Here is a 124,599-nt window from a genome sequence, read left to right on the forward strand (position 1 = left end):
TGCTGAATGTCCCACCTAGGACCCACATAATGTTATCAGGTATATGCTGAATGTTCCACCTAGGACCCACATAATGTTATCAGGTATATGTTGAATGTCCCACCTAGGACCCACATAATGTTATTAGGTATATGCTGAATGTCCCACCTAGGACCCACATAATGTTATCAGGTATATGCTGAATGTTTCCACTAGGACCCACATAATGGTATCAGGTATATGCTGAATGTCCAACCCTAGGACCCACATAATGTTATTAGGTATATGCTGAATGTCCCCCCTAGGACCCACATAATGTTATCAGGTATATGCTGAATGTCCCCCCTAGGACCCACATAATGTTATCAGGTATATACTGAATGTTCCCCCTAGGACCCACATAATGTTATCAGGTATATGCTGAATGTTCCACCTAGGACCCACATAATGTTATCAGGTATATGCTGAATGTTCCACCTAGGACCCACATAATGTTATCAGGTATATGTTGAATGTCCCACCTAGGACCCACATAATGTTATTAGGTATATGCTGAATGTCCCACCTAGGACCCACATAATGTTATCAGGTATATGCTGAATGTTTCCACTAGGACCCACATAATGGTATCAGGTATATGCTGAATGTCCCCCCTAGGACCCACATAATGTTATTAGGTATATGCTGAATGTCCCCCCTGGGACCCACATAATGTTATCAGGTATATGCTGAATGTCCCCCCTAGGACCCACATAATGTTATCAGGTATATACTGAATGTTCCCCCTAGGACCCACATAATGTTATCAGGTATATGCTGAATGTCCCACCTAGGACCCACATAATGTTATCAGGTATATGCTGAATGTCCCACCTAGGACCCACATAATGTTATCAGGTATATGCTGAATGTCCCACCTAGGACCCACATAATGTTATCAGGTATATGCTGAATGTCCCACCTAGGACGCACATAATGTTATCAGGTATATGCTGAATGTCCCACCTAGGACCCACATAATGTTATCAGGTATATGCTGAATGTTCCACCTAGGACCCACATAATGTTATCAGGTATATGCTGAATGTTCCACCTAGGACCCACATAATGTTATCAGGTATATGCTGAATGTCCCACCTAGGACGCACATAATGTTATCAGGTAAATGCTGAATGTCCCACCTAGGACCCACATAATGTTATCAGGTAAATACTGAATGTCCCACCTAGGACACACATAATGTTATTAGGTATATACTGAATGTCCCACGTAGGACCCACATAATGTTATCAGGTATATGCTGAATGTCCCACCTAGGACCCACATAATGCTATCAGGTATATGCTGAATGTCCCACCTGGGACCCATATAATGTTACCAGGTATATGCTGAATGTCCCACCTAGGACCCATATAATGTTATCAGGTATATGCTGAATGTCCCACCTAGGACCCACATAATGTTATCAGGTATATGTTGAATGTTCTCCCCTAGGACCCACATAATGTTATCAGGTATATGCTGAATGTTCCACCTAGGACGCACATAATGTTATCAGGTAAATGCTGAATGTCCCACCTAGGACCCACATAATGTTATTAGGTATATGCTGAATGTCCCACCTAGGATCCACATAATGTTATCAGGTATATGCTGAATGTTCCACCTAGGACCCACATAATGTTATCAGGTATATGCTGAATGTCCCACCTAGGACCCACATAATGTTATCAGGTATATGCTGAATGTCCCACCTAGGACCCACATAATGTTATCAGGTATATGCTGAATGTTCCACCTAGGACCCACATAATGTTATTAGGTATATGCTGAATGTCCCACCTAGGACCCACATAATGTTATCAGGTATATGCTGAATGTCCCACCTAGGACCCACATAATGTTATTGTCAGGGTTGTGTGCAGCGAAGTAACAGAGTCAAATGCAGGACACAGGCGTTTGAGCGAAACATAAAACGTTTACTCAAAATACAGCAAAAAATCCACAAAGGGAAAAACAGAACTAACAACAACCACTAACGTAATAAACAATCACCGACAAAACAGAAATGAAAGCAAGAGGGTTAAATAGGGAACATGATGGGGGAATTGAAAACAGGTGTGGATAATACAGACAAAACAAAACGAAACTGAAAAGTGGATCGATGGTGACTAGAAAGCCGGCGACGTCGACCGCCGAACACCACCGGAACAAGGAGAAGGGCCGACTTCGGCGGAAGTCGTGACAGTACCCCTCCCCTGACGCGCGGCTCCAGCAGCGCGACGACACCGGCCTCGGGGACGACCCGAAGGGCGAGGCGCAGGGCGATCCGGGTGGAGACGGTGAAACTCTTGTAACATTGATGGATCTAGGATGTCCTCCACCGGTACCCAGCATCTCTCCTCCGGACCGTACCCCTCCCACTCCACGAGGTACTGAAGGCCCCTCGCCCGACGTCTAGAATCCATGATGGCCCTTACGGTATACGCCGGGACCCCCTCGATGTCAAGAGGGGGCGGAGGGACCTCCCGCACCTCAGACTGCTGGAGCGGACCAGCCACCACCGGCCTGAGGAGAGACACATGGAACGAGGGATTAATACGATAATCAGGGGGGAGTTGTAACCTATAACAAACCTCGTTCAGTCTCCTCAGGACTTTAAATGGCCCCACAAACCGCGGACCCAGCTTCCGGCAGGGCAGGTGAAGGGGTAGGTTTCGGGTCGAGAGCCAGACCCGATCCCCCGGTGCATACACGGGGGCCTCACTGCGGTGGCGGTCGGCACTCGCCTTTTGTCTCCTGATGGCCCGTTGTAGCCGTACGTGGGCAGCGTTCCAAGTCTCTTCTGAGTGCCGAAACCATTCATCCACCGCAGGAGCGTCAATCTGGCTCTGATGCCATGGTGCCAGGACCGGCTGGTAACCTAGCACACACTGAAAAGGTGATAGGTTGGTAGAGGAGTGGCGGAGGGAATTTTGGGCCATCTCGGCCCAGGGGATGTAAGCTGCCCACTCCCCCGGCCGGTCCTGGCAATAGGACCTCAGAAACCTACCCACATCCTGGTTTACTCTTTCCACCTGCCCGTTGCTCTCGGGGTGGAAACCTGAGGTAAGGCTGACCGAGATCCCCAGGCGTTCCATAAACGCCCTCCAGACTCTAGACGTAAATTGGGGACCCCGATCATAAACTATATCCTCAGGCACCCCGTAGTGCCGGAATACATGGGTGAACAGAGCCTCCGCAGTTTGTAGAGCCGTAGGGAGACCGGGCAAAGGAAGGAGACGGCAGGACTTAGAAAACCGATCCACAACAACCAGGATCGTGGTGTTACCCCGCGACGGGGGAAGATCCGTCACAAAATCCACCGATAGGTGTGACCATGGTCGCTGTGGAACGGGAAGGGGTTGTAATTTCCCTCTGGGCAGATGTCTAGGTGCCTTACACTGTGCACATACCGAACAGGAGGAAACATAAACCCGCACGTCCTTAGCTAAAGTGGGCCACCAGTACTTCTCAGAAAGGCAGCGCACCGTCCGACCGATCCCAGGATGACCAGAGGAGGGTGACGTATGAGCCCAACAGATCAAACGATCGCGGACATCAAACGGAACGTACATACGCCCAGCTGGACAGTCAGGTGGAATGGGCTCTGAACGTGACGCCCGTTCGATGTCCGCGTCCACCTCCCATACCACCGGTGCCACCAGGCGAGAGGCTGGAATGATGGGAGTGGGATCTGAGGACCTCTCCTCTGTATCATACAGCCGGGACAGTGCGTCTGCCTTAACGTTCTGGGAACCTGGTTTGTAGGAAAGGGTGAAATCAAAACGGGTGAAAAACATGGCCCACCTTGCCTGGCGAGGGTTCATTCTCCTCGCTGCCCGTATGTACTCCAGATTGCGGTGGTCAGTCCAAATGAGAAAAGGGTGTCTAGCCCCATCAAGCCAGTGTCTCCACGCTTTCAGAGCCATGACAACAGCCAGCAACTCCCGGTCCCCCACATCATAGTTTCGCTCCGCCGGGCTGAGCTTCTTCGAAAAGAATGCACAGGGGCGAAGCTTTAGTGGCGTACCCGAACGCTGAGACAGCACAGCCCCTATCCCCGCCTCGGACGCGTCCACCTCAACTATGAATGCTAAGGAAGGATCAGGATGAGCCAGCACGGGAGCTGAAGTAAACAGAGCCTTCAGGTGACCAAACGCCCTGTCCGCTCCAGCTGTCCACTGCAGTCTCACAGGTCCTCCCCTCAGCAGTGAGGTAATGGGAGCCGCTACCTGACCAAAACCCCGGATAAATCTCCGGTAGTAGTTGGCAAACCCTAAAAACCGCTGCACTTCCTTTACCGTGGTTGGAGTCGGCCAATTACGCACGGCTGAAATGCGGTCATTCTCCATCTCTACCCCTGACGCTGAAAAGCGGTACCCTAGGAAGGAGATGGACTGTTGGAAGAACAGACATTTCTCAGCCTTGACGTACAGGTCATGCTCCAACAGTCGACCAAGCACCTTACGCACCAGGGACACATGCTCGGCGCGTGCAGCGGAGTATATTAGAATGTCATATATATACACCACTACACCCTGCCCGTGCAGGTCCCTGAAGATCTCATCCACAAATGATTGGAAGACTGATGGAGCATTCATTAACCCGTACGGCATGACGAGGTACTCATAATGCCCAGAAGTGGTGCTAAATGCTGTCTTCCACTCATCTCCCCCCTTAATACGCACCAGGCTGTAAGCGCTCCTGAGGTCCAATTTTGTGAAGAACCGCGCCCCGTGTAATGACTCGGTCATACTGGCTATGAGTGGTAGCGGGTAACTGTATTTTTTCGTGATCTTATTTAATCCTCGATAATCAATACACGGGCGCAAACCTCCATCCTTCTTCTTCACAAAAAAGAAACTCGAGGAGACAGGTGAGAGGGAAGGCCGAATGTATCCCTGTCCCAGCGATTCGGTGACATATGTCTCCATAGCCACCGTCTCCTCCTGTGACAGAGGATACTTTACTCCTGGGAAGTTTAGCGTCTACCAAGAGATCTATCGCACAATCCCCCGGTCGATGGGGTGGTAATTGAGTCGCCTTCTTCTTACAGAAGGCGAGTGCCAAATCGGCATATTCGGGAGGAATGTGCATGTTGGAGACCTGGTTTGGACTCTCCACCGTAGTGGCACCTAAGGAAACACCTACACATCTACCTGAACACTGACAGGACCATCCCTTGAGAGTCCTCTGTTGCCACAAAATAATCGGATCATGAGAGGCCAACCAGGGAAGACCCAACACAACAGGAAACGCAGGAGAATCGATCAAAAAGAGACTAATTCTCTCCTCGTGATCCCCCTGCGTTCTCATAGCGATGGGCGCTGTGACCTCCCCAATCAGGCCCGACCCCAAAGGACGACTATCTAAGGCATGTACAGGGAAGGGAACATCAACAGGAATAATAGGGATCCCTAATCTATGTGCTAAAGAGCGATCAATAAAATTCCCAGCTGCGCCTGAATCTACTAGCGCCTTATGCTGAGGATGCGAGGAAAACTCAGGAAATTCTATATGTAACCACATGTGCGCAACAGAAGACTCTGGGTGAATTATGTGCCTACTCACCGGAGATGACCCATCAGTGCTCCGCCTGCTACCTCGACTTCCAGGAGAAACACCCCAGCACCGGACAGCAGTGTGTCCTCTGCGTCCACAGTTGGTGTATGGAGTGGTCCTCCCTCCTGTCCCCCTACTAGCAGCCCCTCCTAACTCCATCGGTGTAGGATCCAAGGGGCTGGGTAATGGAACGGGCGGACCCCGATCTAGACGTCCGCGGGAGGCCAACAGGTTATCCAGCCGGATAGATAAGTCCACCAGCTGGTCCAGGTTAAGAGTGGTGTCCCTGCAGGCTAACTCCCTACGAACGTCCTCTCGTAGACTACACCTGTAGTGATCGATCAGGGCCCGCTCATTCCATCCCGCACCGGCGGCCAGAGTACGAAAGTCCAAGGCGAAATCTTGAGCGCTCCTCATCCCCTGTCTGAGATGGAACAAACGCTCTCCCGCCGCTCTCCCTTCAGGTGGATGATCAAAGACCGCCCGGAAGCGGCGAGAGAAGTCATCATAGTTATCCAGTGTTTGTCCCTCTCTTCCCCAGATGGCGTTGGCCCACTCCAGGGCCTTACCAGTCAGACAGGAGATGAGGGCGCCCACTTTCTCTCGTCCGGAAGGGGTCGGATGAACAGTTCCCAGGTATAATTCCAACTGTAGGAGGAACCCCTGACACCCGGCTGCTGTACCGTCATACGCTCCTGGGAGCGAGAGCCGAATTCCACTGGGTCCTGAAGATGGAGGGATGACCGGTGGAATAAGGATAGGCGCGGGTGGTGTTGATGGGGTCTGATTTACCGGGAGACCTCCTCTCTCCCATCGGTCCATTGTCTGCAGCACGCGATCCATGGCAGTCCCTAAACTGTGTAACATGGTCGCGTGCTGTTGAACTTGCTCCTCGACTTGGAGAGAGGGGCTGGCTGTGCCTGCTGACTCCATTTGAAGTCCGGGTCGGTGATTCCGTCAGGGTTGTGTGCAGCGAAGTAACAGAGTCAAATGCAGGACACAGGCGTTTGAGCGAAACATAAAACGTTTACTCAAAATACAGCAAAAAATCCACAAAGGGAAAAACAGAACTAACAACAACCACTAACGTAATAAACAATCACCGACAAAACAGAAATGAAAGCAAGAGGGTTAAATAGGGAACATGATGGGGGAATTGAAAACAGGTGTGGATAATACAGACAAAACAAAACGAAACTGAAAAGTGGATCGATGGCGACTAGAAAGCCGGCGACGTCGACCGCCGAACACCACCGGAACAAGGAGAAGGGCCGACTTCGGCGGAAGTCGTGACAGTTATCAGGTATATGTTGAATGTTCTCCCCTAGGACGCACATAATGTTATCAGGTATATGCTGAATGTCCCACCTAGGACCCACATAATGTTATCAGGTATATGTTGAATGTCCCACCTAGGACCCACATAATGTTATCAGGTATATGCTGAATGTCCCACCTAGGACCCACATAATGTTATCAGGTATATGTTGAATGTTCTCCCCTGGGACGCACATAATGTTATCAGGTATATGCTGAATGTCCCCCCTAGGACCCACATAATGTTATCAGGTATATGCTGAAAGTTCCCCCTAGGACCCACATAGGGATACAGGAGTTCCGGAAGGTGGGCTTGTTGCCTTTGGAGTCCAGAGTGGACCAACTTAAACTTAATCATATGTTTGACATCTTAAATGATCGTGCCCCAGGTTACATGAAAAACACATTGATATGGTCTATAACCAACACAGCTACAGTACTAGAGCTAGTGTTATGTCTTGTAAAATCCCAAGAGTAAACAGTACTGTGAGGAGCACGTTTTTCTATACAGGCATTTGTCTATGGAACAGCCTTCCCTTAGAGATCAAGCAAAGAATATATAAAAATAGCTTTAAAAAGCAGGGAACGGTTTTCATTTGGACAAGGCTGTCTAAGTAGGAGAAACCACTCCACTGCCCCTTGTGGCCCCTACTGCTGTTCAGGTGTATTTATTTGAAGGATCGGTATGATGTGCAACGAATATATTGTTTTAATGTGAAATTAATATGGTTGATTTTTAAGGTCAGGGAGAATTGCAGTGAATAGTGCCACTTTTTAAGATGTCAATATAAATGAATGTATGTGTTGTTGATTGTAATTTTGTATTGTCTTTTAACCATTATATGTGTTATCGTATTTACCATCGAGGACCACTTTGGAAACAAGAGTTGTAATTAATACTTTCAAGTGATATCCTCTGGGTCCACATTTTGCATTTTGTTGTATATGTCTGTTGCCCAAAATAAATTCAATTAAATTCAATGTAAAAGATGAGCGACCTGCACAACAATGTTGAGAAAATCAATGTTGCTGTCACGACCTCCACCGAAGTCGGTTCCTCTCCTTGTTCGAGCGGCATTCGGCGGTCGGCGTCACCGGTCTTCTAGCCATCGTCGATCCACTTTTCATTTTCCATTTGTTTTGTCTTGTTTTCCTACACACCTGGTTCTCATTTCCATCATTAAGTGTTGTGTATTTAACCCTCTGTTCCCCCCATGTCTTTGTGTGGAATTGTTTGTTGTAACTGCTTGTGCACATGTTTACTGGTGCGCGTCGGGTTTTGTATCCATGTTGGTTATTTCTTTATGCCGTTGGTTTTGAAATTAAACTACTCCGGCTATTACCTAGTTCTGCTCCCCTGCGTCTGACTTCACTGCCACCAGTTACGCACCCCTTTACAGAATTCCACACCTCACCATGGAGTCAGCAGGAGCAGGTACCCCGGTTATAGGAGTCGAGGAGCAGAGAACACGCAGCGATGCTAAAACATCTCGGCATCGCGATGGACCGCGTCGTCCAGACCCTGGACCGCTGGGAGCGACAGGGAGTCCCTCAAGCGCCTCCACCATCACAACAGGGGTTCCCACTACTCGTCCCTCCTGTACCCGGTCCCAGTGGGATGCGTCTCGCCTTTCCCGGGGAGTATGATGGGACGGCGAAACGGTGCCAGCATTTCCTGTTACAGCTGGACCTATACCTGGGCACCGTTTACCCGGCTCCCTCGGGAAGGGAGAGGGTGTCCGCCCTCGTCTCGTGCCTCTCAGGGAGAGCTCTGGAGTGGGCTAACGCCGTCTGGGGAGAAGGAGATGCGGCGTTGGACGACTTCACGGAATTGTACGAGGTGAACGTCTTTTCCACCTGAGGCAGGGGACGAGGAGCGCCCAGGAGTTCGCCCTGAAATTTCGGAACCCTGGCCGCAGGAGCGGGATGGAACGACAGGGCCCTTATCGACCACTACCGTTGTAGCCTGCGCGAGGATGTCCGTCGGGAGTTGGCCTGCAGGGATACCACCCTCACCTTCGACCAGCTGGTGGACCTGTCCATTCGGTTGGATAAGCTGCTGAGTGTGAAGGTGAACGGAAAGGCTCTGGAGCAACGAACCGCCCTTGCTGTCTCTGCCTGGCCGGTTCCCCTCTCTCCACTGGGATTCTCTGCCTCTAACCCTATTACAGGGGCTGAGTCACTGGCTTACTGGTGCTCTTTCATGCCGTCCCTAGGAGGGGTGCGTCACTTGAGTTGGTTGAGTCACTGACGTGATCTTCCTGTCTGGGTTGGCGCCCCCCCCCCCCCCCCCCCTTGGGTTGTGCCGTGGCGGAGATCTTTGTGGGCTATACTCGGCCTTGTCTCAGGATGGTAAGTTGGTGGTTGAAGTTATCCCTCTAGTGGTGTGGGGGCTGTGCTTTGGCAAAGTGAGTAGGGTTATATCCTTCCTGTTTGGCTCTGTCCGGGAGTATCATCGGATAGGGCCACAGTGTCTCCTGACCCCTCCTGTCTCAGCCTCCAGTATTTATGCTGCAGTAGTTTATGTGTCGGGGGGCTAGGGTCAGTTTGTTATATCTGGAGTACTTCTCCTGTCTTATCTGGTGTCCTGTGTGAATTTAAGTATGCTCTCTCTAATTCTCTCTTTCTCTCTTTCTTTCTCTCTCTCGGAGGACCTGAGCCCTAGGACCATGCCTCAGGACTACCTGGCATGATGACTCCTTGCTGTCCCCAGTCCACCTGGCCGTGCTGCTGCTCCAGTTTCAACTGTTCTGCCTGCGGCTATGGAACCCTGACCTGTTCACCGGACGAGCTACCTGTCCCAGACCTACTGTTTTCAACTCTCTAGAGACCGCAGGAGCGGTAGAGATACTCTTAATGATCGGCTATGAAAGCCAACTGACATTTACTCCTGAGATGCTGACTTGCTGCACCCTCGACAACTACTGTGATTATTATTGTTTGACCATGCTGGTCATTTATGAACATTTGAACATCTTGGCCATGTTCTGTTATAATCTCCACCCGGCACAGCCAGAAGAGGACTGGCCACTCCTCATAGCCTGGTTCCTCTCTAGGTTTCTTCCTAGGTTTTGGCCTTTCTAGGGAGTTTTTCCTAGCCACCGTGCTTCTACACCTGCATTGCTTGCTGTTTGGGGTTTTAGGCTGGGTTTCTGTACAGCACTTTGAGATATCAGCTGATGTAAGAAGGGCTATATAAATACATTTGATTTGATTTGGTCACCCGCGGACGTCCAGAGAGGGCTCTGTCGATTCCCTCTCCCAGCACCACCGCTCCGGTGCCTATGGAGCTGGGAGGTGCTGCGCTCAGGGACGCCGGAGGAGGGACTTTCACGTGTACCATCTGTAGCCGCAGAGGTCACACTGCTGGTCGGTGCCGGGTTGGTTCATCTAGGGGTCGAGGCAGCAGGCAGGGCACTCTGGCGTCACCCCAGGTGAGCATGCACCACTCTCATCTAGAGCCCTCTGTTGTACACCTGTTTGTGCATGTTTACTTTCCTGAGTTTTCCCCGCATTCTCAGCATAAGGCGCTCGTCGATTCAGGCGCGGCTGGGAATTTTATCAACAGAGCATTCGCCCATAGGTTAGAATTCCCTATTGTTCCAGTGGTTAGGCCTTTCCCAGTTCACGCCGTGGACAGTCGACCATTAGGGTCCGGGGTAATTAGGGAAGCTACCATCCCCCTGGGCATGGTAATGCAGGGGGGTCACGAGGAGAGAATCAGTCTCTTTCTCATTGACTCTCCTGCGTTTCCTGTGGTGCTAGGCCTTCCCTGGTTAGCTCGTCATGACCCCACCATTTCATGGCAACAGAGGGGTCTCATGGGGTGGTCGCGAGAGTGCTCAGGGAGGTGTTTAGGGGTTTCCGTTGGTGCTACTACGGTGGAAAGTCCAGACCAGGTCTCCACCGTGCGCATTCCCCCCCGAATATGCCGATTTGGCTCTCGCCTTCTCCAAAAAGAAGGCGACTCAATTACCACCCCATCGACGGGGGGATTGTGCGATAAATCTCCTGGTAGACGCTGCACTTCCCATGAGTCACGTGTATCCCCTGTCACAGGCGGAGACGGCGGCTATGGAAAAATATGTCTCCGAATCCCTGCATCAGGAGTACATTCGGTCCTCCACTTCACCCACCTCCTCAAGTTTCTTTTTTGTGAAGAAGAAGGAGGGAGGTCTGCGCCCGTGTTTTGACTACTGAGGCCTAAATCAGATCACGGTGAGGTACAGTTACCCGCTACCTCTTATCGCCACGGCGATTGAGTCAATGCACGGGGCGCGCTTCTTCACCAAATAAGATCTAAGGTGCGCTTACAACCTGGTGCGTATCAGGAAGGGAGACAAGTGGAAGACGGCGTTCAGTACGACCTTAGGGCATTAGGAGTACCTCGTCATGCCGTACGGGTTGATGAATGCTCCATCAGTCTTCCAAGCCTTTGTGGATGCGATTTTCAGGGACCTGCACGGGCAGGGTGTAGTGGTGTATATTGATGACATTCTGATATACTCCGCTGCACGTGCCGAGCATGTGTCCCTGGTGCGCAGGGTGCTTGGTGGACTGTTGGAGCATGACCTGTACTTCAAGGCTGAGAAATGCCTATTCTTCCAACAGTCCGTCTCCTTCCTAGGGTCCCGCATTTCCACCTCAGGGGTGAGATGGAGAGTGATCGCATTTCAGCCATGCATAATTGGCCGACTCCGATTACGTTAAAGGAAGTGCAGCGGTTTCTAGGGTTTGCCAATTACTACCAGAGGTTTATCAGGGGTTTTGGTCAGGTAGCGGCTCCCATTACCTCACTGCTGAAGCGGGACCGGTGCGTTTGCAGTAGTTGGCTGAGGCGGACAAGGCTTTTAGTCACCTGAGGGCCCTGTTTACCTCACCCGTGCTGGCCCATCCGGATCCCTCTTTGGCGTTCATAGTGAGTAGGCAGGTAGGTAGGAGAGGGGGATTTGACATTTACTTTCTTTGCTTTGGTTCTGTCCAGCCCCTTTTCCCCAAAATTACGTGTGACGGAATAAATTCCCTGTAAACGGTATCCATCTCTGCCTTTGTCATCCTTACTCGCACCTACAATCCCATACCTCTTTCACTACACGGGGAGATGAGTTGTAGCAGGGTGTTGCGTTCCCTCTTCCTAGAGGCATACATAACACATAGTTAAATAAAAAGCCTTCTATTGCAAATGCGGAAGGCCGACATACACGGATGCAGTGGATTGACACAGACAAAGAAAAAACATCTCTATCTTAAACTGGCGGATTTTAATGGGGATTTTTTTAGTACGTTACTTAAAATGACGCACAGTTCCTGTTAATTAAAGGGAAAGAACAGACCGGTGTTCTAAAGTGTTATTAAAGGGAAAGAACAGACCGGTGTTCTAAAGTGTTATTAAAGGGAAAGAACAGACCGGTGTTCTAAAGTGTTATTAAAGGGAAAGAACAGACCGGTGTTCTAAAGCGTTATTAAAGGGAAGGAACAGACCGGTGTTCTAAAGTGTTATTAAAGGGAAAGAACAGACCGGTGTTCTAAAGCGTTATTAAAGGGAAAGAACAGACCGGTGTTCTAAAGCGTTATTAAAGGGAAAGAACAGACCGGTGTTCTAAACCATTATTAAAGGGAAAGAACAGACCGGTGTTCTAAAGTGTTATTAAAGGGAAAGAACAGACCGGTGTTCTAAAGTGTTATTAAAGGGAAAGAACAGACCGGTGTTCTAAAGTGTTATTAAAGGGAAAGAACAGACCGGTGTTCTAAACCATTATTAAAGGGAAAGAACAGACCGGTGTTCTAAACCTTTATTAAAGGGAAAGAACAGACCGGTGTTCTAAAGCGTTATTAAAGGGAAAGAACAGACCGGTGTTCTAAACCATTATTAAAGGGAAAGAACAGACCGGTGTTCTAAAGTGTTATTAAAGGGAAAGAACAGACCGGTGTTCTAAAGTGTTTTTAAAGGGAAAGAACAGACCGGTGTTCTAAACCATTATTAAAGGGAAAGAACAGACCGGTGTTCTAAAGTGTTATTAAAGGGAAAGAACAGACCGGTGTTCTAAAGTGTTATTAAAGGGGAAAGAACAGACCGGTGTTCTAAAGTGTTATTAAAGGGAAAGAACAGACCGGTGTTCTAAAGTGTTATTAAAGGGAAAGAACAGACCGGTGTTCTAAAGTGTTATTAAAGGGGAAAGAACAGACCGGTGTTCTAAAGTGTTATTAAAGGGAAAGAACAGACCGGTGTTCTAAAGTGTTATTAAAGGGAAAGAACAGACCGGTGTTCTAAAGTGTTATTAAAGGGGAAAGAACAGACCGGTGTTCTAAAGTGTTATTAAAGGGGAAAGAACAGACCGGTGTTCTAAACCATTATTAAAGGGAAAGAACAGACCGGTGTTCTAAAGTGTTATTAAAGGGAAAGAACAGACCGGTGTTCTAAAGTGTTATTAAAGGGAAAGAACAGACCGGTGTTCTAAAGTGTTATTAAAGGGAAAGAACAGACCGGTGTTCTAAAGTGTTATTAAAGGGAAAGAACAGACCGGTGTTCTAAAGTGTTATTAAAGGGAAAGAACAGACCGGTGTTCTAAAGTGTTATTAAAGGGGAAAGAACAGACCGGTGTTCTAAACCATTATTAAAGGGAAAGAACAGACCGGTGTTCTAAAGTGTTATTAAAGGGAAAGAACAGACCGGTGTTCTAAACCATTATTAAAGGGAAAGAACAGACCGGTGTTCTAAAGTGTTATTAAAGGGAAAGAACAGACCGGTGTTCTAAACCATTATTAAAGGGAAAGAACAGACCGGTGTTCTAAAGTGTTATTAAAGGGAAAGAACAGACCGGTGTTCTAAACCATTATTAAAGGGAAAGAACAGACCGGTGTTCTAAAGTGTTATTAAAGGGAAAGAACAGACCGGTGTTCTAAACCATTATTAAAGGGAAAGAACAGACCGGTGTTCTAAAGCGTTATTAAAGGGAAAGAACAGACCGGTGTTCTAAAGTGTTATTAAAGGGAAAGAACAGACCGGTGTTCTAAAGTGTTATTAAAGGGAAAGAACAGACCGGTGTTCTAAACCATTATTAAAGGGAAAGAACAGACCGGTGTTCTAAACCATTATTAAAGGGAAAGAACAGACCGGTGTTCTAAACCATTATTAAAGGGAAAGAACAGACCGGTGTTCTAAACCATTATTAAAGGGAAAGAACAGACCGGTGTTCTAAAGTGTTATTAAAGGGAAAGAACAGACCGGTGTTCTAAACCATTATTAAAGGGAAAGAACAGACCGGTGTTCTAAACCATTATTAAAGGGAAAGAACAGACCGGTGTTCTAAAGTGTTATTAAAGGGAAAGAACAGACCGGTGTTCTAAACCATTATTAAAGGGAAAGAACAGACCGGTGTTCTAAAGTGTTATTAAAGGGAAAGAACAGACCGGTGTTCTAAAGTGTTATTAAAGGGAAAGAACAGACCGGTGTTCTAAAGTGTTATTAAAGGGGAAAGAACAGACCGGTGTTCTAAACCATTATTAAAGGGAAAGAACAGACCGGTGTTCTAAAGTGTTATTAAAGGGAAAGAACAGACCGGTGTTCTAAACCATTATTAAAGGGAAAGAACAGACCGGTGTTCTAAAGTGTTATTAAAGGGAAAGAACAGACCGGTGTTCTAAACCATTATTAAAGGGAAAGAACAGACCGGTGTTCTAAAGTGTTATTAAAGGGAAAGAACAGACCGGTGTTCTAAAGCGTTATTAAAGGGAAAGAACAGACCGGTGTTCTAAAGTGTTATTAAAGGGAAAGAACAGACCGGTGTTCTAAACCATTATTAAAGGGAAAGAACAGACCGGTGTTCTAAAGTGTTATTAAAGGGAAAGAACAGACCGGTGTTCTAAAGTGTTATTAAAGGGAAAGAACAGACCGGTGTTCTAAAGTGTTATTAAAGGGGAAAGAACAGACCGGTGTTCTAAACCATTATTAAAGGGAAAGAACAGACCGGTGTTCTAAAGTGTTATTAAAGGGAAAGAACAGACCGGTGTTCTAAACCATTATTAAAGGGAAAGAACAGACCGGTGTTCTAAAGTGTTATTAAAGGGAAAGAACAGACCGGTGTTCTAAAGCGTTATTAAAGGGAAAGAACAGACCGGTGTTCTAAAGTGTTATTAAAGGGAAAGAACAGACCGGTGTTCTAAAGTGTTATTAAAGGGAAAGAACAGACCGGTGTTCTAAAGTGTTATTAAAGGGAAAGAACAGACCGGTGTTCTAAAGTGTTATTAAAGGGGAAAGAACAGACCGGTGTTCTAAACCATTATTAAAGGGAAAGAACAGACCGGTGTTCTAAAGTGTTATTAAAGGGAAAGAACAGACCGGTGTTCTAAAGTGTTATTAAAGGGAAAGAACAGACCGGTGTTCTAAACCATTATTAAAGGGGAAAGAACAGACCGGTGTTCTAAACCATTATTAAAGGGAAAGAACAGACCGGTGTTCTAAAGTGTTATTAAAGGGAAAGAACAGACCGGTGTTCTAAACCATTATTAAAGGGAAAGAACAGACCGGTGTTCTAAAGTGTTATTAAAGGGAAAGAACAGACCGGTGTTCTAAAGTGTTATTAAAGGGAAAGAACAGACCGGTGTTCTAAAGTGTTATTAAAGGGGAAAGAACAGACCGGTGTTCTAAACCATTATTAAAGGGAAAGAACAGACCGGTGTTCTAAAGTGTTATTAAAGGGAAAGAACAGACCGGTGTTCTAAACCATTATTAAAGGGAAAGAACAGACCGGTGTTCTAAAGTGTTATTAAAGGGAAAGAACAGACCGGTGTTCTAAACCATTATTAAAGGGAAAGAACAGACCGGTGTTCTAAAGTGTTATTAAAGGGAAAGAACAGAATGGTGTTCTAAAGCGTTATTAAAGGGAAAGAACAGACCGGTGTTCTAAAGTGTTATTAAAGGGAAAGAACAGACCGGTGTTCTAAACCATTATTAAAGGGAAAGAACAGACCGGTGTTCTAAAGTGTTATTAAAGGGAAAGAACAGACCGGTGTTCTAAAGTGTTATTAAAGGGAAAGAACAGACCGGTGTTCTAAAGTGTTATTAAAGGGGAAAGAACAGACCGGTGTTCTAAACCATTATTAAAGGGAAAGAACAGACCGGTGTTCTAAAGTGTTATTAAAGGGAAAGAACAGACCGGTGTTCTAAACCATTATTAAAGGGAAAGAACAGACCGGTGTTCTAAAGTGTTATTAAAGGGAAAGAACAGACCGGTGTTCTAAAGCGTTATTAAAGGGAAAGAACAGACCGGTGTTCTAAAGTGTTATTAAAGGGAAAGAACAGACCGGTGTTCTAAAGTGTTATTAAAGGGAAAGAACAGACCGGTGTTCTAAAGTGTTATTAAAGGGAAAGAACAGACCGGTGTTCTAAAGTGTTATTAAAGGGGAAAGAACAGACCGGTGTTCTAAACCATTATTAAAGGGAAAGAACAGACCGGTGTTCTAAAGTGTTATTAAAGGGAAAGAACAGACCGGTGTTCTAAAGTGTTATTAAAGGGAAAGAACAGACCGGTGTTCTAAACCATTATTAAAGGGGAAAGAACAGACCGGTGTTCTAAACCATTATTAAAGGGAAAGAACAGACCGGTGTTCTAAAGTGTTATTAAAGGGAAAGAACAGACCGGTGTTCTAAACCATTATTAAAGGGAAAGAACAGACCGGTGTTCTAAAGTGTTATTAAAGGGAAAGAACAGACCGGTGTTCTAAACCATTATTAAAGGGAAAGAACAGACCGGTGTTCTAAAGTGTTATTAAAGGGAAAGAACAGACCGGTGTTCTAAAGTGTTATTAAAGGGGAAAGAACAGACCGGTGTTCTAAACCATTATTAAAGGGAAAGAACAGACCGGTGTTCTAAAGTGTTATTAAAGGGAAAGAACAGACCGGTGTTCTAAACCATTATTAAAGGGAAAGAACAGACCGGTGTTCTAAAGCGTTGGGTTAATAATACTTTCCTACGGATATTTTTTCAAAAATTTCACAAACATGAGGACCAACCTCCCAGTAAAAACGGTGGAGTAAGTTTGAATCAAATGCAATTTTAGCCAACATTCTGGCTTGTAGAGGCCGTGAGAGGATCGTTTGTTTCAGACGGTGTAACCAGCAAGGTATGACAGTCCTATGTACTGTTTTATGCAGCATTGAAACTAGCTTAACCAATTCCACTAAGACAAACACTTATTGGCAATAATGCCTGAAACAACTGCCAATGTACAGTACCATGGCCTCTAGACTTAGAAGGTTAAGGCGCTGGGCTGGCAAGATCATCCACTGTACATCTGGTCTGCCACCATTCAACCCAGGTATTTAATCCTGTCTCAGCGCCCATATCCACTTCTAATGGTTTGCCAGTCTACAGCTTTTCAGAAACAGTTTCCTTAAACCTAGGAACGGTGGTAGGTAAGTGGTGAGAGTCCCAGGTGTTACTTTTCTCTTTTCTGCACAAGAATGAGTTTGGGCACATGCTGGTTAACTTTCTGCAAGGTCGTAATAGTTTGACCTGTGCATCAATTGACTCTGGGGGATGTTATACATATTCTAAAAGCACATTACATAGGTTAGTGAATACATTACATAGGTTAGCTTTCTGGGATCCTTGGGACGTCCCTACCCTAAACCTTAATCATTACCTTTAACCTTACCCTAGCCCTAGCTCTAACCATAACCATAACCATAACTCTTACCTAACCCTAACATGAACTCTTAGCTAAAACATTTCACATTTCACATCCAATGGGGTAGGGACGTCCCAAGAATCTTAGATAGCAAGGGCCTTATATAGAAATGGACTGTTAATTGGGCTGGCCAAAAACTAGAACCAGCACCACTGATTGAACTAATTATTGATTGATGAGTAGTTGAATGGTTGAACCAGGTATGCTAGTTAGTTCTGGGGGTACTCATGGAATGGCCTGGGAAACACATTGGGACATAATGTACTGTAGGCTATCATGCAGGCTATCATGTCAAGGTCACCAATACTCCTGAGATACTGTAGGACCACTGGGAAACACTGCAGGCTATCATGTCAAGGTCACCAAACTCCTGAGATACTGTAGGACCACTGGGAAACACTGCAGACTATCATGTCAAGGTCACCAATACTCCCGAGATACTGTAGGACCACTGGGAAACACTGCAGGCTATCATGTCAAGGTCACCAATACTCCCGAGATACTGTAGGACCACTGGGAAACACTGCAGGCTATCATGTCAAGGTCACCAATACTAGCATTGGACAAAGACAAAGGGGAATGAATTATTCTCATCTTATCACTGACAATAGGTGGAATGCAGATGTCCCAGCATCAATTGGTATAGATTCTACTCAGTCATTTCAAGTCTGTGTTCTGATATACACTGAGCATACCAAACGTTATAACACCTTCACAGTACTGAGTTGCACCTTGGCTGGATACACACAGAAAACTGTTGAGTGTGGAAAAACCAAGCAATGTTTCAGTTCTTGACACAAACCAATGCGCCGGGCACCTTCTACCATACCCAGTTCAAAGGCCCTTAAATCTTTTGTCTTGCCCATTCACCCTCTGAATAGCACACAAACAGTACACAATCCACGTCTCAATTGTCTCAAGGCTTAAAAATCCTCTTTCACCTGTCTCCTCCCCTTCATCTACAGTGATTGAAGTCGATTTAACAAGTGACATCAATAAGGGGATCATAGCTTTCACCTGGATTCACCCGGTCAATCCATGGAAAGAGAAGGTGTTCTTAATGTTTTGTACACTCATTGTATATGTGTGTGTGTCTGTTCCTGTATGTGTCTTATGCTGGTGACAAATACCATTTCTTCCCTGCAGACAGCCTGGCCTGAGAGCCATATGAAGGGTATTTTATAAGCATTTTTGTGCAACCTCCAAAACGTATGATAGCTACTAATGGTCTAGTTGCTTTAGACAGAAATGAAAGTAGAGAGGTGGGTCGGGGAGAATAGGTGGGTGTATACCTTTAATGTCTAGCAATCCAAAGGTTGCATGTTTGAGTCGTGTCAGGACAACTGTAGCATTTTAGCTAACCCTTCCCCTAAACCCTTTTCCTAATCTTAACCTAATTCTACTAATCTTTTATGCAAATTCTCCTAACCTTTGTCATTATATACAAGCAGCCAGGTCTCAGAGAAAGACATAAAATACTATATGTCCTCCAAGATGTGTAATAAGTTATATTATCCAAATACTATATGTCCTCCAAGATGTGTAATAAGTTATGTTATCCAATTAGTATGATACGACCGGGTAAGACGTATAATCTATACATCCTCTAATACGAATGAAAATGTACGACTACTATTCCATTCATAATGTACTCTAACATAACGGAATGTAGCATACTAAATGGAGGGGGAAAAATGTACATTTTACATACGAATTGCCCTGAGACCAGGTTGGTGGGGATCAGGGTTGGAGTCAATTCCATTTCAATTCCAGTCAATTCAGGAAGTACACTGAAATTCCAATTCCACTTTTCTTTAATGCTTTTCAATGTGGAACATTTGAAATTGTGATTTTGGTTTTCTTTCTGAATTCCCTGGAATTGAAATAGAATTGTCCCCAACCCTGCTGGGGATCAATGAGGTGTATTAATTTGATTTCAGCAAGCAAACCAAATGTACTGTGATGTGACAGTATACTTAGTTGAGTGATGTGTGACAACACCATGAGAACCCACCTGGCAGATTTAAATGATTCCGTAAATAATTGAATGAAGTAACCTTTTAACATTTATCTTTGTCAAGTCGGGTAATAATCCATTTATCACGTTAATATATTAACGCTGTCCTTCTTTACTTGTTTCTCCATTACCCTAATTGAGTACAAATTGGTTAAGAAGATGCTGCGTAGCAATCAAGCTGCTTACTGTTTTCAGATGACAGTTTAAGCCTCTGAGATCCTATTAGGAAGAAAGCGGTTAACACTTAAAGGAGCTGTGTCAGCTTACAGGGGGCAAAGGAGGAGAGAAACAGAGAGATGATGATGATGATGAAAAGGGAGGGTTTGTCATGTGATCATCTAGTTAAAGTTACAGAGGAGAGATGTGGCGCAATCGGTGGTATTGGATCCTTCTGCTGCCACCAATAGAAAATAGGAGGGGAAGGTTTAGAATCTCCTCAGGAAAAGGTTTAGAAAACTTCAGATAGGCAACATGAATACAGTTCACTGACCTGTATTCAAAAAAATGTAAGTGAGCAAATACAAACCTGCAGCTTCACTCCAGCAATATGACAGCAGAAACGTTCATGCCCACTTAAAAAGCAAGTTCATCCAAATGTCCTATTTTCCATTTAATTCAGAAACCTGGTTTCATGTTTAGATTGAACCTGGCTCCAGGTTGGGAAGCGTGCTGACCCAATGTCGACATACGTAAAGACATTATTGCATGTTTGTTAATATAACTTAATTCAACTGGCCTAATGACATTATCTCATTAATATGCCTCTCATTCATCCCTCTAGCTTCCATATTTTGGCGTACTTAATTATTAAGGATTCTTGCCTTTGAACGCCTGGGCATGATCGATGACATATCAGTAATTCCCACAACACACTTCTCATGAAGGAAGCACCATAACATTTGCATGGGTACTACCATATTTGGAAGGGTCGTTTTTTTAGACTTGGGCGATTCAAATTATTAACTGTGAACACTGAGGCTGTATCCGCTTTAAGTTACAGTTTTCAGACAGTGGCCAATAGGCTATTGTGGCTATTTGAGCATAATGTAGGACTATCAGAGTGGCTTATCAACAAAACCAATGGAGAAAATGCCCGTAACAGCTCCACATGGATATAGCTGTGGACTTCTATCATATCCCCTACAGTAGCCAATATGCAGTGTTTAATGTAGTCCTACATTCCATGAGACGTTTTAAAACATTATGCATGGCTTGACATTAACTATTATAGGACTGATGTTTACCTTGTTCCGAAAGCTCAAATCACTTCATTAAAAAATAAAAAAAGATCTGTAAGACAATGGGCCGAATAGGTGAAAATTGCTCATTGTATTGTGTTATATGATGCAAGAAACCGCTTTACAACATTTTATTAATTGTTATCACAGCCTAAAATAAATGTTTTGGTCCACCAGCCAATGTGGCAGGTAGATTCAAAAAATCAACGAGCCACTCATATTTTTTACCAGCCCAAATATATATTTTTTCCCACATTACATTTTTTTTAAAGGATTCCGCTGCTTTATAATGTTTCTTAAACAAGAAATGTATTAGTAAGAAGTAATGTGGTATATTTCTTATTATTATTCATATTTTTTTATGGTGAACTGAGTCTTTTAACCAAAATATCAGATGAGACAAAATGTTCAGCCGCTCCTTTAAGAGCGGGAGGTTACCGTGGTCACGTGTGTCGAAGTGACACGTGTGTCTGTCTTTATAGACCCCTTTCTATGTTCGCTAACATTGCCGCACGAGGGCGATGCACGCAAGTTGATGGCAGGACACGGGGGAGTTCTTACAGATCGCCAGCAAAAGAAGCCTCCATTTACATGTTGCTTATGAGTGCTTTTTGGATTATAATTGGATTTTAAGGCTTGTATGAATGTCCTGCTTAATATAAGGTTTGTGTCATCATCGCAAATCAACCGCATTATAGTTAAAATACACTTCAACTAGTAAAATGGCTCTTTGGCTAGCTTTTGCTACAGCCAATGTCAATGAGCGTTAGCATTCTAGCTAACAACTGCTGCATCCAAAATATTTATTTTGCAAAGATCACAACCAAATATAATCTTAGCGGCTGTTCAAGCAACTTTTTTTTGTTTAAACATGCAGGGCTTGACATTAATCTGTTTATCCACTTGTCCTTCAGACAAGGTGACTGAAAATGTTGTTGTGTTGTTTGATGCAAGAAACCACTGTCCACGTGTTGTGCTCTTGTAGGAAGCGATCACTCCCCTATTGCTGACTACAAATGATCTATAACTGGACTAATAACTCACTAACTAGCAAAGGATATGAACAAAATTCGCACACATGGCTACATTTAGCTCTCGCTTTGATCTCAAAACAAGTGCATCTTCTCATGACCGCTCATGCTGTAAACACAGTCCAGTTCAAAGTGAATGGCACAGATCCATGACAATGCTCTATTTGCATGTAGGCCTACTGCATCTCTGATTGTTTATGCTGCACCAGTCTGTGTAGAGTACGGGCTGAGTAGTGTGTCAATGCAATAGAATCCTACTCCGATACTTTCTGCCTACAACAAAATCTCTTGTGTACGTTTTGTTTCGGTAGGTTGCATTGAAAGTGGCTAATATTGCTTTGCTTCGATCACAATTGCCACAGTAAAAGGAAACGTTGATAGTGTTAACAGGGAAAACTCTAGAACAGTGGTCACCGACCTTTTCTGAGTCAAGATCCCTTTGAGTCAAAATGCAAGCCGAGATCTACCTCTCAGATTTTTTTTTAACATGACTTAAAAAACGTAAGCCTATGTGACATTAACGAATTAAAAATAGTACTGTCGCAATGAGGTTTGTGAAGTAAGCTATAGGCCCAAAACATTATCACCGCATATTGGCATTGATTGAATTGCCCTGCCAATGCATTGTTGTTTGGGCTATTTAAAAAAAAAATACATTTCAAAATTTGAGGTAGGCTTTATGATCCCACCGGCAATAGATCAGTTGTTGTATTACTTGTGAAGCACAGCTGAGTGAGCATACATTTAAATCATTTGGTTTTTATTTTTATTTTACTGGGCGGATGGTGCCTGCATCTGATGGTCAGTCTCAGTGGAGGGGGAGAGCAGCAGACTGAGGGTCCGCCTCTAAACATCCCTCCGCTCTCCTTTTCCTCCACTGACACTGACCAAGAAGTGACACCGTCTTCCAGCTGATGGCAAAACTCTAATCATGTTGTTACTCCTATGAACAGAGAAAGTGAAACATTCGTCGATATTAAAAAAGACCCAAGCCAGCTGCTAACATAACAACAAGCCTATAGATACACTTTCCTACTCATTCATTACTGCTGCACTACTTGTTGTAGCTCTGAGTGGAAATAGGAAGAACGCTCATTTTATGGCTTCTAAAAGTGTTGAATACAAAATGTTGACAGTGCTGAGTAACTTAAACATGAACTCACTCATAAAAACAGCAGCTCTTTGCTGTATTCGTTGACAGTCTCTCTCTAGTCATGGTGTTAAACATTTTGAAATCTCACAGTATCAACTTTGCTGTAGCTTTCTTTTATGCCTGGTACGTTACTGCAGACACTGTCATCTGAGCCATCCGATTGGCCAGCAGTAGGCCTATAGTGCACTTGATTTGCTCTCTGGGCCGGCGGGAAGGAAGAATTTGTACACATGAAATGGTTCAAAATGGCAACAGTTCACCTACCCGGCGAACCTGCTTATCCACTTGTCCTTCAGACAAGGTGACTGAAAATGCTGTTGTGTTGTTTGATGCAAGAAACCACTGTCCAAAATAAAATACATTATTTTCCCCATACCATTATTACAGAGTGTGGTGGATGAATCAGAATGAGTTGGGTAACATAGATAATTAAGATGTCTTATCTGCATAATATGTGATATACTTGTTATTAGAATGTATCCCTTTGGACTCTGGTGTTGGCAGTTGCACTTCTTCCCTCAGCTGGGGCTCAGTCACCTGGGGCTCAGTCACCTGGGGCCCAGTCACCTGGGGCCCAGTCACCTGGGGTCCAGTCACCTGGGGCTCAGTCACCTGGGGCTCAGTCACCTGGGGCTCAGTCACCTGGGGCCCAGTCACCTGGGGCCCAGTCACCTGGGGCTCAGTCACCTGGGGCTCAGTCACCTGGGGCTCAGTCACCTGGGGCTCAGTCACCTGGGGCCCAGAGAGGGGAGAGGTCAGGCTTATCTTTCACATGTCCCTGGTGCTATGCAGAATATCAGAAAGGGAAGAGGACAGGAGGGAACATTGTCTTCGTATGTGAATGTATCTGTTAAACCATGTGAAGGGATGGTGTGATTAATGGGGAACCAATTACAGGTTTCCACAATGTCTGTGCGCCAGTCACTCCCTCCTTTGGCCTTGGGGGATGTGTGTGGTAGTGTCTGGAGTTGACAATTGATTTATGCCATTGGTCGAGTTGGTGTTTTTGTGCTAGGAGTAACAGGAACGAGATAGGAACCTCGTCTTAGGGACCAAACTGAACGATCATTTATAGCGAATGCTATCTGGATACTCCTTTCTCATTTGAAAAGTCTCACCTTGTGACTCATTCTATGTATCTGTTGTTCGTCATGTAGGTTGAAAGGGCTGTATCTTGGTTATAAAAGACCTTTGTACATTTGTTTTGCCACTCTCAACAGATCATTAGAAAATTGTGAATCGTTGACAAGTCATTGCTATTGCAAAGCTCTTTTTATTAAAGATTTAGTTTAAGTATAACTCTGACTTGTGTGATAAGTTTGTCTCTTCTTATTTTATAGTAGAGAAATTAACCACCACAAGAGAATCAGACAAATTATGCTACCCTCTGCCTAATGCCTTAACTACCTGGAAGACCAGGGGTATTGAATTTAGCCAATCACTGAACTGATCAATTAGCTCAGTTGGTCAGGGGTAGTGCCTAGTGGGAACAAAATCCTGCAGTACCTGCGTTATTCCACCAGCAGGGTTGCCTACCCCTGAACTAGAAACTGAATTTACCACCGCACATTGACTCTGTGTTACGATAATCCTCCTCCTCTTCATCAGAAGAGGAGGAGCAGGGATTGAACCAAGGTGCAGCGCATTGAAATGACATGATGAATTTATTTAACAAGACAAAACGGACTATACTTGAAAATGATACAAAATAACAAAACGAAAGTAGACAGACCTGAACGACGAACTTACATACAACGTGAAGAACGAAATGAACAGGAACAGACTACATGAAATGAACAAACCGTAAACAGTCCCGTATGGTGCAAACATTAACACAGACACAGGAGACAACCACCCACAAACAAACACTGTGAACCGCCTACCTAAATATGACTCTCAATTAGAGGAACGCCAAACACCTGCCTCCAATTGAGAGCCATACCAGGCAACCCTAAACCAACATAGAAACAGACAACATAGAATGCCCACCCAAACTCACGTCCTGACCAACTAACACACAAAACTAAACAGAAAACAGGTCAGGAACGTGACAGTACCCCCCCCACAAGGTGCGAACTCCGGACGCACCAGCACAAAGTCTAGGGGAGGGTCTGGGTGGGCATCTAACCACGGTGGTGGCTCAGGCTCCGGGCGCGGTTCCCACCCCACCATAATCCATCCTAACTTCCTCCCACAAAGAATGTCCACCCTCTTTCTTCCCCCACACAATTCTCTTAATAATATATTAAATAAAGATAACACCAGGACAGAGAGATAAATCAAGATAGAGGGATAGATAAGACTATAGAGATAGATGAAGATAGAGAGGGAGATTAGGATAGAGGGGCAACTCCGGACTGAAAGGCAGCTCCGGACAGAGAGACAGCTCTGGGCTGATGGGCAGTTCTGGGTATCCAGCCTTTTCAGGCTGAAGGGCAGCTCATGGCTGACTGACGACTCTCGATGCTCATGGCTGGCTGACGGCTCTCGACGCTCATGGCAGGCTGACGGCTCTCGACGCTCATGGCAGGCTGACGGCTCTCGACGCTCATGGCAGGCTGACGGCTCTCGACGCTCATGGCAGGCTGACGGCTCACGACGCTCATGGCGCTCTGACGGCTCTCGACGCTCATGGCGCTCTGACGGCTCTCGACGCTCATGGCGCTCTGACGGCTCTGGCTGCTCATGGCGCTCTGACGGCTCTGGCTGCTCATGGCTCTCTGACGGCTCTGGCTGCTCATGGCTCGCTGACGGCTCTGGCTGCTCATGGCTCGCTGGCGGCTCTGGCAGATCCTGTCTGGTTGGCGGCTCTGGCAGATCCTGTCTGGTTGGCGGCTCTGGCAGATCCTGTCTGGTTGGCGGCTCTGGCAGATCCTGTCTGGTTGGCGGCTCTGGCAGATCCTGTCTGGCTGACGGCTCTAGCGGCTCCTGTCTGGCTGATGGCTCTAGCGGCTCCTGTCTGGCTGACGGCTCTGTAGGCTCATGGCAGACGGGCGGCTTTGCAGGCTCATGGCAGACGGGCGGCTTTGCAGGCTCCTGGCAGACGGATGGCTCAGATGGCGCTGGGGAGACGGATGGCTCAGATGGCGCTGGGGAGACGGATGGCTCAGATGGCGCTGGGGAGACGGATGGCTCAGATGGCGCTGGTGAGACGGATGGCTCTGGCCGGATATGGCGCACTGTAGACCTGGTGCGTGGTGCCGGAACTGGAGGCACCGTGCTAATGATAAGCACCTTCCTACTAGTGCGGGGAGCAGGGACAGGGCACACTGTATCCTCAAAGCCTACTCTACCCCTGATGCGTGATACCGGCACTGGTGACGCCGGCCTGAGGACAAGCACATCAGGATTAGTAGGGGGAGAATATATAGTGTGTACAGGGCTCTGGAGACGCACTGGTAGCTTAGTGCGTGGGGCCGGAACTGGAGGCACCGGGCTAGATGCACGCACTACAGGGAGAGTGCGTGGAGGAGGAACAGGGCTCAGGATACGCACTGGTAGCCTAGTGCGTAGTGTATACACTGTAGGTACTAGGCTGGGGCGGGGAGGTGGTGCCGGAAATACCGGACCGTGGAGGCGTACTGGCTCTCTTGAGCATTGAGCCTGCCCGACCTTACCTGGTTGAATGCTCCCGGTTGCCCGACCAGTGCGGGGAGGTGGAATAACCCGCACCGGCCTATGTAGGCGAACCGGAGAAACCATGCGTAAGGCCGGTGCCATGTATGCCGGCCCGAGGAGACGCACTGGTGACCAGATGCGTTGAGCCGGCCTCATGACACCTGGCTCAATACCCAATCTAGCCCTCCCAGTGCGGGGAGGTGGAATAACCCGCACCGGGCTATGCACTCGTACAGGAGACACCGTGCGCTCTACTGCGTAACACGGCGCCTGCCCGTACTCCCGCTCTCCACGGTGAGCCTGGGAAGTGGGCGCAGGTCTCCTACCTGCCCTTGGCCCACTACCCTTTAGCCCCCCCCCAAGAAATTTTTGGGAGTTACTCACGGGCTTTTTCGGCTTCCGTGCCAGACTCGTTCCCTCATAGCTCCGGTTCCTCTCTCCGGTAGCCTCCGCTCTCCTCAGTGCCTCCAGCTGTTCCCATGGGAGGCGATCTCTACCAGCTAGGATCTCCTCCCATGTGTAGACACCCTTTCCATCCAGAACATCGTCCCAAGTCCACGAGTCCTGATTATTTGGTCGCTGCTCGTAGTCACACTGCTTGGTTCTGGACATTTGGTGGGTGGTTCTGTTACGATAATCCTCCTCCTCTTCATCAGAAGAGGAGGAGCAGGGATTGAACCAAGGTGCAGCGCGTTGAAATGACATGATGAATTTATTTAACAAGACAAAACGGACTATACTTGAAAATGATACAAAATAACAAAACGAAAGTAGACAGACCTGAACGACGAACTTACATACAACGTGAAGAACGAAATGAACAGGAACAGACTACATGAAATGAACAAACCGTAAACAGTCCCGTATGGTGCAAACATTAACACAGACACAGGAGACAACCACCCACAAACAAACACTGTGAACCGCCTACCTAAATATGACTCTCAATTAGAGGAACGCCAAACACCTGCCTCCAATTGAGAGCCATACCAGGCAACCCTAAACCAACATAGAAACAGACAACATAGAATGCCCACCCAAACTCACGTCCTGACCAACTAACACACAAAACTAAACAGAAAACAGGTCAGGAACGTGACACTCTGTACCGGTACCCCCTGTATGTAGCCTTGCTACTGTTATTTTACTGCTGCTCTTTAATTATTTGTTACTTACATTTTTAGTTTTTTACTTATCTATTTTTTACTTAACACTTATTTTTCTTAAAACTGCATTGTTGGATAAGGGCTTGTAAGTAAACATTCCACTGTTGTATTCGGCGCATGTGACAAATACGATTTGATTTGAACAAATGTGCACATGTAGCTATAATTGGCTCTGTGATCTCAAATAGGAATCTAGGCTGCTCTTTGACAGCAGGTGATGGAAAAACTGCTGGCAGGTGATGCAAAAACCTGCTTCCTACTCTGATGAACTGCTCAGTGGGCTCCGCCTACTACAAAATCACCAACTCAATCTTAAAGTTAGATTTGGTTTGTTGCATTGAAAGGGCCTCTTATGATTACGATGTTGATTCAATGTCAATTTTCACAGTGGAGGGAAAATTGTATCTGTCTAAAATTTAACTTGGCACAGACATCAATTCAACGTCTATTCCGCGTTGGTTCAACATAATTTAATTGACATGACGTGGAAACAATGTTGATTTAAGTTCAATCTCGTGCGTCTCGCGGGCTGGCAATTATTTTGTGCAGGACGGCTCCAGGAGCTGCGTGGCCGAGCATGCGAGCAGCTTAGAGGCTTACCGCCTTTATCCCTCACCCCCTTACCCCCATTACCCCTCACCCCATTTACCTCACACCTCCATTTACCCATCACCCCTTAACCCTTCACCCCCTAACCCCTCACCCCCTTACCCCTCACCCCCTTAACAGAAATACAAGCCCCCTTACCTCGCAACACATCAATTATTCCCTCCCATCACCTATAAGGCTACCTGCGGGGCGACAGGTAGCCTAGTGGTTAGAGCATTGGGCCAGTAAACGAAAGGTTGGTGGATCGAAAGGTAATAATCTGTCGTTCTGCCCCTGAACAAGGCAGTTAACCCACTGTTCCTAGGCTGTCATTGTAAATAAGAATTTGTTCTTAACTGAGTTGCCTAGTTAAATAAAGGTTAAATAAAAAAAATAACTCCAACCACCCGCGGGCCGGATTGGATATGTATGTATGGGGAAATGTACAGTATTTTTGAAACCCCTGACCTCTACACAGCAAACAACTGTTTTCACCTTACATTTTGGACAACACATATAGCCTTCAGATTATCTATACAGTTTACTTAATCAATAAGACTTGTTCATAATATGTATTTTATTTTTTGTTGCTACGCAGCAGACAAAGAAAAATGTAAAAATAATCTGACAATGTATGCTTTTAACTATAGACAGACCATCTTATCATAGTATAATTTATTTGTATTTTCATGTGTTGCCAGTGAGTACGGTTACATGCACGCAATAATACAATTATTGTAGATAGTGACATTAATATAACAGTTTGTTTAAAATGTTTACATGCTTTGCAAGGAAGGATCAGACCCTTTTTTCCCCAATTTTCGCCTAAAATGACAAACCCAAATCTGTAGCTCAGGACCTGAAGCAAGGATATGCATATTCTTGATACCATTTGAAAGGAAACACTTTGAAGTTAGTGGGAATGTAAAATTATTGTAGGAGAATATAACACATTAGATCTGGTAAAAGATGACACAAAGAAAAAAAGCATGCGTTTTTTTATTTTGTACCATCATCTTTGAAATCATTACATTTACATTTAAGTCATTTAGCAGACGCTCTTATCCAGAGCGACTTACAAATTGGTGCATTCACCTAATGACATCCGCAATTTAGATTTTGTCAACTAGATGGCAGCAATGTTTAGACTGATCCAATGAACCATTATATTTCTGTTCAAAATGTTGTATCAAGACTGCCCAAATGTGCTTAATTCGTTTATTAATATTTTTTCAAGTTCATAATTGTGCACTCTCCTCAAACAATAGTATTTTATTATTTCACTGTAATAGCTACTGTTAATTGGACAGTGCAGTTAGATTAACAAGAATTGAAGCTTTCTGCCCATATCAGATATGTCCTGGGATTTTTTTGTTACTTACAACCTCATGCTAATCTTATTAGCCTACGTTAGCTCAACCGTCCCGCGGGGGGGACACCAATCCCGTAGAGGATAAACGATATCCCTAATAATCTTGTTTACTCGTGAGACTTTTATTAATGCAGAAAATCGTGATTCAAAATCGACGTTCTACCCCAGTGACCATGTAAATTTTTTCGAAGCCTTTGATTCTGAGTTTGTACATATAAAGTTTGCATGTGTAAACTACTTCTGAGATGCAGACTTTCAGAAACTCACTTAACTCAGGCTACCGGTGCATGAGCAGATCAAATACACAGCTGCAATGCTACTGGAATGCCGATTAATTAAGCTGTTTACGTGTCCTAACAATTTGAAAGAATGCTCAGAAAACCAGGTGTTGTAAACAATGTATGCTTCCTTTGATTTTGACCTCACGCCAATTAACATAAGCAGAGTAAGGTGTTTACATGTCTTTTTCCATTCTCGGGCCTACTGCCATAATCAGTTTAATATCGAATTATTATTGTGAAAGTTAAAATACTCAGTCTGGACTCTGTTTCAACAGGTTCGGATGTGGATGCATAAAAATATAATTACTAGAACAGATATTCCCATTGAAGTAAACATTTTGTGATGGGTGGACCGGCGGCCATATTGAGTGTACCAGTCAAATACCTGTGGACTGAGGGGCTTTGTCTATTCTATTAATTCTGTTTCTGTGTGGAAGTTGAACAGAGAGGAGGTGGTCATCATTAGCAACAATATACAGTATGATTTCACAGCGCCTCAGCAATTCATATTTTCTGAGGCAACTGAATAACAGAAAGATTAGGTGGTTCTGTGAAGATTAACATACAATATTGTATAATTATAACAAAGACTTGGTGCTTGTTGGGTAAATCCCACTTGACGTAGAAGTTCACACGATGGACTGCTTAATTGCTGAAGAAAGATCAATGGGTAGAAGAAGTCTGATGATCCCTCTTCACATGACGACACACTTCTCCTCAGCCACCTGTTGTATCTCTGTCATGGTGGTCTGGGCTTTGGTCTTCAGCTGGTCCATGTCCATGTTCTGTAGTTGATGTAGCTGTCCTAGTAGTGAGTCGTTCACCGCCTCCTCCTCCTCATCCTCGTCCACCATCTTGGCTAGGTCCTCAGGGAGATCCAGGTCGTCTCCCGCCATCTTCACCATGGCTTCGTCCTGGCCACTCTGAGAAACAGACACATAGTCAGAAGTATATACACTGCACAAAAATATAAACACAACATGTAAAGTGTTGGTCCCATGTTTCATGAGATGAAATGTTCCATACACCCCTGTTAGTGAGCATTTCTCATTTGCCAAGGTAATCCATCCACCTGACAGATGTTGCAAATCAAGAAGCTGATTAAACAGCATGATCATTAGACAGGTGCACCTTGTGCTGGGGTCAATAAAAGGCCACTTTTAATGTGCAGTTTTGTCACACAACAAAATACCACAGCTGTCTCAAGTTTTGAGGGAGCATGCAAATGGCATGCTGACTGCAGGATTTCCCACCAGAGCTATTGCTAGATAATTGAATGATCGTTTCTCTACCATAAGCCGACACCAAAGTCATTTTAGAGAATTTGGAAATACGTCCAAACGGCCTCACAACCACAGACCACGTGTAACCACGCCAGCCCAGGACTTCCACATCCGGCTTCTTCACCTGCGGGATCGTCTAAGACCAGCCACCCAGACAGCTGATGAAACTGAGGAGTATTTCTGTCTGTAATAAAGCCCTTTTGTGGGGAAAAACTCATTCTGATTGGCTGGGCTTGGCTCCCCAATGGGTTCTTGTGATGGTAATCATGTGACAGTGTGTGACATCACAAAGAAGACCCAAAGAAGACCCAATGTGATGAGGTGAGTAAATCTCTCTGAAATATTTGATGATTTCACCTTTTCACCCTCTAGTAACCTTTGTAACAAAAACGCATGTCCTTCAGTACAACACACTTTTAATGCTATTATTTTATAAAAACATATATTAAATATGAAAAGTAAGGATAGTTTTTATCGGTCAAGGTCATTACTTTCTATAGGTGGCCAAGGAACTGCCAGTTAAATATGTTTATGTATGAAATCCATCCTTCAGTATCACGCTTTTGTCCTTCAGCACAACAAAAGTTTAATGTTATACCACAATGTCACCCGTTATGCTGAATGACATTAGCTTTGTTATCCATGTTTTCACTAGTTTACAACATTTAATCATGCAATTCATATTTACTTGTTGTATGAATACTGAATATGAATATTTTAAACTATTTTAAGGCATTTGAAGGTATTTCAAGCCACACTATCTTTATACTGTAGATGCCATTGTCTAATAAGGAGAAGGCTGCACGGCACTGACAAAATACTAACGCAGATCCAGTTGCTAGGGACGAAAGACTAGCCAGAAGAAAAGCAAGGTATTGTTTTCATGGTTTCATGCTACTGTCAGCAACAGAATAGGATATAATAGGATATAAAGCTGGGTGGATAACGCTTAACATTAAGTTACACTATTACACTGTAGTTAACGTTTTATTGCACTACAGTTAAGATATAACTGATTAATTATATTAGTTAATATAATATGACACACACACACACACACACACAATTATGGATAAAAAATGGATTATGAATTATATTAGTTAATAGCTGCTTCACATTTGGGGCACTTTATGAAAAATCGAGACAGTACAAGTTTGAATTGAAGTAGTTTGATAGGCATTTTATGTAGCTATTTTGTGTACGTTTCTTGAAATTGCATTTGTGTACCTGCATTGAATAGAGAATTTACCAGTTACAGGGTAACAATGCATAATTACAACATTAACTATCATGTAATAATCGTGTAATAATGCTACTTAAATTCAATGGAAAGTGTTGCCGCAGGCTCAAATTATAGTAAAGTGATTATTATTAGCATTAGCAAATGAAATAGTAACAGCACATGTTTGAGAGAGAAATGGAGAAGTATGTTGCATAGTAAAACCCATGTTGTTTAGTGTGTGGCGTACGGGTCATTTCTCTCTCTCTCTAGAGAAGAGATCTAAATTCAGCTAGCATTTTAAACATCTTATCCTGTTTCTTTACACAGTTTTATAACTTCAAAAATAGCGAAAAGAAAAATACTATTGCTGCTACTAATAATAGTTCATAGGATCATTATTGTTATTGCTGAAGGATTCACATTTAATCAATATTTGTGGGCCGTTGTGATATGTGTTATTCAGGGCAACAAAATACTGTCATACAGTATAACACCAGTATTTTATATTAAAATACAATAACTTTGTTTTGTTGACTCAGCGAGACAAAAACACATCTCAAAGGATGAAGTTAAAGATATTTTCATAGATTTTAGATTTTCTTTCAGTGTAAGGCAGGAAGTTTTGTGTAAAAAAACCTTCAACCAATTTTGAGTTGTACCGTGACACATCAAATATGTGGTTTTCTAAATAAAATAATGTAATTTTTTTCTGGGGAGTTATATTTCTGCCAGTCTAAACATGGATATACAACCTTGTGATTTTGAAAAATGGGCATAATATTTAAACAATTTTAAAATCAACCAGTGTTATACTGAATGACATTTTACTAGGGTACATAAAAAATGATTTATTGGCTTTATTCTTGAATATAACTAATATAAGGGCGTAGGTGACACTCCAATGAACATAAAAAAGCCTTTTAGGGAATTGTAATTGCTGTTTTATTTTTTTGCTACTTTGAAAACCTTATAAGACTTTTACCCATATATATATATGGCCATGAATGATTGGGCTCTGACAGTCATGTTTCCATTGTCTACAGGGGATCAGCGTGATAATTGGGGGGTAAGGGCTAACTCATGTGTTTTAAGTTCCACGTATCTGAAGTTAGTAGTCAGGCCTACACAGAGTTGATTACATTAGATTCTAAATCAAATAAAATCTAATTGTATTGGTCACATACACGTGATTCGCAGATGTTATTGCGGGTTTAGCGAAATGCTTGTGCTTCTAGCTCCGACAGTGCAGTAATATCTAACAAGTAATATCAGTAAGGAACCTTTGGATTACCCAAATTCAGTAATATAATCAGATTACTTTGATACTTTTGGATTACTTTCCCCTTAAAACTTTTTTAGGATAGGGGGCAGCAATCGGAATTTTGGATGAAAAGCGTGCCCAAAATAAACTGCCTGCTACTCAGGCCCAGAAGCTAGGATATGCATATAATATTTGGTAGATTTGGATAGAAAACACTCTAACATTTCTAAAACTGTTAAAATTATGTCTGTGAGTATAACAGAACTTATTTGGCATGCGAAACCCTGAGGACAAACCATCCAGGATTTTATTTTTTTGAGGTGACCGTTTTTGTTGTTGTTGAGGTGACAGTGTTTTCAATGGTTTCTATGTGGATCTACATTTCTAAGGCACTTGCTTGCAGTTCCTATCGCTTCCACTGGATGTCAACAGTCTTTACAAATTGGTTGATGTTTTTGTTTTGAGTAATGAAGAAGTATGGCTGTTCAGAACGAGGGTCGAGTCTAGTGTACTGTTGTGGTTGGGGGCGCACGACCTGAAAGCTCGGTCCACTTTGTTTTCGACCTGTATTGAACACAGTTTATCCCGTCTTAAATTTGATCGATTATTTACGTTAATAAGAGGCATTAGAACAACATCTCCACCTCGCACAAGGGTGCGTGCTCAGCACCCTCCTATACTCCCTGTTCACCCATGACTGCGTGGCTATGCACACCTCCAACTCAATCATCAAGTTTGCAGACGACACAACAGTAGTGGGCTTGATTACCAACAACGATGACAACAACGAGACAGCCTACAGGGAGAAGGTGAGGGCACTCGGAGTGTGGTGTCAGGAAAACAACCTCTCACTCAACGTCAACAAAACAAAGGAGATGATCGTGGACTTCAGGAAACAGCAGAGGGAGCACACCCATAACCACATCGACGGGATAGTAGTGGAGAAGGTGGAAAGTCTTTAGTTCCTCAGCGTACACATCACAGACAAGCTGAAATGGTCCACCCACACAGACAGTGTGGTGAAGAAGGCTTGTCACCTAAAACCCATCAAAGCTGGGACCGAGAGACTGAAAACAGCATTAATCTGTTAAACTGCCATCACTAACACGTAACATGTAATCAGTTAGTCACCTACCCTGGGCCGACATTAAGTCAGCTCTTACCTCAGGTAGGCGGTACTTGTCCCTCAGGCAGGACCTCAGGTTGGCCCTCTCCGCCTTCTTTGTGGCAAACTCCTTGTCCCGCTCCATCCTGCAAGGGAAAGAAAGTCACTTCGATTGAACTCCCTCAAGTGTGTTAATTCTATAGATACGGAATCAAATTCACATCAAAAAGTACATATAAAAACCAAAGGGCTAGGAAATGTTTACTGACAACCTCACCTGACCAGGAGAAATCTTGGGCCCTAGATATATCATATATAGGATATGGTCAGGTAGGTGGAGATAGAGATGGTCCTGGCTAGAGATAGGGTTGGGAACAATAGGTTCATGGAGTTCCAATGGCGGCCAGGGAGGAAGGGATTATAATGACAGCAAGAACATGACTAAGCAAGATTACAGCATTTGCCTCAATATATTACGGTATACTATTTGATTATTTAGCATCTCTTGGTGATGTTTTTTTTCTTCATATAAGGACAATTGATTAGAGGGGGACTAATGTCAGACTGTATACAGGTCCTTGGGTTTCCTTTAGGGAAAAGATAGATAGACTTATAAGCGCTATTATAACCATGTTGTTAAGTATGGAAGTAGATGTTCCTCCATACCAAGCCAGTGGTGACGTGAGGCATAGAACTCTGCCTCTGTGACCTCTGTGACCCAAATCCGTCCTTAACCTGTTTGGGCTGCAGGGGCAGTATTGAGTAGCCAGATAAAAGGTGCCCATTTCAAACGGCCTCGTACTCAATTCTTGCTCGTACAATATGCATATTATTATTACTATTGGATAGAAAACACTCTCTAGTTTCTAAAACCGTTTGAAATATATCTATGAGTGAAACAGAACTCATTCTGCAGCAAACTTCCTGACAGGAAGTGGAAAGTCTGAAATTGAGGCTCTGTTCCAGGGGCTGCCTATTAAAGCCCTTGGTATTTATTAGTTTAGATGCACTTCATACGTCTTCCACTAGATGTCGACAAGGAGTGAGAGAAGAAATGGACTGTGTAACTTGATCTGGACTCGAATTACAGCTCATGGAATGACGTGTCCTCCATTTCCTGTTTTCAGGAAGGCGCGACGAGAGACATGGATTTGCCTTCTGTTTAGCTATCGTTATAGGCGACTACTATCTCCGGCTTTGATTTTATTTGATACATGTGATCATATCATCGTAAAGTATGTTTTTTCAATATAGTTTAATCAGATTATTGAACATTTTTCGGGAGTTTTGCCGTGTTCCGTTCTCTGACTTTGTTGACGATGGAGCGATTCGTGCCACTTGGCTAGTGCGCTTACTAAATCTGGAGGGAAAGTGCCGTTCTAAATCCAAACAACGACTGTTCTGGACAAAGGACCCCTTGTCCAACATTCTGATGAAAGATCAGCAAAAGTAAGAAACATTTTATGATGCTATTTCATATATCTGTTGTACATGTGAACTAGTCGTCGGCGCCCAACGTTTGGGTACTCAGCTATACCGAAGCTGGATGTCGCAGTAAAAAAATTTTTTTGAATTCTAACACTGCGATTTCATTAAGAACTAATGGATCTATCATTTCCTATACAACATGTATTTTTTAGTTATGTTTATGAATAGCTATTTGGTCAGAATATGTGTGTCATAAAAAGTGTCATAAAAATATCGTTGCTGTTTAGACGTTGTGGAAAAAGTAGCTAAGTTAGCACAATGTGTAACCACTGATTTCAGCTCTAAATATGCACATTTTCGAACAAAACATAAGTGTATGTATAACCTGATGTTATAGGACTGTCATCTGATGAAGAATATCAAGGTTAGTCAAAAATTATATATCTTTTGCTTGTTTGTTACGATCGCTAACCTTTTGCTACTGGGAAATGGCATGTCTTTCTGGCTATTGTGGTAAGCTAATATAACGCTATATTGTGTTTTCGCTGTAAAACACTTAATAAATTGGAAATATTGGCTGGAATCACAAGATGCCTGTCTTTCATTTGCTGTACACTATGTATTTTTCAGAAATGTTTTATGATGAGTAATTAGGTATTTGACGTTGGTGTCTCTAATTATTATGGCTGTTTTCGGTGCAATTTCTGATTGTAGCTGCAATGTAAACTATGATTTATACCTGAAATATGCACATTTTTCGAACAAAACATAGATTTATTGAATAACATGTTATAAGACTGTCATCTGATGAAGTTGTTTGTTGGTTAGTTTGGTTGGTTCTTGGTTAGTTAGGTTGGCTTTGTGCATGCTACATGTGCTGTGAAAAATGTCTGTGCTTTTTTGTATTTGGTGGTGAGCTAACATAAATATACGTGCTGTTTTCGCTGTAAAACATTTTAAAAATCGGACATGTTGGCTGGATTCACAAGATGTGTACCTTTCATTTGCTGTATTGGACTTGTTAATGTGTGAAAGTTAAATATTAAAAAAATATATATTTTGAATTTCGCGCCCTGCACTTGAAGTGGCTGTTGTCATAAGTGTACCGGCACCGCCCTGCAGCCATAAGAAGTTTTAAAGTGACAGTCTTTAATTTTGTCTTGATTTTTAATAATATGACTTATAAATACTGTACCTTTGTTCAACATATTTTCTTCAGTGTGTGTACTGTATTTATACCTGGGGTATCACTTTCAACAAGTTCAAAAATCACTGGAGGACGTCTTTAACAAGCGACTTCCCTTAAAAAGTAACTTCTCGTTTTGAAAATAGCGTATGTGGCATCGATATGAGTCTGAATCATTTACTCTAGTGTCAAAATTGACTACAAAATGTAAATAGGATAATTTTGGTCATATAGTCAGTCTCGTCCAAAACTGAGATTTGGGAGATGATATAAAAATGAATTATGTCACATAATGAAGGGTACCGTAACAGTTTTCCTTGGGTTGGGTTTATTTATATCCTGTCCACATGTCCACAGCTGGGAGCACCCAATTAATAATTTCGGAGCACAGCTGCATGGACCCGATCGTAATGCCCATGGTCAATTTGGTTTGACATTCGATATCCCTATGGGGCTAGTTAGGGACCAACAGTAAATTACACAATGTTTTAAAATGTCAATCGCTCCAAATTTCACTGACCTAAATAACTCAAACCAACTACAAATTGTAGAAATGCATATACAAATATTGAAAGCATTTTATGAGACAACTAAAAGATGTGAAAAATTAAAATATTGTCCCATTGACATTGTGTAATTTCTTGACGGTCCCTAACTAGCCCCAGAAACAGGCTATCCAATGTCAAACCAATTTTGCCACGGTTGCAAAGCAGCAGCGGCTGAAATTAATTGGCGAAAGAAGTTGGCTAGCACTAACAGGACACAATACTTGTTAAGACTGTTTCAAGATATCTAGAAGGGTGAGTGACTGTAACTGTGTACTGTTTTTGGAGAGGGAATGTACAAACGCTTGCCACGTGGGAACACATACAAGAGATACCCACATTAAACCACCTGGTATAGAGGTTTTGGATGGAAGGGAGCTCTGCCCCAGTGATGTACTTAGCCATCATCACCACCCTCTGTGGCACCTTGCGATCGAGGGCGGTGCAGTTGCCATACCAAGCGGTGATGCAGCCAGTCAAGATGCTCTCAATGGTGCAGATCTACAACTTTTTGAGGATCTGAGGTGCCATGCAAATCTGTTCAACCTCCTGAGGGGGAAGAGGCACTGTGGCGCCTTTTTCACGACTGTCCTAGTGTGGACCATATTAAGTACTTAGTGATGTGGACACAGTGGAACTTGAATCTCTCTACCCGCTCCACTAAAACCCTGTCGATGTGGCTGGGGGTGCGCTCACCCCTCCATTTCTTGTTGTCCAAGATCAGCTTCTTTGTTTTGTTTTAAGATTGCTGACGACACAACAGTGGTAGGCCTAATCACCGACAACGATGAGACGACCTATAGGGAGGAGGTCAGAGAACTGGCAGTGTGGTGCCAGGACAACAACCTCGCCCTCAATGGGAGCAAGATAAAGGAGCTGATCGTCGACTACAGGAAAAGACGGGACGAACAGGTCCCCGTTAACATCGACGGGGCTGTAGTGGAGCAGGTCGAGAGTTTCAAGTTCCTTGGTGTCCACATTACCATCAACTATCATGGTCCAAACATACCAAGACAGTTGTGAAGAGGGTACGACAAAACCTTTTCCCCCTCAGGAGACTGAAAAGATTTGGCATGGGTTCCCAGATCCTCAAAAGGTTCTACAGCTGCACCATCGAGAGCATCCTGACCGGTTGCATCACCGCCTGGTATGGCAACTGCTCGGCATCTGACCGTAAGGCGCTACTGAGGGTAGTACGAACGGCCCAGTACATCACTTGCCATCCAGGACCTATATAATGGGCGGTGTCAGAGGAAAACCCATAAAATTGTCAGAGACTCCAGTCACCCAAGGTATAGACTGTTTTCTCTGCTACCGCACAGCAAGCGGTACCGGAGTGCCAAGTCAAGGACCAAAAGGCTCCTCAACAGCTTCTACTTCTATTAGACTGCTGATCAATTAATAAAAATCGCCACCGGAAAATGTACATTGACACCCCACCCCCTTCCCTTTTGTACACTGCTGCTACTCACTGTATGTTTGTTACCTATGCATAGTCACTTCGCCCCCACCTACATGTACAGATGACCTCCACTAGCCTGTTCCCCTGCACACTGACTCGGTACTGGTGCCCCCTGTATATAGCCTCGTTATTGTTATTATTATTATTGTGTTACTTTTTAATATTACTTTTTATTTTTGCCTACTTAGTAAATATTTTCTTCTTCTTGAACTGCACTGTTGGTTAATAAGGGCTTGTAAGTAAACATTTCACGGTAAAGTGTATTTAGCGCATGTGGCAAATAAAGTTTGATTTGATTTGAGTCATGCATGGCCACACAGTCATGGGTGAACAGGGAGTACAAGATGGGACTAAACACACACCCCTGAGGGGCCCCCGTGTTGAGGGTCGGCGTGGCAGATGTGTTGTTACGGGTTGGAGCATGTGTGGTTACCAGTTCCTGACTCTGGAGCAATAGCAGTGGAGCAGGAAAAGGAAGAGAGGAAGAAGTAAAAGAAGAAGAAGTAAAAGAAGAAGAAGTAAATAAAGAAGAAGCAGAAGAAGGGTTGTCTGGAGCACAGCGCTGGTCAGTTATTACACCAGAATTGCATTTTCTTACGTCAGAGTTATTGGAGGGACTAGCATCGACATGTTGTAGTAGTGACGCCACCTGTCGGAAGACAGTGGCCCAGACCCTAATCCCCCTGACCCCTGCCTGGCTAGGCTTACATGAGCCTAATGCTACAGCCCCCAGTCATTACAATAAGCCATGCTGCCTGGAGCCTACAGCCTACAGTTCTTATACCTGCCTTTCACTGACATCACCTGAGCCTCACACCCACACACACAAACACCCCCCCCCCCCACACACACACACACACACAAACATGTAACACCATGTGCCTGTCGTTCTGCTCTACCCGCCCCTCTGTGAAAGGCAAACACTCGTGGCTTGACAGGAAGCTAGTGTTGAAATTAGGCTAATCACTAAACCACTCAACCAGTGATATGATACACAGAAGGGCTTTATATACCTCTACTCTCTGTAGCAGATGTCAGACACATAATGTCGTACTGTGTTAGTTATCAGACATAATATGGTACTGTGTTAGTTATCAGACATAATATGGTACTGTGTTAGTTATCAGACATAATGTGGTACTGTGTTAGTTGTAAGACTGTAAGGCCACTACCTCTGCTGCTCTAGACAGACCACTGGAAGATGGTTGTGACATTAACATTGACACACTCTACAGTCATGTTATGAAGCTAGATAGGTCTCTGAGAGTTGTAGTAGATGTTACTGTCTGTAGCATCAACATGTTTTGCTGGTAAATTAGGCCAGCTAGCACCTTTTGCATTATTCATTTAGGCCAGCTAGCACCTTTTGCCTTATTAATTTAAGCCAGCTAGCACCTTTTGCATTATTCATTTAGGCCAGCTAGCACCTTTTGCGTTATTCATTTAGGCCAGCTAGCACCTTTTGCGTTATTCATTTAGGCCAGCTAGCACCTTTTGCAATATTAATTTAGGCCAGCTAGCACCTTTTGCAATATTCATTTAGGCCAGCTAGCACCTTTTGCAATATTCATTTAGGCCAGCTAGCACCTTTTGCGTTATTCATTTAGGCCAGCTAGCACCTTTTGCATTATTCATTTAGGCCAGCTAGCACCTTTTGCAATATTCATTTAGGCCAGCTAGCACCTTTTGCGTTATTCATTTAGGCCAGCTAGCACCTTTTGCTTTAATCATTTAGGCCAGCTAGCACCTTTTGCTTTAATCATTTAGGCCAGCTAGCACATTTTGCAATATTCATTTAGGCCAGCTAGCACCTTTTGCCTTATTCTTTTAGGCCAGCTAGCACCTTTTGCCTTATTCATTTAGGCCAGCTAGCACCTTTTGCCTTATTCATTTAGGCCAGCTAGCACCTTTTTGCCTTATTCATTTAGGCCAGCTAGCACCTTTTGCCTTATTCATTTAGGCCAGCTAGCACCTTTTGCATTATTCAATTAGGCCAGCTAGAACCTTTTGCATTATTCATTTAGGCCAGCTAGCACCTTTTGCATTATTCAATTAGGCCAGCTAGAACCTTTTGCATTATTCATTTAGGCCAGCTAGCACCTTTTGCCTTATTCATTTAGGCCAGCTAGCACCTTTTGCCTTATTCATTTAGGCCAGCTGGCACCTTTTGCCTTATTCATTTAGGCCAGCTAGCACCTTTTGCCTTATTCATTTAGGCCAGCTAGCACCTTTTGCCTTATTCATTTAGGCCAGCTAGCACCTTTTGCATTATTCATTTAGGCCAGCTAGCACTTTTGTGTTATTCATTTAGGCCAGCTAGCACCTTTTGTGTTATTCATTTTGGCCAGCTAGTACCGTTTGTGTTATTCATTTAGGCCAGCTAGCACCTTTTGTGTTATTCATTTAGGCCAGCTAGCACCTTTTGTGTTATTCATTTTGGCCAGCTAGTACCGTTTGCGTTATTCATTTTGGCCAGCTAGCACCTTTTGCGTTATTCATTTTGGCCAGCTAGTACCGTTTGCGTTATTCATTTAGGCCAGCTAGTACCGTTTGCGTTATTCATTTAGGCCAGCTAGTACCGTTTGCGTTATTCATTTAGGCCAGCTAGTAACTTTTTTTATTAAAGTTCTGACAGGTTACTGGAAGTAGCGAGTTCAAGTTCATGTCACGTTAGCATGAAATAAATCTTCTGTTTTCATTACGTGAAATCACAGTTCCTCAGCTGCTCTCTTCTTGTCCACAGTTACTTCCTAAATGTCATCCGTTACAGTTTCTGGTTACCTGTACAAAATTATAATCATTAACGTAACTTTTGGATTACCCAAACTCAGTAACATAATCTGATTACTTTCCCGTTAACTTTTAATTACTTTGCCCTTAAGAGCCATTAGAAGAGGACAAAAAATGAGGGGTTTCAGACTTGTGGTCAGACTTGCTCAGGTGGAACAAACTTAAACATGTGCCTTTTTTAAATCCTGAATTAAATGTCATTGAGAAAACAGAAACGTGTCATGATGTATTTTTTTTCTCGCAAAACATCCTTTGTGAATTTAAAATTAATCCAAGAAATAATTATCTAGTTTTTCAAAGTTTGGGTGGTAACATAACTGATTACAGTTATTGTTTTTTTAAACAATCTAATGAAATGTAACTGATTACATATAATCAGCCACTTCCAAACCCTGCGTTCCGGTATGATAATATAGCATGTAAAAACATTTGTCTTGAAACATAAATCTTTTTTGACTAGTTCCACTGACTTGCCTCATCTGCTAATCTGCTATTGTGAGCAAATTAGCCATCCCTCATATTAGCCTAAATCTGGATTTAGGTTCAGATATAAAGACACATTGGTACACTTTGCTCTTTGGGGGTTTTAGCTAGGGTTAAGGGGTAATTAATTGGTACACTTTGACCTTTGGGGGTTTTAGCTAGGGTTAAGTGGTAATTAATTGGTACACTTTGACCTTTGGGGGTTTTAGCTAGGGTTAAGGGGTAATTAATTGGTACACTTTGCTCTTTGGGGGTTTTAGCTAGGGTTAAGGAGTAATTAATTGGTACACTTTGACCTTTGAGGGTTTTAGCTAGGGTTAAGGGGTAATTAATTGGTACACTTTGCTCTTTGGGGGTTTTAGCTAGGGTTAAGGGGTAATTAATTGGTACATTTTGACCTTTGGGGGTTTTAGCTAGGGTTAAGGAGTAATTAATTGGTACATTTTGACCTTTGGGGGTTTTAGCTATGGTTAAGGGGTAATGCATTTATTATGAATTTGTTCAAAACACTATGCAAATAGAACTTGATCAGTTGATCAATTGATTGATTGGTTACTCACTTCTCCTCAATAAGCTGTCGCTGGTACTCCTCAAACTCCTCTCTGGACATTCCTTTAGACTCAGGGGTCTCCTTCACATCGCCTGCTGGCACCTCAACCTCTCCTCCTCCTCCTCCCGTCATATCCTTCAACTTACTCCCCAGCATAGCCTTCATCATGAACGACATCCTGGACCAACTGATGAGCTACAGAACTACAGCGGATCACTACAGGGGAAGGGGAAGGGCAGCAGGTTGTTAGAAAGAGGCCCACAACTGCCTCAAATGTAGAGTGAGAGAGTAGCTAAATCAAGTTTTTAAGAGAATAATTCCACAATGTTGACCTGCTCAGTGCAAATAGAGTTGTTTTGATTTGAAGAGTTTAAGAAGAGCTGGGATGATGTTGTGTTCTGTAGAGTATAACTTTCCCTGGTGTCACCATAAGCTGTTGTCTGTCAAGGTGAGTGGATCTGGGTGTCTATGTATTCTGTCTGGAGTAAAACCGCTCAAGAGATTAGCTTATTGCATGTAGCCTACTGACCAGTACTGAACAGGCTCCAGCCAGCCAGACCTCACCACTGGACCGAACACACAGTCAGACTACCTGGACTCCACATACACAGTCAGACTACCTGGACTCCACATACACAGTCAGACTACCTGAACCCCACACACACAGTCAGACTACCTGAACCCCACATACACAGTCAGACTACCTGAACCCCACACACACAGTCCGACTACCTGAACCCCGGAAAACACAGTCAGACTACCTGAACCCCACACACACAGTCAGACTACCTGAACCCCGGAAAACACAGTCAGACTACATGAACCCCCCCTCCACTAGCCTGTTCCCCTGCACACTGACTCTGTACTGGTGCCCCCTGTATATAGCCTCGTTATTGTTATTATTATTGTGTTACTTTTTAATATTACTTTTTATTTTTGCCTACTTAGTAAATATTTTCTTCTTCTTGAACTGCACTGTTGGTTAATAAGGGCTTGTAAGTAAACATTTCACGGTAAAGTGTATTTAGCGCATGTGGCAAATAAAGTTTGATTTGATTTGAGTCATGCAACAGTTGACTAAATGAGTGATTCTCAATTCTCTCCAGAGAGTCCCGGTGGTTCCAGAGCTAGCACACCTGATTCAACTTGTCAATTAACACAACAATAACGCCTAAGGAATAATAAACTCTGTATGGTTTCTTCACAGGGATCTACAAAGAACCTTTGGGATTTTAACAAAGGTTCTTTATAAACTCAGCAAAAAAAGAAACGCCCATTTTTCAGGGCCATGTCTTTCGAAGATAATCTGTAAAAATCCAAATAACTTCACAGATCTTCATTGTAAAGGGTTTAATTCCCATGCAGCGCTACAGGGAGACAGGGTGGACATTGTTACACCAGGAACGCACAATCCCTCCATCAGTGCTCAGACTGTCCGCAATGGGCTGAGAGAGGCTGGACTGAGGGCTTGTAGGCCTGTTGTAAGGCAGGTCCTCACCAGACATCACCGGCAACAACGCCAAAAGAAAGATATGGGCACAAACCCACCGTCGCTGGACCAGACAGGACTGGCAAAAAGTGCTCTTCACTGACGAGTCGCGGTTTTGTCTCACCAGGGGTGATGGTCGGATTTGCATTTATCGTCGAAGGAATGAGCGTTACACCGAGGCCTGTACTCTGGAGCAGGATTGATTTGGAGGGTCCGTCATGGTCTCGAACTGAGCTTGATGTCATTGCAGGCAACCTTAACACTGTGAGTTACAGGGAAGACATCCTCCTCCCTCATGTGGTACCCTTCCTGCAGGCTCATCCTGACATGACCCTCCAGCATGACAATGCCACCAGCCATACTGCTCATCCTGTGCAAGACAGGAATGTCAGTGTTCTGCCATGGCCAGCGAAGAGCCCGGATCTCAATCCCATTGAGCACGTCTGGGACCTGTTGGATCAAGGGGGTGAAGGCTAGGGACATTCCCCCTAGAAATGTCTGGGAACTTGCAGGTGCCTTGGTGGAAGAATGGGGTAACATCTCACAGCAAGAACTGGCAAATCTGGTGCAGTCCATGAGGAGGAGATGCACTGCAGTACTTAATGCAGCTGGTGGCCACACCAGATACTGACTGTTACTTTTTATTTTGACCCCCCTTTATTCAGGGACACATTATTCCATTTCTGTTAGTCACATGTCTGTGGAACTTGTTCAGTTTATGTCTCAGTTATTGAATCTTGTTATTTTCATACAAATATTTACACATGTTCAGTTTGCTGAAAATAAACACAGTTGACAGTGAGGACGTTTCTTTTTTTGCTGAGTTTAGAACCATTCTCCATAAGGGTTCTATAAAGAACCATAAAGAGTTGTAACTACAGCGGAACCCTTTTTTGGTGCAGTGCCTTCGGAAAGTATTCAGACCCATTGACTTTTTCCACATTTTGTTTTACATTACAGCCTTATTCTAAAATGGATTAAATACTCCCCCCCCCTCATCAATCAACCTCATCAACCACACACAATACCCCATAATGACCAAGCAAAAACTGGTTTTCAGAATTTGGGGGGGCCAATTTATAGAAAAAAAACCCCTGAAATATCAAATTTACATAAGTGTTCAGACCCTTTACTCAGTACTTTGTTGAAGCACCTTTGGCAGTGATTACAGCCTCAATTCTTCTTGGGTATGACGCTACAAGCTTGGCACACCTGTATTTGGTGAGTTTCTCCCACTCTTCTCTGCAAATCCTCTCAAGCTCTGTCAGCTCTATTTTCAGGTCTCTCCAGAGATGTTCAATAGGGTTCAAGTCCGGGCTCTGGCTGGGCCATTCAAGGACATTCACAGACTTGTCTCGAAGCCACTCCTGCGTTGTCTTGGCTGTGTGCTTAGGATCGTTGTCCCGTTGGAAGATGAACCTTCGCCCCAGTCTGAGGTCCTGAGTGCTCTGGAGCAGGTTTTCATCAAGGATTTCTCTGTACTTTGCTCCGTTTATCTTTCCCCCGACTAGGTCTCCCAGTCCCTGCCGCTGAAAAACATGTCCACAGCATGATACTGCCACCACCATGCTTCACCGTAGGGATGGTGCCAGGTTTCGTCCAGATGTGGCCCTTGGCATTCAGGCCAAATAGTTCAACTTGGTTTCATCAAACCAGATTATCTGGTTTCTCATGATCTGGGAGTCTTTATGTGCCTTTTGGCAAACTCCTAGTGGGCTCACATGTGCCTTTTACTAAGGAGTGGTTTACGTCTGGCCACTCTACCAGAGATGGTTGTCCTTCTGGAACGTTCTCCCATCTCCACAGAGGAACTCTAGAGCTCTGTCAGAGTGACCATGAGGTTCTTGGTCAACTCACTGACCAAGGCCCTTCTCCCCAGATTGTTTAGTTTGGTCGGGCGGCCAGCTCTAGGAAGAGTCTTGGTGGTTCAAAAAATGAATTACTTAAAAATCATACAATGTGATTTTCAGGATTTTTGTTTTAGATTCCGTCTCTCACAGTTGAAGTATACCTATGATAAAAATTACAGACCTCAGACCTATATGCTTTGCAAGTAGGAAAACCTGCAAAATCGGCAGTGTGTCAAATACTTGTCTCCCCACTGTAGATACTTTTGTACCTGTTTCCTCCAGCATCTTCACAAGGTCCTTTTGTCACGTTCCTGACCTTATTTCCTTTGTTTAGTCTTTGTTTAGAATGGTCAGGACGTGAGCTGGGTGGGCATTCTATGTTTTGTGTTTCTATGTTGGGTTTGTTGTTTGGCCTAATATGGTTCTCAATCAGAGGCAGGTGTTTGTCATTGTCTCTGATTGGGAACTATATTAAGGTTGCCTGTTTTCACTCTTTGTTTGTGGGTGATTGTTTCCTGTCTTTGTGTTCTGCACCAGATAGGACTGTCTCTTCACGTTTGTTATTTTGTATTTTGTATAGTGTTCACGTTATCGTCTTTTGTTATTAAACATGTTGAACACTAGCCGCGCTGCAGTTTGGTCCTCCTCTCCTTCATCCCAGGAAGAAAGCCTTTACACCTTTGCTGCTGTTCTGGGATTGATTTGCACTTTTCGCACCAAAGTACATTCATCTCTAGGAGACAGAACGCGTCTCCTTCCTGAGCGGTATGACGGCTGCGTGGTCCCATGGTGTTTATACTTGAGTACAATTGTTTGTACAGATGAACGTGGTACCTTTAGGCGTTTGGAAATTGTTCCCAAGGATGAACCAGACTTGTGGAGGTCTACAATTTTCTGAGGTCTTGGCTGATTTCTTTCGATTTTCCCTTGATGTCAAGCAAAGAGGCACTGAGTTTGAAGGTAGGCCTTGAAATACATCCACAGGTAGACCTCCAATTGACTCAAATTATATCAATTAGCCTATCAGAAGCTTCTAAAGCCATGACATCATTTTCTGGAATTTTCAAATTAAGGTTCTATATAGCACCAAAAGGGTGTCTGCTATGGTTACAAGCTAAATAACTATTATTCGGCAAGACCCTGGTGAGGACGACGAGCACACAGATGAGTTACCCTGAGAAGACGGATGTGGAGGTCCTAGGCTGGCGTGGTTACATGTGGTCTGCGGTTGGACGTACTGCCAAATTCTCTAAAATTACATTGGAGGCAGCTTATGGTAGAGAAATTAACATTAAATTCTCTGGCAACAGCTCTGCTGGACGTTCCTGCGGTAATCATGCCAATTGCACACTGCCTCAAAATTTGAGATATCTATGGCATTGTGTTGTGTGACAAAATTGCACATTTTAGAGTGGCCTTTTATTGTCCCCAGCACAAGGTGCACCAGTGTAATTATCATGCTGTTTAATCTGCTTCTTGATATGCCACACCTGTCAGGTGGATGGATTAATGCACAACATTTGAGATAAACAACATTTGAGATAAATCAGCTTTTTGTGCGTATATGTCACGTTCCTGACCTGTTTTCTGTTATTTTTGTATGTGTTTAGTTGGTCAGGACGTGAGTTGGGGTGGGCATTCTATGTTATGTGTTTCTATGTTTAGGTCGTTTGTAATTAGCCTTATATGGTTCTCAATCAGGGACAGGTGTTTGACGTTTTCCTCTGATTGAGAACCATATAAAGATAGGCTGTTCACACTGTTTGTTTGTGGGTGGTTGTCTTCTGTGTCTGTGTATGTGCACCACACGGGACTGTTTCATTTTGTCGTTCGTGTATGTAGTCTGCTCCTGTTCGTGCGTTCTTCGTCATTTTGTAAGTGCTCATAGTTCAGGTCTGTCTACGTTCGTTTGTTATTTTGTAGTTTGTTGAAGTGTTTTCGGTTTTCGTCTTTACTTTAATAAACATTCATTATGTCAAACTATCACTCTGCGCTTTGGTCCAATCCCTACTCCTCCTCTTCTTCCGAAGAGGAGGAGGACGACCGTTACAGTATAGAACATTTCTGGGATCTTTTATTTCAGCTCATGAAACATGGGACCAACACTTTACGTGTTGCTTTTCTATTTTTGTTCAGTATAATATCTGTTTTCTTCAGGTGCGCTTGATGAAGCTGTCACGATCATCAAAGGGACTGAGAGAGGACCAAGGTGCAGCACCATAAAGCCTATGGTTGTCTTAAATATGGCTCCCAATCAGAGACAACAATAACCAGCTGTCTCTAATTGAGACCCAATTCAGGCAACCATAGACTTTCCTAGATACCTACACTCAACTATAGACACAGCTAGACTTCTATACTAAACATAAACCCAACTACTCTAATAAACCCCCTAAACTTTACAACCACCCTAGACACTACGAAAAACACATACATTCCCCATGTCACACCCTGACCTAACTAAAATAATTAAGAAAACAAAGAATACTAAGGCCAGGGCGTGACATAACCCCCCCCCCCCCCCCCCTTAAGGTGCGAACTCCGGGCGCACCAGCACACAGTCTAGGGGAGGGTCTGGGTGGGCTTCCGTCCTCGGCGGCGGCTCCGGCACTGGTCGTGGGCCCCAACCCACCACAGTCACTACCCGCCTCCGTAGCTTCCTCCAAATGGCCACCCTCCACATTAACCCCACTGGATTAAGGGGCAGCACCGGACTAGGGGGCAGCACCGGACTAAGGGGCAGCACCGGACTAAGGGGCAGCACCGGACTAAAGGGCAGCACCGGACTAAAGGGCAGCACCGGACTAAAGGGCAGCACCGGACTAAGGGGCAGCACCGGACTAAAGGGCAGCACCGGACTAAGGGGCAGCACCGGACTAAAGGGCAGCACCGGACTAAGGGGCAGCACCGGACTAAAGGGCAGCACCGGACTAAGGGGCAGCACCGGACTAAGGGGCAGCACCAGGATAAGGGGCAGCACCAGGATAAGGGGCAGCACCAGGATAAGGGGCAGCACCAGGATAAGGGGCAGCTCCGGACTGAGGGACGACAGCTCCGGACTGAGGGACGGATCCTGGCTGGATGACGGCTCTGGCGGATCCTGGCTGGACGGCTCTGGCGGATCCTGGCTGGACGGCTCATGGTTGGCTGACGGATCTGGCTGCTCATGGTTGGCTGACGGATCTGGCTGCTCATGGCTGGCTGATGGATCTGGCTGCTCATGACTGGCTGACGGATCTGGCTGCTCATGGCTGGCTGACGGATCTGGCTGCTCATGGCTGGCTGACGGATCTGGCTGCTCATGGCTGGCTGACGGATCTGGCTGCTCATGGCTGGATGACGGATCTGGCTGCTCATGGCTGGCTGACGGATCTGGCTGCTCATGGCTGGCTGACGGATCTGGCTGCTCATGGCTGGCTGACGGATCTGGCTGCTCATGGCTGGCTGACGGCTCTGGCTGATCCTGGCTGGTTGGCGGCTCTGGCAGATCCTGTCTGGTTGGCGGCTCTGGCAGATCCTGTCTGGTTGGCGGCTCTGGCAGATCCTGTCTGGTTGGCGGCTCTGGCAGATCCTGTCTGGTCGGCGGCTCTGGCAGATCCTGTCTGGTCGGCGGCTCTGGCAGATCCTGTCTGGTCGGCGGCTCTGGCAGATCCTGACTGACGAATGGCTCTAGCGGCTCCTGACTGACGAACGGCTCTGACGGCTCGGGACAGACGGGCGGCTCTAATGGCTCGGGGCAGACGGATGGCTCAGATGGCGCTGGGTAGACGGATGGCTCAGATGGCGCTGGGTAGACGGATGGCTCAGATGGTGCTGGGCAGACTGATGGCTCAGATGGCGCTGGGCAGACTGATGGCTCAGATGGCGGTTGGCAGACGAGCAGTTCAGGCACCGCTGTGCAGACGGCAGACTCTGGCCGGCTGAGGCGCACTGTAGGCCTGGTGCGTGGTGCCGGAACTGGTGTTACCGGGCTGGGGACATGCACCTTCAGGCTAGTGCGGGGAGAAGGAACAGGGCATACTGGACCCTGGAGACGCACATTAGGCCTAGTGCGTGGTGCCGGAACTGGTGGTACCGGGCTGGGGACACGCATCTCAGGGCTAGTGCGGGGAGGAGGAACAGGGCATACTGGACTCTCAAGGCGTCCTATAGGCCTGGTGAGTGGTTCTGGCACTGGTGGTACCGGGCTGAGGGCACGCACATCAGGGCGAGTACAGGGAGAAGGAACAGTGCGTACAGGGCTCTGGAGACGCACATGAGGCTTTGTGCGTGGTGCCGGAACTGGAGGCACTGGGCTGGAGACACGCACCACAGGGAGAGTGCGTGGAGGAGGAACAGTGCGTAGAGGACTCTGGAGACGCACAGGAGGCTTTGTGCGTGCTGTAGGCACTGTCTTCACCAGAAAGCTAGCACGCACCTCAGGACGAGTATGGAGAGCTGTTCCCGGTGACATTAACTCACCAACACGTTCGTTAGGACGGATGCCGTGCCTCATGCACCAAACCAATACATCCCTCATTACTCTCTCCTCCAATTTCTCCATTAACTCCTTTACTGTCTCCACGTCGCTCACCTCCAAATCCGCCCTCACCGGCTCCCTACGGTAAGCAGGAGGAGTTGGCTCACGTCTCCCGACTGACCCAACTAAATTACCCGAGAGCCCCCCCCCCAAGACATTTTTGGGTCTGACTTGAGGGCTTCCAGCCTTGTTTCCGTGCTGCCTCCTCATATCGCCGCCTCTCTGCTTTCGCTGCCTCCAGCTCAGCTTTGGGGCGGCGATATTCTCCTGGTTGAGCCCAGGGTCCCTTTCCGTCCAATATTTCCTCCCAAGTCCACGAGTCCTGGTTCCTCTCACGCTGCTTGATCCGTGGTTGGTGGGGAATTCTGTCACGATCATCAAAGGGACTAAGAGAGGACCAAGGTGCAGCGCGTGGAAAATACATCTTCTTTATTACAGAAAGAAGACGAAAACGAAACAAACACTATACAACTAAACAAAACAGACGACCGTGAAGCTATACAAACAAAAGTGCAGACCCTAAACACTTCGACATAGACAATTCCCCACAAACAGCTAAAGCCTATGGTTGCCTTCAATATGGCTCCCAATCAGAGACAACAATAACCAGCTGTCTCTAATTGAGACCCAATTCAGGCAACCATAGACTTTCCTAGATACCTACACTCAACCATAGACACAGCTAGACTTCTATACTAAACATAAACCCAACTACTCTAATAAACCCCCTAAACTTTACAACCACCCTAGACACTACAAAAAACACATACATTCCCCATGTCACACCCTGACCTAACTAAAATAATTAAGAAAACAAAGAATACTAAGGCCAGGGCGTGACAGAAGCTTGCTAACTGGGCTAGGCTTGTATTTTTGGGACTATTCCACTGGCTTCGATTCGGCTGGCAAGTTAAATTAATTAATGTTTTGAATTACTGTAATGAATTTCTACAGATTTAGACCTAGAGGGAAATGTATGTATTGGTTCTATACGTTACTGTTATGCAGGAACATTCAAGGTTACAGGCAAGACACAAACAGTAGATCTACTTACACTAGGATGGATAGAAGGATTAATTCAAATCACTAACTATAATCCTCCTACCAATAAATCCCTGCACGCCCCCTTCCCCACACACACACACACACACACACACACACACACACACACACACACACACACACACACACACACACACACACACACACACACACACACACACACACACACACACACACACACACACACACAGCATACATATGTTTATTACTGTCCTGGGAACAGTGAGATATGGAATATATTATGTGTGTAAGTTTAACTATCTGACAGGAGCTCACCTGTGGTCCTATAGCTAATTGATTCTGACTCTACCTATCAGCCTTGTCTGTACTGTAGTGGGATCCATGCCAGAGAGGTGTTTTCTGTCTTTACTGTAGTGGGATCCATGCCAGGGAGGGGTTTTCCATCTGTACTGTAGTGGGATCCATGCCAGGGAGGGGTTTTCCATCTTTAGTGTAGTGGGATCCATGCCAGAGAGGGGTTTTCCATCTGTACTGTAGTGGGATCCATGCCAGGGAGGGGTTTACATCTGTACTGGAGTGGGATCCATGCCAGGGAGGGTTTTTCCATCTGTACTGTAGTGGGATCCATGCCAGGGAAGGGTTTTCCATCTGTACTGTAGTGGGATCCATGCCAGGGAGGGGTTTTCCATCTGTACTGGAGTGGGATCCATGCCAGGGAAGGGTTTTCCATCTGTACTGTAGTGGGATCCATGCCAGGGAGGGGTTTTTCCATCTGTACTGTAGTGGGATCCATGCCAGGGAGGGGTTTTCCATCTGTACTGTAGTGAGATCCATGCCAGGGAGGGGTTTTCCATCTGTACTGTAGTGGGATCCATGCCAGGGAGGGTTTTTCCATCTGTACTGTAGTGAGATCCATGCCAGGAAGGGGTTTTCCATCTGTACTGGAGTGGGATCCATACCAGGGAGGGGTTTTTCCATCTGTACTGTAGTGGGATCCATGCCAGGGAGGGGTTTTCCATCTGTACTGTAGTGAGATCCATGCCAGGGAGGGGTTTTCCATCTGTACTGTAGTGGGATCCATGCCAGGGAGGGTTTTTCCATCTGTACTGTAGTGAGATCCATGCCAGGGAGGGGTTTTCCATCTGTACTGGAGTGGGATCCATACCAGGGAGGGGTTTTTCCATCTGTACTGTAGTGGGGTCCATGCCAGGGAGGGGTTTTCCATCTGTACTGGAGTGGGATCCATGCCAGGGAGGGGTTTTCCATCTGTACTGTAGTGGGATCCATGCCAGAGAGGGGTTTTCCATCTGTACTGGAGTGGGATCCATGCCAGGGAGGGTTTTTCCATCTGTACTGTAGTGGGATCCATGCCAGGGAGGGGTTTTCCATCTGTACTGTAGTGGGATCCATGCCAGGGAGGGGTTTTCCATCTGTACTGTAGTGGGATCCATGCCAGGGAGGGGTTTTCCATCTGTACTGTAGTGGGATCCATGCCAGGGAGGGGTTTCTTCTTTTACCTCCTCCAGGCAGAATAGGGCCTCGTTTCACAGAGCCTTTGTAGCCTTCAGATCGTTGTTAGAACCTTGATGTGTCTTTGGTAGCCGAGGTGTTTCCTAGAGCCTTAATTAGTAACGTGACTCCTAAAAACCTTTGCACATCTACGTGTGATACAGACCACTCTACGAGTGATCCAGAGTCCAGACCACTCGTAGAGCAGCCAAAGTACCTCGTTGGATGCTTTTTTGCTCTTCTGCCTCACGATGTCGAGGCTATCTGTCTGACTGTGACTGCCTTTAACTTCAGAAAGAAGTTGGCGACAAATAGAAAGTTGCCAAAGTTTTTGCAATTGTTACAAACAAGTGAAGCATTAAATTATGCTTTTTAAATGAAAACCGAGATTACCGCATTAAAAGATACATGGGCCTATTCTATTCATGTTGAAATAAATGTTCACGTTCAATCAAAATCCCATTTGCAGCCATAGGAGGTAATATCTCTCTAGGAGCCTATCCGTTGTCAGTATTGTTAAATAATTATAATGCAAAAGTATGATGTGAATAGAGAAAACTGATCCGAGAGCAGAGCTGCTTTTCTTTTGATCATATCAGTATTGAGAAAAGGTGTGACAACGTCCTGAGAACGTTCTCTACACGTTCCTGTTTGGGAAGCAGTCATAAAAAGTTGGCTCATCTGGTATGGATCATCGTAATGCTCAAGTTACATCTCCACTGAGAAACAAGGCAGTAGCATCAGGTGAGATGGTACTCTCTGGCGCAACCCTGTGGCAGACACGTGAAGACACGTGAAGACAGAGCGGAGGTGAGTACTGTCGACCTGTTTTACTTAATCCTCTTCATACCTATGTGGAACACAATACTTCCAAGAGAGAGTGCCAGTAGACCTTACTGTAACACACATAGTGTGAAGACATGGTTACAGATTATAAAACCATGATGTATGTAGACTAGCTGACACGGAATCTACCCTGGGAGTCTAAGCTAGCCGTCTCGATGCGATATAAGACTGTGTCCTCTGGACAAAGCGGTCTGCATGCAAGACACAAAGAAAGCAACTGGCCATTATTCCACATGACTGGAAATGAATAGGACTCAGTACATAAAGAACTTATAACTAGACAAAACACCTTTCTGAAACCAAGCTAACCCGAAGCACTGTGTGTTTCTACTCTGAGATACTAAGAGTAAAGTGATCATGTCTCTGTTAAATTTGCCCTTTTATGAAATGAACTCAAGCTGCTTTTGTTGAGCTCATTATGTCGACCTTGTGCCAAGAGAAAAACGTATCTTAATGTTTACAATAGAATACAATACAATAGGACTGTTTTATTATCACACATATTGTTTATACACTTTGAACATGTAGGTATAACTTGTGAGGTCTAATGCGCAGTATATTTGAAAGCTTTTAAGGTCTCCTGATGAAAATGCAGCATGCTGGGAATCAGCCTGCGATTAGAATTCATGTTGTTAATAGAATGTGTAAACATACCCCAAAATGCATTTCACCTCACCCTCTCAGCCAATGGCACGGTCAGAAAACCAGTGGCTGCGCCGCTTGGGAAGCGTGCATTACAGCGCTAGAGGGAGAGATGCTACTCTCTGTTCTCTGACACTGCCCAGAGCGCCATGCAACTGTACTGAGAGAAAGAGGAGGGGGAGGAGGAAGAGTAGAGGGGGAAGAGGGAGAGTAGAGGGGGAGAGAGGGAGGAGGGAGAGTAGAGGGGGAGAGAGAGAGGAGGGAGAGTAGAGGGGGAGGAGGGAGACAAAAGGGGAGGAGGGAGAGTAGAGGGGTAGTAGGGAGAGTAGAGTGGAGGAGGGAGAGTTGAGGACAAATGCTAGCATCAGTGGCACAGGCAGAATGTTGAGAGAGCAGGGAGCGGAATTATGTGGAGGAGGACTTTATTAAAAAGTGAGAGAGAGCAGCTGAAAGAGGAGGGCAGAGAGAGAGAGAGAGAGAGAGATGCTGTTGCCACGGAAGAGTGTGGATGAAGAATCATCCATCTTTAACAGCTTGTGAGGGATAAACGTATATGAACAACTAGGGACGTAGGCAGGAATAAACGCTCATAGAGGACAAAACCAACCAGATCGTACTACCACAGGCTGTATATTATAACTCCAGTCGATCAGATTCACACAGACAAAAGACGAAGAAGAGACAGAGGAAGAATATGTGGGAATCAGGCAGGTGAGATTACATAATCCCCCATCACACAGCGTCCGCAGCCATGATGTCATCGCAGCGGGATTAGAGAGCCTGCCTGGGCATTACAGCTGAGGACGGGGTGTGTGTGTGTGTGTGTGTGTGAACTCTGAAGAAGATGGAGAGGAGATCCAGCTATGAATGAAGGGCCACAGATGGATCATCACAACACAACCTGGGTTACATGGAGAGTAATGTTTATTCCCACCACAACTGGACAAGATGAGAAACTGTTATTTTAGGAGTAGGGAGCTCTGCAGAACAGAACAGAGCTGTATGTTCCTACCATAGACTGTAGTTCCAACTCACCCACTCTCACCAGGGAGCACCACATCTGGTCCACAGGGAGCCATTCTCTGCCTGCAGCGGTCCCAAACTCCCAGGGTTGGAGCGGTGACACCCAGGGCTGGAGCCTGAACCAGAGCCCCTGGTTGGCACACATAGCCTGCTTCACCTGACCTCACCTGATCTCATCACCTAGCATTACCTGTGGATTGTCCTGGGCTTCCCTGACTACAGGGAGGAGGAAGAGGAAGTCACTGCCTTACAGAAGAAGGAAAACAGAGACATTCAGAGTCAGCTACAGGAGACAGAGAACTTCCTGTTGAATGTGAGTGTTCTATACTCTGTGTTCTACTAGCCTGAGTGCCAATATGTTTGTATTATCACGTTAACTCCCTGCCACTCATTGTCATGTCAAGGTTTGATTTGACAATGACATTAATGGAGTTGGCAAGAGCACAGACTATGTTTCGACTATGTTTCGACTATGTTTCGACTACTGTATATGAGGCCAATTACAATAATTCTGTCTTTACTGCCTTTTTCACCTCAGTTAGTGATGTCCTTCCTTAGAGTGTTCAGAATGTTCAGTTCTAGGACTGTTCTGTGTGATGAGGATGATGACGATGAGGATGAAGATGAGGATGATGATGATGACGATGAGGATGATGATGATGACGATGAGGATGATGATGATGACGATGATGATGATGACGATGAGGATGATGATGATGAGGATTAGGCTGATGATGAGGATGAGGATGATGAGGATGATGAGGATGAGGATGATGATGATGAGGATTAGGCTGATGATGAGGATGATGATGATGAGGATTAGGCTGATGAGGATGATGAGGATGAGGATGAGGATGAGGAGGATTAGGCTGATGTGGATGAGGATGAGGATGATGATGACGACGATGACATAATGATGATGATGACGTACTCTGGAGCAATGAGTCTAGTCCTGATCCCATTCTATATCAATCAGCTGACCTTTCATGTATCGTTACATGCAGCTAATCTGGTTCAAATTGCAGAGACAATGTCTTTTTCTATTCATCAACCAGAGTTAGGATCGCTGACATGGAGTATGAGGCAGAGTCAGCATCTCAAATGGCACCCTATTCCCTATTCCCTATTCCCTACATACCCTATTGGTTGCACATTCTAATACTATCATCAGTGTACCTATTGAGAGTCTGCGTCATCAGAATGGCATGAAGATGTAGCAGCATACACCCCTACAGTCTGGTTGTTCAGTACAGTCTGATAATATGATCAATGCCTCTATTGAGAGTGTCTGCAACGCATCATTTAAATGTCCTGACTGTTTTTCCTCTTTAGCTATGGGGCAGGCACATGGTCCCATGCCCATGCAAAAAGGCTGTGTGATGTGAGTGTATCTAATCAGACAGTAGGATAAGTAGCATGTGAGAGATGGAGTGTGAGAGAGCTGTAGAATGATTCTGAACAATGTGGAACTAAGTGTGCGTCTCCAATGGGCCCTGGTCAAAAGCAGTGCACTAAATAGGGAATAGGGTGTCATTTGGGACTTTGACTAGATGTAACTCCTCTAGCAGTGTGTTAATGTCTGCAGGTCATACCTCTGACTATGTAGTGTTAATGTCTGCAGGTCATACCTCTGACTATGTAGTGTTAATGTCTGCAGGTCATACCTCTGACTATGTAGTGTTAATGTCTGCAGGGTCATACCTCTGACTATGTAGTGTTAATGTCTGCAGGTCATATCTCTGACTATGTAGTGTTAATGTCTGCAGGGTCATACCTCTGACTATGTAGTGTTAATGTCTGCAGGTCATACCTCTGACTATGTAGTGTTAATGTCTGCAGGTCATACCTCTGACTATGTAGTGTTAATGTCTGCAGGTCATACCTCTGACTACGTAGTGTTAATGTCTGCAGGCCATATGAACTGCTAGCTACTGTTGGGCCGCTGAGCCAATGACATCACTGCAGATAGAACAGAACAGACAGACAGAACCGATAGAACAGACAGAACAGACAGACAGAACAGACAGAACAGACAGACAGAACCGATAGAACAGACAGAACAGACAGACAGAACAGATAGAACAGACAGAACAGACAGACAGAACCGATAGAACAGACAGAACAGAACAGACAGAACCGATAGAACAGACAGACAGAACCGATAGAACAGACAGAACAGACAGACAGAACCGATAGAACAGACAGAACAGACAGACAGAACCGATAGAACAGACAGAACAGACAGACAGAACCGATAGAACAGACAGAACAGACAGACAGAACCGATATAACATGCAGAACAGACAGACAGAACCGATAGAACAGACAGAACAGACAGACAGAACCGATAGAACAGACAGAACAGACAGAACTGATAGAACAGGCAGAACAGACAGACAGAACTGATAGAACAGACAGACAGAACCGATAGAACAGACAGAACAGACAGACAGAACCGATAGAACAGACAGAACAAACAGACAGACAGAACCGATAGAACAGACAGACAGAACCGATAGAACAGACAGAACAGACAGAACAGACAGACAGACAGAACCGATAGAACAGAACAGACAGAACCGATAGAACAGACAGAACAGACAGAACCGATAGAACAGACAGACAGACAGACAGAACTGATAGAACAGATAGAACAGACAGAACAGACAGACAGAACCGATAGAACAGACAGAACAGACAGACAGAACCGATAGAACAGACAGAACAGACAGACAGACAGAACCGATAGAACAGACAGACAGAACCGATAGAACAGACAGAACAGACAGACAGACAGAACCGATAGAACAGAACAGACAGAACCGATAGAACAGACAGACAGACAGACAGAACTGATAGAACAGATAGAACAGACAGAACAGACAGACAGAACAGATAGAACAGACAGAACAGACAGACAGAACCGATAGAACAGGCAGAACAGACAGACAGAACCGATAGAATAGACAGAACAGACAGAACAGACAGAACAGACAGACAGACCCGATAGAACAGACAGAACAGAGAGCACAGAGTGCACACACAGTAATCTCCTGCTGTAGAGGGGAAACTAATATGTTCAGAAGTGCACTGCATTGCCACCAACCCCCCTATGCTGCTACAGGATTATTGGGAAATCAATTCTTTATATTGGAGGTGGAGTGAGCGACTCTCTTTGTTTTTATAGTTTATTCGCCGTTTGTCAGCACCTCCACACAAAATCATTTTTCTGGGCGTGATGACAGCTCATCTTTTTTATTCTACTATATTAGAGTGACATCCTATTACATTAACAACGTAACATTAAAATCAACAGAGGACGATAAGGACTCCCAGCATTATGTTGAATGCAGACAGACATACGACACAACAATAAGGACTCCCAGCATTATGTTGAATGCAGACAGACATACGACACAACAATAAGGACTCCCAGCATTATGTTGAATGCAGACAGACATACGACACAACAATAAGGACTACCAGCATTATGTTGAATGCAGACAGACATACGACACAACAATAAGGACTCCCAGCATTATGTTGAATGCAGACAGACATACGAAACAACAATAAGGACTACCAGCATTATGTTGAATGCAGACAGACATACGACACAACATTTAGCTTCACACAACACATAGATTTTATTATTTTGCATAAAATTCCAGTTATACAACGATGGCTACTACTTGCAAAGTGTAAACATTTAATCCGTTGATTGATTGTGAAGACATCATAGTTCCAGTCCAGTGCTGGCCTTGTGGCCCGGAGGCAGACTGGTCAATTTAGTCCCCATTAGCTGATTTCACACATGGGTTCGCTCTACTCTATATCAGGGCTACAACATATCAGTGCCTTGTCTCTAGTCTATATCAGGGCTACAACATATCACTGCTTTGTCTCTACTCTATATCAGGGCTACAACATATCAGAGCCTTGTCTCTAGTCTATATCAGGGCTACAACATATCAGTGCCTTGTCTCTACTCTATATCAGGGCTACAACATATCAGAGCCTTGTCTCTAGTCTATATCAGGGCTACAACATATCAGAGCCTTGTCTCTAGTCTAGATCAGGGCTACAACATATCAGAGCCTTGTCTCTAGTCTATATCAGGGCTACAACATATCACTGCTTTGTCTCTACTCTATATCAGGGCTACAACATATCTGAGCCTTTTCTCTACTCTATATCAGGGCTACAACATATCAGTGCCTTGTCTCTAGTCTATATCAGGGCTACAACATATCACTACTTTGTCTCTACTCTATATCAGGGCTACAACATATGAGAGCCTTGTCTCTAGTCTATATCAGGGCTACAACATATCAGTGCCTTGTCTCTAGTTTATATCAGGGCTACAACATATCAGTGCCTTGTCTCTAGTCTATATCAGGGCTACAACATATCAGAGCCTTGTCGCTGCTGAATATCAGGGCTACAACATATCAGAGCCTTGTCTCTACTCTATATCAGGGCTACAACATATCAGTGCCTTGTCTCTAGTCTATATCAGGGCTACAACATATCAGAGCCTTGTCTCTAGTCTATATCAGGGCTACAACATATCAGAGCCTTGTCTGTAGTCTATATCAGGGCTACAACATATCAGTGCCTTGTCTCTACTCTATATCAGGGCTACAACATATCAGAGCCTTGTCTCTAGTCTATATCAGGGCTACAACATATCAGTGCCTTGTCTCTAGTTTATATCAGGGCTACAACATGTCAGAGCCTTGTCTCTACTCTATATCAGGGCTACAACATATCAGAGCCTTGTCTCTACTCTATATCAGGGCTACAACATATCAGTGCCTTGTCTCTAGTTTATATCAGGGCTACAACATATCAGAGCCTTGTCTCTAGTCTATATCAGGGCTACAACATATCCGTGCCTTGTCTCTAGTCTATATCAGGGCTACAACATATCAGTGCCTTGTCTCTACTCTATATCAGGGCTACAACATATCAGAGCCTTGTCTCTAGTCTATATCAGGGCTACAACATATCAGTGCCTTGTCTCTAGTTTATATCAGGGCTACAACATATCAGAGCCTTGTCTCTAGTCTATATCAGGGCTACAACATATCAGTGCCTTGTCTCTGCTGTATATCAGGGCTACAACATATCGGAGCCTTGTCTCTACTCTATATCAGGGCTACAACATATCAGTGCCTTGTCTCTAGTTTATATCAGGGCTACAACATATCAGAGCCTTGTCTCTACTCTATATCAGGGCTACAACATATCAGAGCCTTGTCTCTAGTCTATATCAGGGCTACAACATATCAGAGCCTTGTCTCTAGTCTATATCAGGGCTACAACATATCAGTGCCTTGTCTCTAGTCTATATCAGGGCTACAACATATCAGTGCCTTGTCTCTAGTCTATATCAGGGCTACAACATATCAGAGCCTTGTCTCTACTCTATATCAGGGCTACAACATGTCAGAGCCTTGTCTCTAGTCTAGATCAGGGCTACAACATATCAGAGCCTTGTCTCTAGTCTATATCAGGGCTACAACATATCAGTGCTTTGTCTCTACTCTATATCAGGGTTACAACATATCAGAGCCTTGTCTCTAGTCTATATCAGGGCTACAACATATAAGTGCCTTGTCTCTACTCTATATCAGGGTTACAACATATCAGAGCCTTGTCTCTAGTCTATATCAGGGCTACAACATATCAGAGCCTTGTCTCTACTCTATATCAGGGCTACAACATATCAGAGCCTTGTCTCTAGTCTATATCAGGGCTACAACATATCAGAGCCTTGTTTGTAGTCTATATCAGGGCTACAACATATCAGAGCCTTGTCTCTACTCTATATCAGGGCTACAACATATCCGTGCCTTGTCTCTAGTCTATATCAGGGCTACAACATATCCAATATACAACATACAATGTTGTATACAACATATACAACATACAATGACGGTCTACTCCTTGCCAAACCTGGACAACGCTGGGCCAATTGTGCGCCGGCCTATGGGACTCCCAATCACGTCCGGATGTGATACAGCCTGGATTCGAACCAGGGACCGTAGTAACACCTCTTGCACTGAGATGCAGTGCCTTAGAGCTCTGGTCAAAAGTAGTGCACTATATAAGGCATAGGGTGGCGTTTGGAACAAAGCCATGTCTGTAGACAAATATTATGCACTGAGACATCTCAGCTACATCTCAAACTGTACAGTATAGATTGATTCCATAGGCAATATGTACAGTATAGATTTATTCCATAGGCAATATGTACAGTATAGATTGATTCTATAGGCAATATGTACAGTATAGATTGATTCCATAGGCAATATGTACAGTATAGATTGATTCCATTGGGAATTGGTACAGTATAGATTGATTCCATAGGCAATATGTACAGTATAGATTGATTCCATTGGGAATTGGTACAGTATAGATTGATTCCATAGGCAATATGTACAGTATAGATTGATTCCTTAGGCAATATGTACAGTATAGATTGATTCCATAGGCAATATGTACAGTATAGATTGATTCCATAGGCAATATGTACAGTATAGATTGATTCCATAGGCAATATGTACAGTATAGATTGATTCCATAGGCAATATGTACAGTATAGATTGATTCCATAGGCAATATGTACAGTATAGATTGATTCCATAGGCAATATGTACAGTATAGATTGATTCCATAGGCAATATGTACAGTATAGATTGATTCCATAGGCAATATGTACATTATAATACCGTTCTAAATGTATTTATATGGCGTCTCCTCCCTGAAACATTATGTCACACACCTGATGTTCTGTCCACACATGACTACCCTCAGCTGAGCACAGGGCATGATTCACCAACATTACATCACTGTGCACCCTGTCAGTAAATAGACTGTGTTGTACTGTACTGAATGAAGATTGAACCACAGCTTATTGTGATTTGATTACATGATCTATTAAATAAAGGTAGACAAAAGCTCAGACGGTAACCCCTCTTACACAACCCAAATGATGTGGTTCCCTTTCTAGTACACTTGTTTTTACCAGGGCCCATAGAGCTCTGGTCAGTAGTGCACTATGTAGTGTCTCTGGTACCGAACTCTGTTCAATGACAAGGACAGTGTGTGTTGTCCAGAAGGACCTGTGAGTTGCTCCATTAGAAGAGGACATTGTCATTGTTATATTTTTGCCCTAAGCACAATGTGAAGGGTCACATCATGAGTTGATTCTGTTTTTTAGTCTCTGATTATTTTTTATCATATTTTATATCATTCTTAGATGTTTTATATCTGTTTGTCATCTTCCCACAGGGTATGGAAATGACTAGCTCTCGTCCCGGGCCTTCCTGTGCAGTCCTACTTAGTGGAGAGACGTTCACTAACGCCCTAGACTAGAGTTAGGAAATTACTCGTTTTAGTTGTGCTTTGAACCCATTGCCACCACATTGTTTATTATTTCTCTCTCTCTGTGTGTCTTGGGAAAAAGTAAAAAGTTCCAGACTGTGCTCACCAGCCTTGCCAGTATCACTTGTATTTATTAAGCTTACCAGCCTTGCCAGTATCACTTGTGTTTATTAAGTTTACCAGCCTTGCCAGTATCACTTGTGTTTATTAAGCTTACCAGTCTTGCCAGTATCACTTGTATTTATTAAGCTTACCAGCCTTGCCAGTATCACTTGTGTTTATTAAGCTTACCAGCCTTGCCAGTATCACTTGTATTTATTAAGCTTACCAGCCTTGCCAGTATCACTTGTGTTTATTAAGCTTACCAGCCTTGCCAGTATCACTTGTGTTTATTAAGCTTACGTGTCGGCCTCACAGCCTTCGTCAGAGTTTCTCTCTGACAGTGACTCCAACCCCGAGTGAACACGTTGGTTATAATTTCTATCTCTGTGTGTCTGACTGACAGTGACTCGAAGAATGTTTGAGTGAACATGTTGTTTATAATCTCTCTCTGAAAGTGACCCTAGGGCCCAGGCTGGTCCTGCTCCCTGATTGGAGGATGGAAACGGCAGAGGTCATGTCAGAGGTCACGGCACGCATGGACAGCATGGAGGTCAAGGATGAGTGGCAGGACGAGGACTTCCCCAGGTAGAGGAGCATAGCGGTTTATGAGGAAACAATCAGAGCAGGGTTTGAACCAGTAACCATGTGTTTATTGAGCGAGTGCACTACCACCTACTCCATAAAAGTCTGGGTCTCTTGGCAGAGGCAACTAACCTACATACAGTGTGGCTATATTGGCACACCTCAGTATTTTCACATTCTGTTTGAATACTAAAACATGTAATAAAAGATAATAACAAGGAGGAGGCAGCTCATTAGTAATACTGAGTTTGTTTTCTGTTTAATTCTATCAGAGACGATTTATAATGTTTGATTTCATGTCCTTGGGTTCGACTCTCAACCTCAAATTGATAAATTATAACAGTACTGTAATTACACAGTTATTACAATGAATGTAAGTGATTAGTGATTAGTGATTAGCATGAAAAGAGACAATGGCTAGTACTACATTGACATACAGAGCATTCACAATGTATTCACACAAACTTTTTCCACATTTTGTTGTTACAGCCTGATTTTAACATGGATTGAACTGAGATTTTTTACTGCCTACACAAAATACCCCATCATGTCAAAAGTGTAATTATGTTTTTTGAAATGTTTACAAATTAATAACAAATATAAAGCTGAAATGTCTTGAGTCAATAAGTATTCACACCCTTTTGTTATGGTAAGCTTAAATAAGTTCAGGAGTAAAAATGTGCTTAACAAGTCACATAATAAGTTGCATGGACTCACTCTGTGTGCAATAATAGTGTTTAACATGATTGTTGAATGACTACCTCATCTCTGTACAACACACAGACAATTATCTGTAAGGTCCCTCAGTCCAGCAATGCATTTCAAACACAGATTCAACCACAAAGACCTGGGAGGTTTTCCAAAGCCTCGGAAAGAAGGGCACCTATTGGTAGATGGTGGCTGCATCATGTTATGGGTATGCTTGTAATCGTTAAGAACTGGTGAGTTTGTCAGGATAAAATATTAACGGAATGGAGCTAAGCACAGGCAAAATCCTAGAGGAAAACCTGGTTCAGTCTGCATTCCACCAGACCCTGGGAGATGAATTCACCTTTCAGCAGTACAATGATCTAAAACACAAGGCCAAATCTACACTGGAGTTGCTTACCAAGAAGACAGTGAATGTTCCTGAAGGGTCGAGTTACAGTTTTTACTTAAATCTACTTCGAAATCTATGGCAAGACCTGAAAATGGTTGCCTAGCAATGATCAACAACCAATTTGACTGAGGTTGAATAATTTTGAAAAGAATAATTGGCAAATGTTGCACAATCAAGGTGTGGAAAGCTCTTACCCAGAAAGACTCACAGCTTTAATTGCTTCCAAAGGTGCTTCTACTAAGTATTGACTCAGGGGTGTGAATACGTATGTAAATGAGATATTTCCATATTTCATGTTCAATACATTTCTAAAAATATGTTTTCACTTTGTCATTATGGCATATTGTGTGTAGATGGGTGATTATTTATTTTTTTATCCATTTTGAATTCACCCTGTAACACAACAAAATGTGGAATAAGTCAAGGGATATAATTCAGGCTGTAACACAACAACATGTGGAATAAGTCAAGAGGTATGAATACTTTCTGAAGTAGTATACATGGAGGCTCCACATTCAGTTCAGACTCTCATAACTTGAAACTGACTTAACATAAAACAGTCCTGTGTTACAACGGTATATAATTACCCATCGGTATGTAAAGTAGACATGGGTCAGGTGTTCTGGCACATGTCTTGAACCAGGGGAAAAACAATGGGTAGCAGGTGCTTATATAGTCCTTCAGGTCACTCATTACATCATCAGATTACATCAACAGATTACATCATCCGATTACATAATCAGTTATTCACCTCAGGGTTACACTGGGGAAACAAATGTTTTTTGAAATGTGACTAATAAAAACCATACACCCTTGAATCTTGAGGGTTGTGTTCAGTAGACATGAAACGTAGGAACCATTTTGAAACACTAAACACCTTATCAAGAGGATGCAGGATGTAGGTATGTGTTCAATAAGGCTTGGAATATGGGTGCAGTTTAAACTCAAACTACTGATTCGTATATTTTAATTGATGGGGTTATATCTCAGGTTATATCTGCAACAGACAATATCACATTACATTATACAGTGCTTTCCCTGATTTTGACTAACTCACTAAAAACTTAACTAAGTCTGGGATGGGTAGAAAGTAGTGAGAGGAAGCTATTGGATGGATAGAGGAGTAGTGAGAGGAAGCTATTGGATGGATAGAGGAGTAGTGAGAGGAAGCTATTGGATGGATAGAGGAGTAGTGAGAGGAAGCTATTGGATGGGTAGAGGAGTAGTGAGAGGAAGCTATTGGATGGATAGAGGAGTAGTGAGAGGAAGCTATTGGATGGGTAGAGGAGTAGTGAGAGGAAGCTCTGGGATGGGTAGAGGAGTAGTGAGAGGAAGCTATTGGATGGATAGAGGAATAGTGAGAGGAAGCTCTGGGATGGGTAGAGGAGTAGTGAGAGGAAGCTATTGGATGGGTAGAGGAGTAGTGAGAGGAAGCTCTGGGATGGGTAGAGGAGTAGTGAGAGGAAGCTATTGGATGGGTAGATGAGTAGTGAGAGGAAGCTCTGGGATGGGTAGAGGAGTTGTGAGAGGAAGCTATTGGATGGATAGAGGAGTAGTGAGAGGAAGCTCTGGGGTGGATAGAGGAGTAGTGAGAGGAAGCTATTGGATGGGTAGAGGAGTAGTGAGAGGAAGCTCAGGGATGGGTAGAGGAGTAGTGAGAGGAAGCTATTGGATGGGTAGAGGAGTAGTGAGAGGAAGCTATTGGATGGATAGAGGAGTAGTGAGAGGAAGCTCTGGGATGGGTAGAGGAGTGGTGAGAGGAAGCTATTGGATGGGTATAGGAGTAGTGAGAGGAAGCTATTGGATGGGTAGATGAGTAGTGAGAGGAAGCTCTGGGATGGGTAGAGGAGTAGTGAGAGGAAGCTCTGGGATGGATAGAGGAGTAGTGAGAGGAAGCTCTGGGATGGGTAGAGGAGTAGTGAGAGGAAGCTATTGGATGGATAGAGGAGTAGTGAGAGGAAGCTCTGGGGTGGATAGAGGAGTAGTGAGAGGAAGCTATTGGATGGGTAGAGGAGTAGTGAGAGGAAGCTATTGGATGGATAGAGGAGTAGTGAGAGGAAGCTCTGGGATGGGTAGAGGAGTAGTGAGAGGAAGCTATTGGATGGGTAGAGGAGTAGTGAAAGGAAGCTATGGGATGGGTAGAGGAGTAGTGAGAGGAAGCTCTGGGATGGGTAGAGGAGTAGTGAGAGGAAGCTCTGGGATGGGTAGAGGAGTAGTGAAAGGAAGCTATTGGATGGGTAGAAAGTAGTGAGAGGAAGCTCTGGGATGGTTAGAAAGTAGTGAGAGGAAGCTCTGGGATGGGTAGAGGAGTAGTGAGAGGAAGCTCTGGGATGGGTAGATGAGTAGTGAGAGGAAGCTCTGGGATGGGTAGTGGAGTAGTGAGAGGAAGCTATGGGATGGGTAGTGGAGTAGTGAGAGGAAGCTATGGGATGGGTAGAAAGTAGTGAGAGGAAGCTCTGGGGTGGATAGAGGAGTAGTGAGAGGAAGCTATTGGATGGGTAGAGGAGTAGTGAGAGGAAGCTATTGGATGGGTAGATGAGTAGTGAGAGGAAGCTATTGGATGGGTAGAGGAGTAGTGAGAGGAAGCTCTGGGATGGGTAGAGGAGTAGTGAGAGGAAGCTCTGGGGTGGATAGAGGAGTAGTGAGAGGAAGCTATTGGATGGGTAGAGGAGTAGTGAGAGGAAGCTATTGGATGGGTAGATGAGTAGTGAGAGGAAGCTCTGGGATGGGTAGAGGAGTAGTGAGAGGAAGCTCTGGGATGGATAGAGGAGTAGTGAGAGGAAGCTATTGGATGGATAGAGGAGTAGTGAGAGGAAGCTCTGGGATGGGTAGATGAGTAGTGAGAGGAAGCTATTGGATGGGTAGAGGAGTAGTGAGAGGAAGCTCTGGGATGGGTAGAGGAGTAGTGAGAGGAAGCTCTGGGGTGGATAGAGGAGTAGTGAGAGGAAGCTATTGGATGGGTAGAGGAGTAGTGAGAGGAAGCTATTGGATGGGTAGATGAGTAGTGAGAGGAAGCTCTGGGATGGGTAGAGGAGTAGTGAGAGGAAGCTCTGGGATGGATAGAGGAGTAGTGAGAGGAAGCTATTGGATGGATAGAGGAGTAGTGAGAGGAAGCTCTGGGATGGGTAGAGGAGTAGTGAGAGGAAGCTATTGGATGGGTAGAGGAGTAGTGATTCTCATGTTCAGAGTGTAATGAGGCAGGGCCGGAGTGGGACCAGAAATCAGCCCTGACATTTCTAACACACCAGACCATTTTTTCTTTGAGTACCTCACACCAGCTAATTTTTTTCTTTGAGGACCCCATGCCTGCCCATCCTTTTCCTTTTCCTTCAATTATTCTAATTGAAAATTCTAATTTTGCACAGAAAACCCAAGTTAGACAGGCCCATTGGGCTAAAAATGGACCAGCACATCTGACATCTGCCTGAAATGCCAGATTGCCAGTCTGCCTCTGGTAGGAGGCCCAAGGGTCTACTTGACATTCACTTCGGTTTTGTGTTTTCCTATTGTTATTTTTCTGAGCTGCAGCTAAACCCAATGTACACTATAATGGGGCAGTTAAGTCCAATGTACACTAGTATGGGGCAGCTAATCCCAATGTACACTAGTATGGGGCAGCTAATCCCAATGTACACTATAATGGGGCAGCTAATCCCAATGTACACTAGTATGGGGCAGCTAATCCCAATGTACACTAGTATGGGGCAGCTAATCCCAGTGTACACTATAATGGGGCAGCTAATCCCAATGTACACTAGTATGGGGCAGCTAATCCCAATGTACACTAGTATGGGGCAGCTAATCCCAATGTACACTATTATGGGGCAGCTAATCCCAAAGTACACTATTATGGGGCAGCTAATCCCAATGTACACTAGTATGGGGCAGCTAATAGCAGTGTACACTATATTGGGGCAGTTAAATCCAATGTACACTAGTATGGGGCAGCTAATCACAATGTACACTAGTATGGGGCAGCTAAGCCCAATGTACACTATAATGGGGCAGCTAATCCCAATGTACTCTAGTATGGGGCAGCTAATCCCAATGTACACTAGTATGGGGCAGCTAATCCCAATGTACACTATTATGGGGCAGCTAATCCCAATGTACACTATTATGGGGCAGCTAATCCCAATGTACACTAGTATGGGGCAGCTAATCACAATGTACACTAGTATGGGGCAGCTAATCCCAATGTAAACTATTATGGGGCAGCTAATCCCAATGTACACTAGTATGGGGCAGCTAATACCAGTGTACACTATATTGGGGCAGTTAAATCCAATGTACACTAGTATGGGGCAGCTAATCACAATGTACACTGGTATGGGGCAGCTAATCCCAATGTACACTATTATGGGGCAGCTAAACCCAATGTACACTATTATGGGGCAGCTAATCCCAATGTACACTAGTATGGGGCAGCTAATCCCAATGTACACTATTATGGGGCAGCTAATCCCAATGTACACTATTATGGGGCAGCTAATCCCAATGTACACTATAATGGGGTAGTTAAATCCAATGTACACTAGTATGGGGCAGCTAATCCCAATGTACACTAGTATGGGGCAGCTAAACCCAATGTACACTATTATGGGGCAGCTAATCCCAATGTACACTAGTATGGGGCAGCTAATCCCAATGTACACTAGTATGGGGCAGCTACACCCAATGTACACTTGTATGGGGCAGCTAATCCCAATGTACACTAGTATGGGGCAGCTAATCCCAATGCACACTAGTATGGGGCAGCTAATCCCAATGTACACTGGATGGGGCAGCTAATCCCAATGTACACTGGATGGGGCAGCTAATCCCAATGTACACTATTATGGGGCAGCTAATCCCAATGTACACTATTATGGGGCAGCTAATCCCAGTGTACACTAGTATGGGGCAGCTAAACCCAGTGTACACTATTATTTGCTCCTATCTCCTCATCTCTCTCCTTGGTAATTCAGTAGCATTATCACACCCAAATAACAGCAATCTTTATGGTAACCAGACACTGTGGAGGGGTTAGGGTGTAGAGTTAAGGGTTGGGGATTGGGAAGGGGGGAGGGAGGGAGTGGAGAAACTGGAATCTAGCCATCCACCACAGGAGGTTGGTGGCACCTTAATTGGGGAGGACAGGCTCGTGGTAATGGCTGGAGCGGAATAGGTGGAATGGTATCAAATGGATGCCATTCCATTGGCTCCGTTCTAGGCATTATTATGAGCCGTCCTCCCCTCAGCAGCCTCCACTGCCGTCCACCCTCTTATTTCTTCCTGTGTTAACCGTCAGATTATCTTGTTATAATGTCAGGGGGAGACATGATACACAATAACTGTTGTTGAGTTCTCTGACTCAAGACATCCCACTGTTTCTATCTACAGAGAACAATAGTCTATCTCCACAATACCGAGGCTCTAAACTCAGGAGTGTATTATTACCAGTGACAATCATTTTCTAAAACAATTATTATAATGTCTTGGCAAACCTCTCTGTCTCTGTGGGTCCTACCAGGCCTCTACCAGAAGATGGAGACATGGAGGACAGGGGGCTCACTGACAACACGACAAGTAAGTAGAGCAAAAGTTTATTTTCTCCAGTCCAACAATTCAAACATTTCTGCCAGTAAACTGTTCATAGTGATAAACTTTCCTCTCCTTTCATCTCCTTTCCTTTCCTCTCCTCTCCTTTCCTAACCTTTCCCCTCCTTTCCTAACCTTTCCTCTCGCTTCCTCCCCTCTTGTTTCCTCTCCTTTCCTTTCCTTTCCTTTCCTCTCCTCTCCTCTCCTATCCTCTCATCTTTTCTTCTCCTCTCCCCTCCCCTCCTCTCTCCTCTCCTCTTATCTCCTATCCTCTCCTCTCCTCCCCCCTCACCTCCTTTCTTCACCCTCGCCTCCCCTTCTGTCTCCTCTACTAGCTCCCCCTAACACCCTGAACGTTGGTGTTTGGGGTGAGTCGTCGGCCCTGCGTAAGCGCCGTACGCTGGTAGCTCCGGACATGAACATGTCATTGGACCAGAGCGAGGGTTCCGTCCTGTCAGATGACTTCTTAGGTAACCCTGACGACCTGGATGTCAACGTGGACGACATGGACACGCCCGACGACAATGACTCCTTGGAGTTTATCACCAATGGCAACGAGCTGGAGTGGGAAGGTCAGACAGGGGTCACATGGTCTGTGGGGGAAGGGAATGGGGGGCCAGTGATTTTCCTGGAAACAAGACGTAAAGTATTACAATATAGTAATAGTAACTACAATATACACTTGACCATATTGGTGGTTTAAAGGTACAATTAGCACATCATTTTGAGATAAAGCAAGACAAGTGAGTAACTTTCAATTTCATGTTCTCTGATGAAACTAAGATGCAAGTATATTGAGAGGATGACCAGCATCCACACCTCGTGGTTTTCAGACGACACTCCTATAGTGAGTTCCAAGGGTCTGCCTGGAGGCCAGACAGAGGAGGAGGAGGAGGCAGGCAGACTGTGGAGGACAGTGATCATAGGAGACCAGGAACAGAGGATAGACATGGCTGTCATCAGACCATACCTGAGGGTGGTCACACACGGAGGTTGGTATCAGGGGATGGAGGTGAGGTTGGGGGGGAGGGGGGGTGACAATGACAATGACAATATGCGTGTGTGTGTGTCTGTGGTCCGAATCGAGTAAATGATTCACCCTTTTCTCGCCTCTATCTCTCTCTCGCTCTCTCTCTCTTTCACTCTCTTTCACTCTCTCTCTCCCTTTCTCTCCCTTTCTCTCCCCCCTCTCCCTCTGTCTCTCTCAGGTTACTACGGTGAGGGTCTGAATGCCATCATAGTGTTTGCGGCGTGTTACCTGCCAGAGAGCAGCTGTGAGGACTACACTTACATCATGGAGAACCTCTTCCTGTAAGAACCCACACCGCGTTATGTTGTGTATGTTTTCCCCCAGGAATGTGTATTTAATATGAGTTGTGTGTATATTTCCCTCAGGAATGTGTATTTAATATGAGTTGTGTGTATGTTTTCCCTCAGGAATGTGTATTTAATATGAGTTGTGTGTATGTTTTCCCTCAGGAATGTGTATTTAATATGAGTTGTGTGTGTATTTCCCTCAGGAATGTGTATTTAATATGAGTTGTGTGTATGTTTTCCCTCAGGAATGTGTATTTAATATGAGTTGTGTGTATATAAAATCTTGGTTACATCAGACCAGATAATCTTGTTTCTCATGTTCTGAGTTCTTTGGGTGCCTTTTGGCAACCTCCGAGCTGGCTGTCATGTGTCATTTACTGGGTATTTAATATGAGTTGTGTGTATATTTCCCTCAGGAATGTGTATTTAATATGAGTTGTGTGTATGTTTTTGTCACAAGAACTTTTATCCCAATGGTTGAACTCAACTATCACTCAAGCTTTGTCTATTTCCCCAGAGGTCGTAAATCTCCTGTTAATAAAGAATTAGACAAAGTCTCAGTTTCTGCAATAGATCAATACTTTATTCAGAGAGCACTCTGACTTCAAAATGAGAACACAATCCTTTTATAACATACACACACACACATGAACTCACATCAGTAGAAACTCCACCTCTCTTTAGGTGGGCTGTATTTTTCCACAATACTAACACGTAGTTTCTCATTATCTTCTGCAAGCCATTTCTAACAGTTACTCCCCTACCTAGGTTGGGGAGAGCTCTTTCCTGTTATTGGTTTCAGAGTTCTCACAAGTCGACAGTTCAGTTGGCCTTGAGTATCTCAACTATACCCAGCTCATATTGCGGAATAGTAACACAATGGCCTAGTCACACACATTATTGAATTATGACTCTTAACACATTTCATACAATTATATGGTTTCAGGGTGGAATACTTTAGTCATTATCTTAAACATACAAATTATTCTATCAGTTTTCCCTCAGTAATGTGTATTTAATATGAGTTGTGTGTACGTTTTCCCTCAGGAATGTGTATTTAATATGAGTTGTGTGTACGTTTTCTCTCAGGAATGTGTATTTAATATGAGTTGTGTGTACGTTTTCTCTCAGGAATGTGTATTTAATATGAGTTGTGTATATTTTCTCTCAGGAATGTGCATTTAATATGCGTTGTGTGTACGTTTTCTCTCAGGAATGTGTATTAAATATGAGTTGTGTGTACGTTTTCTCTCAGGAATGTGTATTTAATATGAGTTGTGTGTACGTTTTCTCTCAAGAATGTGTATTTAATATGAGTTGTGTGTGTTTTCTCTCAGGAATGTGTATTTAATATGAGTTGTGTGTACGTTTTCTCTCAGGAATGTGTATTTAATATGAGTTGTGTGTACGTTTTCCCTCAGGAATGTGTATTTAATATGAGTTGTGTGAGTTTTCCCTCAGGAATTTGTATTTAATATGAGTTGTGTATGTGTTTTCCCTCAAGAATGCGCATTTAATAATTATATGGTTTCAGGGTGGAATACTTTAGTCATTATCTTAAACATACAAATTATTCTTTCACTTTTCCCTCAGAAATGTGTATTTAATATGAGTTGTGTGTTTGTTTTCTCGTCAGCTATGTGATCAGTAGCCTGGAGTTGTTAGTGGCTGAGGACTACATGATTATCTATCTGAACGGAGCTACGCCTCGCAGGAGGATGCCTGGTATCAGCTGGCTAAAGAGGTGCTACCACACCATCAACAGGCGGTAAATTATCATTTACGGAACACACTTTTAAATGTTGTGTCAGGTTAATTGTATTTATGGTGTGTTTATAGATGTGTAATGTCATGTTTATGATGTGTTTATAGATGTGTTATGGCATGATTATAATATGCTTATAGATGTTTAATGTCATGTTTATAATGTGTTTATAGATGTGTAATGTCATGTTTATGATGTGTTTATAGATGTGTTATGGCATGATTATAATATGCTTATAGATGTTTAATGTCATGTTTATAATGTGTTTATAGATGTGTAATGTCCTGATTATAATGTGCTTATAGATGTGTAATGTCGTGATTATAATGTGTTTATAGATGTGTAATGTCCTGATTATAATGTGCTTATAGATGTGTAATGTCGTGATTATAATGTGCTTATAGATGTGTAATGTCGTGATTATAATGTGTTTATAGATGTGTAATGTCCTGATTATAATGTGCTTATAGATGTGTAATGTCGTGATTATAATGTGCTTATAGATGTGTAATGTCCTGATTATAATGTGTTTATAGATGTGTAATGTCGTGATTATAATGTGCTTATAGATGTGTAATGTCCTGATTATAATGTGCTTATAGATGTGTAATGTCGTGATTATAATGTGCTTATAGATGTGTAATGTCGTGATTATAATGTGCTTATAGATGTGTAATGTCGTGATTATAATGTGCTTATAGATGTGTAATGTCGTGATTATAATGTGCTTATAGATGTGTAACGTCGTGATTATAATGTGCTTATAGATGTGTAATGTCGTGATTATAATGTGTTTATAGATGTGTAATGTCCTGATTATAATGTGCTTATAGATGTGTAATGTCGTGATTATAATGTGCTTATAGATGTTTAATGTCATGTTTATAATGTGTTTATAGATGTGTAATGTCGTGATTATAATGTGCTTATAGATGTGTAATGTCGTGATTATAATGTGTTTATAGATGTGTAATGTCGTGATTATAATGTGCTTATAGATGTGTAATGTCGTGATTATAATGTGCTTATAGATGTGTAATGTCGTGATTATAATGTGCTTATAGATGTGTAATGTCGTGATTATAATGTGCTTATAGATGTGTAACCTATGCTGTATGAACATACAGTTAATGTAAATGGTATTTTAATGTCCTCTGCAGGTTGAAGAAGAATCTGAAGTGGCTGGTCATTGCTCACCCATCCTGGTTCATCCGTACAGTCTTGGCCATCTCCAGACCCTTCATCAGGTAAGACCCCTCATCGTCATCATCATCACTGCACTTGGGGAGGGCATGGGAGCCGGGAGGAGCAGCCTCAGGACTCAGAGAGGAGTAGCCTCAGGACTCAGAGAGGAGCAGCCTCGGAACTCAGAGGGAGGAACAGCCTCAGGACTCAGTGGGAGGAGCAACCTCGAGACTCAGAGGGAGGGCATGGGAGCAGGGAGGAGCAGCCTCGGGACAGAGGGAGGAGGAGCCTCGGGACTCAGAGGGAGGTGCAGCCTCGGGACTCAGAGGGAGGTGCAGCCTCGGGACTCAGAGGGAGGAGCAGCTTCAGGACTCAGAGGGAGGAGCAGCCTCGGGACTCAGAGGGAGGTGCAGCCTCGGGACTCAGAGGGAGGAGCAGCTTCAGGACTCAGAGGGAGGAGCAGCCTCGGGCCTAAGTGGGAGGAGCAGCCTCAGGACTCAGAAGGAGGAGCAGCCTCAGGACTCAGATCCTTTCTGAGATATGAACCTAAAGAACCATTAGAGAAAACAATGTTAAAGTTGTTCTAATCTTTCATGGACAGACTCCCTGTAACATAACTGGTATCGCATTTGGCCCAATTATGCAAGATTTTAGTTCTAGGCTTCCGAGATGAATGTGATTCAGACTATAAAAATCCATCTTCCTCTCTACATCCATCTCTCTCTCTCTCTCTGCTGCAGTGTGAAGTTCCTGGATAAGATCCGCTATGTTCACACATTGGATGAGTTGAGCCAGCTGATTCCTATGGATCACATACAGATCCCAGAATGTGTCCTGCAGTAAGTCCCCAACCGCCACCAGGGGTCACCGATGAGGCACCTTGTTCAGCCTGCTCACCTTACCGGAGACACAGCTTAGCTAGGGTGTGTGCTATGTATATCACAGGAGGTTGGTGGCACCTTAATTAGGGAGGACGGGCTCGTGGTAATGGCTGGAGCGGAATCAGTGGAATGATATCAAATACATCAAACCCATTTGCTCCGTTGCAGACATTATTATGAGCGATCCTCCCATCAGCAGCCTCCTGTTATATATATGTACGGAATGAGTACATGTATGTAGATCTATATGTGTTTACACAGACAGTCTTATTCTAATCTTCTTCCACTAATCAGATCAGCTCTTTTGCCCGTAATTGGGCAAAAGATCAGAATTGGTCTGAGTAAACGCAACATAAGAGAGCTTTTAATATAAGGGTCTAAATCAGAGTGATCCCTCTCAATATCAGGTTGCAAAGATGGTTAGCTGCCAGGAATAGAAAATTTAACTAAACTAGTTGTTTCTGAAGTAAAAAACCAACAACATTACACTCACACTAGTTGTATTTATTTCCAGATATGATGACCAGAAGATGACAGCACAAAAAGAAAGGTAACAGAGACATGTTTTATGTGGTAAGCGTAAATACAAGTATGTGGACACCTGCTTGTCGAACATCTCATTTTAACCTGTTGGGGATGGGGGCGCTGTTTAGACTATTTATGCTAATTTGGCTAATTTTTTAAACGGCTTCCCACAAAATCCTTGATCGTACAATATGCATATTATTATTATTATTGGATAGAAAACAGTCTATAGTTTCTATAGGAGTTGAAATTTTGTCTCTAAGTGGAACAGAGCCCATTCTACAGCAATTTCCCTGACATGGAGTCAGATTTGAGAAATGTTGGCCACTTTTCTGAAGTTAGTTAAAAGGGCACTGTCGTTGCTATGACTATACGGACACTTCTTACGTCTTCCCCTGGATGCCTTTACGTGATGACGATTCCAACGGGGTCGATTGCGCGTTCACAGGCCCTACAAATGAAAAAACCCTGAAGCTAGTCATTCTTTGGGAGCTGCGTCATGAGCCTAGAGGACACCGGCGCGCACCTGTTCCAAGCGTTAGTTTAGCCTGTTATATTTCTCCGGTCATCTTTTCACTCGTTATAGGAGTTAAAAACATCATAAAGTAGTTAATTTAAAGCGTTTTATAGCAATTTATATCCGTTTAGTGCGATTTTGGGACATTTATTTTTGCAACGATGTGAAAAGTTGGGCACGCTTTTCAGTTCATCCCGAACGCAGTTGACATTTCCACATGGCAAGAGGACAGCTTTCCACCAAAAGACGATTTCTCCCAAGAAAGGATCCTTTGCCCAAGATACTGATGGAAGAACAGCTCAAGGTAGGACATTTTTATTATGATAAATCGTGTTTCTGTCGAAACATTTTAGTGGCTTAGGACGCCATGTTTTTTGACGTAGCTTCGCTTGGCGCAAATTGTATTGAAAAGTAAGGATAAATTAAAAAATGTAATAACGCAATTGTATTAAGAATTAAATTGTCTATCAATCCCTGTCCACCCTATATTTTTTAGTCACGTTTATGAGTATTTATGTATAAGAGTAGATCACTGTCTAAGTGGCGCAAGGACTTTTTCTTTACCAGCTTGTCTACATTTCACATTGTCTAACCATGATTTTGGTGGCTAAATATAAACATTTTCGATCAAACTGTATATGCATGTTGTAATGTGATGTTACAGGAGTGTCATCGGAAGAATTCTGAGAAGGTTAGTGAAAAAATTAATATCTTTTGGCGATGTTGACTTTTATCGCTCACTTTGGCTAGAATCAATGCTGGGCTGCTAATTGCTATGTGCTAAGCTAATATAACGATTTATTGTGTTTTCGCTGTAAGACACTTAGAAAATCTGAAATATTGTCTGTATTCACAGGATCTGTGTCTTTCGATTCGTGTATGCTGTGTATTTTTACGAAATGTTTGATGATTAGTAGTTAGGTAAACACGTTGCTCATTGTAATTATTCTAGTCCATTTGTGATGGTGGGTGCAATTGTAAACTATGAAGTCTACCTGAAATATGCACTTTTTTCTAACAAAACCTATCCCATACCATAAATATGTTATCAGACTGTCATCTAATGAGTTTTTTTGTTGGTTAGGGGCTATAAATATCTTAGTTTAGCCGAATTGGTGATGGCTACTGATGTTGGTGGACAAATAAAAGATGGTGGATTATGCTAATGTGTTTTTAGGTAATAGATGTACATCTTTACATATTGTGTCTTCCCTGTAAAACATTTTAAAAATCGGAAATGTTGACTGGATTCACAAGATCTGTGTCTTTCATTAGCTGTATTGGACTTTAATGTGTGAAAGTTAAATATTTAAAAAAAATATTTTTTTTGAATTTCGCGGCACTGGTTTTTCAGTGGGGGGGGGGGGGTGTGCCGCTAGCGCCACGCTGATCCTAGACAGGTTAAAATCATGGGCATTAATATGGAGTTGGTCCTCGCTTTGCTGTCCAAACAGCCTCCACTCTTCTGGGAAGGCTTTCCACTAGATGTTGGAACATTGCTGCGGGGACTTGCTTCCATTTACCCACAAGAGCATTAGTGAGGTCGGGCACTGATGTTGGGCGATTAGGCCTGGCTCGCAGTCGGCGTTCCAATTCATCACAAAGGTGTTCAATTAAGTTGGGGTCAGGGCTCTGTGAAGGCCAGTCCATTTCTTCCACACCGATCTTGACAAACCATTTCTGTATGGACCTCGCTTTGTGCATGGAGGCATTGTCATGCTGAAACAGGAAAGGGCCTTCCTCAAACTGTTGACACAAAGTTGGAAGCACAGAATTGTATAGAATGTCATTGTATGCTGTAGTTTTAAGATTTCCCTTGGAACCAAGGGGCCTAGCCCGAACCATGAAAAACAGCCCCATTTCGTTTTTCCTCCTCCACCAAACTTTACAGTTGGCACTATGCATTGGGGCAGGTAGCGTTCTGCTGGCATCCGCCAAACCAGATTAGTCTGTCGGACTGCCAGATGGTGAAGCGTTATTCATCACTCCAGAGAACGCGTTTCCACTGCTCCAGAGTCCAAAGTGGCAGCGAGCTTTACACCACTCCATCTGATGCTTGGCATTGCACATGGTGATCTTAGGCTTGTTTGCGGCTACTCAGCTATGGAAACCCATTTCATGAAGCTCCCGACGATCAGTTCTTGTGCTGACGTTGCTTCCAGAGGCAGTTTGGAACTCGGTGGTGAGTGTTGCAACCGAGGACAGACTTTTTTTACGAGCTACACGCTTCGGCGCTCGGTGGTCCCTTGTGCCTGCCACTTCGCTGCTGAGCCGTTGTTGCTCCTAGACGTTTCCACTTCACAATCACAGCACTTACAGTTGACTGGGGAAGCTACGTTGAAAGTCACTGAGCTCTTCAATATGGGCCTTTCTGCTGCCAATGTTTGTCTATGGAGATTGCTTGGCTGTGTGCTCAATTTTATACACCTGTCAGCAGTGGGTATGGCTGAAATAGCCGAATCCACTCATTTGAAGGGGTGTCCACATACTTTTGTAGTGTACATATGTCCTATCCTTTATAATGTCCGGCCCATAATAAATATCTCTCATGGAGTCCATAGGCAAGAGATGGAGCATGCCAAGTCTGCACCCCCCACGGAAAGGTGAGCCTATTTCACTGTGCAGACAATACAGCTTCTGTACAGTACAAAGAGGTTCACAAATCAATTGATTCCTTCTTTACATTGCCTGAGACTTTTCCACAGTCAACCTAGCGGGCAAAATTGGTTGAATTGAAGCCATCTCAATCAGATAACAATCAGTTCAGGTTGTAAACTGATCGTAGTGAGATCATTTTGACCAGCTTTGTCGGCTAGGAAGAAGCTTTGTTGAGGTAAAACAGAATGACCCATAGCTCTGATCCAGGGCATTACATGCGACAATGAGGCTCAGCATCGGAAAGACGCACATAACACCCTGGACCAGAGCTATGCGACCCACTGCTTTGCGTCACAATCACAAGTTCGTATTGAATTGTGGCAACAACAGGCTACAACACACAGCAGGAGCTGTGTAGGTATGACGCTTCCGCTGAGACGTGTTTACAGGCGGAGGTCAATGTTAGAGGACACAGGTCACAACCTTTGACATTAGGTAACATCTCTCCCTATCAGTTCTAACAACTGCACTCTGTTTTAACTGATCACAAGGTTTTCATGTCAGTCAATTTGACTGAACTTTATGATCGACGTCTATTAAGAGGACGTCATTAGGACATGTATCTACAGGACAACCTCTTCTTAGGTTTTTAACTGTGTCAGCCTGTCCATGCTTCACATTAGGACATTAGGACTCTCCATTTAAATATACGTACCTGGGTACCTCCCCCCCTTCTCCCTCTTCACATTAATTTAAAGTCTGTTACATAAAGCTCATCTGCTCCTCTCCTTAGCACATTGTATCTCTCTATCACTGCCAAAGTTCAGGGCTATTTATACTAGGAAACATTACCAGGACATAACTAGAACAGAGTTGCAGCTGGTTGAAAAACAACACGGTTGAGACTAGGGAAGTACCCTCCCCCTAGAGTCTCACCAACCTAGTGTCTCACCACCCTAGTGTCACAGCCCTCAACAACCCTTCTGTTTCCTCACCCTAGTATCTTAGACCTCCACCGCCCTAGTGTTTCCTCACCCTAGTGTCTCAACACCCTAGTGTAACCACCCTAGTGTCCCAGCCCTCTACCACCCTAGTGTCTCAAAACCCTAGTGGTTTACCACCCTAGTGTCTCACCACACCCAGTGTCCACTACCTCAGTGTCCTTGCCACTCACCACCCTAGTGTATCACCACCCTAGTGTCTCATCACACTAGTGTTTCACCACCCTGGTGTTTCACCACCCTGGTGTCACACCACCCTAGTGTTTCACCACCCTGGTGTTTCACCACCCTAGTGTCTCACCACACCCAGTGTCCACTACCTCAGTGTCCCTGCCACTCACCCCCTAGTGTCTCATCACACTAGTGTTTCACCACCCTGGTGTCACACCACCCTAGTGTTCACCACCCCAGTGTTCAAGCACCCCAGCAGGTGTTTATTTTACAATGCCCTCTCTTCCTCATCACCCCAGGAAACCACTGCGCTCGCCCCACCACCTCAATGTCTCAGCACCCCTACCTCCCCAAAACCCCAGCATTACACCACCAGTGTTTCTGTCTGTCGCAGACTGTGCTATGTGTCCTAGTGGTCTATATATCATAAGCCATAACCCTTACCATAGCTGCCATTGAGATAGGCTGATACACCAAGGGCCTTGGTTAATATCCCTGGAATGGCAGGGGGACGGGGAGGGAGGAAGGTACACTGTCTCTTGTGTACAGGGGGGAGAGGATCAATAAATACACTGAAATATAACACAAGAACTAGCTTACCTCAGTGGAATGATATTAATGAGGAATTAGCCACTGCAGCATGTTGAGTTGTATTTATATAGTAGACTGCGGGCTGTACTGTATGCCCACTTTGGGATGTTGAGTTGTATTTATATAGTAGACTGCAGGCTGTACTGTATGCCCACTTTGGGATGTTGAGTTGTATTTATATAGTAGACTGCGGGCTGTACTGTATGCCCACTTTGGGATGTTGAGTTGTATTTATATAGTAGACTGCGGGCTGTACTGTATGCCCACTTTGGGATGTTGAGTTGTATTTATATAGTAGACTGCGGGCTGTACTGTATGCCCACTTTGGGATATTGAGTTGTATTTATATAGTAGACTGCGGGCTGTACTGTATGCCCACTTTGGGATGTTGAGTTGTATTTATATAGTAGACTGCGGGCTGTACTGTATGCCCACTTTGGGATGTTGAGTTGTATTTATATAGTAGACTGCGGGCTGTACTGTATGCCCACTTTGGGATGTTGAGTTGTATTTATATAGTAGACTGCGGGCTGTACTGTATATATATTATAATTTTGTCCATTTTTCAGATATTAAATGAATTACTACATTTAATTTTCAAGCCCATGTTTTATCCTAATGATTTATAAGACTTTCTGAAAGCGGTATTTTGAGGAGGGGGCACACTGACTGGACCACGCAAATCTCACAAGTATCATACACCTCTAGCTCCCGGGCTACTATCCAATCAAATCCACATTGACATTATCCCACCCCTGGTTAGTCACAATTGGCTTAAAAAGCCAAAACATAACACAATATCAGCCAATTAATTCCCAGCAATATTGCCCCTGTATTTTAGTGTGCTGCGCACATTTGTCTATCATTCACTTCATGTAGACGGTTATGATAACTCTAAATCTTATACATTTTCTGTTGAGAAAGACTGTCCCCAAAACCTTCTCAGTTAAATGTTAACTGCAAAGTAGGCTTACGTGGCAGAATCATATCATGATTATTTGTATCAATCTGCTGGGCTTTTGTTTTGTAAAATCTGTCATGACATATAGTATGCCGCAGTAAAAACGTCACTAGACCAGCACATTCTTCTTTTGCAAAATCTGAATTATTATATTTAAGCATTGACACAGACTTCTTACATCTACTTGCGTTGTTTCTCTATAAATAATAGCAATTTTGAGAGTAAAAACATTGAAAACCAGGAAAAATATAACGGAAAATTTGGGCTAGGGAAGCTAGGATTTTGGGGGGGGGGGAGTAGCTCACGACATGTTTCATAATATACAAGTAGCTCTCATGCTAGAAAAGGTTGGACACCCCTGCTCTAGTAGTGTGCAGACAGTAGCGTGAGTGAAGGAGAGAGAGTGTTAAGTGACACACTCAGCATTTCATTTGATTTTAGCTGCCGGTGAAGGGCAGGAGTGGCAGGAAGTATGTAAATTAATGTGATCAAGCTATGTAGCCTTTTGATTCCTTCTTGATTAATAAATAAAACAAACATGTTTAGTTGTTTCTCTGTAATACTAGCCACCTAGCAATGTGATGAAATTGGCTTTAGCTAACCAGCTAGATAGGTTCCCAATCTCCCAACCTCATAACTAGCTACCAAACTATTTCAGCCTTACCAATCAGGTTAGAGTAGCTTGTCTAAATACCTGCTGGCAAAAGACTAAAAATGCTTTCATTATTTGGTTATAACCAGTGTGACAGTCGTACTAAACTACTAAGGCATAAAAAGGTGTATCATTAATTAAAATAACAATTGAACAGGTAAAGAGGTGTGCTTAGATAATCTAGGCAGAAAATATATATATACACTAACGTTCAAAAGTTTGGGGTCACTTATAAATGTCATGGTTTTTGAAAGAAAAGCACATTTTTGTCCATTAAAATAACATCAAATTGATCAGAAATACAGTGTAGACATTGTTAATGTTGTAAATGACTATTGTAGCTGGAAACGGCTGTTTTTTTAATGGAATATCTACATAGGCGTACAGAGGCCCATTATCAGCAACCATCACTCCTGTGTTCCAATGGCACAATGTGTTAGCTAATACAAGTTTATAATTTTAAAAGGCTAATTGATCATTAGAAAACCCTTTTTCAATTATGTTAGCACAGCTGAAAACTGTTGTGCTGATTAGAGAAGCAATTACAACTGGCCTTCTTTAGACTAGTTGAGTATCTGGAGCATCACCATTTGTGGGTTTGATTACAGGCTCAAAGTGGCCAGAAACAAATAACTTTCTTCTGAAACTCGTCAGTCTATACTTGTTCTGAAGAATGAAGGCTATTACATGCGAGAAATTGCCAAGAAACTGTAGATCTTATACAACACTGTGTACTACTCCCTTCACAGAACAGCGCAAACTGTCTCTAACCAGAATCGAAAGAGGAGTGGGAGGCCCCGGTGTACAACTCAGAAAGAGGACAAGTACATTAGAGTGTCTAGTTTGAGAAACAGACGCCTCACAAGTCCTCAACTGTCAGCTTCATTAAATAGTACCCGCAAAACACCAGTCTCAACGTCAACAGTGAAGAGGCGACTCCGGGATGCTGGCCTTCTAGGCAGAGTTGCAAAGAAAAAGCCATATCTCAGACTGGCCAATAAAAATGAAAGATTAAGATGGTCAAAAGAACACAGACACTGGACAGAGGAACTCTGCCTAGAAAGTCAGCATTGTGGAGTCGCCTCTTCACTGTTGGCGTTGAGACTGGTGTTTGCGGGTACTATTTAATGAAGCTGCTAGTTGAGGACTTGTGAGGCATGATGGATGCATGATGCCCCTGCCCATGAAGGTGGTTAACTTCCAAGACCGCCCGGTTACACTAGAGACCAAAGCTCTGCCCGCAAGCGGCGGTGTTCTTTGATGTTACACTGTACTGTAAGAGTAAGGTTAATGGAAGCTGCCATTTAGGCAGGGACATACACCAGGGATCTGGGCTGGAATAGAGGAAGAGACACTATCCGTTCTGTACAGGAAGTAGAGGACAATATAAATCATTAAACTGAGGCGGTATAACTCAAGGGGTTCCTCAGTGGAATGATATCAATGATGAGAATTCAGATACTGGCTCAGCTATTGTTCTTTATATGAAGTTATTGTTGGTGGTGGTAGTGATGGTGATGGTGATGATGATGGTGGTGGTGGTGGTGGTGATGTTGGTGATGGTGGTTGTGGTGGTAGTGATGATGATGACGGTGATGGTGATAGTGATGACGACAACGATGATGATGGTGGTGATAATGATGATGATTTAAATGTATGTCTATCTAAAACCATTCCAGGTAAAACAAGAATCCACAACCCTGCTAAGGATTCATGAGGATAATGTCTATCAATACAGGGTAAAATACTTCTTGGCTGAAGATAAAGGACTGATGGAGAAATGATGAGGACTGGTGTGTGGGTGAAGAGGGCTCCTGACATTACATCAACATCATCCTACCTGGTCTTACTTTCCACACAGCAGATACCCTGGTCTGTCTGTACCATGGAATAAACCTACCCTGGCAGATAGCCTGACCTCTGACCCGTGGAATAAACCTACCCTGGCAGATAGCCTGACCTCTGTCCCGTGGAATAAACCTACCCTGGCAGATAGCCTGACCTCTGTCCCGTGGAATAAACCTACCCTGGCAGATAGCCTGACCTCTGACCCGTGGAATAAACCTACCCTGGCAGATAGCCTGACCTCTGTCCCGTGGAATAAACCTACCCTGGCAGATAGCCTGACCTCTGTCCCGTGGAATAAACCTACCCTGGCAGATAGCCTGACCTCTGTCCCGTGGAATAAACCTACCCTGGCAGATAGCCAGACCCCTGTCCCGTGGAATAAACCTACCCTGGCAGATAGCCTGACCTCTGTCCCGTGGAATAAACCTACCCTGGCAGATAGCCTGACCTCTGTCCCGTGGAATAAACCTACCCTGGCAGATAGCCTGACCTCTGACCCGTGGAATAAACCTACCCTGGCAGATAGCCTGACCTCTGTCCCGTGGAATAAACCTACCCTGGCAGATAGCCTGACCTCTGTCCCGTGGAATAAACCTACCCTGGCAGATAGCCTGACCTCTGTCCCGTGGAATAAACCTACCCTGGCAGATAGCCTGACCTCTGTCCCGTGGAATAAACCTACCCTGGCAGATAGCCAGACCTCTGTCCCGTGGAATAAACCTACCCTGGCAGATAGCAAGACCTCTGTCCCGTGGAATAAACCTACCCTGGCAGATAGCCTGACCTCTGTCCCGTGGAATAAACCTACCCTGGCAGATAGCCTGACCTCTGTCCCGTGGAATAAACCTACCCTGGCAGATAGCCTGACCTCTGTCCCGTGGAATAAACCTACCCTGGCAGATAGCCTGACCTCTGTCCCGTGGAATAAACCTACCCTGGCAGATAGCCTGACCTCTGTCCCGTGGAATAAACCTACCCTGGCAGATAGCCTGACCTCTGTCCCATGGAATAAACCTACCCTGGCAGATAGCCAGACCTCTGTCCCGTGGAATAAACCTACCCGGGCAGATAGCCAGACCTCTGTCCCGTGGAATAAACCTACCCTGGCAGATAGCCAGACCTCTGTCCCGTGGAATAAACCTACCCTGGCAGATAGCCTGACCTCTGACCCGTGGAATAAACCTACCCTGGCAGATAGCCTGACCTCTGACCCATGGAATAAACCTACCCTGGCAGATAGCCTGACCTCTGACCCGTGGAATAAACCTACCCTGGCAGATAGCCTGACCTCTGACCCGTGGAATAAACCTACCCTGGCAGATAGCCTCGCTTCCACTTACCGTTTCTCCTTGCATGAATAAATCAGCTGTGATCTAGCCTACTGCATGATGAACAGTCATTGGTCTGATGCCAGACGGCTGGATAAACTCTGTGAAATGTGTTTATTTCCTTCAAAGGGACAAGAACAGGCTTTGGTTGGTACAAGCCAGATGTACATAGTTGTAATAACATTGTAATAATGTAATGTATTAACATTGCTGTAATACAAGTATGGAGGTATATGTGTGCAACAAGCAATAATGTTTGATATAAGTGTTTTGGTTATCTTTTTTTCTTCAATGTATAAATTCTAATGTTTTTAAATAATGTGCAATAAGCAGTTCCTCTTCTGAACTGACCAAATTAATTCAGAGGTTGTTCCTACTGTAACGAATGAAATGTGTTTTAGCTTTCTCTATTGCTCCTTTGTGTGTTGTTGTGTTTTCTGAAGGTTACTAGACAGATGGCATGCTGGTTAAAATGTTCTTCCTCATCATCTCGGAATTTTTTTTAAACTAGCCTCGGTAAAAAAACTAGCCTGGGTACCAGTATGTTTCTGTTATCATTTCACGCCTCGCCACTTCTCGTCATGCCATGTTTTGGAGTGGCAAGGAATGGAATGATAGTACAGACTGGTACACAGGATAGATCAAAACATTACTGATGATCTTAGTTTCCTGGTTTATTGATGGTCTGTCTCAATTCCTCTATTTCCATGTAGAGATCTTACTTTACATTGAATCTATTGTTACACATATGATGCAATGCATTTAAAGAACCGAACTAACTCTTTAAATTATGTGAACTTATATATTAGTATGTGCTGTTCATTGTTTGTAATAAAATTTTGTTTGAAAAATCCAATCAAGATACTCCAGTTCTTGCTGTCGAAACAGCCTCTCCATATTATTTGACCTATTAAAGTGTGATTGTTATCGTGAGTGGAATGTTTTTTAATTAGTAGTTTAATTGACTGGCAGCTAAAAACAGAGAGCTTTTATTGCTGTTATTTATGTTAGGCGTAGCGACACAGGGGAACCCAAGAGCGGACTCAGATGAGAAAACAGGGATGAATGAACCAAAATATTTATAGTTACACAAAGATATATGGAGCGCAGATCCGGGGAAGCTTGGATGAGTTGCAGAAAAAACAGATGTGGAGACTGAGGTTGGAGTTAGCTGAGTAGAACAGGGTAAACAGGTCCTGATGGGAATCCAAGATAGTGGTGGTGAGTAAAATCCAGAGCAAGGTAGTTGGGTGGTGAGATGTGGAACAGGAGACTGGCGCCAGAGACAGAGCGGTAATGAGTAGAGATTACGATCTGGCAGAGTGGAAGTGGCAGGACTGAGTATTTGTTGAGGTCTTGATTATTGAACGAGTTGCAGCTGGTAGGGATCTGCTCTGACTCCAGCACACCTGTCTCCAACCACACAATCACACAGAGAGGGAGAGGGAGAGAGAGAGTGTACAGGGGGAGTAACTGCAGATCAAGAAGACAGCGGATGAACACCAGAGGGCGTAGCAGGAGCAGATGTGACAGTACGCCCCCCTCTATGGATGCCGCCTGGCGCACGACCTGGCTTGTCTGGGTGTGAGGTATGAAAATCCTGTAAGAGGGAGGGATCCAGAATGTGACGACGGGGCACCCAGCAGCGCTCCTCAGGCCCGTATCCCTCCCAGTACACCAGATACTGCCAACCTCGGCCCTGATGGCGCACATCCAAAAGCCGCCGGACGGTATAGGCAGGATGGTCGTCGATGAGCCGAGGGGGTGGATGAGCAGCTGCAGGAGGGGACAGGAGCAGACTGGTTTAATTAAGGATACATAGAAGGTGGGGTGAATTTTGAGAGAGTCTGGGAGTTTCAGATGAACAGCAAAGGGGTTTATGACACGATCAATCTCAAAGAGGCCAATGAATCGGGGAGGTGGTTTTTTGGAAACCACTTTCAGGGGCAAGTCCTTGGATGATAGCCATACCTTTTGGTCTGGAGTGTAGACTGGGGCTGAAGCATGGCGACAGTTAGCTTGGGATTAGGTTCTGGTGGAGGCATGAAGAAGGGCAGCCCGGGCCCTCTTCCAGGTGCTACGACAACGGCGCATGTGGTCCTGGTCTGAGGGCACCGCTACTTCGACCTCTTGGGCAGGGAACAAGGGAGGTTGGTAACCCAGAGCACACTCAAAGGGAGACATACCTGATGAGGCATTGATTAGGGTGTTGTGGGCCTATTTCACCCAGGGTAGCTGGGCACTCCAGGAGGAAGGGTTAGCCGAAGTCACACAGCGTATTGCAGTTTCCAACTCCTGGTTGGCCCGCTTGGTCTGGCCATTGGTCTGGGGGTGATATCCAGATGAAAGGCTGACATTAATACCCAGAGCTGTGCAGAAGGCTCTCCATACCTGGGATGTAAACTGTCCTCTGTCAGAAACAATTTCACTAGGGATACCATGCAGCCGCAAAACATGGGATACCAGCAGGTCCGCAGTCTCCCGGGAGGAAGGAAGCTTGGAGAGGGGAATGAAGTGAGCCTCTTTGGAAAATCAGTCAATAATAGTGAAGATGACTGAGTTACCATGCAATGGGGGAAGCCCAGTGACGAAGTCCAAAGCTATACGTGACCAGCGGCGACTGGGTACGGGAAGAGGACAAAGCAGACCAGATGTAGGTTTGGCGGAGGCTTTGTTCCAAGCCCAGACCGAGCAGGCGGAGATGAATTCCCGAGTGTCTTTCTCCATGGTGGGCCACAAAAATCGCTGATGCAGGAAGGCGACAGTCCGGTTCATGCCAGGGTGACAGGTGAGGTGCGTAGAATGGGCCCATTGAAGAACATCAGAACAAACTAAATCTGGCATAAACAGAGCCTTACGAGGACCGTTTCTAGGATCAAGCTGGTTCAGCTGAGCCTGACGAACACGGGACTCAATCTCCCAGGAGACAGCAGCAACGATGCAGGAGGATGGCATAATGGTTTCTAGCTCGGAACTTGTGTTGTCTGCGGTGAACTGACGGGAGAGGGCGTAAGGCTTGGTATTCTTAGATCCGGGGCGATAAGTGAGTGTGAAGTTGAATCTTCCAAAAACAATGCCCACCTGGCCTACCGAGAGTTCAGACGTTTGGCGATCTAGATGTAGGCTAGATTTTTGTGATCCATCCACACAATGAAGGTAAGGACCGAACCCTCTAACCAGGGACACCACTCCTCAAGAGCCAGCTTAACAGCCAGGAGTTCCCGGTTACCTATTTCAAAATGTCTTCTTTCGGGACAAGAAGGCACAGGATTGAGCTTCTGATCCGAGGGAGAACGTTGAGACAGGACTGCACCTACCCCGGTGTCGGAAGTGTCCACATCGAGGACGAACTGGAGTTCTGGGTCTGGCTGGGTAAGGATTGGTGCAGAGGTGAAGCGGTGCTTGAGTTCCCAGAACACTGCCTCTGCCTCTGGGGACCAGTGAAACGGAGTGGAGGTGGAGGTGAGTGGTAAGAGGCGCTGCCAAACAACTGTAGTCACGGATGAACCGTCTATAAAAATTGGCAAACCCCAGGAAACGCTGTAACTGCTTCAGATTCGCAGGCACAGGCCACTCTGTGACTGTCCTAACCTTGGTAGGGTCCATTCGTAGCTGTCCTTGAGCAATAATGTAACCCAATAAGGACACAGAGGAAACATGAAACTCACATTTCTCAGCCTTCACAAATACCTTATTCTCCAATAGCCTTTGGAGAACTTGGTGGACATGTTGCTTGTGACCCTCAAGGTCCTTCGAAAAAATAAGAATATCATCTACATAGACAAAAACAAAACGCCCAATGACATCCCTCAGGACATCATTAACCAGGCTCCTAAAAACAGCAGGGGCGTCAGTGAGACCAAAAGGCATAACCAAATACTCTAAATGTCCAAGTGGTGTGTTGAACGCCGTTTTCCACTCGTCCCCTTGTCTGATGCGGACAAGGTGGTAGGCATTCCGGAGGTCAAGTTTAGTAAACACTGTGGAACCATGGAGGGGGGAAAAAGCAGCACTGATAAGGGGCAAGGAATACTTGTTCCTGGCAGTGATACGATTCAATCCACGGAAGTCTATGCATGGCCTCAGTGACCCATCCTTCTTCTTGACAAAGAAAAACCCCGCTCCCACCGGAGAGGAAGAAGGCCTGATATGTCCGACAGCCAGTGAATCCTGGATGTATTCTTCCATGACTTCTTGCTCGGCGCAAGAGAGGTTATACAACCTGCTACTGGGGAGAGGAGCTCCAGGCTGAAGCTCGATAGCACCGTCGTACGGCCGATGAGGCAGCAGAGATGGGGTGTGGTGCTTACTGAATACAAGAGCTAGACCGTGATATTCTGGAGGAACAGAAGACAGGTCTGGGGTTTCTGGAATGGACTGGGGTGCAGACAAGGCAGGAGGAAGGGCAGAATGTAGACAATTAGAATGACAAAATGTACTCCAAGTAGTTACCCTTCCGGTGGACCAGTCAATCTGTGGGTTGTGTAGCTTTAACCATGGATGGCCCAGAACCAGAGGTGAGTGAGAACAGTTGATTATGTGGAAACTGATATTTTCTAGGTGATTTCCAGAGAGACGCAGGATAACAGGAACAGTTCTCTCCAAAACACGGAAGAGTAGCTTTCCATTGAGAGCGTTGGCATCCAGAGGTGAATCGAGTGAAACAGTCTCCAGACCCAACTTATTAACGACCCCTCGGTCCAGAAAGCTCTCGTCTGCGCCTGAATCAATGAGAACAGGCAGAGGAAAAGCCTGTCTCTGCCACACAAGGTTGGCCTCAAGCAGGGGTCTGAGAGATGATGGGCAGGCGATTTGGCTCAACAGTATATCCTCCACTACTGCTGAGCCCCCTCTTTTGCTGGACACAGGGAACAAGTGGAGACCAGGTGACCAACCTGGCCACAATATAGACAGCTCCTAGTACTGATACGTCGCTGCCTCTCCTCTGGAGATAGACGGGTCCGGCCGAGCTGCATGGGTTCAGGATTAGAACATGCCTGAAGATGTGACGCAGTCGGCGAAAGAGAGCAAGGCTCTGAAGCAGATGTTATGGGACATGCAACCCTACCTCTCCTCTCCCTCCGACACTCACAGAGACGGTTGTCAATGCGGATAGTGAGAGAAATGAGTTCGTCAAGTCCATCGGGCTCCTCTCTGGACACCAACTCGTCTTTGAGGGTCTCAGTAAGTGCGTTCCGGAATGCTCCCTGAAGGGCCTCGTCATTCCAGCCGCTCTCTGCGGCGAGGGTGCGGAACTCACATGCCAGTTCAGCCACACTCTGGGAGCCTTGACGAAGGGACAGATGTTGTTTAGCCGTATCCTTTACACAGACCGGGTGATCGAAGACCTTCCTCATCTCATCAGTGAATCCACCATAGGAGAAGCAGATAGGTGACTGTCTCTCCCACACCGCAGTGGCCCAGGAAAGCGCTGCTCCCCGAAGGCAACCAATCAAAAAATAAATCTTGGCTCGTTCACTAGCATAAGAGTAGGGCTGTTGCTCAAATACTAGTGAACATTGTACAAGAAAGGCTCTGCAAGCGCCAAAATTACCATCATAGCCCTCAGGAGTCGGAACAAAAGGCTCCCGAGGCGGAGAAGAGGGACTTGAGACTGGTTGTGAACTTTGGGCAGAGGTTCGGACCTGTAGGTCAGACAGGCTCTGTGAAAATTCCTTGATGTTCTCCAACAGGGTTTTCAGGGCTTGCTCATGTTGCTCAAGAAGGGTGCCTTGACCAACAAGAATTTGGTGAAGAGTAGTGGAGTCTGCTAGGTTCATCTCAAGGCCAGATCGTACTGTTAAGCGGAGCGACACAGGGGAACCCAAGAGCAGAATCAGATGAGAAAACAGGGATGAATGAACCAAAATATTTATAGTTACACAAAGATATATGGAGCGCAGATCCGGGGAAGCTTGGATGAGTTGCAGAAAAACCAGATGTGGAGACTGAGGTTGGAGTTAGCTGAGTAGAACAGGGTAAACAGGTCCTGATGGGAATCCAAGCTAGTGCTGGTGAGTAAAATCCAGAGCAAGGTAGTTGGGTGGTGAGATGTTGAACAGGAAACAGGAGCCAGAGACAGAGCGGTAATGAGCAGAGATTACGATCTGGCAAAGTATAGTGGCAGGACTGAGTATTTGTAGAGGTCTTGATTATGGAACGAGTTGCAGCTGGTAGGTATCTGCTCTGACTCCAGCACATCTTTCTCCAACCACACAATCACACAAAAAGGGAGAGTGAGAGAGAGTGTACAGGGGGAGTAACTGCAGATCAAGAAGACACCGGATGAATACCAGAGGGAGTAGCAGGAGCAGATGTGACAATTTATGAGTACATTATCTCTTATACACACACACATACGCACACACACACACCCACACATAAGCCTGCTGTTGCTGCTGAGGCTGTAAGCACAATGGTATCAATGCCATTTCCCGGTAATAAAACTGAAGAGACTGCCACATTTTAATAGATCCTTTTAGATTAACTCCAGGCCTATATAGAGCCAAGAGTTGTTCCTGGTTAGGTTAGAGCATTAAATTTGGCTCTGCATGGGTCAACTCCTGGCCCACTTGACAAAAGCAAAGCCTATATAAATAGTCCTTACATAATTCATGTCCAATAAACAAATGATTTATAGATACAGATCAAAATATTGTCCTCACTTGCTCTGTCCTGTTCTGTCCTCTCCTGTCCCCCTGTTCTGTCCTCTGCTGTTCCCTTATCCAGTCCTGTCCTTTCCTGTCAGCCTATGTCCTGTTCTGTCCTCTCCTCCATGTTATCACACCCTTAAACATGAGACCTCCATGTTATCACAGCTTAAACATGAGACCTCCATGTTATCACAGCTTAAACATGAGACCTCCATGTTATCACACCTTAAACATGACACCTCCATGTTATCACACCTTAAACATGAGACGTCCATGTTATCACACCTTAAACATGAGACGTCCATGTTATCACAACTTAAACATGAGACGTCCATGTTATCACACCTTAAACATGAGACGTCGATGTTATCACACCTTAAACATGAGACGTCCATGTTATCACACCTTAAACATGAGACCTCCATGTTATCACAGCTTAAACATGAGACCTCCATGTTATCACACCTTAAACATGAGACGTCCATGTTATCACACCTTAAACATGAGACCTCCATGTTATCACACCTTAAACATGAGACGTCCATGTTATCACACCTTAAACATGAGACCTCCATGTTATCACAGCTTAAACATGAGACCTCCATGTTATCACACCTTAAACATGAGACCTCCATGTTATCACACCTTAAACATGAGACCTCCATGTTATCACAGTGTAACGGCTTTCCTCTTCCTCTTCATCAGAAGAGGAGGAGCAGGGATTGAACCAATATGCAGCGGAGTTTGAAGACATATTTATTAAAGAAAACACGAACTCGATTATACACTAACAAAACAACAAACGACGTAGACGCACCTGAACATAAGAACTTACATATAACGAAGAACGCATGAAACAGGAACAGACTACATAAACCGAAAAACAAACAAACCGAAAACAGTCCCGTGTGGCGCAACGACATACACAAACACAGGAGACAACCACCCACAACGAACACTGTGAAAACACCTACCTAAATATGACTCTTAATTAGAGGAACGCCAAACACCTGCCTCTAATTAAGAGCCATACCAGGCAACCCATAAACCAACATAGAAACAGAAAACATAGAATGCCCACCCAAACTCACGTCCTGACCAACTAACACATACAACAAACTAACAGAAATAGGTCAGGAACGTGACATAACCCCCACCATAAGGTGCGAACTCCGGGCGCACCAGCACAAAGTCTAGGGGAGGGTCTGGGTGGGCATCTGACCACGGTGGTGGCTCAGGCTCCGGGCGAGGTCCCCACCCCACCATAGTCAATCCCAGCTTCCATTTCCCCCTATGAATGTCCACCCTCATCTTACCCCCACTAAATCCTTTTGGTAACATCGACAACAGGGGCAGCACCGGGACAGAGGGATAGCTCAGGACAGAGGGATAGCTCAAGACAGAGGGATAGATCAGGATAGAGAGGTAGCTCAGAATAGAGAGGTAGCTCAGGATAGAGGGGCAACTCCGGACTGAAAGGCAGCTCCGGACAGAGAGACAGCTCTGGACTGAGGGGCAGTTCTGGGTAAATAGCCGCTCTGGGCTAAGGGACAGCTCAAGACTGGCTGACGGCTCTGGACGCTCATGGTTGGCTGACGGTTCTCGACGCTCATGGCTGGCTGACGGCTCTGGTCGCTCATGGCTCGCTGACGGCTCTGGACGCTCATGGCTCGCTGACGGCTCTGGACGCTCATGGCTCGCTGACGGCTCTGGACGCTCATGGCTGGCTGACGGCTCTAGACGCTCATGGCTCACTGACGGCTCTGGCAGATCCTGTCTGGTTGGCGGCTCTGGCAGATCCTGTCTGGTTGGCGGCTCTGGCGGATCCTGTCTGGTTGGCGGCTCTGGCGGATCCTGTCTGGTTGGCGGCTCTGGCAGATCCTGTCTGGTTGGCGGCTCTGGCAGATCCTGTCTGGTTGGCGGCTCTGGCAGATCCTGCCTGGTTGGCGGCTCTGGCAGATCCTGACTGACGACTGGCTCTAGCGGCTCCTGACTGACTATCGGCTCTGACGGCTCGGAACAGACGGGCGGCTCTAATGGCTCGGGACAGACGGATGGCTCAGACGGCGCTGGGGAGACGGATGGCTCAGTCGGCGCTGGGGAGACGGATGGCTCAGACGGCGCTGAGGAGACGGATGGCTCAGATGGCGCTGTGGAGACAGATGGCTCAGATGACGCTGCGGAGACGGATGGCTCAGACTGCTCCTGTCTGGCGGAAGGCTCTGGCTGCTCCTGTCTGGCGGAAGGCTCTGTAGGCTCATGGCAGACGGGCAGCTTTGCAGGCTCATGGCAGACAGGCAGTTCATGGGCCGTTGGGCAGACGGCAGATTCTGGCCGGCTGAGACGCACTGTAGGCTTGGTGCGTGGTGCCGGAACTGGAGGCACCTGACTGAGGACACGCACTTCAAGCCTAGTGCGGGGAGCAGGGACAGGACACACTGACCTCTCGAAGCGCACTATATGCCTGGTGCGTGGTACCGGACTGAGGGCACGCACCTCAGGACGAGTGCGGGGAGAAATAACAGTGAGCACAGGACTTAGGAGACGCACAGGTGGCTTAGTGCGCGGTGCCGGAACTGGAGGCACTGGGCTGGAGACACGCACCATAGGGAGAGTGCGTGGAGGAGGAACAGGGCTCTGAAAACGCACTGGAAGCCTGGTGCGTAGTGTAGGCACTGGGGTTACTGGGCTGGGGCGGGGAGGTAGTGCCGGAAATACCGGACCGCGAAGGCGTACTGGCTCCCTTGAGCACTGAGCCTGCCCAACCTTACCTGGTTGAATGCTCCCCGTCGCCCGACCAGTGCGGGGAGGTGGAATAACCCGCACCAGCCTATGTAGGCGAACCGGGTACACCATGCGTAAGGCTGGTGCCATGTAAGCCGGCCCGAGGAGACGCACTGGAGACCAGACACGTTGAGCCGGCCTCATGACACCTGGCTCAATGCCCAATCTAGCCCTACCAGTGCGGGGAGGTGGAATAACCTGCACTGGGCTATGCACTCGTACAGGAGACACCGTGCGCTCTACTGCGTAACACGGCGCCTGCCCGTACTCCCGCTCTCCACGGTAAGCCTGGGAAGTGGGCGCAGGTCTCCTACCTGCCCTTGGCCCACTACCTCTTAGCCCCCCCCCCAAGAAATTTTTGGGGTCTCCTCTCGGACTTCCAGCCACGTCTCCTTGCTGCCTCCTCATACCACCGCTCTTGGGCTCTCGCTGCCTCCATCTCCTCACGAGAGCGGCGATATTCCCCAATGTGAGCCCAGTGTCCTTTACCTTCCAATACTTCCTCCCAAGTCCATGATTCCTGTGTAGTATCCTGCTCGACTTCGCGCCGCTTGGTTCTGGATCGGTGGGTGGTTCTGTAACGGCTTTCCTCTTCCTCTTCATCAGAAGAGGAGGAGCAGGGATTGAACCAATATGCAGCGGAGTTTGAAGACATATTTATTAAAGAAAACACGAACTCGATTATACACTAACAAAACAACAAACGACGTAGACGCACCTGAACATAAGAACTTACATATAACGAAGAACGCATGAAACAGGAACAGACTACATAAACCGAAAAACAAACAAACCGAAAACAGTCCCGTGTGGCGCAACGACATACACAAACACAGGAGACAACCACCCACAACGAACACTGTGAAAACACCTACCTAAATATGACTCTTAATTAGAGGAACGCCAAACACCTGCCTCTAATTAAGAGCCATACCAGGCAACCCATAAACCAACATAGAAACAGAAAACATAGAATGCCCACCCAAACTCACGTCCTGACCAACTAACACATACAACAAACTAACAGAAATAGGTCAGGAACGTGACACACAGCTTAAACATGAGACCTCCATGTTATCACAGCTTAAACATGAGACCTCCATGTTATCACACCTTAAACATGAGACCTCCATGTTATCACACCTTAAACATGAGACGTCCATGTTATCACACCTTAAACATGAGACCTCCATGTTATCACACCTTAAACATGACACCTCCATGTTATCACACCTTAAACATGAGACGTCCATGTTATCACACCTTAAACATGACACCTCCATGTTATCACACCTTAAACATGAGACCTCCATGTTATCACACCTTAAACATGAGACCTCCATGTTATCACAGCTTAAACATGAGACGTCCATGTTATCACACCTTAAACATGACACCTCCATGTTATCACACCTTAAACATGAGACCTCCATGTTATCACACCTTAAACATGACACCTCCATGTTATCACACCTTAAACATGAGACGTCCATGTTATCACACCTTAAACATGACACCTCCATGTTATCACACCTTAAACATGAGACCTCCATGTTATCACAGTTTAAACATGAGACGTCCATGTTATCACACCTTAAACATGACACCTCCATGTTATCACACCTTAAACATGAGACCTCCATGTTATCACACCTTAAACATGACACCTCCATGTTATCACACCTTAAACATGAGACCTCCATGTTATCACACCTTAAACATGAGACCTCCATGTTATCACACCTTAAACATGACACCTCCATGTTATCCGATAGCTCCAATCCAAAGTCCAGCTCTCTAATGCCTAACAATAATAATCACAGGGATGAGGGTCCTAGTAAAAGGTTTAGCTTCTGATCCAGGTCACCCTCTCCTGTCCAAAGAAAATAAGCACAAGCTACACCACTCCGCCCGGGCAAAGTGCCAGGCATGTACAATTCATGAACCTTTTAAATGGTTAACTCGTGAGCCAGGCCTAGTAATAGTATTACTACAACAAAATGACTGAGAAGCTTTGAAGTTCAAAGGGTTTTACAGTTCAGAAACAGAGATGTAGTTTGTGAGACAAGACATCCTATCTAGTGGGACCCCAAACAGACAGGCAGACAGGCAGACAGGCAGGCAGACAGACAGACAGACAGACAGACAGACAGACAGACAGACAGGCAGACAGGCAGGCAGGCAGACAGAAACACACACACACACACCGGCAGCAAAGAGGCATGGGGCCACATGGTCACATGGACAAGGGCCATGCCACTATACCGTCTTCCAACCAAGCATTGGTTACATCAGAAGTATGTGCCGAGCCTGATCCTGCCGAACCCACCAGCCCATACCGGCCTAATATTACTCCTAAATATAGTCCCAATGGTTTTCCCCACCGTCGAATCATGGGCATATTTACCCTCTCAACTACTCCTCCCAGCCTACAGTGCAAAAGGCCACGGTGGTCAAAATATGATTGTTTTTCATTTGGTTTATTTCATTACTTTAAGTGGGGTTGATTTAGTTTGCCTTGCATATCGGATGTGCCATTGCACTGGGAAAGCTAAATTAAGTTCACCATAGAGTATCTGAAAGAAATCAAATAGCCTCACATAGACCCAGGTCTAGTGAACCAAATGGATTCATTAAACACACTGCACTGATGCACTACAGACCATTAGATACAAGCCTGGAGAAGGAGAGTGAATCATCCATACCGGTCTCTAACCGTAACCTAACAATCTCTGTTTCTGTAAATGATTAGCCATAGAGCCACACCCTTTTCTACACATTTCCTGCTCTTTGTATAGTGACTGGAGGTCAAGGCAAGACTAGTGGACACAGCAAAACCAACATTGGGCTTTTTCACTTGCACAGGGCTGTGTATTGCTGTGTATTCTGTCATTTAAGAACATTGAATAACATATTCATGACAACAATAACAGACCTAGCCACAAATCTCAGGATAGGTAGAATAGAATAGAATAACTTTATTTTCAATAAAACCTACTTAATGTCACAGTCACATTTCCCATAATATTATGACCAGCTTGAGCAATAGCAAATCTGATCATGACTACAATATTGTTATCTTCCATAATATCTAAACTCAGCAACAACAAAAAAACGTCCCTTTTTCAGGACCCTGTCTTTCAAAGATAATTCATAAAAATATAAATAACTTAACAGATCTTCATTGTAAAGGGTTTAAACACTGTTTCCCATGCTTGTTCAGTGAACCATAAACAATTAAGGAACAAGCACCTTTGGAACGGTCGTTAAGACACTATAAACTTACAGACGGTAGGCAATTAAGGTCACAGTTATGAAAACTTAGGACACTAAAGAGGTCGTTCTACTCTGAAAAACACCAAAAGAAAGATGCCCAGGGTCCCTGCACATCTGCGTGAACGTGCCTTAGACATGCTGCAAGGAGGCATGAGGACTGCAGTAAATTGCAATGTCTGTACTGTGAGATGCCTTGACAGCGCAACAGGGAGACAGGACGGACAGCTGATCGTCCTCGCAGTGGCAGACCACGTGTAACAACACCTGCACAGGATCGGTACATCTGAACATCACACCTGCGGGACAGGTACAGGATGGCAACAACAACTGCCAGAGTTACACCAGGAATGCACAATCCCTCCATCAGTGCTCAGACTGTCCGCAATAGGCTGAGAGAGGCTGGACTGAGAGCTTGTAGGCCTGTTGTAAGGCAGGTCCTCACCAGATATCACCGGCAACAACGTCGCCTATGGGCACAAACCCACCGTTGCTGCAGCAGACAGGACTGGCAAAAAGTGCTCTTCACTGACGAGTCGCGGTTTTGTCTCACCAGGGGTGATGGTCGGTTTCGCTTTTATCGTCGAAGGAATGAGCGTTACACCGAGGCCTGTACTCTGGAGCGGGATCGATTGGAGGTGGAGGGTCCGTCATGGTCTGGGGCGGTGTGTCACAGCATCATCGGACTGAGCTTGTTGTCATTGCAGGCAATCTCAACGCTGTGCGTTACAGGGAAGACATCCTCCTCCCTCATGTGGTACCCTTCCTGCAGGCTCATCCTGACATGACCCTCCAGCATGACAATGCCACTAGCCAGTGATTTCCTGCAAAACAGGAATGTCAGTGTTCTGCCATGGCCAGCAAAGAGCCCGGATCTCAATCCCATTGAGCACGTCTGGGACCTGTTGGATCGGAGGGTGAGGGCTAGGGCCATTCCCCCCAGAAATGTCCAGGAACTTGCAGGTGCCTTGGTGGTAGAGTGGGGTAACATCTCACAGCAAGAACTGGCAAATCTGGTGCAATACATGAGGAGGTTCCGCACTGCAGTACTTAATGCAGCTGGTGGCCACACCAGATACTGACTGTTACTTTTGACCCCCCCCCCTTTGTTCAGGGACACATTATTCCATTTCTGTTAGTCACATGTCTGTGGAACTTGTTCAGTTTATGTCTCAGTTGTTGAATCTTGTTATCGTCATACAAATATTTACAAATGTTAAGTGTGCTTAAAATAAATGCAGTTGACAGTGAGAGGACGTTTCTTTTTTTGCTGAGTTTATATGATGTATGCATATCTAATCTCCATAATCTGGTTCTTTTCCCTATCATCAGTTAAAGCATGGGGACTTGCCTGGAGAGAATTATCATTGTGATTCACAGCTTAGAGTCAAGCTATTTATTCTGTTGTCTTCTAGGAAGCCAATGATGCCTGACAGAGCTCCAGTATCAACTGGTAAAGGTTTGACAAGCTATGCAAGGGGTGGTCTGGGTTTTCAGACGGCGTGTGTGTGCGTGTGTGTGACCGCTATGCTGACTGAGTTCCAGTGACAGGTGGAAAAATCGGAGCTATGCAAATCTAGCACAGTAGCACCGCACTCCAATTGGACATAGTTCTGGAGTACAGTAGAAGCTAATTGGCTACAGTAAAATGGACTGATTGGACAGAGTTGAGCCACGAGGTGTGACATAAATAGTGACGCTGTGGTGAATCCTTTATATGCTAGGCAGAGATACTCTATCAATGAAGTAGTAAAGGGAACATTCTAGCTATAAGAGAAAGAAAAGAAAGTTTAAAGGACTTTTCTTTTGAAAGTTATTTTTTTTATATAGGGGTTCCTTTCCTTCGTCTAACACCGACGTAGAGTAGTTACTGCTACGGACCAAGATCAAGATATCATCATGAAATTCATTATAGGAATTGGCGGGTAAGTCATATCTAATGAATATTAATATTGAAAACAAGTTTACTATTTTACTATTTGTTATGACGGTAAGAACATAATTCAACGTTTCTAATATTGATAATACCAAACGTATTTCTGTAGCCGAAATTAATGGTCCACACAAGATTAAGTGGACCGGAGATAATTTATAGAAAATGATGTTCATTGTGTTTTTTCATTATTCTGTCTAGCGTGACCAACGGTGGGAAAACCACTCTAACCAATACATTGATCCAGGCTTTGCCCAACTGTTGTGTGATACATCAGGATGACTTTTTTAAGGTAAGACGCTTCAACACGGTTATGTCTCTCAGCCCAGAAAGCTTGACCACTCTGATTTCATCCATATCATGATTTTAAAGTCATAACATCGTGTTTACTTATTTTATTATCCGTTTTTTTATGATCAAAAAACGAACAGATTGTATAGCCTACAGTAGTCTATTTAATTGGAGTTACAAATAAAGAAAAATTGGCCTTGAACACTTAATATCGCCACCTACTGGTGGAAAGTCAGTAAAGGATGACCAGACAGAGCTACCGCATTCCACCTGCAGATATAAAGTCAGTAAAGGATGACCAGACAGAGCTACCGTATTCCACCTGCAGACATAATGTGCTTAACATTGTCTCCTGAAGAACCAATGAAAATGTTTAAATGTTTACATCATTTGAAGTTCAAACATTGCATTCACATTTCATGTAATGCAACAATCGTTTTACTGCATGACAGTTATTAACGTTCATTTGACTTTGAACATTTTGATTCACCCCATAATGATCTGTATAGTCTGTGTTGTCAATGTCAACAACTTATTGCCAACTAAGGATCATTTAAAAAAGGGTTTATTTTTATTTAAAGGTCAGTGGATGAATATCACTGACTGTCAACGGCTGACACCGTGTACCCTCTCCAGTACGATTACAGTGCCCTGCCCACATGTTGAGCAGTTAGGTCATGTGCCAGCAGCATGGTTGGGGTCAAATCTATTTCAATTCAGTCAATTCAGGAATTGAAGTTGGAATTTGGAATGTAGAATTGGAATTGGAATTTCAATTGACTTCCTGATCCCATCGCTGGCCCTTATAAGGCATTATTTACGGTACACTGAGGGTGCAGGTTAGCCTTTAGCTGTTTGCCTTAGTGGAGACGATGGTGTCGTTAGCTTAGCTCATGTCCAGGTGTGATCAGCACTGACTGGTTACTACTCTGTCATCATCACCTTGAGGTTGCAGCAATGTTTTCTTGGTGACTGTTATTTCAGAAACCCGATCAGATAGAAGTCGGGGAGGACGGCTTTAGGCAGTGGGATGGTAAGAGTTGGATTCGCTGTAGGAATGAAAACAAACACTACGAGTAATGTACTCTTTCCCTTTAATTGACATCTTCAAAAGTTCCTCTGATACTTTTGTAATAGACAACAATTTACCTGCAATTTTAAAATACATTTTTACAAAAATTCTGTGAATGCTACGCCAGTTACTAGAGCTTACTGTTGTGTTTTGAAGCACATTGGCTGCTGTGCTGTTTTAGTTCCCTGGTGGTGAAGCGTATTGTTCTGTCTATTCCCTGTTCTCTAGTGATCACATCCCTGGATATGGAGGCCATGGTTAACACTGTGGAGGGGTGGCAAGAGAACCCAGTCAAGTTCGCCCGCTCCCACGGCGTCTGCGTCACACCTGAAGCAGAAGACTCAGACCCTGATAACGGTATCCACATCCTCATCGTGGAAGGGTTTCTGCTCTATAACTACAAGTATGTTGTTTCCTACAACATTTACATTGACATGTTAGCGACAACGTAGTTAGACTCTCTCTCTCTTCCCTTCAAGGACAATAACGTTCAATCGTATCTTACTATACACTACTATTGACTTTATCAATTCAAGTTAACTAGAGTTTTTCTTGGAACTCGCGGCTTGTTCTTACCACTGTTTGTTTTGTTTCCTGCAGGCCTATTGTTGATGTCTATGACAAAAGTTACTACATTGCCATTCCAAAGGAGGAGTGCAAGAGGAGGAGAAGTACAAGGAACTACACAGTCCCTGACCCCCCTGGTCTGTTTGAAGGCCATGTCTGGCCCATGTACCTGAAACACAGGAAAGAGATGGAAGACAACTACCATGGTATAGGTATGTACTGGACACTACTGCAGAGTTCATATCATGTTTATTAGGATCAATTATTATAATATATGTGTGTATTTAACTTTTCCACTATTTTTACTATGGTTTATAAAGACTAAATTTGAGGCATTTTGCCCCTCAGAGTACCTTGATGGCTTGAAACCTAAAGAGGAGATCTACAGCCAAGTGTATGAAAACATACAAAACACCCTGCTCAACAACTTATAGGTAAATAAATACATATATTGGATCACTTACGTGTACACATATAAATCGGCATTAATGTATTGCATGCTAATAATTGTTATATCTCTCTCTTCCACAGCAGGGAGTCCGAAGACTTGTGTATAAACTTGTAAATAATAATATTGTGGGAAGTGCAACATCAGTACCATACTACTGCCTGAAATTAATATTGATATGTAAATAGTTTAAGGCCTAACTTATTTTTTAAAAACTGAACGGCAGAAGCATTGTATTTTGTATAATCAAATGTAACCTTTTCTAAGATGATTTACCAACTGGACTGCCCAGTGTTGAAACATATGAATAACAGGTCTATGTGCTTCCTGTGTTTTCATGGTTAACAAAATATCATCCCACACTGAGAGGAAAGATTGTGTCTACAACATAAAGAGACCTATGAATCCATCTACTGTGTTCTGTGGTTATTCTCAATCCAATGAACTTTCAATTTACAGCTTTCTAAACGGGGAAATGTGGCAACACAAGACTAGCATCCAGTAAACGCAGCTATATTACAGTGAGAGCATTTAGAAAACTATTATATTATACATACAGAAACATATACAGCTGTGACATCTTCATCCATATCATTGTGTACACTGAAGACAGATTCAAGATCAACACAAATGCTTAGTCTCTGTTTTTTGTGGGGGTTTTTACATCATTTTACATCAGCTGCTCTGATACCACCCTGAACTGTCGAAGCTTTAACATTCAGGAAAGGGAAAGAAACCAGAACAGAATTTATTCCTGATGAATTTTGAACATTGAACCAAAAACTCTCCACAAACAACAAAAACAACAACAAAACTAGCCCTACTGTGATGCAGTAGTAACTACTTGATACTGACACTGTGCCTACCTACGTAAACGGCCATGTACATGCAGAGATATCTGGGACATATTCAGTAGTGGAAAAGGCTTCTCAGTGATGATGCGAGGTTTCCCATTCCGTGGGAATAGTTAACAGCTCTTTTGAAGTTGAGTTGAAGCCACTGTAAATTGTTCCCTCCCAAGACATTTTTAAAAGGTTATTCTTTCGCACAACGCATATTTAATTGTGTTTAGCATTTAACAACAGTGCTCCATCCCATTAATGAGGGGAGTCAGTCAAAACAAACCATTGGTTATATTTGTATTTAATCATTCGAAGCCCATCACATCTGCCATCTGCAGTTTATTTCCTCATAAATGACCTTGCATGTAGCAACACACCAAACACCCATGTCGGGGGTTCTGTTAGCTCATTTGGTTGCAGTTCTTGTACCCGGGGTTCCGGGTTTGATTCCTACTGAATATGTGTTCAGTGCAAGTCGCTTGGGATAAAAGCATCAGATAAATTATTGTCTGATGGACATCGGCTGGTCAATGATATCTAATCTATTTACAATAGGACCTCAACTACCAAGAAAGTGGGCTTATGTTGTTATCCATGATACTGGTAATGACAGTGTAATTTCATCCTTATAGCTTGTCAACCATGACCTGGGATTTCAATAACTACAATACGGTGTGAACAGCCAACCCAGCAGTCTTCCAGCGGGGGCGGGGTGGTGACCAGCTGGGGCGGGGTGGTGACCAGCTGGGGCGGGGTGGTGACCAGCTGGGGCGGGGTGGTGACCAGCTGGGGCGGGGTGGTGACCAGCTGGGGCGGGGTGGTGACCAGCGGGGGCGGGGTGGTGACCAGCGGGGGCGGGGTGGTGACCAGCGGGGGCGGGGTGGTGACCAGCTGGGGCGGGGTGGTGACCAGCTGGGGCGGGGTGGTGACCAGCTGGGGCGGGGTGGTGACCAGCGGGGGCGGGGTGGTGACCAGCGGGGGCGGGGTGGTGACCAGCTGGGGCGTGGGTGGTGACCAGCTGGGGTGGGGTGGTGACCAGCTGGGGCGGGGTGGTGACCAGCTGGGGCGGGGTGGTGACCAGCGGGGGCGGGGTGGTGACCAGCGGGTGGGGGTGGTGACCAGCTGGGGCGGGGTGGTGACCAGCTGGGGCGGGGTGGTGACCAGCGGGTGCGGGGAGCTGGGCCTTTTGTCTTGTGACGCATAACTGGGAATTTTTTGGGTGCCTGGCGAGGACAAGCTGAGGGTTGCTGGTGGCAGCTTGCTGGTGTGTGTGTGTGTGTGTGTGTGTGTGTGTGTGTGTGTGTGTGTGTGTGTGTGTGTGTGTGTGTGTGTGTGTGTGTGTGTGTGTGTGTGTGTGTGTGTGTGTGTGTGTGTGTGTGTGTGTGTGTGTGTGTGTGTGTGTGTGTGTGTGTGTGTGTGTGTTATATTTAGGCCAGATGCTTTGGGTGTCAGGGGAGTATTATTAGGCCTTGTACAGAGAGATTCCGGGGGGAGTGGTTATGATCTCTACGTGCCCTCCTGCCAGTTTCACGGCCCTATCTCCTGCACCAGCCAATCAGGCTCTCCAGGCGGACGGAGGCGGAGGCAACAGGGGAAAGGTGAGAACCAGAGAGGCATGCGATCCATGTGCTCCCACGTCACACGGCGGCTCCATGGTAACCGGAACATAACCAAAGAGTAAAGCCATATTTGGGTTGGAAGGAGGGGAGCCGGCCTGTAAGGCTGTCACACGCTTTCCCCCCCAAGTGAGTCAGTCCCCTACGACCCTACTACCCTACTACCCAACTATCCTACTAGACTACCACCCAACTACCCAACTACCCTGCTACCCTAATACCAAACTACCCAACTACCCATATACCCAGCTACCCTGCTACCCTACTACCAAGCTACCCAGCTACCCTGCTACCCTACTACCCTACTACCCAACTACCCTGCTACCCAACTACCCATCTACCCAGCTACCCTGCTACACAGCTACCCTGCTACCCAACTACCCAGCTATCCTGATACCCTACTACCCAACTACCCTGCTACCCAACTACCCATCTACCCAGCTACCCAGCTACCCTACTACCCAGCTACCCTCCTACCCAACTACCCTACTACCAAGCTACCCAGCTACCCTACTACCAATCTACCCAGCTACCCTGCTACCCTACTACCCATCTACCCAGCTACCCTTCTTCCCTGCTACCCAGCTACCCAGCTACCCAACCTCCCAGCTACCCTCCTACCCAACTACCCTACTACCCAACTACCCAACTGCCCTACTACCCCACTACCCTACGACCCTACTACCCCACTACCCTACTACCCAACTACCAACTCCAAAGACATGTGAGCATTTTTGATGGTGCTACTGCTGTTTTGTGTCTAGGCTGGGTTACTTTAAAGCAATTTGTGACAACTGCTGATGTAAAAAGGGCTTTATAAATACATATGAACTTTGATTGAATTGAAATACATGGAATACTTTTGACAAGCATAACATGATGAACCCAAATGTCATTCACCAGACACTCCCTCCTATGCACAGTCGCCTGGGGACAAAGTTAGATATCCCAAAATTGTGGCAACATTTTGTGACCTTAGGCCAGTGGTCTCCAATCGCTAGCAACCAGTAGCTCGCAGGCCAACTACCAGTAGAGGCCAACTACCAGTAGCTCGCAGGCCAACTACCAGTAGCTCGCAGGCCAACTACCAGTAGCTCGCAGGCCAACTACGAGTAGCTCGCAGGCCAACTACAAGTAGCTCGCAGGTCAACTACGAGTAGCTCGCAAGCCGCCTACCAGTAGCTCGCAGGCCAACTACCAGTAACTCACAGGCCAACTACCTGTAGCTCGCAGGCCAACTACCAGTAGCTCGCAGGCCAACTACCAGTAGCTCGCATGCCAACTACGAGTAGCTCGCAGGCCAACTACCAGTAGCTCGCAGGCCAACTACCAGCAGCTCGCAGGCCAACTACCAGTAGCTCGCAGGCCAACTACCAGTAGCTCGCAGGCCAACTACGAGTAGCTCGCAGGCCAACTACGAGTAGCTCGCAGGCCAACTACCAGTAGCTCGCAGGCCAACTACCAGTAGCTCGCAGGCCAACTACCAGTAGCTCGCAGGCCAACTACCAGTAGCTCGCAGGCCAACTACAAGTAGCTCGCAGGCCAACTACCAGTAGCTCGCAGGCCAACTACGAGTAGCTCGCAGGCCAACTACGAGTAGCTCGCAGGCCAACTACGAGTAGCTCGCAAGCCGCCTACCAGTAGCTCGCAAGCCGCCTACCAGTAGCTCGCAGGCCAACTACCAGTAGCTCGCAGGCCAACTACCAGTAGCTCGCAGGCCAACTACGAGTAGCTCGCAGGCCAACTACCAGTAGCTCGCAGGCCAACTACCAGTAGCTCGCAGGCCAACTACCAGTAGCTCGCAGGCCAACTACCAGTAGCTCACAGGCCAACTACCAGTAGCTCGCAGGCCAACTACGAGTAGCTCGCATGCCAACTACCAGTAGCTCGCAGGCCAACTACGAGTAGCTCGCAGGCCAACTACCAGTAGCTCGCAGGCCAACTACCAGTAGCTCGCAGGCCAACTACAAGTAGCTCGCAGGCCATCTACCAGTAGCTCGCAGGCCAACTACGAGTAGCTCGCAGGCCAACTACCAGTAGCTCGCAGGCCAACTACCAGTAGCTCGCAGGCCAACTACCAGTAGCTCGCAGGCCAACTACGAGTAGCTCGCATGCCAACTACGAGTAGCTCGCCAAACAATTATGAAAGTACATGTATTTTTTATGTGTTACACCGCAAACTATCATGAACTAATCTCACAGGTTTCAGACACCTCAAGCTCCGAGCTACTATCCCAAAAGAATCCACATTGCCGTTTTTTTTACCCTAAAAAATGTTATTCTGATGTGATTTAAGCATTGACACTGACTTATAGCATCGAATTGAATTGTTTCTTTATGAATAATTATAATTTTGTGAATGAAAAACTTTTTTTAAATCCCAGACCAGAACCGAATAAAACCAAGATAGGAAAAATTTGCAGTAGCTCACAATGTTTCATAATTTAAAAGTAGGTCTTATGCTAGAAAAGGTTGGAGACCCCTGACTTAGGACATACCCAGATCTGTTTTATGAAAAGTGATCAGGTTTATTTATCAATGTGCTGTTAGATAATCAAGGCTGGAAAGGGCAAAGGACATTAGTTATGAGTTGGCCCTTTCCATAGAACCTGATCATGGGCATGCATGGGGATATGTGGCCAACTTTGGCAGAAACCCTGTCTGGCTTTTGACAGTTAAATTGATGGCCTCCAAAGGGATCAACTTCACTAAGGTAAAAGGAGTAAGTCACTGTGCAACCTGTTCTCACACATACACATACACACACACACACACACACACACACACACACACACACACACACACACACACACACACATACACACACACACACACACACACACACACACACACACTGAAACACAAACCTACAAACCCATTCTACTAAGCTATATGGAATTGTTTTAAGAAAGTCATACCAAGGACCATTTAGCTATTTGATTTTGAATTCCAAGACCCCTTGAAGTATCAAAAAAAAAATACAAATAATTTGATTTTAAAAATATGTTTGGCCTTTCTGCTATTAGCCCATGCAAACGCATTGAATAACAGATTCACTACATGGAACAAAAGACAGTCCCCCAAAAAATCTAAAGGAAGTTTGTTCTGAAGTGTCTGTCCTATATCTGAGATATATAAAAAAATCTGGAAACATACATATATAAAAAAAAATTGTACATGTCTTTAACCCCTTATTTTTGCCATTAAACACTCTCCATATATATTGTACTTCCTGTCAGTTTTTTAAACTGGCACCTTAAAACGAGTCTTATGAGGCCTGTGGGCGTCCTAGAGCAAAATTACATGTACTAGTTTGTGAGAATGTCACCTTTACACAGAGAGGTCATATTAGTGTGTAACTGTTTGGACGCTACACACAGAAGTTGGCATATTGGCTGTACAGAACTTCAGACGAGTCCCAAGACGCTTGTGGGGGTCGTAGAGCAAAACGGAAAACACCGTCCTGTTCATGAGAGTCTCATCTTTCCATAGAGGGGTCATAATAGTTTGTAGGCCAAACCGTTCAGACTCTACAGGCAATTTTGACCGATTTTCGAGATGTCTCATGGTCTGACAAACACCACTCTCACTTGTTTTGTATTATGCTAAGTAGATTTCCACGGGGGCGCGGACATCGACTCTAGTTTTTTTTTATTTTATATATATATAGATATTTTACTTGCTAAAATTGACTGGATGTCAAATGTCCATCATTTCTATCAAAGGTGTGATCACTGAAGACATCTTTCACAATCTAATCAAATGAAAGCGACGAAAGCAACATAATGTCTATCTGGCACCAGTTTACATCAAGCCTGTCTTGAGCATTTGGCCATAGGTTCTCATCCAAATCACAGTAAATATACCAACTGTCATGCACCTGGGGAAAACCTTTTGGAATGTGTGGAATTCCAGCCTGACATAGGTCTGACAGCCTGACATAGGTCTGACAGCCTGACATAGGTCTGACAGCCTGACATAGGTCTAGATTGAGTTCATTGCATGCCTCATCCATGCCCTGAAGGAGTTTGGTACACCCATGGGGATGGTAATCAGAACATCTTCCACCTGTACAGTCATTGTGTATTGTATTTTACAGTGTTGTATTGTACTTATGTATTGTAGTGGTCCTGTACGTGGACCAGTTCATTAGAGCATGGCACTAGCAAACACTAGAGTTGTGGGTTTGATTCCCACTGAGGTCACATACCAAAATTTGTTGACTGTTGTTGTCCCCGTTCGGTGAAAAAGTGACTGTATGATTTTGTATGTTGTATTTAGTCAATTGAAAATGTGCTTAGAGTTTTCAAACTGTCCTTTTGATGATCTGCTTTGAGTTTTGTACCAAGTTGTGAAAATGTACAACATACCTGGGAAAATTGCACCGAAGCAAATAAAACAACCTGTAATTGAGCATAGTCTTGGTACTTGTCATCATAGTATTGGTGCTGTATTATGGAATGATTAAAGACACATAGAAACGTGCATGGCTACTATAATCAACTACAACCAGGCCTACTACAGTGCTTGAAAGGCAATTTCAGTAGATCCATTATTAACTATATACGAATGTGTTATTAATTACTGTAAAAACTATACATCAACGTTAATAATTCATGTGAGACTTAAAAGGCGATATATAGGCCTAAGTGTTTATATGAACAATAATAGCCAGCACACTATCTGTGTCACCACAGAGTATCACGAGGATTAGTTGCCACATGTAGGTTATCAAAGCAAGGACACGCCATCATAAAACACCCCCCCTGACAAAGCAACATATTAGTTACAACTAGAGGTATAGTTCATTGACTGGAATATCATTTGATGACGTCTGGTCAACGCGAGGTTGCTGGCGCCTTAATTGTGGAGGACGGGCTCGTGGTAATGGCTGGAGCGGAATTGGTGGAATGACAAGGTTGTTTGATGCTATTCCAGCCATGATTATGACCCGTTGTCCCCTCAGCAGCCTCCACTGGTCTGGTCACCTTCTGAGTCAATTAAAGGTACACCCTATTGCCAGATGAAACCGTGAGACCAAATGAATCCAAATCGTCCCACTGACCTTGGTATGTAGCCTAATATAGAAGTGATAGGCCTACGTGTCTTACTGAAAACCTGTCATGTCGCTGTCAACGTTAGTGTTGACTTTCAAATGCCATCAGTGTGAGCTGAAAACTGTCCACTTGCAATGTCAATTTTAGATAGGGGCAGTGGTAGTATCAGTATATATATATATTTTCAAAATCAAAATAGATACTTTTTGGCCTGAATAAAAATCGTCAAACATGCGCGTCTGGTCATTCACTAAGGAGAAGCCATCCGAGGGTTACAAGTATACATTTTTATCTGAATAGACAACGGCTAGTATATTACATATAGCCTATTCCTCAAAGGTCGTTCTTTCACTTTGGAATCTGAAGAATATAAGTTCACCTGCAGACACCTCTTCATCAGCCTACATAAACCCCTACAACATGAATATGAGCGTGCTTACAGCTCATGACAAAATGGAAAAACACTCGAAGACAGAACTTGCAATAATAGACCATGGGAGCATTGACCGAAAACATGACGTATGTAGGCTACAGTATACGATCTTTCTCAAGGAATATATCAGTCTTTTGTTGTTTTGTCTCACCTTGAAGTTTTGTCTCCCCGTGATGTGATCTGTAGTAATGTTATGGTGACCCGTCATACCCTCCGGGTTTATCAATTAGATGTATACTCCGCATGATATGGCTTCTGGTGTCACAGTAACGGGAAGGAAAACAGGTGTATTCCTTCGTGGGTTTCTTGTGGTATAACCATTATAGACCTTCATCTTCGTTTAATCGCACAAGAATCAAAGATTCTGAGGAGCCCTGGGATACCTAGATTTATGGAATGAGATATATTCAAAGCGTACAACAATTAGTTTTTATTCGGCCGGCATCACAAGGGGAAGTCTAACTAACAGGTGTTTTAATATGAAAGCAACCCGAAGAGCACCAACAAAAAAATATTTCAAATCATTTTATTTTCCACCCCAAAAAACACTATTTAATTTAAAACAGATAGGCTATTGTTCAACCTTTGTGGCAACAGTTTGTTGTGATTTGTTTACTTTCTTTTGTTTAATACTTTTTTTTGTTCACTATTTTTTTGTTCACTTCAGACACACAAGTAAAGACTCAATATAGCATATATACTTACTGTCTATACTTTGTATCTGTCCTGCTCGAGAGGGGAAATCTGTGCCAAACCCGTTGCAAGGCGTCGCCGGTCTTATACTGGCTCCGTGCGCGGGGCGTTCCCTTGCTCTATTCTAGAACGTCCCATCAGGTATCGGGTTCCTGACTAATCATAGCCACCAGACAGACAGAGACAGTCGTTGAGCTTTTGCCCTATTTGGAGCGTGGCTACATTTACTACGTCCCGACTATCCGCTAGACACACTTGCCAGCACTTATCTCTCCTTGTGACCCATTTATGTTCCAGTCAATTGGTTGAACCAACAACAAACTTTTTTACTACTGAGTGTTTTTTTCGCATAGTTGTTTATATGCCAGATAATTTGGACAGAAAGCACGCTATACTGGCCAGTAGGCTACCCTACAAAATACAATTTACACACGGTTGTCGCACAGCCTTCTCCTGGTCTCGCCAAGTTGCCAGATGGCCAATAACCAAATGTCATATGAGTGATACTGTATATCTGAGGTACCATATCAAAGATATTGTTCCCATTAAAATGTGTCCACACACCGCAAGTGTACTACTATTGTGAATATATAGGCTATGTGTCAAGCAGAATGAACAAGAAATACTTGATTGATTTGATTTGGACACCTACAGGACACCTACAGGACCCAATGTCAAGGCCAAAAAGATCATCAAGGACAACAACGGCCTATTCACCACGCTATCGTCCAGAAGGTGAGGTCAGTACAGGTGCATCAAAGCTGGGACAGAGAGACTGAACAGCTTCTGTCTCAAGTCCATCAGACTGTTAACTAGTAATCACTAGCACATTAGAGGCTGCTGCCCTATATACATAAGACCTGAAATCACTGGCCACTTTAATAAATGGAACACTAGTCACTATGGTTACGTGGTTACATATTTTGCATTACTCATCTCATATGTATATACTGTATTATATTATATTCTACAGTATCTTAGTCTACGCTGCTCTGACATTGCTCATCCATATATTTATATATTCTTAATTATATTCCTTTACTTTAGATTTGTGTGTATTGGTTATATGTTGTGAAATTGTTAGATATTACGTCACTGTTGGAGCTAGAAACACAAGCATTTCGCTACACCCGCAATAACATCTTCTAAACACGTATATGAACAATATGATTTGATTTGATGTGATTATACTTCCATATTAACCGTGACAGCCTGACAGGTGTCTCAAACACAGATGTACACTGCCACCCCATGGCCATGCTCTGAAATAGAGATGTTTATTCAAGTGTACAGACAGAGGGTTGAGAGATGGTATACTTTAGAGATGACAAGTCAGCATATAAGAGATGTAGTAGCCTACTCTGTCATTCACAAATGAAAGATTCATTGAGACGTTTATCATTCTGCGATTAGGCTAAAACAAATTGTTTAAAAGGAATATGGATCCCATGAAGAAAAGGTATAAGATGTCGTAGCCAATAAGGGTAATTGATATTGAACGTCATTGGATGCATTTGTTTACCAAATTGTATCTCTTTATTCATAGGGACAGTAGGCTTGTCGAGTGCAGTTGTTATATCTCATGGTGGGTACAGAGTAGGCAACCTGGTCTCAGAAAATTTCATTTTATTCTGTATGTAAATCCGGAACTCTCAATTTAGTATGATACAGTATGTTATGTTTCGTATGTTATGCATTCATTTGTGGATGTTCCTCACCCATTTTGTATGATATGTTACGAATTACAATTTGTATTATATGTTACAAATTTGAAAACTGTACAAAATGTTATAAATTTGCTAAACGTACTTTAAGTTATGAATTTGCAAAATGTATGATATGTTATGAATTCTAGATAGGTGGCTATCGTTAGCTAGCTGGCTAACTTTAGGTAGGCTAGGGGTTAGGGTTAAGGTTAGGGTTAAGTTTAGGAGTTAGGTTAAAGGGTTAAGTTTAGGGGTTAGTGGAAGGGGAAGGGTTGGCTAAAAGGGTTTTGGTTAGAGTTATGTTGAGGGGAAGGGTTAGCTAACATGCTAAGCAGTTACCGAGTAGCTAAAATGTAGTAAGTAGCTGAAAAGTTGCTAATTAGCTAAAATGCTAAAGTTGTCCATGAGTTGTACTCGCAAACTTTGGGTTGCAGACTTTAGCATTATACGCCCACCCATCCACCCCAACCAACCAGGTAACTAGACATTCACATTATATGCCCAACCATCCACCCCGACCAACCACCCTACTTTTGTTTTTGCCTTAAGTAACCATCTGTTTTATATAACCATACCAAACGTATTATATCATACGAATTTGAATATCCCGGATCAACGTTTACTTTATTACGTCTAATCTATGAGACCAGGTTGGGATAGTCTCCTGACTGGTTTCCCACTGGGCACAGACGTCAGTTTAACGTTTAGTTTTGATTTACATTTGGTTGAGTTATGAACTAACGTGAATTCAACGTGAAATCTACCAACATGTTCATCCTGTCATTGGAGTTAGGTTAAAAGTTGGGTGAAAAAAATATGAAATTCCGTTACATTGATGACTTTTTAGAAAAAATTTGCCAAAATGAAAAGAGAAAATAAGTGTCAAATAAAGTACTGCCTTTTATATAGATTACTTGCATTGAAATAATGCCCAAATTGATCATGAGATACACACAAAAGTGGCGTTGCTATTCAGATGACCCTAGATGACACCAGTGCGTAAAGTTTGCTAAGTAAACTCTAGGCTTGTGTAAGCTACGTTATAAGGCTTGTGTAACTGAACACCACAGGGAGGAAAGAGTTAAGTCTTTTCTCTCGAACCTCAGGTTTTCTGTGCATGCTTAAGTAAACTAGCCCGTTTTGATAAATGGCTGAGAAATCCAAGCTTCCTGTCCTCTCCAACTATCAGTAGTGCCGCACACAGAGAAAACAGGCAGGCTATGCGGTATATTCACTGGAACGGAAAGTGCGCGCGCTCCTCCTTAGAACTTTGAGCTCTTCCACAGAACCATATTAGCCTATTCTGTGCAATATAAATGTCATATACGTAGGCCTATTGTTTAATGTTGTAGTTAATGAGTTATAGAGAGGGCTTAGTACGTTTAAATTATCAATTATGGCGAAGTGGTCGGTTTTACTATTCTACCTCCTCCAAGGACTGGTTCACCTCATTACCGGGCAGCAGCAGCCGCCACGCGAACGAGTGGGGCCTTGGCGGCAGAGGATTCAGTGGGAGAATAACGGTAAGGTGTACAGTTTGATGAGCACCGGGTCAGAGTATCAACCACCGGCGCGGCCGAGAAGCCAGTCCAGAGTCTACATGAGCACAGGGAGGGATGGCACCGGTCAGACGCAGCCTGGAACGCGGGAAGGCACAGTGGCGCACAGAAGACCTGGACCAATCGAATCGAACGTAGGTGGACATTTACGGGACCAAACCAACAACGTTCTAGATCCTGGATCTGTACATTTAGGACATGACAGTAGACAGTATCTGGTACCCAATGCTCGCCAGTCAGGGGCCAGGTCGCAGCCCGAGGTGCCATACCGAGCGGGAGTGGCGGGGTCCCCTGGCGCACGGCGCTACTCCCCAGAGTACACTTACCGTGTAAACGCATCGGTCCCTGAGCTGCTCCCCGAGTTCTCCGGTAGCGGGGTACCGAGGAGAGGAGTCCCTGTCACTCAGGATGTTACCTGGGATGCTCGCTCGGGGCTTCCCGCCTCTCCATCCCGAGGCAGGGAGGCAGTGCCTGTACCGGGCGTAGAATACCAAGAGATGCGCGCGGAGCCCGGTGCATCCATCTCCAGGCAACCCGCACTAACGGATAATTCCAACGCACCTTATGTCATCCCTAACCGGAGGGGTGCTCCTCCAGGACCCGGACCCGTTAACCCTGCTGAAACATCGAATGAGGCAGCAAGTAACGGCGAGGACATGGTCTCGGACGACCCTCGGAACCCTTTTAAAAACCACCGGAATTCCGTCTTCTACAACATGTATTCCTCCAGAGGCAGAACGCCCGTAGCACGCACGCGGCGGCCGCGTCCCCCGGCGTCCGTCCCCGGCACTGGATATGGCACTAGATATTTTCAGAATGGTATGTAATTGGCGCATAAAAGTGTAAACGCTCCGAGTACAACCGTTATAAGCGCTTATACGGCTTATGTGATGGCATTGTCTCTCTTTAGGGCTCCCAGATCTCGTCCCAGACCCGTATGCCATCCAGGCAGGTGCATACATCCAGCGGATGCAGATGTACTCTCTGCGCTGTGCGGCTGAGGAGAACTGTTTGGCGAGGTACGTTATACTGTAGTTGCCCAACTGGCTTTGTGCGCTATTTTTTCACATGTTCTCTATTTCTCTTCATCCACGAAACACTTTGACGAAAAAAATCTGCAGTATCCCATTGTCTCTTCAATTCCTGAAATGTGTGGTTACTGTAAATAATGGCTTCAATTGGTAGTTTGCCACTCAATAGGCAACATAAACAGGATGTCACTTAGGTACTACTGTTTTGCATTGTCAATAAACTTAAAACATACACATTTTTACAATTGTAAACGTTTACCTTATCAGATATAATATGACCGTTAATGTATCTTTCCCTGTGTGGTCTGTTCCAGGTCAGCGAGCACAGCAAGGGACATAGACTACAGAGTACTGCTTCGCTTCCCCCAGAAGGTCAAGAACCAGGGCACCACTGACTTCCTTCCTGTTAAACCAAGACACCAGTGGGAATGGCACAGCTGTCACCAGTGAGTAAATATATTCCCATTGCATATAGGAAGTAGAAATGACTAGCTCTATTTGTCTCAGGTCTCCCTCACTCGTGACAGGCAATAGCAGCTGGCCACACGCACTTATAACAACTGTATGGTGAAACTTCAGAGGATAGTTCAGACCAGTTCCTTTTTTGTAGAACCTGAATATTTACTTAATCCAGATCCTTGTACATCATTTACTCCTGTACCCTGTCTCTTTCCTCTCTCCTTTATCGCTCCTCTTCTCCCTCCTGTCTCTCTCCTCTCTCCTTTATCGCTCCTCTCCTCTCTCCTGTCTCTTTCCTCTCTCCTTTATCGCTCCTCTCCTCTCTCCTGTCTCTCTCCCCTCACTCTCTGTCTCCTCTCTCCTGTCTCTCTCCTCTCCTCTCTCATGTCTCTTTCTCTCTCCTTTCTCCTCTCTTCTCTCTGTCTCCTCTCTATCTACTCTCTCTCTCTCCTACCCTCTCTCTCCCTCTCTCTCTCTCTGGTCTCCCCCTCTATGTCCTCCCACAGACACTACCACAGTATGGATGCCTTCAGTAACTATGACCTGCTAGATGTGACAACAGGAAGGAAGGTAGCTGAAGGACACAAGGCTAGCTTCTGTCTGGAGGACACGGGTTGTGATGCTGGATTTAGACGCAGATATGCCTGCACCGCCCATACACAGGTTAGTTCTGCACCGCCCATACACAGGTTAGTTCTGCACCGCCCATACACAGGTTAGTTCTGCACCGCCCATACACAGGTTAGTTCTGCACTGCCCATACACAGGTTAGTTCTGCACCGCCCATACACAGGTTAGTTCTGCACCGCCCATACACAGGTTAGTTCTGCACCGCCCATACACAGGTTAGTTCTGCACCGCCCAGACACAGGTTAGTTCTGCACCGCCCAGACACAGGTTAGTTCTGCACCGCCCATACACAGGTTAGTTCTGCACCGCCCATACACAGGTTAGGTCTGCACCGCCCAGACACAGGTTAGTTCTGCACCGCCCATACACAGGTTAGTTCTGCACCGCCCATACACAGGTTAGTTCTGCACCGCCCAGACACAGGTTAGTTCTGCACCGCCCATACACAGGTTAGTTCTGCACCGCCCATACACAGGTTAGTTCTGCACCGCCCATACACAGGTTAGTTCTGCACCGCCCATACACAGGTTAGTTCTGCACCGCCCATACACAGGTTAGTTCTGCACCGCCCATACACAGGTTAGTTCTGCACCGCCCATACACAGGTTAGTTCTGCACCGCCCAGACACAGGTTAGTTCTGCACCGCCCATACACAGGTTAGTTCTGCACCGCCCATACACAGGTTAGTTCTGCACCGCCCATACACAGGTTAGTTCTGCACCGCCCATACACAGGTTAGTTCTGCACCGCCCATACACAGGTTAGTTCTGCACTGCCCATACACAGGTTAGTTCTGCACCGCTCATACACAGTTTAGTTCTGCAACGCTCATACACAGGTTAGTTCTGCACCGCCCATACACAGGTTAGTTCTGCACCGCCCATACACAGGTTAGTTCTGCACCGCCCATACACAGGTTAGTTCTGCACCGCCCATACACAGGTTAGTTCTGCACCGCCCATACACAGGTTAGTTCTGCACCGCCCATACACAGGTTAGTTCTGCACCGCCCATACACAGGTTAGTTCTGCACCGCCCATACACAGGTTAGTTCTGCACCGCCCACACACAGGTTAGTTCTGCACCGTCCATACACAGGTTAGTTCTGCACTGCCCATACACAGGAAAAACTCTGGGTCAAGAGTTCTTCTCCCTCCTTTCACTATAGAACAATATAGCCAGATAAATGTGATGATGTCTCATAACTGGGTTACCTTCGGACTCTTTTCACGTTATTTGTTTTTGCATATTGAGCTGTGGCTGTGTTTTGTTTTGCTTTGACAGGGGCTGAGTCCAGGCTGTCATGACACCTATGCTGCCAATATTGACTGTCAGTGGATCGACATCACTGATGTTCCTGCAGGAAACTACATCCTGAAGGTAATGTCCTTCAATTATTATTGTATTTACAACAGCAGCTTGGTAATGATCTATTCCTTAATGGTATCACAGTTCTGCCCAGTGCAATCTGAATGAGGTCTGACCATCTCCTCTAAGCAGCGTTGTTCACACACATCTTTTCATTGTTCAGGTCATAGTGAATCCCAGTTATCATGTTCAAGAGTCGGACTATTCCAACAACGTGGTGCGGTGTGATGTCACATACACGGGTACTCAGGTTCAGACACGGAACTGTCGGGTAACCAGGTAAAGAGATGCTCTGTGATTGGTTGGCCAAGATATAAGATTCTCTGTGATTGGCCATGATGCCATACATAACAAGGTCTCAGCCCCGTATAGGTTTTCCCACCCCAAAGGCCATGTAAGTGCAAAAAATAGAGGCTGGATGGCAAATATAGATGTTTTTAGTCATGGTAATAGCATAAACATGAATATATATATTGTGTATATTGTATATATATATTATATCTTTTTTATTTAACTAGGCAAGTCAGTTAAGAACAAATTCTTATTTACAATGACGGCCTTCCCCGGCCAAACCCGGACGAGACTGGGCCAATTGTGCACCGCCCTATGGGACTCTCAATCACGTCCGGATGTGATACATTCTGGATTCAAACCAGGGACTGTAGTGATGCCTCTTGCACTGAGATGCAGTGCCTTAGACCGCAGCACCACTCAGGAGCCACTCGTAAATATAACAGAATACATTTGTTTTGATACACTTACATACCACTATTTCTTAAAGTCGATCTCTTTCTTCCTCTCTCCACAGGGGTTAAAGCATTCCATGGATTCTGAGGTATTCTTCCTCTTGTCTCTTTAAGTACTGTAAACAGCAACAATCTCAACTGGTTGTTGTGGCAACAGTTGTTGTGGCAACAGTTGTTGTGGCAACAGTTGTTGTAGATAGATTCGTTTTTTTACCATTCCTCTGTTGATGACATTCCTTCCATTCTTTAGTGTGTGATATGTTTGGAAATCTGTACTAAAGAAGGCCTTTTATTGCTAAATACCGAGGATTACGACATGACATTATGTATTTTTATTGATATAACAAATCCGTTGAAGAAAAGGGATATTTTTGTATTATTTAGCATGATCTTGGAAGATGGAATGGAAAAAGTGACTGTGCTTGAATTAGACATTATGCTTGAATAATATTATTTGTATGTTTTGATGTTTGATCTGCACTTGTAGTATAGTTAGATGCAGTTGAGTACGTCTTTAAAACCACTTCGTGGCCGTAATTAATAAGTTGCAAACGCCTGGTCTGTATGTGCTAAGTATCAATGTAATAATAGATTTTCTTTTACTTTGTAAGTATGTACGCATGTGTGAGCGAATGTAATTTTATTTTATTTTACATTGTAATGTAAAATTGTTTATATGCCGCTCAAACCTACATTGTACAATTGTTGTTTTCGTTGAGGGTGTTGTTTTCGATACAATCAGCATGGTGAAGAGTGGGTGTATTAAAAATAAATTCACCTCCGACTATTCTTTTCTTTTGTCATATGGAAAATAGAGCTCACACTAGTGAAGCGCGGGTTGACTTATAAACCGCAGTCCCTGCGGTTAGGCCTATATCTGGTTAGGCCTATATCTGGTTAGGCCTATATCTGCGGGGCGATATTATTGTATTGTGTGGATGAAGGCCGGGTGGGTGGCGGGCGAGTTGAATTAGGAGAAAACAATATGTTTAAAAAACTGTAGATGTATAATTATTGGGCGATTTATATCTATAGGCTACATGTAGGTTTTAATTTCATTATTTTAGGCACTAGTGCGTAAGCCTAAGCTTACGGACCTAACTGTACACGCTCCAAATAGCCTACACGCTACTCAACAAAAGCTTTTGGGAATAGGCAGCAAAAGTTTAGTGTTGATCGAAGGAAGCAAAAAGGACAGTGTCAGAGTTGAATTCAATAAGAGAAAGGCTGCGAAATGGAGAGTTGAAAATAAGGAGAAGGGAGGGACAGAAGAGTAACGTTTGGGAACGATGTGGTGAAGTGGTAAAAGAGGATGATGACATGTTATGTGTGATGATTGTGAGACACTAAACAAATTCTCACAAGTCACAAGAAGGGGACTTCAAATAGGCCTATAGCACATCAAGGGAACTGTAGCCTACTGTTGAGATGGGTTAAATGGAAACTGATTGTAGGTCTATAACCTCTCACATAGCCTAAAATATTAAAAGGAAAATTCCAACACCCAAAAAACTATCGTTTGGTATTTGTTTCATTAGTCCATTGTTGACATAGTCTCAAAATGTTGTCTATGTCAACAATCAAGTTTCCAAGATATGTCACTTTCAAAATACAGAAATCATCTCCATATGATGCATTCTGAATCACGTGACGCAAAACAAAACGACTAATGAAACAAATACCAAAATATAGTTTTTTGGGGGGGTTGGAATTTTCCTTTATCTCCAACAGAATTACGCAATTCCTACAGTAAAAATGATACACCAAATGTAGGCAACATTTTTGACTCGGGAACAGGAGTGCAGAAATAGGATGTCTTTCTTTCAGCATCTTCAGCGACTGAGAATGAGCAGTTAGATACGCTACCATCTGTAGAGGTGCTGTCTTAATCAGCACCACAAAAGCAAATAGTATTTTAACCACATAATATATGCATCCAAGCCCAACTGAAATCTTATCAGAAACACCTTGGGTTGTTTTCACAGCTTTCTATTTCCTTCAAACCGGTCAAACTGATGCCATTTGGACATTTTGCACAGAAAATCTTTCCTGTTTTTTTTAAATGGTTATTTTCACACGACATCAAAACCATTTTTGTCTTTCAGTTGGACAAGTGGAGAAAAAACAGTTAAAGTTGCTTCCTAAATACTGCAATGCAATTTTTGGATAAAATGATCTTTGAGAGTATCTCCTCAATTTGACTCAACCTACTGGTTGAGTGAAGACTGCTGGGAGTGGAGTACGTGCGGTGCAGATTGTGCCTGGTCTTGAGGCTGAGCCCTGGAGCGCCAGACCTCACAAACACAGAGGACAACTGCTGTGCTGTGACAGTCTGTGTGCTGACAGGCCTCTGTGGAGACGGGGGCCAGAGGTCGTTATACAGCCACGGGTTGGTTTGAGTTGGAAAGTCATTATGTACAAAGCTATTCATAACACATTTTGTCACTGAAAATTTTTTGACCAAGATTTGGGAACACTACCTGCATTCAATATGAGAAATATATACGAGCCACCAGAAGACATAGACTCTGTTGTAAAAGAACAGCAAACATCTAAGATGAACTGGTTTACACTGGAAGCCTCTAATGTGTGTCTATGCTAGAATAGATTGTCTATGTTATTGAAAGAGTCTGACTGGAAAATCCTCTTTCTCTTTATTCAACTCCATTCCATCCCGTCTGTCTAGGAATTCCAGCCCAATATTTACAGACAGTCAGTGACAATCTAAGTCAAAGCTCCACTCTGTTGGGAGGTACAGACTTTCTACTTTTTGTGGTCAACAGAAACAGGACTAGTCAGTAGACTAGAGAATCAGCCATTGAACATGTCAACTGTTTGAACAAGAACATTAGATGCTACAAAGCTTTGTTTCCTATTCTACCCAGGTCTTCTAGAGAGACCCTGTGATTTCAAACATGCCATGTAGAAGAGAAGCCAGTGGCTGTTTGCTCAGCTGTGAGCCATGCAGCATGCAGACGGATGGTAGCAGCTAGTTCAGACATCAGGAGCGTCCAGCTTCTCCTGGCTAGGGACTTCAGCGGTACTACAGTACATGGACATGGAAACGTCAGGTTGGCCCCTTCTGCTTAACATCACTCAGACATCATTACATCAACCCAGATGTTGTTGGCGGGAAGGATATCACTCTCTGTGTGTCCCAAATGCTATCTTGTTCCCTATATAGTGAACTAGTTTTAACTAGGGCGCATAGGGAGTGGACAAAACATTAGGAACACCTGTTCTTTCCATGACATAGACTGACCAAGTGAATCTGATGTCACCTGATATATCAAATTCAATCAGTGTAGATGAAGGGGTTAAATAAGGATGTTTAAGCCTTGAGACAACTGAGACATGGATTACGTGTGTGTGCCATTCAGAGGGTGAATGGGCAAGACCAAAGGTTGAAGTGCCTTTGAACAGGGTATGGTAGTAGTATGGTAGTAGTACGGTGGTAGTATGGTAGTAGTATAGCAGTAGCATGGCGGCAGTACGGTAGTAGTATAGTAGTAGTATAGCAGTAGTATGGTAGTAGTATGGTAGTAGTATAGTAGTAGTATGGTAGTAGTATGGTAGTAGTATAGTAGTAGTATAGTAGTAGTATGGCAGTAGTATGGTAGTAGTATAGTAGTAGTATGGTAGTAGTATGGTAGTAGTATAGTAGTAGTATGGTAGTAGTATGGTAGTAGTATAGTAGTAGTATAGTAGTAGTATGGTAGTAGTATGGCGGTAGTATGGTAGTAGTATGGCGGCAGTACGGTAGCAGTATAGTAGTAGTATATTAGTAGTATGGTAGTAGTATGGCGGTAGTATGGTAGTAGTATGGCAGTAGTATAGTGGTAGTGCGATAGTAGTATGGTAGTAGTATAGTAGTAGTATGGTAGTAGTATAGTAGTAGTATGGTAGTAGTATGATAGTAGTATAGTAGTAGTATAGTGGTAATGTGGTAGTAGTATGGTAGTAGTATAGTAGTAGTATGGTGGTAGTATAGTATTAGTATGGTGGTAGTATAGTATTAGTATGGTGGTAGTATGGTAGTAGCATGGTGGTAGTATGGTAGTAGTATGGTGGTAGTATAGTATTAGTATGGTAGTAGTATAGTAGTAGTATGGTGGTAGTATAGTATTAGTATGGTAGTAGTATAGTAGTAGTATGGTGGTAGTATAGTATTAGTATGGTAGTAGTATAGCAGTAGCATGGTAGTAGTATTTTTTTTAATTTTATTTAATTTTTTTTAACCTTTATTTAACTAGGCAAGTCAGTTAAGAACAAATTCTTATTTTCAATGACGGCCTAGGAACAGTGGGTTAACTGCCTGTTCAGGGGCAGAACGACAGATTTGTACCTTGTCAGCTCGGGGATTTGAACTTGCAACCTTCCGGTTACTAGTCCAACGCTCTAACCACTAGGCTACCCTGCCGCCCCGTATGGTAGTAGTATGGTAGTAGTATGGTAGTAGTATGGTAGTAGTATAGTAGTAGTACGGCAGTAGTATGGTAGTAGTATGGCGGTAGTATGGTAGTAGTATAGTAGTAGCATGGTGGTAGTACGGTAGTAGTATGGTGGTAGTATCGTAGTAGTATGGTAGTAGTATGGTAGTAGTATGGTGGTAGTATAGCAGTAGTATAGTATTAGTATGGTTGTAGTATGGTAGTAGTACGGTAGTAGTATGGTAGTAGTATAGTAGTAGTATAGCAGTAGCATGGTGGTAGTACGGTAGTAGTATGGTAGTAGTATGGTAGTAGTATGGTAGTAGTATAGCAGTAGCATGGTGGTAGTACGGTAGTAGTATGGTAGTAGTATGGTAGTAGTATGGTGGTAGTATAGCAGTAGTATAGTATTAGTATGGTTGTAGTATGGTAGTAGTATGGTAGTAGTATGGTAGTAGTATGGGAGTAGTATAGCAGTAGCATGGTGGTAATATGGTGGTAGTATGGTAGTAGTATGGTAGTAGTATGGTAGTAGTATGGTGGTAGTATAGCAGTAGTATGGTATTAGTATGGTTGTAGTATGGTAGTAGTATGGTAGTAGTATGGTAGTAGTATGGGAGTAGTATAGCAGTAGCATGGTGGT

The 124,599-nt window shown here is 44.6% G+C and overlaps 4 protein-coding genes across 9 annotated transcripts; 3 read left to right on the top strand and 1 right to left on the bottom strand.

Annotated features, from left to right (window-relative positions):
- Window positions 1-29,039: 29,039 nt before the first annotated feature.
- On the bottom strand, window positions 29,040-43,789 carry cplx4c (complexin 4c). The gene is made up of 3 exons (XM_055867729.1): window positions 43,379-43,789; window positions 34,983-35,070; window positions 29,040-30,976 (listed from the first exon to the last, which is right to left on the bottom strand). The coding sequence occupies exons 1-3, from the start codon at window positions 43,543-43,545 to the stop codon at window positions 30,749-30,751; spliced, it is 483 nt and encodes a 160-aa protein (XP_055723704.1). The 5' UTR covers window positions 43,546-43,789; the 3' UTR covers window positions 29,040-30,748.
- An 11,749-nt stretch (window positions 43,790-55,538) lies between these two features.
- On the top strand, window positions 55,539-100,718 carry LOC129813574 (caytaxin-like). Of its 5 annotated transcripts, XM_055865890.1 has the most exons (12): window positions 55,540-56,582; window positions 64,219-64,348; window positions 70,957-71,012; window positions 71,360-71,596; window positions 71,858-72,016; window positions 72,233-72,335; window positions 73,978-74,109; window positions 75,267-75,353; window positions 76,032-76,130; window positions 76,687-76,722; window positions 79,776-79,817; window positions 84,868-87,220. In XM_055865890.1, the coding sequence occupies exons 2-12, from the start codon at window positions 64,260-64,262 to the stop codon at window positions 84,869-84,871; spliced, it is 1,044 nt and encodes a 347-aa protein (XP_055721865.1). In that variant the 5' UTR covers window positions 55,540-56,582; window positions 64,219-64,259; the 3' UTR covers window positions 84,872-87,220. The 5 variants fall into 5 exon arrangements, with proteins under 5 accessions (XP_055721864.1, XP_055721867.1, XP_055721865.1 ...); XM_055865889.1 differs by lacking the exons at window positions 79,776-79,817; window positions 84,868-87,220 and adding an exon at window positions 100,490-100,718 and having other exon boundaries at window positions 55,539-56,582; XM_055865891.1 differs by lacking the exon at window positions 79,776-79,817 and having other exon boundaries at window positions 55,541-56,582; window positions 84,927-87,220.
- Window positions 100,719-100,908: 190 nt separating this feature from the next.
- On the top strand, window positions 100,909-103,794 carry LOC129813575 (nicotinamide riboside kinase 2-like). 2 transcript variants are annotated; one of them, XM_055865894.1, is made up of 7 exons: window positions 100,909-100,999; window positions 101,209-101,299; window positions 102,283-102,331; window positions 102,599-102,773; window positions 102,971-103,149; window positions 103,286-103,371; window positions 103,469-103,794. In XM_055865894.1, exons 1-6 carry the CDS (start codon window positions 100,974-100,976, stop codon window positions 103,369-103,371), a joined length of 606 nt encoding a protein of 201 aa, XP_055721869.1. In that variant the 5' UTR covers window positions 100,909-100,973; the 3' UTR covers window positions 103,469-103,794. The 2 variants fall into 2 exon arrangements, with proteins under 2 accessions (XP_055721869.1, XP_055721870.1); XM_055865895.1 differs by lacking the exons at window positions 100,909-100,999; window positions 102,283-102,331 and having other exon boundaries at window positions 101,212-101,299.
- A 9,238-nt stretch (window positions 103,795-113,032) lies between these two features.
- On the top strand, window positions 113,033-120,308 carry LOC129813573 (protein-lysine 6-oxidase-like). The gene is made up of 7 exons (XM_055865887.1): window positions 113,033-116,110; window positions 116,202-116,310; window positions 116,637-116,768; window positions 117,288-117,444; window positions 118,697-118,792; window positions 118,944-119,059; window positions 119,589-120,308. The coding sequence occupies exons 1-7, from the start codon at window positions 115,129-115,131 to the stop codon at window positions 119,593-119,595; spliced, it is 1,599 nt and encodes a 532-aa protein (XP_055721862.1). The 5' UTR covers window positions 113,033-115,128; the 3' UTR covers window positions 119,596-120,308.
- The last annotated feature ends 4,291 nt before the right edge of the window (window positions 120,309-124,599 follow it).

This window comes from Salvelinus fontinalis, chromosome 17 (assembly GCF_029448725.1).
Source record: "Salvelinus fontinalis isolate EN_2023a chromosome 17, ASM2944872v1, whole genome shotgun sequence".
NCBI classification, from domain to species: domain Eukaryota; kingdom Metazoa; phylum Chordata; class Actinopteri; order Salmoniformes; family Salmonidae; genus Salvelinus; species Salvelinus fontinalis.

Excerpts from the sequence above, each read along its gene's own strand:
- LOC129813574 (XM_055865889.1), top strand. The coding sequence starts at position 64,260 with ATGGAAACGGCAGAGGTCATGTCAGAGGTCACGGCACGCATGGACAGC. Across the intron at positions 64,349-70,956 it reads CAGGACGAGGACTTCCCCAG|GCCTCTACCAGAAGATGGAG; the intron begins GTAGAGGAGCAT and ends GGGTCCTACCAG. Across the intron at positions 74,110-75,266 it reads TACCACACCATCAACAGGCG|GTTGAAGAAGAATCTGAAGT; the intron begins GTAAATTATCAT and ends TGTCCTCTGCAG.
- cplx4c (XM_055867729.1), bottom strand. The coding sequence starts at position 43,545 with ATGTCGTTCATGATGAAGGCTATGCTGGGGAGTAAGTTGAAGGATATG. Across the intron at positions 35,071-43,378 it reads CGACAGCTTATTGAGGAGAA|GATGGAGCGGGACAAGGAGT; the intron begins GTGAGTAACCAA and ends TTTCCCTTGCAG. Across the intron at positions 30,977-34,982 it reads ACAAGTACCGCCTACCTGAG|AGTGGCCAGGACGAAGCCAT; the intron begins GTAAGAGCTGAC and ends TCTGTTTCTCAG.
- LOC129813575 (XM_055865894.1), top strand. The coding sequence starts at position 100,974 with ATGAAATTCATTATAGGAATTGGCGG. Across the intron at positions 101,300-102,282 it reads ATCAGGATGACTTTTTTAAG|AAACCCGATCAGATAGAAGT; the intron begins GTAAGACGCTTC and ends CTGTTATTTCAG. Across the intron at positions 103,150-103,285 it reads AGACAACTACCATGGTATAG|AGTACCTTGATGGCTTGAAA; the intron begins GTATGTACTGGA and ends TTTGCCCCTCAG.
- LOC129813573 (XM_055865887.1), top strand. The coding sequence starts at position 115,129 with ATGGCGAAGTGGTCGGTTTTACTATTCTACCTCCTCCAAGGACTGGTT. Across the intron at positions 116,311-116,636 it reads GAGGAGAACTGTTTGGCGAG|GTCAGCGAGCACAGCAAGGG; the intron begins GTACGTTATACT and ends GGTCTGTTCCAG. Across the intron at positions 117,445-118,696 it reads CCTGCACCGCCCATACACAG|GGGCTGAGTCCAGGCTGTCA; the intron begins GTTAGTTCTGCA and ends TTGCTTTGACAG.